Below are 142,638 nucleotides of genomic sequence, written 5' to 3'. Positions count from 1 at the left end.
GACCTTCTCCAAGCCTCTCATTCACTGAGAGGCGCCTGTTTTGCTCTGAGAACTGCCCTAGACACTCTCCTGACATTACCTCATTCATTTCCTGCACTGATTCTGCGAAGTGGGCATTACTGGCACTGTTCTACTTTTGGGGGACTGTGGTTCAGAAAGGAGAGGTAACTTTCTCCAGATCACACAGCTACCAAATGACAGGGCTGGGATTCAAACCCACATCTCACTCCCAAAACTCTTGCACTACACCAAGTGGCCTTCGTTGCCCATAACAGGCACCTAATAGATCTTTAATGACAGATTCTACTCTATTTCCCTTTGGTAAATGGCAACCCCCCACCCAGGGAGATAATAGTAATATTCAAATTATTATTTGAAATTAATACTGATATTATTATTTATGAATGCAGGAGATCCCAGTTTGATTCCTGGGTCAGGAAAAGCCACTGGAAAATGGATATACCACCCACTCCAGTATTCTTGGGCTTCGCCGATAGCTCAGCTGGTAAAGAATCTACCCACAGTGCAAGAGACCTGCGTTCCATCCCTGGGTTGAGAAGATCCCCTGGAGAAGGGAAAGGCTACCCACTGCAGTATTCTGGCCTGGAGAATTCCACAAACTGTATAGTCCATGGGGTGGCAAAGAGTCAGACAAGGCTGAGCGACTTTCACTTTTACTTTGTGTGCGGATGTGCAAGTGTGCTAAATCGCTTCAGTCGTGTCGGACTCTTGGCCACAGCATGGACTATAGCCCAAGAGGCTCCTCGGTCCATGGGATTCTCCAGGCAACTATTATGTGCCAGGCACCAAAAGTCACAACACCCAGGTGGTGGGTATTATTATTATCTCCACTTTACAAATGCAAAAACTGAGGCAGAGAGGTGACTTGCCTGAGGTCACCCAGAAAATAAACGAGCTGGACTTCAGTCTAGCCCTGACTCAGGATCAGCCCCAGCCTCCCCCTTGTAGCAAGATGCCCAGGTACAGCGGGGTCCTCTGTCTTTGACAAACCAACCCCGCTCCCCCCAACCCCCCACCTCCGGCCCGCTCCAGTTTCAGGTGGAAGGTGCTGCTGGAGGGAGGCCCAGGGCTGCTGGGGTGGCAGAGAAGCCTGCAGCTGGCACTGCCCTCCACCCCGCTGATAGCTGAGCCTGGCTGGCTGGCTGCCTGGCCTACGCTGGGCTCTGGCACCAAGCCTTGCAAGGGAGTGGGCGGGCAAGTGGGGTTGGGGTGGGAGTGGGATGGGGCGACGAGGGCGGGGGTCCGGCTCCGCGTTATACCCTCGCGGCCCTCGGGCCCCCTCCTCAACCCCCAGCCGCCCCCGCCCCCATCTCGTGTCAGGGCAGTTCCCGCCGGGGGCAGGCGCCGGCCTCTCCAGCGTTACCCACGGTCAGGGGAGGCGCCGCGGCCTCCAGGAGAGGAGGGCGGGTGATGAGGTCGGGCTAGGGCAGGGTGAGAATGCGGAGGAGGGGCCCGGGGGAAAGAGGGCGCGGAGAGGGGCACGAGGAAGACAGCGCAGAGACCCGGAGGGATGCAGTGGAGGGGAGGGGCCAAGCCAGCCAGGATGCCCCAGAGGAGGGTGAGGACGCGGGGGTCGGGGGGAGACGGGGGTGCAGGATCGCAGAGGGGACGGAGGGGCGGGGCGCCGGGGAGGGGCGGGGACACTGGCAGGACCTGGGAGGGGGTGTCGGTGGGGCGGACGCGGAGTCCAGAGGGCTTGCGGCCGGGCGGGACGGCTGTGATTGCATCACGCTCCGATTCTGATTTCTCAGGGATGAAACCGGAGGGGCTGGTGGGGAGGGAGAGGTGGGCGAACCAGTCTGAACCGGCCGGGTAACTCGAGGGGCGTGGGCTCCGCGAACCGGGGTGCTGCCCTGCACCCTCCTCCATCACCACACTCGGGCATTTTTCTGTGAATCCGTACCCTGTGTGGCCCCACCCTTTCTCCTGACTCGCCCTCCCTCTCCCTCCCCTCTCCCTGTGGGCTCCTCCCAGGAATCGGTTACCCGCAGGGAGGCGGCGAGCTCTGGCCCTCAACCCTCCCACTCCGACCCTTCCTGCAGAATTCAGGTTCTGTGCGTGCCCTCTTTGTCTCTTTCCCCGCACCCCACCCGCCCCCAACCCCCTAAGGATCCCTTCAGGGTCCCTTCTTTCTCTGGCCTCAGAGCCTCGGTGCCTACAGGCTGCCCAGGCCCCGGCTGGCAGGGAGAGAAGACCCAGGCAGCCTCAGCAGGGTGAAAAACCTCATCCTTCTCTAGCGTCTGCATGTTGCACAGATCCCTGCGATGGAATGCCACCTCTCCACTCCCACATAGTGACTTGCAAATGGAGAAATTCCAAAGGCAGGACACCAGATTGGGGGAGGGGGGATATTTGGAGCACAGGAACTCTTTCGGGGATCCCTCGGATCACATCTGAAAGGGAGCCACATCAGTCCCCCTTGTCCCTCCCCTGCTTTGCCCTACCGTTTCCCTGTGGCCAGTTCTTCAAATTCATCCCCAAGGCTACTGGTTCTTCTACTTACAGGGAGCAAACCTGGAACCCTCCCTGTGGCTATGGAGAACTTCGTGGGTTGCTGGGCTTGTAGCTGTTTTATTTTTTTACAAGCTTGGAGCTCTTTGACCAAGATTGCCATTGTCTGTACACCAGAGATGTTCAGTTCAGTCCCTCAGTTGTGTCCGACTCTTTGCGACCCCATGGACTGCAGCACTCCAGGCCTCCCTGTCCATCGCCAATTCCCAGAGTTTACTCAAACTCATGTCCATTGAGTTGGTGATGCCATCCAACCATCTCATCCTCGGTTGTCCCCCTCTCCTCACGCCTTCAATCTTTCCCAGTAACAGGGTCTTTTCAAGTGAGTCAGTTCTTCGCATCCCTTATGACTATACAGTGGAAGTGACAAAACAGATTCAAGGGATTAGATCTGATAGACAGAGTGCCTGAAGAACTATGGAGGGAGGTTCATGACACTGTACAGGAGACAGGGATCAAGACCATCCCCAAGGAAAAGAAATGCAAAAAGGCAAAATGGTTGTCTGAGGAGGCCTTACAAATAGCTATGAATAGAAAAGAAGTGAAAGGCAAAGGAGAAAAGGAAAGATATACTCATTTGAATGCAGAGTTCCAAAGAATAGCAAGGAGAGAAAAGAAAGCCTTCCTCAGTAATCAATGCAAAGAAATAGAGGCAAACAACAAAATGGGAAAGACTAGAGATCTCTTTAAGAAAATTAGAGATACCAAGGGAACATTTTATGCAAAGATGGGCTCAATAAAGGACAGAAATGGTATGGACCTAACAGAAGCAAAAGATATTAAGAAGTGGCTAGAATACACAGAAGAACTATACAAAAAAGATTTTCACAACCCAGATAATCACGATGGTGTGATCACTCATCTAGAGTCAGACATCCTGGAATGTGAAGTCAAGTGGGCCTTAGGAAGCATCACTATAAACAAAGCTAGTGGAGGTGATGGAATTCCAGTTGAGCTATTTCAAATCCTGAAAGATGATGCTGTGAAAGTGCTGTACTCAGTATGCCAACAAATTTGGAAAACTCAGCAGTGGCCACAGGACTGGAAAAGGTCATTTTTCATTCCAACCCCAAAGAAAGGCAATGCCAAAGATGTTCAAACTACAGCAGAATTGCACTCATCTCACACGCTAGTAAAGTAATGCTCAAAATTCTCCAAGCCAGGCTTCAACAGTACGTGAACTGTGAACTTCCAGATATTCAAGCTGGATTTAGAAAAGGCAGAGGAACCAGAGATCAAATTACCAAGCAGAGATGTTACCTAACAGATTAAATAACAAAGGATCTTTAACAGAAGTGGACCAAGGGCATTCTCAGCCCAGTTCTGGGTTTTTATGGATTGAGGCCCTTGAGAGCCAGAGAGGGAAGTGACCTGTCACACATATCCTTAGTGATGGAGCTGGAACTCTGACCTCATCTCCCAGCTTCAGCCCAGTGTGCTTTCGCTGTAGGGTGGCTTCATGTTGGGGACCTAGCTTAGCACCTGTGTGGCAGAGAGTTGATGTGCAGTAAGTACTGGTGAGCTGAATGAGTGAGCCCTCAGTGAGGAAGCTGGTGAAGCACATTTTGGGAAGAAGTGAGAAGACCACCCCAAAGGCCTGTGGGCTCGGGGCTCTAGCTCCTTCTCCCTGAATGTGCTAGTGAGGTGTTTCTCTGGGGTAGTTGTCCCAGTGGTGACCACCATTAGGAGTCTGGCATCAGCTTTGGTCACTTCAAGCCCAGTCATTGTGCCCAAGGCAATTGTGGGTCTGGAAGTGGGTCTAAGCATGAACCAAATTGGCAACTCCAAGTGAGATTTATCCTGTGACTTTTCCATTTACTGCCCTCAGCCAATATTGGAACAGGTTGCAAAAGACCGAAGCATGTCTGTTCCTGCAGGGGCTCTTGTCATCCTGGGACCCTGCCAGGCATTATGTTAGGAGACCACAGCCCACAGATCCTGAGCCTTGGGACTGGAGGCCTCTGTTCTCAGCTCTAGGCTGCCCTGAGCTCAGTGGGATCTGTGCCTGTTCCCACCTCTGGGGTCCTGCCTGCTGAGTGTGGCCTGTGAGTCCTGCCCTGGCATGTGGGGCCGGGAAGATAAAAAGTTGGAGAAATTCAAGTCAGCTAGATTACTAGTCTCAGTTTCAACTAAGTATTTGGAGAGGAAATAGGATGAAATGAATGATGACTAGTTTTGGTTATAGTAGAAGCTCATGAACTTGAACCTTACCGATTTGGAACTTAGAATAGTTAAGCTTAGCTGTGGTGAAGTTTGCCTTTGCATGTCTGTGAACACAGAGCCTGATGACTAAGTTAACAGTGCCCACATCATTTAGAATAGGAAGGAAAGTGCATGTGTGTGACTTTCTCTTGATGATGAATTTATAGCAGGCTGGCTCTATTCATCTTGGTAAATATTTTATTTATAGACAGTTCCTGGGGACCGTCAACATGCCAGGCCCTATGCTAAATGTTGTGAAAGTGTTAAATTTTTGAATTCTCATAAGAACCCTGGGAGGTAGGAATTATCATTCTTCCCATCTTACAGTCAGGGAAACTGAACCTGGTCATTGGAACATCATCAGGAGTCACCCCTGGGCAGACTGGCTCTAGGGTTTGTACCCTTAACCACCACATGTGCCGATATTTCATATATTAGGACAAGGGGAATTGGATAGGAAAAAAAAAGAATAGATCATGACCCCTACCCTTTCCAGATACTTCTGGCACATAGTAGGTACTCAATAAATGAATCAATTCATTAAGTGATGGTGAGGACGTGGGGTCAGCTCCTTGAGGGCAAAGGGGACCTTGAATCTCGCCCTTCTCCCAACCCCACTCCAGTGCTTGTGTGTAATGGACATGGAATAACCAATACAGTGCAGGAACAGAGGACGAGCAAGGTCGCTAGTTCTGCTCTGGGTATTTTCAGATGAAGGGACCTCCTGTGAGGGGGAAGGGATGTGGCCAAGGCCGCGGGCTTCCCGGGCTGGTGCTCCCCACACACAGCACACGGAGGGCCAGGTGAGCTGGCGGAGGCTGTGCCTGGCAGTCTTCCCTTGGCTCTCCGTGCCATCCTCTGCCAGTGGCGTCGATCCTCTTCTCTTCCCACCAGGACAGGGTGAGGGACGTGGGGACCCTCACGCTCCATGTCTGTTGAATGCACAGACACCCCTCCATGCTGCCACGGCAATAGTAACAACCGAGGGTCTTCCAGAAAAGGACCCAGGAGCCACAAGAAGGCAGAGCTACCTGCAGCCCTTTGGAATGCTGTGGCGCTTCCTGCAGACTCACAGATAGAAGGGCCGAAAAGGGCCTTTGCGCTCATCACCCCTTCCGCCTCCCAAGACCCTAGTTTTACAAATGAGAACAGTGAGGACCTGGAAGGAGGAAGTACTTGGCCAAGGACACAGAGCCTCGTAGCAGCAGAGCCCGGGCCGGAAGCGGGATACCTGCCTCCCAGTTCAGACCTGCCCCTCGGTGCATGGACCCATGGCTTTTGGGACGCACCATGCAGTCCCATGGTCAACCCGTGGCCTGTTAGGGCCAGAGTTATGAGACGGCTCGCCAGGACTTGTTTGCCTAACACTCTCCCAGCCCTCCCCAAAGGCAAACCTCCCCGTCATTTCTGACGGGTGCCCTTGGCAGCAACCAAAACAAATCCACCAAAGCAAAGAAGGGGAGTGGGGCCGGTGCACGGTCGGGCTGGTGTTTGCCCCTGGTGGGAAGCTGTGCACACAGAACTCGTCAGCCTGTCAGGCCCAGATAGCATCTCGTTCCTGCTTGGCACGGGTTTATCGAGCCCGTGAGTTCCTCCTTGGCAAAGTCCTCGAAGGGAGAAGAAGCAGGACTGTTCCCCGGGTGCTGGAGAGGCTTGCCAAGTGTCTGCTGCCCACTCCCGTCCACTCTGGGCCCTCTTTCCGCCCCATGACGCCTCTCTGCTGACATCGGAATTTCTCCTGCAGGATGGAGCACACGCTTTTGGGGTCCTGCCGTGGCTCTGCTTTGGTTTGGGGGCTGCAGAGGTGGGCTCCGAGCTTGGAGTTGATGTGTTTGACAGGTTCGTGTGGCAGCTCATGTGTCAGGGGCTGTTCTGAGCACTTTACACGTGTTGACCTAGGTAATCCAGCCAACAGCTTTACAGATGAGGAAACTGAGGCAGAGAGAGGCTCAGTTCAGTTCAGTTCTGTCGCTCAGTCATGTCCGACTCTTTGTGACCCCATGAACCGCAGCATGCCAGGCCTCCCTGTCCATCACCAACTCCCAGAGTATACCCAAACTCATGTCCATTGAGTTGGTGATGCCATCCAACCATGTTATCCTCTGTCGTCCCCTTTTCCTCCTGCCTTCAATCTTTCCCAGCATCAGGGTCTTTTCAAATGAGTCAGCTCTTCATGTCAGGTGGCCAAAGTACTGGAGTTTCAGCTTCAACATCAGTCCTTCTGATGAACACTCAGGACTGATCTCCTTTAGGATGGACTGGTTGGATCTCCTTGCAGTCCAGACCTCGCCTAAGGTCAAAGAGCAAGCCACGCTGGAACCAGGATGCAGAGTCTGTCTCCAGAGCTCCTGTTCTCAGTGAGGATTCCAGGCTGCCTCTCTGCCTGGGACAACTAGATTCTTGCCATTCCAACAAGTATATAATTTCAACCAATCTGGCTCTCTGCTTCCTCATCTATAAAATGGGGATGATGATATTAATCCTACATTAATGCTTCAAATAATGAGAAATGTGAAGGGCTACACAGACCAGAATGCAGGTTCTTCTGTAGCCACATGTCAGCTGAGGCCGATTCATCCCACTGTTTACTTGTCCTCCACAGGTCAGTGGACTCTGGAAGCAATGACCTTGTGAGACCAATGATTTTCCAAGGAGAATGCTGGATATCTTTGCTCGTAGTGACCTTCTCGTGTTTAGTCCCAAACCAGACATACTGTCTATATGTTTTTTTTTTAATATTTCTATTATTATAGTATTTACATAGTTCTTGCTATGAATGCCTCTGTTTATTGAAAAACTCTTCTCAGTGAGTACCCCCAGTTATTATCTCAGACAAGAGCCACATAAGGGACAGAGCTCTGCTTGCTCAAACTCCGTGGCTCCTTTGCCCCCTCCCACCTCTTGGAACCCCACCATGCCCACTCCTGACCACTAGTTAACTTTCAGGTAAAGCTCTGGCTGGTGTTGAGAAAATGCCATATTCCATCCACCCCAACACATAGGGCTGGAAAACCTTCCGGTGACAGGTCGAAACTGTGCCTGCAAAACTGCGGCTGAGGACGCCCCTGAAGGGCCCACACTCCCCTTCCCCAACTTCGTTCTCTCCTCTCCACTATGCAACAGTCTGCACCAGGAAACAGGAATTTTCTAGGGGGTACTCAAACTTCACATTAGAATTTTACAGTCCCTGTTGCTTCTAATATCTTAATTTTTTCCCAGTCAAGGAAAGGAAAAAAGGTATGATGGTGGAAATAGGCTTAATTAGAGTTCAGGAAATGTTACAAGGCTTCTCATCCTGTGTTTGGACAGTGCTTGACGTTCTTGAGAATGTATATAGAATTTACTGTGACCAACTGTAGCCATTTCCACCTGGGGTCAACATCGGCCAATGGAAATGAACAGTCGTTCATTCACCACCAGGAGACAGCAAGAAGATAAAACAGTCAGCTCTTTTGTACACTGTACTTTTTAAGTGCTTTCTTTTACGTACAAGATTTAAGTTGATTTTCATGAAGATCCTATAAGGCAGGATTTGTCCATTTGACAGATGGGCAAACTGAGAGGGAAGTAGCAAGCCCCAGAGAATAAGAATGCGGAGCCCCGCAGGGCTGGCATGTCGCCCCCTACTCTTGACTGTTGGGCATCTTGGTTCCACTTCGAGGGCTCTGCTGAATCAAGCACACAGATCTCTCCAGGGTTCATCTCAAGCCTGGCTCCCATCTTTGCTCTTACTTGCCCTGTGCCTCATTTTTTTCTTACTTTTAATGTGTGTTTACCTTGCATTGTAGGCATTCTTGTAAGCTGGCTCAAATCCTTCGAAACAAGATGGGTTGTAAATGTACACATTCCTACACAGGATGTCGTTGTTAATCACTTCATAAAGTCTTGCATGGATGAGGTATTTGTGGGTTAGCCAATAACTTCTTTTGTAACCTTGGACACACCCTGTTTCCTTGGGGGTGAAGTCAGGCTGTGGGTCTGTAGGTCCCCTGAGGAGCCTCGCAGCTCTGACGGTCTGAATTTGCTTCTATTTCCAGCCTTCTTAGTCCCACAGTTCAAGGTAAAGAAGGATCTAAAAATCTGGTTTGTCTAGTATAGCGCTGTTTGCCCTAAACCAGTGGTTCTCCGTCTGGGTAAAGGAGCAAAACCTGGAAGGTAGGAGCATTTCCCTTCCTGCGCTGAGATGACTGCACCATACCAATGTTACAGCCTTGAGACAGAAATAATTTAATGTTTCCGAGAAACAAAGCTCATGTAACATAAAGAATGTTAGAGGTACAGCGAAACCTCATTTATTTGCCTACCTCCTCTCTCTGGGACACAGCCAAGAATCTGAAAGGAAAATAAGACCATGTTGAACCACCATGTTGAACTCACTCAGCACATGCTTTCTTACTCACTCCCTGAGGCCCAAGTCACGCAAGGGCCTATTTACTCTTATTTTATGGCCAATTCTAACAGGCTTTGTTTTCTAGTTTCAAACCTACAGAACAAATGAGAATATGGGGTAGAGTTCTGTATTGACTCCTTCTAGGAGTCAGCGTTGGCTGATGACTGGCACTGCCAGGGGAGGGTTTCTTTGGCTTCTGTTATGCAAACTTTTTCCAATTGTTTAAGCAATTCCCATGAAAAGACTAGGACTTGAGCATTTAGCAGTGACAACGTGGCTTGCTTAATCTGAGTACACAGATGCCAGCCAGAGGCACCTGCAGGTAAGACTTAAGATGAGGTGGCAAAAAGTACAGGGATGAGGGGGGGAGGGTGGGGCAAGGGCACCAGGGAAAATGCTCACCATAAAACGGCCAGAGAGGAAAACGGCGAAAATCTGCCTTTATCGTAGGATAAAATCACCCTCCACACAGGGTAGTTTCCTTGATACACGGATGTTACTTTCAGGATCAAGAAACACAAAGTTTTATTCTCTGAACTGAAAGAAAATGTCAGGCCCAGGATGACTGAAGGCCAGGGCAGGGGAGTAAAGGCTCTGGAAAGTGGATGGCATGAATTCTGGAGGCTGCCATGGACGATGAGCCTGGCTTCTGGGACGTGGGCACCAGTCACACCTCCTGGGAGCCCACTTTCTCTGGTCAAGCTCAGCTCTCATCCTGCCCCAGAGAATAGCCCCAGGACTCTGAGTGCGGAGGGCTGCCCCACCTAGAAGAGAGTGTCCCTCTTGCCCAGGGGGTCCCGGGCTCACTGGGTCATTTGTGAGGGGATCCTCTCACCCTCCCAGGGCCTGGGATCCGGCCCAGACTGTTTCCTCCTGGCTGTTCAGATGGAGCTCCTCATCCCTTATGCCTGCTGGTGTCTGCATCACGCCTCCCTGACCCCTGCGTGCTTACTTGGAACACTGGCTGCAGCCTCTGCCCCGCAGTCCTCTCAAGACTGTGTCCAGCTTTGGCCTCTGTTCTTGACAAGACTACATGCTTCTCTGTTATAGGTTTTCCCAGCCTTGACCCTGAATCATGGCTATGACCCTGTCCACCCCCACCCTCCTAGTTCCATCCTAGGGGCTGGCTGTCCCTCCTGCATTTCATGTGTCCCAGGCCGTAGGGCTTCCAGAATCAAGATCAAAACCCAAGAGAGGGGAGGAGCTAAAAGGTCCATCGAAGAAGCATACTCCTATCTTCACCTGACCCTCCCAGGAACATTTTATGGGGTAGTGAGCTTTGGCCTCAAAGACTGTAGCCAAATTCCAAAAAGACATGGGCCATACCTCTGATTGTATCCTGGAGTGAGTGACTCAGGGGGGCTGAGTCACTCTGGCCATTTTCTGCTGGGGCTTTTGTAACTCTAGATTTGGTCCTTCAGCCCTGTCTTGGTGCTGCCTGACGCGTAGCCTGTGCTACCACGCGTCTGCCCTTCCTCCCTCCCTTCCTTCTTCCCCTGTCTTTCCATCTCCCCCTTCATCCCTACTTCCTTTCCTTCTCTTCTCCCCTTCTTTCCTTCCTTTTTACCTGGGCCTTTTCCATGCCCGAACCATCAGGCCCCAGCAAGACTGCCAACCTCTGCACCTCTGTGCCCTGTGCGGCCCAGAAAGAGACAGAACTGAAAAGAGCAGGGGTGCCTTCTAGCCTTCCTCCACTCACTGCTGACATCAGGCAGGTTATCTAAACCCCGCTGGGCCTCAGCACCGATATCCATAAAAGGGACCCCCTCTGATACTCACCTTGGAGCCTCGTTGTAAGGATGGAATTAAATGTAAGGATGGAATTAAAATGACTATACAGCCTTTGTGTCATTGTCTGACTCAGATGCTCAGTCAATGGGAGGTATGACTATAACTACTATTAATATTACTATCACTTTTTTTTTCACAAGTATTGACAATAAACCTGGATAATTTCAAGTATACTCACTAAACTATTCCTTTAAAGGAGAAGAGAACAGCAGGGCCAAGCTACTCAGTGTCCAGCCCTTTTGTGGAAGACAGAGATGGGGTGGATTACTGACCACATGACACGACTGCTCTCAAAGGCTGTCTCGAGCTCCAGCTCCATGACCCAGCCCGGCTGGCTTCCGGTACCCACTGTTCCACTGGCGGCTGTTTGCTTTGGGGCTGGTGACTTCACGTCCCAGGGCCTCCATTTCCTTTCTTGTAAAACAGTAGGTATAGTGCTGCCCGAATCACCAGCGCTGCTGAGAAGTAAACAAGATAATACTTGTAAAACACTTAGCACAGCGCCCGACACCCACTAAGTGCTCGAGAAGGGCTCACTGTGATTGTTTTCAAGGGCGTCCCGTCTTACGCAAGAGATGGCTCTGGAAAAGTTGTGAAACCAAATCCCATTTTCCCACTAACTGACTTTGTCACTTCACAAAGGCTTTATCTTTGCCTCTGATCGTTCTTGGAGGGCAGTGATCTGAACACCTCAGGACCAGGTTTTCCAGCTCCTCCCAGCTCCACCAGCTCCCTGTCACGCAGGAAAAAAGAAGAAAACAGGTGGCACAAATAATAACTCTTTACTGGGACTACTTGCTATCTATAGATCTGTTCTAGCAATTGCTTGTCAATCATTTATCGTTAGAAATCATCTATCAATTATTTACAATCATCTATCAATTTATCACCTACCTACGTATCTATCTACCATCTACCTATCTGAGAAGGACCATCTATAATTATTTCCTCTCTTTTTACCATGGTAAATATATGTGTTTGTGTGTGTGTGTGTGTGTGTGTGTGTATGTGTGTAACTCAGGAACAAAGTATATATTTCTAGATGACTTTAACCTTTCATTTTAATTTTGCTTTGAAATTTGGAAGGGGAGTGGAGTTGGTTAGAAACCTTTTTGAAAATCTGATGAACACACTGGGCTGTCTGTCCTGAAAAAGAGCATACTCAGATACTCTTGTAGTTTTGCTTATGGTCTAGCTGGGGGGTTTAAGGATCCTTTGAGACCCTCCGAGATACCCTGTTAAGGGCCCTGTCCAGCTTTCCTCTGGAAACAATCCGTGTCCCCACAGCAGCAGGTGTCTGGCCAGGGATGCTCTCAAGTCCCTTAGACTTAACTCCCTAATTCAGCACGTCAGGCCCAACCACCTTCTCGCTGTGTCTTTCCTCTTGTGGCACCCACTGCTCTGGCCGGTCTGGCTGGCCTTTGTCTCTCCCCTTGGCTGTCACCTCGCCTTTGTCCCACTGCTTCCCCACCCACTTATCTACATCTAACCCACAGTTCAAGTATGTGACGATTTCCTTTGAACCATCGGAGGAAGGTTCTCAGAAGGTGGGGAGCTTGAGAGAGGAGAGGCCTGGGTTTTAGAAGCAGAAAAACAGTGAAAAGCCCTGAAACGTGAGCTCCTTGGGCAGCTGACATCAGAGCTGGCAGGGAGAGGGGGGCAGAGAGGGAACGATGCGCCAGGCTTGATGGCTTCCCTCCTGCCTGGTTGGAGGTAGAGAAAGCCAGCAGCAGCAAAATACCCTGGCTGGTGAATAAGACATCCCTGAGTTCTTGTCCCCAGTTTGGCATTGACTAAGCGTAACTTCAGACAGGCCACAGGTCACTTTGACAAGTCCAGCTTCCGTTCCTTATCTTTAAAGTGAAATTGTGGAAATACTGGCAGCTTCTGTGGTGAAACTGACACTCTTGAACATTGCCAGGTCGGCCTAAAGTGCAATATTTTTTTGGAAAATGCAACTTAGCGCTATATGTTAGGAGCCATGAAAATGTTCATCTACTTCCCATCCTTTCTCTGAGAATCTAAGACAATAATCCCAAATATGGGGGATGTTCATTCATAAGAATGTTCATCCTAGTATTACCTATAATATGGAAAAGCTCCGAGTGTTCAAGAGGACAGAGTGCTTATGTATGAGATATTGTATCCACTCACTGGTGCTCTATGCAGCTATTAAAAATGGTTGATGTAAAGAATCATACTTAACATGAGATCTCTGCTCCGCACCCCCACCCTCAGCACATACCCAAAGGACCTAGGTGAGTGACAATGTCTTTGCAGAGCACTGATTCTCAACCCGGGGCCACTCATTGGCAAGGCCAAACCAATCAGTTCCCCATCACCACTGAAATCCGTCTTCTGAGTGACAGCGCCATGCTCCAACCACCGCAGTCCATACTCCCCTACAGAACACAGTGCAGACTGTTACACCTTCCTATTCTTCAAGGAGGGCTTCCCCTGTGGCTCAGCTGGTAAAGAATCCGCCTGCAATGCAGGAGACCTGGGTTTGATCCCTGCGTTGGGAAGATCCCCTGGAGAAGGGAAAGGCTACTCACTCCAGTATTCTGGCCTGGAGAATTCCATGAAGTGTAAAGTCTTTACCAAGGACTTTATTGGTCCTAGAGCTCACTGCTAGGTGAGCCTGCTAACTCTAATAGGCAGATGGCTATTTAAGCTAGGCCTTGAGATACCCAAACAACATGGACAGCCTCAGACAAGAGTCTGCTCTAATGCTTTCCCCCATTATGATTAATGAGACTAGGACTGGAAAAGGTCAGTTTTCATTCCAATCCCAAAGAAAGGCAACGCCAAAGAATGCTCAAACTACCGCACACTTGCACTCATCTCACACGCTAGTAAAGTAATGCTCAAAATTCTCCAAGCCAGGCTTCAGCACTATGTGAACCGTGAACTTCCAGATGTTCGAGCTGGTTTTAGAAAACGCAGAGGAACCAGAGATCAAATTGCCAACATCCGCTGGATCATGGAAAAAGCAAGAGAGCTCCAGAAAAACATCTATTTCTGCTTTATTGACTATGCCAAAGCCTTTGACTGTGTGGATCACAAGAAACTGGGAAATTCTGAAAGAGATGGGAATACCAGACCACCTGACCTGCCTCTTGAGAAACTTATATGCAGGTCAAGAAGCAACAGTTAGAACTGGACATGGAACAACAGACTGGTTCCAAATAGGAAAAGGAATACATCAAGGTTGTATACTGTCACCCTGCTTATTTAACTTATATTCAGAGTACATCATGAGAAACATTGGACTGGAAGAAGCACAAGCTGGAATCAAGATTGCTGGGAGAAATATCAATAACCTCAGATATGCAGATGACACCACCCTTATGGCAGAAAGTGAAGAGGAACTAAAAAGCCTCTTGATGAAAGTGAAAGTGGAGCGTGAAAAAGTTGGCTTAAAGCTCAACATTCAGAAAACTTAGATCATGGCATCCGGTCCCATCACTTCATGGGAAATAGATGGGGAAACAGTGGAAACAGTGTCAGACTTCATTTTTGGGGGCTCCAAAATCACTGCAGATGGTGATTGCAGCCATGAAATTAAAAGACACTTACTCCTTGGAAGAAAAGTTATGACCAACCTAGATAGCATATTGAAAAGCAGAGACATTACTTTGCTAACAAAGGTCTGTCTAGTCAAGGCTATTGTTTTTCCACTGGTCATGTATGGATGTGAGAGTTGGACTGTGAAGAAAGCTGAGTGCCGAAGAATTGATGCTTTTGAACTGTGGTGTTGGAGAAGACTCTCGAGAGTCCTTTGGACTGCAAGGAGATCCAACCAGTCCATTCTGAAGGAGATAAGCCCTGGGATTTCTTTGGAGGGAATGATGCTAAAGCTGAAACTCCAGTACTTTGGCCACCTCATGCGAAGAGTTGACTCATTGGAAAAGCCTCTGATGCTGAGAGGGATTAGGGGCAGAAGGAGAAGGGGACGACAGAGGATGAGATGGCTGGATGGCATCACTGACTCGATGGACATGAGTTTGGGTGAACTCTGGGAGTTGGTGATGGACAGGGAGGCCTGGCGTGCTGCGATTCATGGGGTCACAAAGAGTCGGATACGACTGAGCGACTGAACTGAACTGAACTGAACCTTCTGTCTCACTCTGATTTCTCCCACTCCACTCAAAGGCCAAAAATATTCTGAGCTACCTCATGTGGTTTTTCAGGATTAAAAGTGATTTTTAATGGTGGTCATTGTGACCTGGGTTCGAATCCTGGCTCTGAGCTGCCATTCTCTAAAAGGGGAATAATAATATATAGACTTCATAGAATCGTTGCCGAGGTTTAAAAGAAATGATGCCTTAGTGCTTGCAGCTATTATGATTATCATTATTTTCCTATCCTTGGGGGTTAACAGTGAGTCTTTTCTTTGATGTGGTCCTTGTAGGAGGCCAAGGCCCTTGTTTTGATCTCCTTCATGACCATTCAGTTCTGCCTTGTTCTCCCATTCATCCTACAGACCTACCCTTGACCTTAATGAAAACACCAGCTTCAATGAGTGAAGGTCACTGGGCTGACCTTCCAGCCTGGTTGGCTTGTCTGACCCTCAAGAAGGGTCATGGGCTGTGCTAGCCATTCTCACCACTGCCCCCCCCCACAACCTCAGCAATGGCATGCTGACCAGCACAAGGGGAGGGGCGAGGCCACCCTCTGCCTGAGCACCCTGGGACCATTGAGGGCAGACACTTTTCTGGAGGGTGTTGGAGCCCTGCTCACTGCTTCATCCAACAGAGAAGAGGCTGGTGTGTAGCCTTTCCCCAGCAGTCACCCAGCCCAGCTGCTGGCCCCTCTACTCACCAGTCTCCGTGTATAGTACACTCACACGAGTGTGCCCGCACACACGCAGCCCTGCCTCATCTTCCCCATTCCTGTCACCACCCTTCCTCCTCCTGGTCGAACACCAGCTAAGGGACAAGTGGGCATCCATGCTATGCCCAAGGATATCAACAGCCTGGTTGGGTTAGGGGGCCTCCCACATTTGCAGGGACCCAGGAAGCATAGGCCAACTTTCGCCTTATTTACCAAAGAAAATTTGGGTTGAGGCTAGAGTTTGCAGCTGGTGTAGCTGGGACCTCAGTTCCCTAGGCTGCCTAGACCCACGGGGTCCTGTCTCATAAGGGTCATTTACTATTAGGTAAGTTAGTTGTTTCTCGAGGTTGAGATTCTTAGTTCCTTTTTTTTTTCTTCCTTTCCTTCCTCCTTTCCTTGCTTTCTCTCTCTGTCTCCCTCCTTGTCTTCCTTCCTTTCTTGCTTTTTTTAGTACTCTGTGCATAAATATCCCCTTTACAAAAAAAAAAAAAAAAAAGGACATTGCTAGAAGCACAGAGTTAAGTCCTCTCTTGCTTTGCAGTTAAGTCTAGGTGACTGTGCTGGGGAGGACAGTACTGGGAGCACTGGGCAAGGAGTCAGCCGGCTGGGGTTACAGGCAGCGTCTTCACCACTGCGCCCAGTATGACCTTGGGCAAGTCACCTCCCCACTCCCAACCCCATTGCCTCACTGTCTGTGGGAGCTATAAATCCTGCTCTCCTGGCCCCTTGGGGGTGGGGATCAAATGAGGTGAGAGGCCGTGGGTGACAAAGAAGGAAAAGACCGAGGGACAAAGACTTGGCCTCACCCAGCTGACTTCATGGTAGATGGATATCTGTTCATTGTCTCTCCCCTACTGGATGATCAGCTCCATGAGGATGCAGACGTGACATGTGAAGGTGTCGCATGATGTGTTCACGTTATAGCCACGGCCGAAGCAGTGGGGGCCACGGGGAGGCAATCAGTACACACCTGGGAAAAGAAAAAGGGGGAGGGATGGAGGAACGGACACGGGGCGTTGCCTCCCCAGCCGGAAGTGTGGCCCCTTTCCGGCCACTGCCCCCACTGGCCAAGCCCTCCTCCCTCGATGCCCGCCCGGTCTGCTCCGGTGACAGGCCCAGTCACCCAGAGCACCAGCTGCTCTGCTGAAGCTCATGGCCCTCCCCTCCTCCCGAGGGTGCCGTGCAATACAATATTCCAGGAGGCGAGGCCCCAGCCCTGAGCCCCCAGGCTGAGCTCACCGAGTCTGCCGTGAGCCCAGCCTGGCCGGGTACTTCGCCCTCACTTCCCCGGAGACAACAGTTCTGGCACCTGGGCACCCTGTGCTCAGCCCGAACCTCCTCTCAGAGGCTCCCACCCGAGGCCAGGGTGAGCTCCAGCTGGTCTCCCAGCCCACCTGAGGAGGGAAGGAGGGCTCCCAGTACCCGGCCACCCTCACTGGGCCTCACTTTCTTCTCCAGTGCCCACTGGACTGGGCAACTAAAGGCCAGGGGCTTCCCTGGATCACCTCTGTGTGCTTGAAGAAGTCAGGGAGTTAGATCAAGGTGTCCGGTCAACTGCAGTGGGTTCTGGGTGATGTGTCTGCCGCCCTAAGACCCAGGAGCAGAAGTGAGTGCAGCTCTGGCCACTAGCAGATTCGGATAAACTTTGTGACTGTATAAGCTTCGCTTAGATTCAGTCGTGGCTCCCTCTCTGTTCTCGATGCTCAACAGCCGATGAATTGTTATCTCATGTTGGCATTCTAATACAGGTGAATAAAATCTGATCTGAGGATCAAAGTGATAGAGCTGCGTGATTACAGGGACATCCTTGTGAGCACAGTACAAACCGGGGACTTCAGAGGAGTGAGGACTCGGCTTGTCGTTGACAGGAAGCTGGGCCTGTTGGAAGCGGCCGGGTGTGTCCGAAGCGGCCCCTTTCCACTTCAGCCAGTTGAGTTTTCCTCAAAATTTAATTAAATGTTTAATTAAACATTTGTTGAAAGTAGGATGGCGGGTGAAGCCTGTGTTTAATGAGGCGGTTGGGGTGGGGGGCGTGAACTGTCTGCTCCAGTTGCGGGGAGGTAGGTCATGGCCACTGAAGCCCTGGAGAGAGACTAGGGGCCCTGCCCTGTGGCTGTCCCACCGCCTCATGTGGTGGGATTATGGGTCACCTTCTCGCCTCTGTTTTTTCAGCTACATCATATTCTCTTTAAAATCATATACATAAGTTTTTATAAGAATATTAACCTCACGAGAGTTTTGCGTCTCTGATTTCAAAGAGCTCCATTCGGCCACTCACTCGCTTTTTAATCTAAGCCTCAGTTTCCTCATCTGCAGAGTGGGACTCAGGGTCACTGTGAAAGCCAAGCAGCGTGACGGGTGTAGGAGCCACGGACACGCACGCACAGGCCTCCTCAGAGGCTGGGCCCTCAGACGTGGCGAGTCGGGGGAGCATGGCTGTTGGCTGGTAATCCCCAGATAAAATCTGCCCCGACTGGGTCTCCTACTGGTTCACTTGCTCTGGACCACACTTGTGTGTGGTCCTGTTTCCACGCTCGTGTGGCAGCCTGTGCAGAGGTGGCAGGGAGCGGGGTGTCATGGGAGGAGTGCTCAGGGATGTGAGCTGATTCGCATCAAGTGTCAGCCGGGGGCCAACAGCAGAAGCGAATCCGTCCCGAAGCCCTCTCGAGTGCCTGACAGCCAGGGTTCTCTCCTCGTTTGTTTATTAGCACCTACACATTCATTCTCCGAGGATGAAAGCCAGCCTGGCTGCTGAATGTCGACCTGCTCAGGCTCCTGGCGGTCATCTCACCCATAGTTCCCCCTGAGTGAAGTCGCTCAGTCGAGTCCGGCTCTTTGTGACCCCATGGACTGTGGCCCACCAGGCTCCATCCATGGGATTTTCCAGGCAAGAATGCTGGAGTAGGTTGCCATTTCCTTCTCCAGGGGATCTTCCCGACCCAGGGATCGAACCCGGGTCTCCCACATTGCAGGCAGACGCTTTACCCTCTGAGCCACCTGGGAATCATTCCCCCTTACAGAGGACGAGGATGAGGATGGGGGAGGGCGGGTGATACCTCCGGGGGCACGCAGCCTGCCAGTGGTTGAGCCAGGACTAGAGCCAGTCCTCCAGTCTCCCGGATCTAGGGTTTTCTCTATAAGCATTTTTTTCCCCCAGTGTATTTGTCAGGAGGCTAACCTGTATCAAATATGTTTTTTGTTTATTTGTGTTTTTCAGGTATGTTTTTGTTGTTGTTTAGTTGCTAAGTTGTGTCCAACTCTTTGCGACCCCTTGGATGGCAGCCTGCCAGGCTCCTCTGTCCTTGGGATTTCCCAAGCAAGAATACTGGAATGGGTTGCCAGTTTCTTCTGCCAGGATCTTTCCAACCCACGGATTGAACCCGAGTCTCTTGGGTTCTTTACCGATGAGCCACCAGGGAAGCCCAACTATATACAGTGAAAAAGACATACAGGGTCCCCAGCCCACAAGCAGCCTCTGTTCTAGTGGGAGGGACAGTCAAATATAGTTCAGTATAAAGTGAAGTCGCTCAGTTGTGTCTGACTCTTTGCAACCCCATGGACTGTAGCCTACCAGCCTCCTCCATCCATGGGATTTTCCAGGCAAGAGTACTGGAGTGAGTTGCCATTTCCTTTTCCAGGGGATCTTCCTGACCCAGGGATCGAACCCGGGTCTCCCGTATCTCAAGCAGACACTTTACCATCTGAGCCACCAGTTCAATGTAAACATGACGTCAGATATAAGTATGCAAGCTGCATGAGTGCTTTGACTAAGGGTCAGAAACAAATAGTGGGGGAGGAGGGACGGGATTTCTAATTTATCTGCGGTAGTCAAGGAAGCCTTCTCTGAGGAGGTGACGTGTCTTCACAACCTGAGGTAGGGGAGGGCAAGGCAGGCCAAGGAAGTTCCCACAACAGGAAGGCAGAGGAACTGGCGTGTCTGCCTGTGACTGGAGGATGGGGTGGGAGGCAGGGGTGGGTGTGGAGAGAGGGGCAGGGATTTCTCTGTGCCTCGTGGGCCGTGGAGAGCCATCTGGCCCACATGTTAAGTGCTCTGTGATGTGACCAGATGCACGTCTGGAGATTACCTGGGCGGTGCTGGGTGGAAGGAACAGGACAGGAGTCGGGGCAGGGGGGCCGGTGAAGGGTCCTGCCTGCACAAGTCAAGGGGAGGGGGGTGGTGGCTGGGGCCGTCGGGGAGGAGGCAGGAAGAAGGTAGATCCGAGGTCTGCTGTGGAGATCTGAGTCTTGCACATGGATGGATGGCTGGGGCAGGGTTGGGGGGCAGGCGGCAAAAGGAGAGAGAGGCAGCAAGGGTGATTCCGGGTTTCCAGCTTGAGAAACATTCAACCCCAGTGCCGTGTGCATCCTCTAGGGAAGACTCGCTCTAGTGCTTCACCGAAGCCTAACCTCCCTCTCAGCCTCCTCCTGGCCAATAACAGCCTCTCAATTCAGTAAGAGCCATTACTCTGCCTGCTTAGCAGGTGGGGAAATCGAGGTACACACACCAGCAAAGCAAACTGCTCCTTAGGGAGCCAGTTGTAGGAACCAGACAAAAAGCCAGAGGCCAAGCCTGGGGTCAGCCTCTGGGCAGCAGAGTCCAAAGACCCAGGTGTTATGTCCAGTGGTTATGATTTATCAAGCCGTGTGACCTCGAACAAGTGATATGGCCTCTCTGAGCCCTCGTTTCCTCATCAGTAAAGGGGAGAGAATGAAAGGACCTACCTCCTGGTGTGGCTGCAAGGATTAAATGAGGGGCTAGATGCTCCATGGCTGGCAGTGATTAGTGTTCTCAGATGACACGGCCTGTCTCTGTGTCCACCTCTCTACACATGTATATACGGACATTCGGTAAGCGTGCACGCCCAGACAGAAGCTGTCTGCGTGCCTGCATCACAGCTGAGGACCGGGCACCACTGAAGTTGCAAGTTGACAGTAGCCGATTTGCTGCCTGTGCTTCTGTTTAGCCTTCTGAGCCATTGCTTGGTGGTTGGAGCAGGAACTTTCATCCGCCCTGGAACAAGAGTGTGTTGTGGGTTTGGAGGCAGATGTGGAAGGCAAGGCGTCTGTAAGCCAGCCTGTTTCCAAGTGCTCTGACCGACCTGACCCGGGAAGGGGGTGGGGCGGGAAGGAGGGGGAGGTGGGGTGAGTAAGAGGGAGGGGGCGAACCACCTCCCCAGAGGAGAGGCACAGGAACAGATCTAGAGCCTGGCCCGCCCTGAGCCCCTTCTGTGTGGCTGTGGGAGCCTCTCTCGCCAACCCCCACCCACCCGCCAAGACTCCTTTATGTTCCTGTTCTCAGGAGGCAGCTGGCTTGGGGGCTGAGAACAGGGGAGAGGCGAGGCTGGAGGGGGACTGGGGCAGGGCTCCCCACTTTTTGCCCACAGCCCTTCCGAAAGGGCGGGTCCCAGCCTAGCACGCACACACAGTGATTAAGGCGGAGGGTGCAATGACATCCACTGTCCACCGAGGTACCCAGCCAGCGGGCTGGACCATGGCCAGCTCTCCCCCGGGGCTCTTGGCTGCAATACAGTCAACCCTGGCACCACCCACTGGCCTACTCAGACACTCCTTCAGGTCCAGGGGCCAGAGCCCTGCTAGGAGGAGCCGCCTAGGGGCAGGCTGGGCTGGGCACGCAACTCTCCACCACCCCTCCCTGCGGCCTCCTGCCTCCTCCCCTTCTGCCCACATCCAGCTCCAGCTGGGTTTGAAAGAGGTGCTCCAATCCTCGCTCCCTCCAAAGCAGGCCCTGCCCTGCACTCTCTCCTTTTAGCTGGAAGCTGTATCCATAAACTGGGTCTCCCTTGTCGGCCTGATGGTTTATCTGCTGGAAGAACCCCATAAGCCTGGCCAGCTGCCCTGTCCCCTAGCCCTCACTCCCACCCCTGCTCACAGCAGCACAAACTTCCAGGCCTGAGGGACTGCTTCCGGGAGCCCTCTCCCCCCTCCAGGAGTTCTATCTTCATGACTGCAGGACCCGGCTCCTTAATGGACCCCGAAGAGTGCTCTGTGGACCCCACCCCATGCCGACAAGCCACCGGTGCTTTCTCTCCTCACAAGACCTGAGGCTCCGAGGGTGGCACTCCACGGCGCCCCACCTCCACCCAGGCAGTCAGAACCAAACCTCAACTTGTGGGCACACAGCTAACACCTCTGGATTGATCCTGACTCCATCCAGGTCATGCGTTGGCACCTTCACCCACGGGGCCTGGGAGTGGAGTGTGGAGTTGCGCTTGACTGGGTATTTCATTAGCGCCTCTGTGGACAAAGGGATTTGACTTTTCATTCTTTGGTCTGGGTGTTCCGGGAGTTTTTGATAAAAAGCTATGGAGTCATCCAGTCTTGGAAACTGTCCACCTGCCCTGATTAAGCACCTTCCCTTCTGACCTCCAGCGCTCAATTCCCTGACTTCGCACCCCCTCCCCTTCCCTCCCCTGCCTTCCTCATCCCTCCCTGCTTCTAAACCTCTCTGCTCCCCCACAGGCTGCTATCCGTGATCACCTACCATACAGAGAAAATCTGACAAACTCCTTCCAGCCCTTTGTAGGGACTCTTGCCCCAAACCCATGGGTATTTACAGTTTTAGAACTACACAGAGAGAGACCCTTCCTGCCTTCCTGAAGCAAATTTGCCTGCCTGGAGCAGGCTCTCTGCTGGGTGTGCCCCACAATGGGATGAATCATTAACACTGGGATTTCAGGCAGGGGGCACCTGCTGGAGGAGGCATTTAAGTCTGACCCATTCTTCCTGGCGTGCTGCAAACCCTCCGTCCCATCCTTGGCCTTCATAGAGTGATGGACCTTTGGGGTTTACCTTTGGCTTTAGGGTGCTTTGTATTGGTGGCAGAGGTGGTGAGGTCCAGGCCTCTCTTTGGTCTCATTTGTTCCCTGCTGATTCTCCATCTCACAAGGGGGAGCTGGTTACCGGGGAAGAAGGATCCCACCCCCTACCCCCTGCTCCTCCCCCACTTCTGAGAACTGCCAGCCTAGGTACCAAGGAGTTCATGAAGGTCCCCCCCCCCCACCGCCCCAAATGAAGGACAGTTATTGGGGAAGAGGGCCGACAGCAGCAGGCACCTCCTAGCTGGCACTTTTCGAAAAGGGCGTGGTGTGTGGTTTCAAGGAACAGTTTGGGCAAGGGCGCCCCGCCACACCTTTCTGGGATTGGTGGCTGGCCCACCCCAAATGTGGACTGTTGGGTCTCTGGTTGGCATTTCTGAGTCAGTCTTAGAAAGGAGCAAAGCCAAAGCAAGTCTGGTGATACTGTTTGTTGTTGGGGAGGAGCGGCCGTAGGCACCCCCCACCTCAGGCCTCAGGACTCCTTCTGGGCCAGGTTCCCCTGGGCAACCCAGTGGAGGGTTCTCTGCCTATTTCCTGCACCTCCCTCTTTGTCACTTGCCACTTGAATGCTTGCTGTGCAGTGTTTTATTTGGTAAGTTACACTCACGACCCTTTAAAGAGAAAACATATAATTCCAGTAATTTTATTGGGCTCAGGTTTCAGGCAAATGGGAATCAAATTGCCTCTAAAAATAAAAGACATGCAGAATTGGGGGTGGGGGGACAGTGACAATGAAAAGCCGCCCCTGATTTGAGATAAATGGTAAGGCATTTTGTGAAATATTAGAGAAAAAAAAAAAACAAATGGTGAGATCCAGGAGGAAAGTGGGGGGCGGGGAACTCCTCCATCACCCTGCTTCCATTTCTGCATTCCCTTTGAGCAAAGGGCTTACTTTGCATATCAAAAAGTGAGGTGTAAAGCGCGACTGGTGAAATTGGTCCCGGTCCGCGCTCAACAGTACAGGTGGACGAAAAGGGGCTGCCTGCCAAATACTTCTGGTTGGAGGGAGGGGTGGGAGTGCTCTCTCAAAACCACTCCTGGAATGGCTTAACTCGCCCTGCACGAATCAATGACAACCTCCCGCCGGCTGCGGCAGGCTCCCCTGAGCTGCGCTGCCGCGTGGATTCCCAGCCCGGGACCCTGGCGGCGCTCAGGACACGACCCGGGCACGAGCGGCGTCCCCGGGGCGGCCAGGTGGGTTTGCCGCGGCCTTGGGACCGGACCGGACCGGACCGGAGCGGGCTTGGGATGGGCTTGGGGCTCTGGGCAGGCGGCCCTGGGTGGGGAAGGGTGGGGATTGGGGTCGGGGGAGGCCCCTCGGGCGCCGGGCGGCTGCGTCCTCTCTTCGGGCGCTGCGGGTGTTCGCGCTCCACCGAGGGGATCCCGGGCCCGGGTGGCGGCTCCGACTGGCGCTCGTGCGGCTTGGGTGGCGGCGAATGAGAGGAGTTTCAGAGCCGCCCTGGGGCTGGAGCCGAGCGTGCTGGGGCCCCCGCGCTTATGCAGGGGCGCGCGGCGAAACGCAGGAAAGAACCGGGGACTCGGGGTGCAGCAACTCTGCTCTCGTTCCCCGCACCCGCCGCCCTCGCGGCAGGTTCTGGGGTGACGGAGAGGGGACAGCGGAGTGCGAGCGGCACTCAGGAAGGTAGTGGCCGATGAACAGTTAGTTTCAATACCTTGCTACCCGCGCCCCCAACACCAAAAAAATAAATAAATAAATAAAGCTTGCCTCCTTCCAATATCAGACGCAAAATTTGGTTGGGGGTGGAGGTGGTGTGGAAGCCAAGGCAACTCCTGGCAGAAGTTAGGACAGGGGCAGGAATGAAAGGGGGAGTTGGCACAAGTCGCTGCGCAAGCCGGAGGGAGTCCAGCCGCGGTCCCTGGGCTGAATCGCAAGCAGAATAGGGCGGGTGGGCGTCGGTGGGCGTGGAGCTAAGCCGGGACATCCCGGAGCTCGCTCGCGAGGCGGTCGGACCCCCGTCGCACCCTCCCGAGCCCCGGTTCCCTGCAGGGGCCAAGGGCTGGCCTGGGAGGGACTCTGGAAAGAGCGCGCACCCCGCTACACAGCCCAGCGCGGTGCAGTTTTCCTGTCTGTAGTGAGGGCTCCGAGGGTCGTCGGGTCTGGTCGTCCTGGTTTCTGGCCTCTGCTGTCCTGGCTGAGGGCCGCTGCCCTCTTTCTTAACCCAGGTACTGGGCTCTCCGGGCACAGGAGGCAGCCCCGAGGCCGCCGCCGTTCATTGGCCGACTGGGGGCGTACCCCTTCCAAAGCCCTCCAAATGCAGAAGTATGAAAATGTAAAGGAAGTGGTTGAAACAATCAGGCAGTTTTTCTCTAGAGTCATAGAAGATTGTATGGAAGGGGAGGGAGAGGAAGGGCGAAGGCCCTGCCAGGTTCAAGTTTCAGCTCTGCTCCTTCACCCGGTTTTAAGTCCTGGGGATTAGAACCTCCTCTGGTTAGATCCCCAGGAAGAGAAAGTAGCTGGGTGCCACCCTCTCCCCTTAAGGCCCAACCTGGGCTGAAAGGGGAAAGAAATCCGCCCTCCTAAAAGATGACTGAGTCAGCCTGTGCTCTGTCATCTGAGCCTGGTGTTTGGAACTGTTTCCGAAGTTCTCCCAAACTACCACCCAAGGACAGCCCCCACGGCCCTCATCACCCCGTTTTCACAGGGAAGGGACTGGAAGGCCAGGGGCCAGGTGAGTCCAGCGCTTCTTACACAGAACCACTGACGCTGGTGCCACCTAGCCCCGGAGGCCTCCAGCGTGGGTTCCAGAACTTCATAAAACGGATAGACTAGGATTCCACCAAACACCTCGCAGGACCTGCTGGGAGAGGTGGAAAGAACTCCGGCCTGAGCCACCACCAAGGGTCGTCCAGTACTGATGAATGAGGCTTGCACAGAATTAGCAAAACCTAGGACTCAAGCAGGGTGACCTGGAGAGACTGCAGGGAGAGCCAGTGTGGGATATGAGAAGAGAGGTCACCCAAGGCTTCAGCTAAGAGGAGGCACTGGGGCAGGACCCCGAGGGAGGGAGACAGAAAGAGTACAGGCCTGGAGGTTGTAGAACCTGAGGCTTATCCTGCCGAGTCAAGACTGGGAGATAAGCCAGAGAGGTTCCCGGCAGGGAGGAGAGGAAGGGGACATTCAGAGACTATCTCCCATGTACCAGGTCTCCTCTAATCTGCATAACCCATCAGATAGGAAACATTAACTCCACTTGGCAGATGAGGAAACTGAAGCTCAGAAAGGTTAAGTCAGCCACCACGCTACCTAGTGACAGAGCCAGGAATCCAAGCTACCTCTTCGACCACCCATCTTTTAGAATGTTGAGTTTTAGTTGAGGAGACAGGACTCCACATCACTCTGGTATAATTGTACAAAAATAGTATGAATGCGATGGAACCCCCACTCCAGTACTCTTGCCTGGAAAATCCCATGGGCGGAGGAGCCTGGTAGGCTGTAGTCCATGGGATCTCGAAGAGTCAGACACGACTGAGTGACTTCACTTTCACTCTTCACTTTCATGCATTGGAGAAGGAAATGGCAACCCACTCCAGTGTTCTTGCCTGGAGAATCCCAGGGACAGCGGAGCCTGGTGGGCTGCCGTCTATGGGGTTGCCCAGAGTCGGACTAACGTGACTTAGCAGCAGCAGTGGTATATGTTACATCCGTTGTTCACCTTCTTGAACCTGAGTTTCTTTCCATTCAATCAGTCGGTCATTTATTTAGCAACTGTTACGGAAGCCTGGCGTGCTGCAATCCATGGGGTCACAAAGAGCCGGACACGACTGAGCGACGAAACTGAACTGATATTGTCTACGGTGTGATTCCAAGCACCATGCCAAGTGTCGTGACGGGAATCTGACCTGGTCTCTGGCCTCTGTCAGTGGGAATAGTATTTGTAATAGTCCTTCAGTAATGTGTGCACGGCAGGGTCAGGCGCTGGGAGAGGAGAGTGGGCAGTGAGTACTGAGTGAATGAAGTGAGATGGAATGTGGGGAAGTGCTCCAGAAGCATGGCCACGAAAGAGTAGCAGCAGGAGGCCTGGGGGAAGGAGAGGGGTGGGCGACTGGAATGATGAGTGTCCCCAAGCTTCAGTCATGAGGACTGGTCCTTGGCTCCAAGAGATGTCATAGCATGCACAGAGTGCCCATGAAGCTGATTGAGACCCTGCCGTTCAGATTATTGGTTTATCATCATGGGTTCTGTGATGAGATTTTAGTTCTGGCGCATCCCAGCTGAAGATGACAAGAGCCCCATGCAGCCTCCAGGAGGACTGGCACCTCTGTGCATCCGTGCCAGCCAGGCAGAGAGCCACCCCAGAGCATCATCCTGCCACCCCCACCCTCGTTCCTCAGTGGCTGGGATGGCACTTGCCATCGTCTCAGAGCTGCAGCGGGAGTGCCAGTCCCCGCATCCTACCACTGGGGAAGCTTGTCCTTGTTCACAGCACTTGGTAGCAAAATCAACACTAGAACCCAGGTCTCTGGACTGTGCAGAGCTCTCAGAGCGGCTCACACCCGCCTGCCAGGGTGTTTCAGGACTCAGCTGAAAAGCTTGTGCTCTCTCCACTGTATCTCCACTTGCAGTGCCATTTCCCCATGCTCCTGTCCATCTCTGTTTCCGCTGACCTGACATATCTGCCCTAAAAAAATCGTTGTCAGATGAATCTTTGAGAGACAGAACGGCCATAAATATTCCAGGACATTTGGTCTGTTAACTTCTCCTTCCATCTTGAATGGTGTAATAGGTGTACGAGAACCACCTTGAGAATTAACTCTCACTTTTGTGAGGAAGGTGAACTGATAAATCTTGTCTTGAAGCTAAGTCACTCTGAGGGATGCTCTGGGGCCTTCCTTCTTCAGAACTGATACCCACTCTTCCTAGGAGGATGGTTTTCCTCTTCCTTGTTTTTAAAAAAAGAAAATCTCTTGGGTTTGAGGTCACGAGATCATATTATGCTTGTTTTGATGTCGTGGCGCCAAAATAAAGGCATTTTTCTCCCAATATCGAGATGATCGGCCCGGTCAGAGCGGCGAGTCCCTGCCTGGCTGCCCGGTGTTTACCACGATTGCACAGGTGGAGAATTGCATGGGGATGTCTGTTTGCTCAATGCTTGCTCAGCCGTGCAGCCCTACAGGTTGGGCCAGGGAGAGAGCTGTTCAGTTTATTTTCCTTTGGCTGGGAACTGTGGAGATGAATAGAGGGAGGGGAATCTAGGGTTGAGAGATTGTTGCCAAGAGCAATTTGGAGTCTCCTTCATATTAGTCAGAGATTGTGTTTTTTCCCTTCTGAAGCTGCTCACCTCATAGTAACTTCCACGAAGGATGTTTTTCCATCTTTGCGCGCGTGTTCTTCTTAGTTTTTGTTTGGATTTTTAAGTTGCTGGACTTCTCATGACTTAGCAAAAAAGAAAAAAATTGATGATAATAACTTGGAAAGTGGAGTTTTGACACGAGCCATTTGTATTATACATTGTGCATAATTTGTATTATATGTGTATAATTGTATTATGCATTGCTTAATACATTTGAATACTGAGACACCCTGAGATACCACCATGGAGTAAGATGAGTAATTTCTTTGAAGGGAGGGTTTATCTTCAGTGGATGACTTTCAGAGTTGCGGCGTAATTTAATTTTTCCTTTATCCATTTTAAGCCCGTGTTTAGAAAGAGCAGAACGTATGCTCTCCTGTCTCACTCCCTTCTGTTCCCTTTGGGAGGCCCCCTCCTCCGGGGCCTTTGCTTGGAAGGGGACCAGCCAGAGTGGGCCTCCTTCCCTCTCCTCGTCCCCCGGCTCCCCTCCACCTGCAGGAGGCCAGCGAGCCAGAAAGAAGGAAGCTTCCCTCGGGGTAAGAGTTCTTTCCCAGGGGTGGCCTGGCTCGGGTCACGTGAGGTGCAGGATGGGAAAGTCGGCACAACCGAAGTCTGCCCTTCCTAGGCCAGAACCCCGGGGTGGGATGTTCTTCATCACTCAAAAAGTTAGTTTAGCCTCCAAACAAATTGTGTAGAGCACCACCGAGACACCACACTGGAAAAAATTGCCTAATAATGGAGTACATGGTCAGTGTCGGTGTTTTCAAATGGGATACAAACCAGAAGCAAATGTATATGTGACCTTCCCAAATAATGTCATGGAACTGAACTTGGCCTTCAGGAGAATTCTGCCTTGACTGCACACACACATGTGTACATATGCACACTCACAGCTCTTGCTTCTTTGGCTGTGGGTTCTCGCTGATGGTTCTGTTGTTCCTGGAGCTAATGGGTTGATTCGTTGGTTTTATGAAGCTCCTGGTAAAAGCAAGAGGTGACAGTGACCCCAGTTCCTGTAGATACCTGCCCTCCTTTAAGCCCTTGGGAAGTCTAGCAGAGGGTGCCTCTAGTCAGCAAAACCTAAACAGCAGGCACTTTTCTAAGGTTTGTTTTTCTGTTTCGTAGCAACTTTATTGAGATGTAACTCACATACCATACAAGTCACCCATTTCGAATGTACAAGTTAATGGTTTTTAGTATATTTACAAAGTTGTGCTACCCTCCCCATCATCAATTTTAGAATAGTTTCAACACAACCTAAAAGAATCCCATAACCAGTAGAAGTCACTCTCCGTTTCACCCCGACTCCCCAGGTCTAGGTCACCAATCGTCTGCTATCTGTCTCTAAATATATTTGCCTTCTGGACGTTTCATATCAGTGGAATCATAGAACACGTGGCCTTTTGTGACTGACATCTTTCGCTTCACATAATGTTTCAAAGTTCAACTATACTGTAACATGTATCACTATTTTATTTCCTTTTATTTCCGAGTAATGTTCCTTGTATGGATATATCACAGTTTTTTAATTCAGTCATCCTTTGATGGATAGCTGGGTCATTTCCATGTTAGGCTCTTGTCAGTAACACTGTGAATATTTGTGTGCAAGCTTGTGTGTGGCCATAGGTTAGCATTTTCTCTTGGATATATACCTGGGAGTGAAATTCCTGGGTCAGATGGTAGCTCTTTTGGGAAACTGCCAGACTGTTTTTCACAGTGGCTGTACCATTTCACATTCCCATCGGCAGTGTAAGGATTCCACACTCTTGATGTCTTTGACAGCATTAATTGATAGTATCTGCTTTTATAATTGTAGCCATCCTATTTTCTAGGGGCTTATATGTTCAAGGAGGCAGCAGCCAGGAAATATTCTGGAATCCGTGGTCACGTTTGCTTACCACACCTGTAGTGAGATCCGTTTGTCTCCGCTTCTTGATCATCCTTCCCAGCCTGGTGTTTCCCCTGCACATCACAGACCTCTGACCAGGTTTTCGCTCTCACTTTCTATGGGACAGTGCAGGGTCCCATGGGGGACACAAGGGTTGTTTCCCCAAGCAGTGCTCCAGAGAGCCGGCAGTGGGGCCCACTCCCTCAGCCCCACTTTATCCAGATGCAGCTGCTGATGGAAAGGTAGGCCCGGGAAAAGGAAGAAATTGACCTGAACGGAAGTGAGTGTGACATCCATTGGACAAGCTCTCCAATGTGCAGGGCTTTGGTGGAGGCTCGACTAAGATCCTGACCTTTTTATTGCATTAAATGACCCCTTTGGGACCACAAATAAAACCATTAGAGAGCTAACATCTTAACCAGGTGGCAACTCAAGGCTTCTTCATCCTGTTCTTGTCTGGGCCCCAGCTGCCAGCAGGATCCATTGATTCATCCAAAACCGCTTGGTGTGGCTGAGTGCTCTAGTTCTCACTGGTATTTCAGCTCCATAATGAAATAGTCTTTTTCCCCATTGTCATACCTGTGGGACTGACTGGAGTCACACTCTCGACAGAGATAGATGTGAGCCAAGTGGTACGGTGGGGCTCACGTAGTTTGAAAGACTGCCAAAGATTACCAAAAAATTTACCCTTTTACCAGAACATGCTAGAGTCACTGTCGGTGTCCTCAAGTTCAATATAAGCAAAACCCAGCACCGGAAATTAATTCCATACCTCTTGGAAATCATTGTCAGGCAGCTGGGATAAGATCTGGCTACTAATTTACTCTTCACCTGCAAACGAGTGCTTAATCCAGCAGTGCCTAAACCTGACGCCTGTCACCTTGTGACCCTTTTAAAGATTATATGAGCCAGGACCCCACCCAAGAGGTACTGAAGTAGATGCTCAGCGGAGGAGACCAGGTACTTGGAGGTGGTTGTGATGGAGCCTGAGAACACAGGTTGACCTCTCTGGGCCTCCGTTTCCCTGCTTGAAACAAGGAGTTGGATTAGACAGGTATCTCCAAGGGGATTCATAGAGCTGATTCAAGCAGAACAGTTCAGGGTGCGTCTGTTTTTGCATGAAACTTTATTTGTACAAGGGGGGTTCTGCTGCTGAAAAAAAAAATGCAGAGAGCCCTTGAGTGCATGGTTTCTGAAGTTCAGTTATGACAGTTCCGAGTGTTCTCTGTTTTCACGTTCTCTGAGGACAATTATCACAACTTCTTGGAGGAAGGTGTAGCTGCAAGTGACAGTTACTTGATAAGGCAGTCGTGTTCTTTGAGGGCACGCACTGCCTGGCTGGCTGTGTGCACAACAGTGATGGGGTAGAATTTGGCTTGGCAGCCCTTTCTTCTCTCAGCCCCCTTGGTGGCATCCCTACCCACCTCCCTTGAAGCCCCTGGAGCTTTCCTCCCCTTCTTCTACTGCTGTTTCTAACAGTGGCCCAGAGTGTCAGTCATTTGTTCCTTCATCCATTTAGCCGTTTCCCACACACCTCCTATGGATAACAAATTGCCTAACACTCTGTTTCTATCCTCGAATAAAGTGCCAGCAAGTTTTACCAGAGAGGCAGCCTAAGGCTAGCCCCTCGCGGTGCCATTTCAGGGCTCCTTGATTAGGATGGAGGGTTTTAGAAAGGCCTGGATTCATGACACATGGGGAGGATGGCCTCACCTCTCACCCTGTTTCGAGCTCTGCTCCCCCACCCTCCCCCACTGGGGCTCCACCCTCAGCAGGCGGCTCAGAAAAGCGCTTCTGTCACCCCTGGTCTCAGCCAGAGACGTGCCCTCCTCCTCAACATCCACCCGCTCCGGAGAGGCGGCAGAGGAGGGGAAGGGAGGGCTGGTTTATTTGGAGATCCAGCCCTTGGCACCCACCCCAACACCCCTGACTGGACAACTCACGGACAGCTGCGCCCGAGGGACTGAAGTAATCGGTGTTTATTAAAGCTGTTGGAGGGTGAGGGAGCAGGGCAGAGCGGGGGTGGTACAGTCATAGATCCGCCTCCTGAGCAGAAAGGCCAGGTAAGGCCCAGAGTCTGTGCCCGCCCGGCCTTCCTGGTGAAGACACAATAGCACTCTGGGCGACGTGAGAGCCACTGCTCTGGAATGGCTCGAGAGAATTATTTTTTTTCCCCTCCCAATGAAGGAAGAACCTTGAAGGTTCATTTGAATGGGGATGAATGTCTCCCTGGCCTGGACCTGCAGAGGAGAAATTCTAGAAGCGTAGAACTTTCAATAAAAGGAAACAGGCTTGATCCGCCTTCCGCTGCTCTGTGGGGCCTCCTCTGTTGGCAGCCTAGCTAGAAGGGAATATGTTTGAGGCAGTTTTCTGGGCATTGCTGTATCTTCTTTTGGATTGTGGGTTGGGGGGTGGGGGGCGGGCGTGTTGTGTCTGTGCGTATCTTTGGTGAACATCCCACTCTAAGAGTATGGACTGCCTACGCTTTGGGGTTCTCACCAAGTGACAGAGACACTGGGAAGCCATGAAGACCCTCTGAGTGTATGTTCAGCCCCTAGTATTTCATCCCTCCCTTTTAGCAATACTTGTGCAGGGCAGCGAAGCTTCTTTTCCCGGTCCTGACGTGCTCTTCTTCCACTGTTCAAGCTCCTCCCCCCGCGTGGAGCTTGTCCATTCAGAAGTCACTCTGTGCTCTGGAATCACCCCAGCCGCCCAGCCTCATAGCATCAGGACTTCCACTCTGTCTTCTCTTTCTGATGATCTGACCCGGTTGTTAGGAGAAAGTCAATCTTTGACACTAATTCACACCAAGGTATACAAGATGCTGGCTACTGTGTTACCTGCTTTGTGGGATGTCTGTCTTAGAAAGAGGACACTTCTTAGAAAGAGGACATATCTCCTGGCGTGTGAGCGGGGAGACACTTCAGGTGTGAAGATAAAGCACAGTACCTCTGGGCAGAGTGTGGGGGCACTTTATGTGGGAATGGGGACCTCATAGGACCACCTTGATCAAGCGATATCATGCCTGCTTGTGCGGCCTGGGCACAGACCTGGCCCCGGGGTGGTGGGGGTTTGGGGTGAGAATGACCAGAATTAGGGCATCCTGGGGAGGACTGTCAGTTGGAGTGCAGGGCAGGGAGAACCAGGGACTTCTGAAAGGACAGGCTAGAGTAAACAAGACCACAGGTCAGTGTTTGGGTGGGTGGAACAATTTCTTACTGGCCAGTGGGTTTCTTCAAGGTGACACTGGACCCCAGGAAGGCTGGGGAACAAATGGAGTGAAGCCAAGGATGGAGCATAGGGGCTGCCCCAGGGGACGGGGCCCTGGGCGGTGGGCCCCTGGCTGGCCTGGTGCACACCCAGCTGTGGGGCCTCTGCCCTCTCCTCCCTGCCTTCTTTCTGGGGCTCCCCTCTGAGAGGCACTTCCCTACCCGCTCCCTCCCTGCCCCCCACCTCCCGCCCTCCTTCCTCCTGTGGTGCACCCTCTGAGTGAACCTGGCCTCCAGCACTTGGAAGCCTTTCCAATAACATGATGATGAACTCTTTGCAGACCAGGCAGAGGAGAGGGGCTGAGCGTCAGCCAACCCCGGGCCCACACTGGGAGGGAAGGCCAGGCACAGTGAGCCTCCTCTCGGGGGAGCCGGGAGGGGACGGGTGGGGCCTTGACCGCGGCCAGTGAGGCCATGGCAAGTGATGCCTCATCAGGGAAGACAGAGGTGGCCCCTACCGTGTGCCAGGCCCTGCGCTGGTCCCAGAGAGGACGCAGATGCCGCTCTCTGACCCCTGCCCTCCCAGGACTGTCATCTGTTTACCCGGTTAAGACCAGAACTTGACAGTGAAGCAAGTCTATAACAGTCAGAGTCTCTGCTGATTGGTCTGGAGAGATGGTCTGTTCAGAGTCAGAGCAAGGGATGAGGGGCAGAGGGCTCAGGGGAGGCTTCTTGGGGTGGCACTGAGCCTGGAGCGAAGATGGAGCCCATGGCACAGCCTCCCAGGCTCTGCAGCTGGGGAGGGCCTGGCTCAAGTCCTGGCTCTCACTCACAGGCTTTGTGGCATTGGGCGAGTCACGTAACGTCTCCACGCTGTGGCTGCCCCGTTTGTAAGATGGGGATGAAAACTCACAGGGTTACTGTGAGGACGGAATGAGAGCACCCCTCAGGGCCTGCCCCTCTAGGGGCTGGCCTTCACCGGCTGGACAGGACAGACTCTGATGCCGTGTCAAGACTCTTCCCAGCACATGTCCCAGCTGACATGAAGCCAGACGGGGGCATCCCTTTGGCCAAGATCTCCTGTGGGGCCTGGAACTGTCTGGAATTTTAACAATAAACTGAGCAGCCCCCTGTGGAAAGCAGTGGAGGCCACAGCTGGCTTTAGGTGACTTGAATAAAAATCCACTGATCACGCCGGGCAGGGCTGGGCTCTGAGACCTGCTCTGATGGGGGACAGCGGGGGCCGTCTTCAAGTCCCTGGTGGGGTGGGTAGCTTAAAGATACAGTTATGTTGGTGTATTTATTAAGACTTGTCTATGACAAAATCTTGGCCTGCTCTTAGACTAAGTCAGTTTACTAATGAAAGTGAAGAATTACAATTGAATGTGTTATTCACCATCATTATTACCAGGTATAAAATCCAGAGCAAGTAATAATAGGGGAGGGTCAACATGAGAAGTAATAAAGGAAATAGAAGACATCAGCACATAAAGTTTTTAAATGCCATCCTTTGAAGAGGTCAAATGTTACAAAAGTGATGCTCTCACCAAAGAACGCCCGGCCACATGTGCACAGTTCCCCAGAACACCCGCTGCTCCAGCCGTGGCGGGTGCACCAGGCGGGCGCACCAGGCCCAGCTCTCAGCAGGCACTGCTGGAATTGCTTGCCCGAGACACACTAGGGGACGGGTTCGCCACGTCACACATTCTTAGAAGGCACCACCATGATAGAGGGACATCTGCAGGAGACATGGGCTTGATCCCTGGGTTGGGAAGATCCCCTGCAGCAGAAAATAGCAACCCACTCCAGGATTCTTGCCTGGAAAACCCCATGGACAGAGGAGCCTGGCGGGCTATAGTCCATGGGGTCGCGAAGAGTTGGACATGACTGAGCTCTCACAGGCAACCCCCAAGGCCACACTCTTGCCATGGTGCTTGACGGCTCCTCACAGTCCTTGGGTCATTATGGCCAGCACCCTCCATCTTGCTTCCCCAGCCTTCTGTGATCTGAGTCCCTGGATGGAAAAATCGAGGAACAAGTTGCTTTGAGTGGTGATGTCCCCGGCACAGAGGTCTGTCCATACTCGTATGACCAAGGGGGCTTCCCAGCAAGGTGACTGGCGGTCAGTGACTCAGGGATGTCTGCAAGGCAGACAAGAGAAGACATGCCGTTCTTGGCTGGGCAACCTTGCTCTCTGGGACGCTGTCTCACCCAGAGTCCCATTCAGGAGTGAGATCTCTTCCGTGGCTTCCACAGCAGGAGGCACCAGCTGGGTGAGGTCCAGTCTCAGCTCACCCACTCTCCAGCCAGGTCACTGTGGACTTCATGGAATCTCTGAGCCTCGGGTTATTCACCCGTACAGTGGGAAAGTTATAGCTGCCTTCTGAGCTGATGAATGAATTAAAAAGCTAAATTATGCACCATTTCTGGGCCATAGTAGCCATAATTTTGAAAATAGTTTTCAACTCAGCACTTCCGTAAGGCAAGTTTCTGGGCCCTGACACTCCTGCCCAACCCCGCCAAGAGCCTCTCCTTTTCCCAGTGGCTCCTGTGTTCTGCCCGAGACCAGGTATTTCTCCTGCTACCACCATGGAAGCTGAACGCTTACGTCAGCAGCCACCACTCCTGCCTTGTCGTGGCCCTACACTTCCTTCTGGTTGTCCCTATATTGGCCACTTGTTTTTATTGGAGCAGAGGGGCTTGGAAAGTGGGTGTTGGCAAGGGGCTTTCTCCCCGACTAATGTTAAAACCCTTCCTGTCGATTTCCCAGAAGATGTCATTGTTTTTCCATCATCTAAGTCACCCGTGCTCCTTGACAAAGCTAAGCTGCTCCTGGGCTGGCTCAGAGAGCACGTTATAGACACCCAACTAAAAATGTGAGGACTCCCACTGTCTCAGCTAGTGAAGGTGGGTGCCCCAACCTTAATCCCAAGGTCCCTGGGCCAGCCAGCCAACACCCCCAAACCCCTGCATCTGTGTGCCCCAAAGACCCTTATGGTCCTCACACAGTCAGGACTCCTGTAGCTGGTCCTGTTGGCCAGATCCACAGGGGTGGGCATGCAGACTCTCCCATCCCCCAGCAGGCTGTCTGGAGTAATGATTTATGTGATCAATAATAAAATAAACAATAAGTTAGTAGTAACTGAAGGAGGGCATGGCAACCGACTCCAGTATTCTTGCCTGGAGAATCCCCAGGGACAGAGGAGCCTGGCAGGCTGCAGTCCGTAGAGTCGCAAAGAGTCAGACATGACTGAAGCGACTTAGCACGCACACATGCAAGTTAGTAGTAAAAGCATCTGAAAAGGGAAATTAGCAGGCAAACACTATGGTTCTTCAAGGCGATAGGCTGCGTTTTGTTTGGCTCTGGGGACTCTGGTGCAGAGTCTATTTCATCAGGTGCTTTTGGCTTCTGACGAGGTTTATGCCACCCACTGTCTCCTACATATTCTCATGGCGGGCAGCTGTTCCCACCTCCTCCCACCCCGGTCTCGCCTGAGGGGCTCAGATAGGCAGACAGACTGCAGGCTTTGCTTGGCTCTTCATTGGCTTTTCATCAAACTTGCAAAAGTTCAGCATGACTAGGGAGAGGTCACTGCACCCCAATGTAACAGATGCCAATTAAAGGAGCTCAGCTTGCCTGAAGACTTGGGGAGCCAGCATCCAGCCTGTGATCCCCAGGTCATAGGGTTAACATAGCAACCAGAATGACTCCTTACAGACAGCTTTGCCTTAATTGGCATTTTTTTCCTGGCTGGTTGAGCCCTGCAGGAAGGAACTCTCTCACTGTCCCCAGGCTAGGTCTCCTCTCGTCCATCAAGGACCCTGGAGCCCAACATCATACATAAAATATGAGAGAGACAACTCTTCCTAGTAATAAGCAAGACCATAATGTATATGTGTTTGTGTTTTACAAGTTAATTAATAAAAACTTTCATAACAATTCCTACAGAGAACTGCATGTCAAGGTTGTATCTTAGAGCATTTATCACTACATCCACTGTTCTTCCAGCGCTCGGAGGCTAAAGGACAGAATTAACCCTGAATTTAGTCTATGAGTTATATTCAGCATTATAGTCCCTGTTTCTCCATGGCTGAGGGCCCTGGCCAGCCGACCAGGAATCAGAGTTTAGTGCGAGGATGCTAGTCAAGGGTGCCCTGGGGATCCACCCCTGCAGGAGGCTGAGGGAGAGCAGGTACAGGGCAGAGGCGAAGCTGGTACTGGAGCCTTGGTCATTCCCAGGGGGTCCTCTGGAGCACGCCTGGCCTCCTCAGGCTTGTCCCATGCCTTTTTAGAGCCCCTGGGACCTCAGGCAGTCCTGGGATATGGGTGTTGCTGGGTGACCATGTGTTTGGATGGCTTGGCAGCCCAGGCCACCCTGGCAGGGTAATTCTAGGCTGATGACTGACTGCAGCCCACTCTCCTAGCAGCTGGTCTGCCAGTCCTTCTTGAAGGGGGACCTGGTGGCTCATATCTGTGACCTGCACAGACTGCATCTGGCTCATCTGTCACAGTTTGTAAACTCCCTGTGGACAGGATGTATATCCTGTTTAGCTCCCTAGCATAGAGCTGAGCACAAGACAGGTGATCAGAAAGCAGTCAGTGATCCATGTTGAGGTCCAGACCTAGGTCTGCTGGTGGCCTCAGTGCCTGGGCACCGATCACCCAGGCCACAGCTGCTAGGCGGGAGATGCTACAGCTCAGGGTGTCAGCTCCTCTGGACAGAGCCTCAGAGACAGGTTCCCCTGGGTCCTGGATGCACGCCGCTTCCTTCTGCAGGGAGTCAGGGTCTGGGAGGGAATATTCAAATTTCCTAGGGGTGGGACTAAGACTGTGTGAGTTACAAAAGTTGTTCCCAACTCGTCCGTTCACTCATTCATTCATTTACTGAGCATCTCCAGTGAACCCAAGACACAAGATGTGGGCAGTTTTCTCCTTTGTGGGGTAGACTATATGTACAGCTGAATGGGAATCCAGGGTTGTTAGACCCCCCTGAACCGTGGAATCCGCCCACCTGGGAAAGTCTTGCTTGTGTTCATTTGGCCTCTGGTCCCCACAAGCCTGAAGTGGCTGGTTCTCTGCCCTCACCTGGAATGTCCTGCCCCAACCACCCCTGCACAGCGCTGCTCATTTCAGATGCTTCAGCAGAGCGAGTTGTAAAGTAGTAAGTCAGCCGTCACTATCCTTAGTTGCTCTGAGCCCTCTTGGTAGAATTGCCTGGAGTCACATGGCTCCAGACCACCTGCTTAGAGGGCTCATGTCCAGAGAAATGTGCGTGTGGGCAGGACAGCACATATGGCCCCTGCCCACCCCTCACGCACCCTGCTCCAGCAGCTATACACCTATAAAGTAAAGATGTGACAACTGCTGTGCCTTCACAAGAGAGGAAAAACTACTAACGATCAGTGTAGCCTAAGACAGAATGGTGATATCAATTGTTAGCCGTCTACTCATGGGATATTGTAAACCATGAAAATATTGTAAACCGCAAAGGTAGACAATGCGTAGCAACATGGTTGTGGGTTTACGAAGCTTTGCTAAAAGGAACAGAACAAAAATCGCAGTGCCCGCCTGGCTGTTCCTCCACTGAGCTGTGCTGGCATCAGACGGTCATATAGATCCCAACTTTCAAGCCAGATCTGATGGCTCCAAACTCAGCTTGCCCGACTGCAGCACCCTGCCGCCCACTGCAGCAGGACGTGCAAGAAACTCCGTCGCTGCTGAAAGTCGCCTGGAGCCGTGGTGTGCACCGGCCCAGGCAAAGGGCAGCTCTGCTACTGCGCGGTGAGAAGGCCACCTTCCTGGGAACACCAGGGCCACCACATGCTGGCACTGCCCTCTGCTCCTCTCTGCTTCCCTTTGGCACCAAGGCCCCACCGCCTCTCCTCTAAGCCCTGATTTCACACTCAGTCCTGCCTCCTAGGCCAGGCGGAGGCTCACAGCATCAGTCTTACTGTCTCCCCTGCCTGTCCCCAGACCTGTAGACCAAGCTCTCTCATTCAACCCAGTGCTTCCACACGAATCACCACCCATCAGTCCACACACAGCTAAGAATGCAGCTCAGAGGGAGCGAGGAGATGGAATCAGGTGTATTGAAGCATGAGCGTGGGGGGAGAGGGGTCTACTGTGTGCATTTTTTCAAATGGTCCTTTAACATTACGATACAGTAAATACATTTATTTTTCTAAATGAGCATTAATCTAACCTTAAAAGGAAAGAAGGGGGAGGGAGCAGTTGTAGAAGACTCTAGAAGGTTCAGGATACACAGCCAGGGCAGCTGGTGTGTGCTGAGAATGAGAAGGCTCTGGCGACAGTGGCGGGGTATTGGCTGACTGTAAAGATACAGACATATGAGTACCCGAGAGTTGCTTAGGTAAAGATTTTGCCACCAACTGGGTGGTCCACCTCCTCTTTCTGTCCTGACCATCATTCCTTGATCACGGCCCCTGCTGATTGGCTGGACCTCTGTCTCCCTGTGTCTCTCTCTCTTACCTGGAGTGGCCAGTGGCAAAGACAATGCCCCTGGGCCTGACTGCAGGAGATACAGCAGCAGGAATGGGAGGTGTCTGCACCCCACCAGGAAGAGTCTCAGGACCAGGGGCAGTTCTGGGGGGCCCTGCCAGCTGAGAGTCCTGGCAGAGATGCCTGAAATGCCCATTTACTGCCTCAGAGCCCCACCCAAGCCCATCCACCACTGCGTTCCTTGCTTTCCAAGCTGGTGCTCCAGAAAGCGAGCGTGAAAACTTACCGTGCGTCTTCCTTCCCAGCAGCAAGTCAGGGAGGGCCTGGAACACAGACTGTGTGTGTATGCATGTGTGCTCAGTAGTACCCGACTCTTTGCAACCCCATGGATTGTAGCCCTCCAGGCTCCTCTGTCCATGAAATTTTCCAGGCAAGAATACTGGAGTAGGTTGCCGTTTCCTACTCTAGGGAATCTTCCCATCCCAGGGATCAAACCTGAGTCTCTTGTGTCTCCTGCATTGGCAAGCGGGTTCTTTACCACTGTGCCACCTGGGAAACCCGGACTGTGGGCCTAGTGCCAGAAGTCCTTAAGTGAATCCCTGGTGGGTTATGGGAGGACGAGGCTCAGCACAGGCTAAATCTCCTTTGCTGCCCCCACCCTGCTCCCCCAGCATCCAGGCCCGCAGCCTGTCCTGCCAACCCTGGCTGCAGCCTGCATGCTGGACTTGTGCTTGTCCACTCCTCCAGTGTTCTGGGGTCCTCAGCTCTCATCTGAACTCTTGCCTCTCAAGCTCTCCCGCACTATTCTCTCTCTCAAAATCATCTTTGGAAAGCATAAATACAATCTGTCACTCTAGTTTCAAACTCTCAGTGGCCCTTCATTATAATTAGGTTGAATTCCAAACTCCTTACTATGACCTAGAAAGGAAAGTTGCTCAGTCATGTCTGACTGTTTGCAACCCCATGGACCATAGCCTGCCAGGCTCCTCTGTCCATGGAATTCTCCAGGCCAGAATCCTGGAGTGGGTAGCCTTTCCCTTCTCCAGGGGATCTTCCCAACCCAGGGATCAAATCCAGATCTCCCACACTGTGGGAAGATTCTTTACCATCTGAGCCACCAAGAATACTGGAGTGGGTAGCCTATCCCTTTTTCAGGGGATCTTCCTGACCTAGGAATCAAAGTTGAGTCTCCGGCATTGCAGGCAAATTCTTTACCAGCTGAGCTACCAGAGAAGCTATGACCTAAGACCTTGCTACTCAGAGGGTGGTCCCTGGACCAGCAGCTTGGACTGCGCCCCCCACCCAACCAGGAACTTGATAGAAGTGCAGGATCTCCTTCCAAACCCAGTGAGTTGGAATTGCTGGGCGAGGTCCTCAGCGAGATCTATCCTGCCCTGCCCCTTTGACCTCACTTAGGACCATCACACTGCAGATTCAGGAGGCCCTGTCTTAGTGCCCAACCAGTGGAGTGCCCCCCACCGCCCCGCCCGTCACTTACAATTCTGTCCCTCTGTTTCATTTCCTTCAGCGTGCTCAGGCCCATCAATGAGGTCATTATCCATGCTTTTGTGAGAGTGTATGCCTTCCCACTAGAATGTAAGCTTCATGTAGGTAGGACCCAGCCAATCCTGCTCTCCATTCTGTCCTCCCAGTTTAGAACAGTCCTCAGAGGGCGGAAAGGACCCATTCAGACCAACATACATTTGATGGACCCGTGCAAGGTGCCCTGAGCTCATCAGGAGTTTATGGACAGGCTGGGAGGTTTTCCCACCCCCACCCCCAGTCACACATGAACGTTCATTCAAACTGTGGGAGCTAATGCTAATGAGAAATGCCCTCATTCCCCAAGTTCACTTGGTTGGAAAATGAGAAGGAAAGGGAGGTGCCTGGTAGTTTCAAGGAAGGAATGCATGGAACGTAGGGCTTCCAAGAATGCGGAGCTGGCAGTGGGAACGAGGAGGCTTGCCCACTGGGCTTGTGCTGGTGTTCTGGCTCCTTTCTCTCCTGGTAGAAACAACCAGTCTTCAAAGATTAAGATCAGGTGCCGGTTTTGTTTATCATATCAAGCTAGATGAAAATTAGGCAATGGGCTTTAGTACAAACCCGTGATTCTCTAAGTGCGTTCCCTGAACAGGCAGTATCAAGCATCACCTGGGAACTTGTTAGAAATGCAGGCTCTCAGCCCCCCACCCTGGACGTCCTGAATCAGATACTCTGTGGGTGGGATGCAGTAATGTAGGTTTTAACAAGCCTCCGAGTGAGGCATCTGGTGGGCACTGGATTTTGAAAAACTGACATGATAAAAGTAAATCTTTATTTTAAAAATACAGAAAATAATACATTTATCATAGAAGATTTTGAAAATCAGAAAAGGGTGCAGAAGATAAAGGCAACATTGATTTCATCATTCAGAAATTACTCCAATGAAAGTTATCGATATTTTGGTGTATCTTGTTTCAACCTTGGTTAAAGTGTATTTTTTTTTAATTTAGCCAGATTGGGTTATTCTGGACATTATGTTGTTCTTATTATTTTGCATTTGAGCTGTGATCACTTCCTAATCATTCATAGACAATCTCATTTTAATGCCTTCATGCTATTCATTCACATTAATGTACCCTCAGGGCTATATATTTGGGTAGTTTCCAAATTTTCTTCTTATAAATAGCATTAGAATGAACATCCTGGTTCCAATTTTTAGGATAAGATGCTAAAAGAGGAATGATTAGGCAGACTAAGTATTTCAGGTCTCTTGGTGAACATCTTTTGATGGTTTTGAAAGTTTAAAAACATATGCATGTATTTGTAAAACATATGGCAAAAGTTAATATATTAACTGTATAAAAAGAGCTTCCATAAACCTTAAGAGAAAAACATAACTCTCAGCAGCATAAATGCAGAAAAAGGAACTGACAGTTCACATATGTGGGACTATATATGGCAAATGGTCAGTTCACATGTAAGGCAAGGTTGAACCTCAAAACTAGTTAAAAAATTCAAGATAAAACTCTTGAGATGCCACCTTTTTTTTTTAAGTCATCAATTTCAGAAAGCTTTGTTTTTTTTTTTTAAATTAGAATAGCCAGAGCTGGCAAGCAAAGGTGCCGTGAAATGGATATTTCCATCCATGTCTTCTGTAAGGAATATAAATTGGTAGTGCCTTTCTGGGGAGAAATTGGGTCTGTTTTAGTACAGATTCTTCTACTTGGACAGCTCATTAGACGTCATAAAGGCTCCATTCATAGATAATATTTCATGGAGTGAAATGAGTGAGATATTTTGTTTTACAGTAAGGGTTGACTCATAGCAAATGATCAGAGGTCCAGGCACTGTTATAAGTACTTACAAGTGCTTGTTGAACCTTCAAAACCATCCAGTGAGCAACTATGTATTACTACTGTTCTATAGAGGAAATATGAGACCAGAGAGGCCAAGTAACTTGCCTACAGCCACACAGCAGGAAAGTGGCTGAGCTACGACCAGAACCCATGACTCTCCTCCTAACACCTACGTGCTTACCCACCATGGCAGACTGACTTTCAATTCGGCAGAAACTGAGAGATTGGACGGTCCTCTCTTGTCTGTTAGCTTGGCACACATTATTCCCTCTCTCTTACCTTTCATCTCCTGACCTCGACTGTGGGTTCTGCTCAATGCTGCCTCTAAGACTCTGTCTCCACTCTGAAGCATCCGCATTTCAGATAATGATAAGGAAAGACTTGTGATTTATAAAGAGGTGGAAACTTGCTTTGTCTGTGAAGATACTAGTATATTCTGGTATAGCCTATTTTTCTTAAAAATGTACTTGTAGTTTCTCTGGCTGGTGGATTCTTGGAGTGAGGAGAAGCTGTTGGCTAGGTCCATGGCACTAACCCCTCTCCTGGCCAGTTGCATTGCTGGAATTTTCAGAAAGATAAAAATGAAGTCCTTTCCCAGGTCACAGCTTTTGCTCATGTGCCCGGGTATGTGCGAAGTGTTGTGGGAGATGCCTAAGAATTAGAAAGCAGAGCTGATGCCTTTGAAGAATGGAATGTCCTTTAGGGCATTTCCGACCTCCTCTCCCGACAGGACTGGGGAAGAACTAGATGGGCCAAGTGGATGCAGGCCCTGTGCTTTCTCTGTTCAGAAGTGAGCTTCTGGTAGGGTTAACCAGGAAGGCTTCCTGGAGGAGGTGTCACTTAAAGGGGACCTTGAAGGAATTTCAACAGCAACAGATGAGGAAAGACAGAAGGAAACAAACAGTGGTGGCGGGTTCAGGGATCCTTGGAAAGTGAGCGTTCCACTTTGGCTGGATGAGGGGAGAGGTGAGACCCCCCCCCCCCGGCTATGTAGGATGGGCCCCTGTGGCAGAGGGCTTCGAGGGACAGGCCGAGGGGGTTGGACGGTGTTTTCCTGGTCTTTGTGTCCCTGTTCCCAGCACAGTCTGTGCCTAGGGATGGCTCATCGCTTGTAAGTGAACGAATAGCCAAATCGAGTATCATGATTAAAGTAAAATTCTGGTAGAATTACTCAGGTGTTGCTTAGCTTTATGGATGTGAAGCGGAGTCCCAGGCAGGGTGGTGATGGACAGGTAAGGTGATGCTCCTTGGGAGGGAACTTTAAGACGCCGAGACTGGAAGAAGGCGACTTGCTGGTGCTGGCCGAGGCTGTGGCCCGTGGGAAACCACTGGCAGGTGAGTGTCCATCCGCTTGCGTCTGCAGGCATCGCTGGGAGGATGGCCACGCCCCTTTGGGACCTGCCGACCCAGCTGTCATCCAGGGACTGGAGCTCCGGTGGGGATGTTTTTATACTGGAGATTTGGCCCTGGCCCCTGCCTGGGTTCCGAGTCCTTGGTGGGCCATATCTGCGAGGCAGCCTCTGAGTATGCAGGCCCCAGGATCTCAGGGTGGGAACACACAACGACACAGGCTGGGAGGAGAAGCTGAAGGGCTATCTGTATGAGGGTCCTCGGCCAAGGCTGGTTGGTTGTGCTAGAAGAATTGGTTCAGGGTGAGTGCCCTGCCTGGGGTGGACAGCAGCAGAGGCGGCCGGCGGCAAAGTAAAAGCAGACCTAGAGGCACAGAGGCCCGCTGGCTCTCTGCCATCCGCCCCCAGCACCGTCAGCTTCTCACTGAGTCGCAGCAACGCAGAAGCCATGCTTGTTTGGCATCCCTCCTCCGCACACTGGGCAGTAAGAGGTCCGTGGACATGTAAGGAGCTCTGAGTACCAGCTAGGACGAAGGTAGTCCATGCAGAGAACAGTGGCAGAGATGAGCGGTCAGAGCAGGGCCCTCCGAGGGTGGGGACCCTCTGGCAGGCGGCAGGAATCAGGAGAGGAATCAGGAATCTGGCCCGCTCCGGGGAGCTGCTGGAGAGAGAGTTGCCTGAGAGAAGTTGCAGTGAGAGAAGCAGCAGAGCTGGCTTCAGGCCTGACAACCCCTCTCTTTATGTCTTCTCAGGGCTGGAGAGAGAAGGTATCCTCAGGATTGTGTCTGGAAACCTTGGGTGTGGCTAAAAGGGAGGCTTTCTGAAAGCCACAGCTGTTAGTTTCCGGGAAGAGGCTACTGAGAAATCTTGATGTTTTCATGTATTCAGTAAACAAATGTGTAGAGCAGGCATCATTTGGCAGAATCCAAAGATAAACTAGCCTCCTTTGCTGCCCTCAAGAAGCTGGCCGTCTGATGGGAGAGGTAGCAAGGGTCGCGCTGACCCCGGGCTTCTGAGCTGGACGGCACCTTGAGCACGGTGGGGACTCCCTCCCGCCAGGAGCTGGGATGCCAGGGTCTCTGCCGCTGTCCTATTAAGGTGCTGGGCAGTGGACTCTTTACATTTTTCTTTTTATTTAATGTAGCATTTGATACATGCAGAAGAATATCTGCCGTGTGTATGTAGGTTGTGAAGAAGAAAATAAACTCCTGAGAACCTGTCATTCAGTTTCAGGCATAAAATGTGACCCAAAGTACTAAAGCTCCTCAGTCTTCGTCCACTGCATCCCCTTCCTTTCTTCCAGAAATAATTATTATCCTGAACTGTGGGCTCATCATTCCCTTGCTTTACTGATGGTTTTACTACTTACATGCATTGTTGTTCAGTCGCTAAGTCATATCTGACTCTTTGCGACCCCATGGACTGCAGCACGCCAGGCTCCTCTGTCCTCCACTATCTGCTGGAGTTGCTCAGCTCATGTCTATTGAGTTGGTGGTGCTTCAGTATCAGTTATATATTCAGCTTCAGCATCAGTTATATAGGACTCCACAAATGTTTGCATTTCCTCAAAAAATTGAAGGTAAAATTACCATATGACCCAGCAATTCTGCTTCTTGGTGGATACTCAAAAGATTTCAAAACAGGGACTCAAACAGATGCTTGTGTACGAATGTTGACAGCATTATTTCCAATAGCCAAAAGATAGAAACTAACAAGTGCCCATTAACAGATGAACCAGTAAAAAAAACCAAATATATATTTGATATTTTTCTGTGTGTGTATATACATATATGTATACACATATATGCATTTCATACATATATTTCAGCCATAAAAAGAATAAAGTTCTTGTCGTTGTTCAGTTGCTCAGTCGTGTCTGACTTTTTGTGACCCCATCGACTGCAGCACACCAGGCCTCCCTGTTCTTCACCATCCCCTGGAGTTTGCTCCAACTCATGTCCATTGAGTCGGTGATGCCATCCAACCATCTCATCCTCTGTCATCCCCTTCTCCTCCTGCCTTCAATCTTTCTCAGCATCAGGGTCTTTTCTAATGAGTCAGTTCTTCGCATCAGGTGGCCAAAGTACTGGAGCTTCAGCTTCAGCATCAGGCCTTCCAATGAATATTCAGATTGATTTCCTTTAGAATTGACTGGCTTGATCTCCTGCTGTCCAAGTGACTCTCAAGAGTCTTCTCCAACGCCACAGTTCTAAGGCATCAGTTCTTTGGTGCTCAGCCTTCTTTATGGTCTCCCTCTCACATCCATACATGGCTACTGGAAAAACCAATCCTTTGACTATACAGACCTTTGTCAGCAAAGTCCATTACTACAAAGACATTCTCTGCTTTTTAATATGCTGTCTAGGTTTGTCACAGCTTTTCTTCCGAGGAGCAAGCATCTTTTAATTTCATGGCTTCAGTCACCATCTGCAGTGATTTTGGAGCCCCAGAAAATAAAATCTGTCACTGCTTCCATTGTTTCCCCATCTATTTGCCATGGAGTCATGGGCCCGGACGCCATGATCTTCGTTTTTTGAATGTAGAGTTTTAAGCCAGCTTTTTCACTCTCCTCCTTCACCTTCTTCAGGAGGCTCTTTAGTTCTTCTTCACTTTCTGCCATAAGGGTGGTGTCATCTGCATATATGAGGTTACTGACATTTCTCCTGGCAGTCTTGATTCCAGCTTATGCTTCATCCAGCCCAGCGTTTCTCATGATGTACTCTGCATAGAAGTTAAATACGCAGGGTGACAATATGCAGCCTTGGTGTACTCCTTTCCCAGCTTGGAACCAGTCTGTTGTTCCATGTCCAGTTCTAGCTGTTGCTTCTTGACCTGCATACAGGTTTCTCAGGAGGCAGCTAAGGTGGTCTGGTATTCCCATCTCTTTAAATTTTCCACAGTTTGTTGTGATCCACACAGTCAAAGGCTTTAGCGTAGTCAATGAAGCAGAAGTAGATGTTTTTCTGGAATTCTCTTGCTTTTTCTATGATCCAACGGATGTTGGCAATTTGATCTCCGGTTCCTCTGCCTTTTTAAAAACAGCTTGAACATTTGGAAGCTCTCGGTTTCATGTACTGTTGAAGCCTAGCTTGGAGAATTTTGAGCGTTACTTTGCTAGCATGTGAAATGAGTGCAAGCCATAGAAAGAATGAAGTTCTAATACATGCTTAACATGGATGAACCTTGAAGACATTATACTAAGCAAAATAAACCAGTCATAAAAGGACAGATATTGTATGAATCCACGTATATGAGATATCCAGTATAGGCAAATTCATAAGCTCAGAAAGTAGGTTAGGGGTTCCCCAGGGCTGAGTGGAGGAAGGAATGGGAAGTTATTGCTTAGTGGGTAGAGTTTCTTTTGGGGGTGAAGCAAAGGTATTAGAAATAGTGGTGATGGTTGCCCAACATTGTGAATGTACCTAATGCCACTGAATTGTATACTTCAAAATGGTTGATGTGGCAACTTTTATGTTATATATATTTGTCCACAGTTTAGGAAAAAGTTATTGGTAGTTTCGTCAGTATTTGAACTTTACATAAATGAAATCAAACTGTATCTCTTCTGTGATTGCTTCTTTCTCTCAATATTATGTTTCCACGATTCACGCACATGGTGCAGCCAGCTGTAGTTCATGCATTTTAACCACCGAATAGTATTCTCCAATGTGAAGGTGCCATAACCTAGTTATCCAGTTTGAGGTCAGTGACACTGGAGATGGTTGCGGGTTTTTCTGCTGATAATAACAATGTTTCTGAGAACATGTTGTCACGTGTCTCCTACAGCCGTGTCCAGGAGTTTCTCTGTGTTCTACAACTAGGGGTGAGGTAGCTGGGTCAGAGGGGGCGTTTGTGTTCATAAAATGATGCCAGTCTGTGTTCCATGGGAGGGAACAGTCGTCCATCCAGCCATCCATCCGTTCCTAGTTGCCCCATGCCCTCCCCAATAGAGTTATATTTTCTTGAGCTCTTTTCCTGCCCGATATTCCTGCTGCCTGTAAATTTATCTTCAGACCCACCTGTATGAGATCAGTCCCAGGACTGTGATGACTTCTGTCAAGGGCAGAACTATCGCCTCTAGATCGCTAGGTGATGGACCTCAGGATCTCAAAAGTAGAAAAGGCCTTTCATGGGACAACACAGTCCTCACCTTACAGACAAGTGAACAGAGACCCAGGCTCCGCTGGTGGTGCAGTGGTAAAGAATCCACCTGCCAAGGCAGGAAACATGGGTTTGATCCCTGGGTCGGAAAGATCCCCTGCAGAAGGAAATGTCAACCCGCTCCGGTGTTCTTGCCTGGGAAACCCCACGGACAGAGGAGCCTGCGGGGGCTACGGTCTATGGGGTCACAAAAGAGTCGGGCACAACTTAGTGACTAAGCAACAACAACAGAAACCCAGGGTGAAGGGAGACTTGGCCTGATGGTGTTTGCACAGCCACCTCCTGTGCTGGGGAGCCGCCTACTTCCTGTTGTGGCCCCTGATGATGGGCCAGGAGCACACCTTGCTCAGGGAGCAGGCAGAGCAAGTCGTTCCGACACTGTGGGGCTGTGTTCACACCACCAGCGGCCAAAATGCAACTTGAGATGGAATCTGCATTGAGGGCTGGGTTTGAGGATAGGATGAGTTCATCATTTGCACATGTGCTGTTTCTAGAATACCAGCCCTCGGGATTTGCATGGCTTTCCCCTTGACTTGGCGCCGAGTGAAGATAGACATACCCTAGGTCAGGAGGTAGCCTCTGATGAAGGTGAGCTGAGGCGCTCCCTGCCCCTTGCCTCCTGCCAGCCCTGTGGGACAGAGCAAGTCCTAGGGAGGTGCTCCAGTCTAAGCTGGTTCAGAAACCAATTGAACCTCAATTATCTCCTGTCCAAGGGGTGCTAGTGCTAAAGAACACACTTGCCAATGCAGGAGATGTAAGAGACCAGGGTTCGATTCCTGGGTCCTGAAGATTCCCTGGAGGAGGGCACAGGAACCCACTCCAGTATTCTTACCTGGAGAATCCCAGGGACAGAGGAGCCTGGCAAGCTATAGCTCATGGGGATCACAGAGTCAGACACGACTGAAGCGACTTAGCATCCTCTGTCTAGCTTACCTTTTTTGCCTCGTCTCTGGCTTTCCCAATAACTAACGATGATGGTTCTTCCTTGCATCCGGGAGTTTTGCTTTTCCATGTCCGTTCACAACCCTGGGAAGAGTGGCAGATCGGAGAGGATGATCTCCACTTTGCAGATGAGAAAACTGAGGCTTGGAGGGGATCAGCTGGTATCACAGGTGGGTCCACTGGCCAGTAGGTCCAGGCTCTGTCCCCTTATGTCACAGTCCCGTCTGCCCCAAAATGCCCAGTCATAGGAGTACGGGAGGCATACCTTCAAGGATTACTCAAGAGATACCACCCTGTCAGCCTCCTGGATTTTGGGGCGCAGATTTCCCATGATGGACACTCAAAGGTGCTCCACATGTAAGGGCCAGGTATCATCCACGTGGACACTTCCTGTCACCTCCTCTAAAGCTAAACCCACATAGTATGTGAGAACACACAGTCATTCCATTCAAAACTTTTTACATTTTGTGTAAAATTCTGTTTACATGTTATGTAGACAACGGAAAGAGGAGGAAAATCTTCTAAGTTCCACTACTAAGAAACAGGTAAGAAACAAAAGACTTAATCCTCTGATAGTCTATTTTCCTTTTACTCTCAGTGTGTACACACACACACACACACACACGTCAGGTTTTTGCACATACATTTTGCAAACTTTTTTCTCTCAACTATCTATAATGACATTCTTTTCCTGGGAAAAGCATGCATAAGCTTAAACTCTTTAATTATAAAAGTAACACATGTCCATTGTTGAAAGAAAGGGGGGTGGGGGAGGAAGGGAGGGAGAGAGAAGAAAGAAGGAATGAAGGAAGAAAGGGAGAAAGAGAGAAGGAAAATAAGAGGAAGAAAATTACACTGTTGTAATCCTCCCAGTTCCTGTTATTACTATGAATTTATATCACCCCAGATATTTTTCTGAGAACATATATTTTGTTAAACAAATGGGATCTTTCTGTGCAACACTGTTTATACCTGTCACCACGTAGCATGTTACCATGTCAGTAAAATGCTTATCTGTACTATTTTAACGATTGCAAGTCATTTCATTGCATAAATGTACAATCACATATTTTATTTAAGCTTTTTCTGTTGGACATTTAAATTTTCTCCCATGGCATAACAATACCAAGATTCATATTAGGTAATAAAACTGCTGCACATACTTAACTATTAGGATAAACAATGAGAAGTAGAACTGCTGGCTCGACGAGAATGTACCCAATAATCTTAGGGCCCTAAATTGCTAACTTGCCTACCAAGAAAAATTGAGTATTTGTGATTATTCTCTCTTTTTCTTGAATGGCTATGCCTGAGTTTCTTCTGTTATATTTTGGTATATATATGTTTTTGTGTGTGTGTATATATATATACACACATAAAAACATATATATTTTGTTTTTTGTTTTGACAAGGTTTTGGTCTAAAAATAAATAAGCATGGAAGGTCCATCCACAAGAAGGCCACCTCACCTCTGTCACATCTGAGGTTAAACAGGGCACACCTCCTACACTGTCTTTCTGCTGACCCCCACCCAGGGCTCCCCACTGCGTTCCTCACCTGGACCATCACGACAGGATCAGAACCGTCTTGGATAGTAGCTCACCTTGGGTTACCAAATATTCAGGAAAGGGGAAAAAATGCCATCCAAGGATCCTTTTGAAGTTTCATATTGGCTTTTTAATCCTTAAAACAACTGTTAATTTCACAAACATTGTATAAATTTATTCCACTCCTTGGAGAAAAGTAAAGTTAAGCAACCGCTGACATTTCCTCCAATCCAAATATTCCATTTCATGTCGGTGTAGGACTTTTATGATTTGATGAAGCTGGGCCTGTTTTCTGTTTCAACTCAAATTCGCTCACGTTCATTGAGCACATGAGCACCAAGGGCCGCGAGAGGGGCTGGGGGAGGGGGACACAGGCCTGAGTCAGGCACAGTGTTGGCCTCAGGGGAGATAGACAGACCCAGACACCTATCAGTACAGTCGGTTTAGGATGGAAGTGGGCACAGAAGAGGGAGGAATCCTTGGGTCTCAAAGATGAGGGTCCATGAGCTGCCAGATCACGTCTGGCCAGCAGAGGCTGGTTTCCCCCTGGATAGTTCACAGCTCTGATAGTCAGAAGGTTATTCTCTGAAACTCCAATCGAACCTCACACATCGTGCTCATTGATCCTAGTCCTGTCCGTGAAGCAATAGAATAGGCCTAATTTCTCTCCTGCCCGACAGCCCCATCAGATTGCTAACAACAGACGTACTGAGCTGCTCCCCTTGCCCATCGAGTGTCACCTCCCCGCCGGGACCCCCTCCTTGGGCCTTCCTGTCCAAACACACCCTCCCCTGGACAGGACCTGCAGGCAGACCCTGGCCTTGGCTTGGCAGCCAGGCAGGTGGCTACAGGTGTTCTCAGGCTGCCTGGCTGGATGTCATGGTTTACCCCGCCCCCCTGCTCACCCCCCTCACCCAGGAGCAGAAAGGCATTCAGAACTGAGTATTCTAGGAGGGGCAAAGGATGAAGCGAATTAAATCTCAGGGGTTCTGACGGGAAAAGGAGTGATTAAGAATCGTAATTAATAATTTGGTGCAGACAACGAGCCTGACAGCAAGGAGCCGCCTGGCACAATTGTTTCATGGGTTTTGCCTTATTATCAGCCTCATAACTTAAGCCTTCCTCTAGATGCACTAATTAGGTAATTAGCTCCCTAAAGAGCATGCCTCTTAAAATGCACTGCAGGCTGGATAAGAGGTGCCAGCAACAGGGAGGCTTTTAGAGCTCTGCTCTTCAAACCAGGTAAAGGGGGCAGGGCAACCAGGCTGTGGGCAGCAAGTGCAGCTGTGGTCAAGAGAGTCGCAAGGCGTCCACCATCTGGTTAGTATGGTGTAGGACTGTGTCAGGCCCAAAGTCTATGTATAAAAGACACAAAACTTGATTGCTCTCATCCTTGTGAGGCAATATTACTGTGCCCATGGATGATGATGGTGGTAATTATATTCAATCAATTCAATAGAGCAGACCATATAAAAGATCACCAAACTGAAATTAAGAATCTATGTTTTTTCCCACCAACTACTTACCATGAATTTACAGTGACCAGACTTGGAAGATGGACTGGTTCCAAATTGGTCAAGGCTATGTATTGTTACCCCGCTTATTTAACTTCTATGCGGAGTACATCATGCAAAATGCCGGGCTGGGAGACTCACAAATTAGAATCAAGATTGTCAGGAGAAATATCAACAACCTCAGATAGGCAGATGTGCTGTGCAAAGTCCCTTCAGACGTGTCCAACTCTTTGTGACCCTATGAACCATAGCCCACTAGGCTCCCCTGTTCATGGGATTCTCTAGGCAGGAATACTGGAGTTGGTTATGCAGAGGATATCACTCTAATGGCAGAAAGTGAAGAACTAAAGAGCCTTTTGATGAGGGTGAAAGAAGAGAGTGAAAAGGCTTGCTTAAAACTCAACATTCATAGAACAAAGATCATGGCATCTGGTCTCATCACTTCATGGCAAATAGATGGAGAAAAAGTAGAAACAGTGGCAGATTTTATTTTCTTGGGCTCCAAAATCAGTGTAGACAGTGATTGCAGCCACGACATTCAAAGACACATACTCCTTGGAAGAAAAGCTATGATAAACCTAGACAGTGTATTAAAAAGCCAAGCCATCACTTTGCCAACAAAGGTCCACCTGGTCAAGGCTATAGTTTTTCCAGTAGTCATGTATGGATGTGAGAGGGGGACCATAAAGAAGGCTGAGCGCCAAAGAATTGATGCTTTTGAACTGTGGTATTGGAGAAGACTCTTGAGAGTCCCTTGGACTACAGGGAGATCCAACCAGTCCGTCCTAAAGGAAATCAATCTGAATATTCATTGGAAGGACTGATGCTGAAGCTGAAACTCCAATACTATGGCCACCTGATGCAAAGAACTGACTCATTGGAAAAGACCCTGATGCTGGTAAAGATTGAAGGCAGGAGGAGAAGGGGACGACAGAGGATGAGATGGTTGCATGGCATCACCAACTCAATGGACATGAGTGTGAGCAAACTCCAGAAGGCAGTGAAGGAGGGAAGCCTGGCGTGCTCTAGTCCATGGGGTCGCAAAGAGTTGGACATGACTTAGCGACTGAACAACAACAATAGTTAAGCCACTTCACCTCTCGGTGCCTCAGTCTCCCATTCTGGGAAGTGGGGCCATCCCTACAGCCTGCCGTGTGAGGCTGAGTGCAAACTCCAGGAGATAGTGAAGGACAGAGAAGCCCATGGTGCTGCCGTCCATGGGATTGCACGGAGTCGGACACGACTTAGCGACTAAACAACAAATACTTGAGGGAAAGGTTTTGTTTTTATGAGGGGAGGAAGAAGAGGTAACATCTCTGTGGGCATAAAATCAACCCCCCTAGGAACATCTGAATGCCTTTGAGAGCAACGTATGACAGGGGCTGAATAGAAATCAGCTCAACCAGCCAGTTCTATGGCTACTCTCTAGGTAACTTGTTCTTCACGTCACTGGGCACCTGGAGAGTTTGCTGAGCTGAGCTCCTTCTTAACCTCCAGAGATGAACCTAGACTCCATCCTCATTTGCAAACAACCCCCCGGGGGGATAGGGGAGGCGGCACAGGAGGGCTCCCAAGTTGGGGTAGCATGTGACTTGCTTCTCGGGATCATCCAGGTGCTGCAGTCACCGCAGGCGCTGCCCAGCCCCCTGGGTCCTGCCCAGCCCAGCCTAGCCTCTGGGCCTGCCACTGGCCTCCACCCAACTGCGCTCCTCTCCAGAAGTATCTGCGGGCTCTTCTTTCCCTCCCGGCTGCCTGAAAGGTGTTGGCGACCTCCTGAAATCTTTTCAGGGAGCCCACTCTGCAAGCCCCTCCTGGCCTTGCTGTGTCAGCATCTTTTCTCCCCTGATTCCCGGTCCTCCCCCTCCCCTCTCCCTCCCCTCCCCCTCCCTTCCCTCCATCCCTCTCCCCACCTCTTCCCAGCCCTCCTCTCTTCCCCTCCACCCTCCCCCTCTTTGCTCCCCTCCCCTCCCTTCCCCCTCCCCATCTCTTCCCAGCCCTCCTCTCCTCCCCTCCACCCTCCCTTTGCTCCCCTCCCCCTTGGCCTTCCTCCCAATCTCCCCTCCTCCCTCTCCTGACCCTTTCCACTTTTCTCTCCAAAGCTCCCTCCCGACATTCTCCGCCTCTCCTCCCTCCCTCTCTCCTATCCCTTTGGTAAACTTTGCATCCTGGTATTTAAATCTCCACTCATTTCCTGGTTCAGCTGAGGCTCTGATTCCAATTATATCACCTTCATCCTCGCAAACAGACAATTCCGGGCAGTCTGACTGCTTGCCGAGCCCACTTATATAACCATCCCCCGCTCCTCCCTGCCCCTCCCTGGGACCCTGCAGTCTGTGCAGCCTGGAGGTGGGCGACCTGAGAGGTCCTGTCCCACCCCCCGCCCCCCACCCCTGTCCCCAGATCCTGCTCCTAAGGCCACGAGGGTTAGTTCCAAGCTGGTGGGTCTCTGGGTCGAGCCGAATACCCATCTCCACAGCTTGCCTGGGGGATGTTTTTGTGGCCGCTTTATTGAGGTATCACTGACACACAATAAACCGTGTATGTTTTACAGTTTGATGGGTTTTGCCAGGGAAACATCCCCACAATCAGGATAGTGAACAAAGCCTTTAGCTCCCAGGAACTTTGGCCCTCTTGCTAACCCTCCCTCCAGCTCTCCTGGGGCTCCCCACCACCAGCCTGGGGACTAGTTCTCAATCTATGCCTCCTTCTAGGCGGCTTCAGCTTCTTGCTTGGACCGCTTGCTTGTCATCCTGCTCCCATAACCCCTTGCTCAGGATAATAGGGTTTCCACCCCTCGTTTCTTATTACAGCTGCAGGCCTGCCTTGCCTGCCTGTGGATGCTTCAGTTTAAGTATTGCCCTCTTCCTTTTGTTGCCACTTTCAGAGATGCAAGGTTCCCTGGGAGGAGGCACACATTGAGTCTGGGCACAGAGGAGTTTGTCAAGTACTTTCTGAAGGTGAGATGCTGGGCAGAGGAGAGGATTCTGTTGCAGGTCAGCAAAGGCTAGGAGCGGGGAGCCCAGCCAGAGTCCTTTAACCCCTGATGCGATGGGGGCTGTGGGATGGCGTTTGCCACCAAAGCCGGGATCGGGAGAGGAGCAAGCAGCTTCCTGCCCCCAGGGCCTGGCTCTGTGCCCGCCTGGCACACAGGCAGGGGCCCTGCCATTCAGTGAACCATTTCTCAATTTCCCAAAGCCTGGTTCAGGTCACAGGATGCTATCAGGGTTTTGATTAGTATTACTATTTGGTTCTAAAACATGACCCTACAAAGAATATTCCGATTGAGTTCTTAATTCAGGGCACCTTCTAAATTAGCTGCACAAGAAGACTCGCAATGGCAGGTGTGCTGGGGGCCAGCCTGTATCTGCCTGTGAGCGCAGGAGTCGGTGGTTAGGTTTTAGGAATTTTGTAACCAGTTGTTCAACACAGCCGTCCTTGAAATCGGCTGTGGTGCAGGTAGGCACACCGTGGAAATCAGCACAGTCTGCACGCAAGCACCACTGCCCACCCCCCACCTCCCATGCAGTTCAGTTCGGTTCAGTCGCTCAGTCGTGTCCAACTTTTTGTGACCCCATGGACTGCAGCACCCCAGGCTTCCCTGTCCATCACCAACTCCTGGAGCCTACTCAAACTCATGTCCATCACGTCAGTGATGCCATCCAACCATCTCATCCTCTGTTGCCCTTCTCCTCCTGCCTTCAGTCTTTCCCAGCATCAGGGTCTTTTCCAATGAGTTGGTTCTTCACATCAGGTGACCAAAGTATTAGAGTTTCAGCTTCAGCATCAGTCCTTCCAATGAATATTCAGGACTGATCTCCTTTAGGATGGACTGGCTGGATCTCCTTGCAGTCCAAGGGACTCCCAAGAGTCTTCTCCAACACCACAGTTCAAAAGCATCAATTCTTTGGCACTCAGCTTTCTTTATAGTCCAACTCTCACATCCATACATGACTACTGGAAGAACCGTAGCTTTGACTAGACGGACCTTTGTTGGTAAAGTAATGTCTCTGCTTTTGAATATGCTATCTAGTTTTGTCATAGCTTTTCTTCCAAGGGTTAGGGTTAGGGAACCACAATCCCTCCTTTATTCAGGAGAGCCGATTGTTAAAGCTTCCCAGCTTACCACTCACAGCGCTGGAAGAAACCTTGGCTTTCCAGGCACAATACCTCCCCAGCCACACATCACGCTCTGTAGCAATACCTCTTCATGGGGCATTTGGAAAGTGTGTGCGGAAAGCTTGTTTGGGGTTGTACCCCTGGCGGGCACCATGGTATTAAGGGGGCCAGGGCCATGGACCCCATGTGTCCTACAAGACCTAGCTCAATCCCACATGCCCTAAAATTGTATCAAGACGCAATAGTGTCTCTGTAGAGAGCAGTATTCCTACCTGTGAAATCCCAGACAGAGGAGCCGGGCAGGCTACAGTCCATGAGGCCACAAAGGGTAGGACATGACTGAGCATGACTGAGCAGCTACACAGCAGCTGCAGAGAGGCACGCAGGCTCCTTGCCAGGTCCTGGCTTTGTAAAGGAGGCGCCATCAGACTGTGTCAGGAGCCATGTGTGGTGATGAAGGTGACCGGTCCTCAGCTCTGCCTTTCTGTAGGCCTGCAGTCACTTGGCTCTGTGAAGGTCTGCAGTGGGCCTGGGAACCAAAGTTGCCCATACCCTAAATTCCATTCCAGACTCTGCCCGCGTCGGCAGAATTGGGGGCCAGAAGGAAGGACTTGTCTTCTGAGGAAAGGCTGGAAGTGGACCTTTGGGAGCACTTTCAACACTATAACACCCCGTGGGAGCAGGCCACCTGGTTGGAACACAGAGACTTTCATTAATGTGTTGCCAGCCTGGCAGGCGCTATGGGAGGTGGTGTTAACAGAAATCAAGGCTGAATTATCCAAAGACAGCTGGGTGTGGCCTCCACTCATATAAGCTCCACACCCCACCACCCTGAACTTCAGGGCTTGCCTGCCCTGGGGCCCAGGAGCCCTGCGGTGTGCCCTGGCAGTGCATGACGTGCCCACACCCTGCTGGATCATCGCCTTCACTTCCACCTGGGAAGAGGCCCACCTAGGGAAACCTGAAGCTTGCCTCCTGTGGAAGATGGCCTGTGTGGGCACTTAGGTCCCCATCTTACTTGCCCTTCTTTCATCCTTCTAGCAAATAAATAAGACGGGGAAAGCATCTTCTATTACAACAGTTACCAGGGACCTTTAATATGCCATGCACTGACTGGATTTTATACAAATATATTTCACATACCATGTGATTTGCCAATTGAAAGGATACAATTCAGGTTTAGTATATTCACAGAATTGTACAACCATCACTGCAGTCATTTTTAGTATATATTCATCACCTTAAAAAGAAACCTCATACCTATCAGCAGCCACTCCCCTAGTTAAGAGGAAAGGATCAATGTTTTCTGAACTCCCCAGTAGCCCCTGGTAACCACAAATATACTTTCTGTCTCTACTGATTTGCTGATTCTGTTTATTTCACAGAAATGGAAGCCTATCACGTGTGGTCCAGTTCTGACTGGCTTCTTTCACTCAGCGCGATGTTCTCAAGGCACATCCATTGTAGCTCGTGCCAGTGGTTCATTCCTTTGTGCTGCCAAATAATATTCCCCTTTGTGGATCTACCACACTGTTATTCGGTCACCAGTTGATGGCCATTTGGGTTGTTTCCACTTTGGGGCTCTTATGAACATTCGTGTATAGATTTTCTGTGGACAAATGTTTTCATTTTTCTTGTGGATATACGTAGGAGTGGATCACTTGGTCGGATGGTAACTTTACATATATTTTTATCAGGCAGCTATTATCATCCTTGTTTTATGGGTAAAGGAGCCAGGACTCTGAAAGGTAAAGAGATTGCTCAAGACCACAGAGCAAGGGAGTCATTTGGCTCGTGACTCTGTGTGCTGCTGGGCTAGAACCCCTGCAGCCTACCAGCTGTCTCTTCTCTGAACTCACTAAGCCTTGATCCTTTCCTCTTTCCCAGAGGCCTTGGTTGTTGAGGGTGTCTTCGATGTTTTTCTATGAATCTTTTCCTTCCTGGAGGGGCCAGACTGGACCTCTCATTTCTATTTCTGGGATGGTGCTTTTGTTTTTAACCATTTATTTTTGGTTGTGCTGGGTCTTCATTGTGGTTCTCAGGCTTCTCATTGCGGGGGCTTCTCTTGTTGCGGAGGACAAGATCTGGGTGCACGGGCTTCAGTGAGCAGCACCTGGCCTCAGTATTTGTGGCTCCCGGGTTCTAGAGCACAGGCTTAGTGGCTCTGCAGCATGTGGGATCTTCCTGGACCAGGGATAGAACCCATGTCCCCTTCGTTGTCAGGCAGATTCTTAACTACTGGACGATCAGGCAAGTTCAGAATGTGCTTTTCTGAGCTTTGGAAGTTTGGGTCTGGTCTGTGACCCACTAGGACCCCAGCATTTTCTTCTCCTGTATATACATATAGGAGATATGTCTGACACTTGCCTTTCCTGCCACTCTATAAATTTAATCAGTTCATTTGGTTTGTAATATAAAACCATGCAATGGTGCTGTGAATTATGCCTGCCTTTTGAAAAGCTACCATCCCTTCTACACATGTCCCTTTTTGTGTTTTGCACTGGTCTAGTGAGGAAGGCTGACCATGTGGGGTGTAAAGGCTGGACCACATACGGTACGCTTCCATTTCTGGGCCCTGCCAGCCTTCATCGTCCACTGAGAGACTTCGCACTCCTTGCATGCAAAGCTCTGTCTGCTGAGGTCATCCTACTCAATTTTCCTGGTTTTGATAACCATTCTCAGTTGTGTCGGAGTGGTTACCATGGATGATAACTCTTTCTATCAAGCTCTGTCTACTTTTTCCAAGAACACTGGGTTAGCTGACCTTTCCAGCCAGTATTCATTGAGTATCTATTAGTACTAGGCTGGAGTGTGGTGTTTCTTTACCGTTCACTCATATCTTTTTGATGATGGGGTGATAATAACCAAGGAAACATTTTCCTCTTGTCATCTTTTGCTATCCTATGGTTTGATGGTGAATTTTAGGATTGTTCTTCAGTGCTTCAACGTCAGAAGTTGTCAGTATCAGAAGTTTTCTCTTTTGTAAGTTGTTTTTTAAAGGCTGTCTTGTTAAGCTCACCTCTTGATTTTTTTTTTCTTCAAAACAGAAGCTATTTGTTTGCAAGTTTCATATTTCAGGAGGATCTCCTGGTATTAGACATGCACCCCCAGACAATCCGCTGGTGGTTACCTGGGGCTTCGATGGCCAGGGGAATCAGTCACACAGAGGGAGGGAACCAGCTGCTCTCAGATGGCTTGGTGTGGTGGGTAATTTGTCCCACAGTTGCAGGGTCATCTAGGGCTCAGTTCCTTTAAGAATGAGCAAGGGGCCAGACAGTCAGCCTTCAAATATATACTGAGCGCACACCTACAGTGTGCCTCATTTGGGGGGTACCGCTCACAGGCTCTGACTTGGAACAAGTTGCTTCACCTCACTCTGCCTTAATTTCCTCACCTGTAAAACGGGCATAATAGTAGCATCCACTCAATGGGGTTGTTATGAGTGTTAAATGAATCATTATGTATAAACTGCCTAAAACAGTGCCTGGCACAGAGTAAGTGCTTGGTAACAGTTAGCTACTTGGAAAACCAAAGCTTAAACTGTCCTTTCCAATATAGTTGTCTCTACCACAGGTGGCTCTGGAGCACTTGAAATGTAGTCCAAGTGGAGATGAGCTTGAAGGGTAAGATTTAGTGTGAAAAGAGGAATGTAAAATAGATCCTAATCCTTAAAAAAATATTGACCAGATGTTGAAATGATAATATTTTGGATATGTTAGTATCTAAATATGTCCTTAAAATGACCTTATTTGTTTTTGCTGTTTAAATGTAGCTACTAGAAAATTGTAAATTACACACGTGGCCTGCATCTGTGGCTCACAGAGGACAGTGCTGGTCCAGATCAATAAACAGTAGCCAACAGCGAGTATCCACGTCTAGAGCCTTCAGGCTGGGAACGCCCAGTGTCAATCCTGTGCTGCCAGCCAGCTCTGAGAATGCCTGCCGTAGGAGGCCCGAGGAGGGGGGAGGGGGCTCGGATGAGGAGAGAGGCCAGGGACTGGGCGGGCCTGCAGGCGGCCTCCTATCCCATGCAGCAGCCAGGAGGCCAACAGAAAGGAGCTTCCAGGACGCACTGCACCAAGGTGTGGCAACTGATCAGAGCGCACACGGAGGCCAGAACACCCTGTGCCCTGCCGGTCCCCATCCCGGGTCAGGGAGGGCGGCCCCATCCCCCACCCCCACTGCCCCAACCACGGGGGCCCTCATCCTGGTCAGGTTCCCAGACTTGCTCATCTGCCTCCCCCTTCCAGGGCTCCGGCTTGATTTGCGACCTTGTTTTTCCAAAGGCAGGCCTGCCTCCCCCTCCCCCGGTCCCCAGGGGGTTGCTTCAGCCTCCATTACCAAACTCTGTGACAAGAAATGCGGCCCCCTTATTAAAATAATGTAATGTCTAACTAAAATAGAAACCCCAGATAACAGTTTTTGATGTTTTAATGACTGGGCTCATTAGACAGACTTCCCACTTAAAGTGTCTGTCTAGCAATTAAGGCTAAAAAAAATCATAAATGATGACCACACCTTCTGTGGCTTAATGGTTACTCTGAAGGCTGGTCTTATTATCTCGGTGATACAGTCTGTGATAAAAAAGAATTTAAGATACTCTCCCAAGATTTATTTCCCCATTAGCAAGCTGGAGGAGGAAGGTTAAGAGTACTCTTAAGGTCAGAGCTGGAAAGGGAGCCGGTGAATAATAAGATGCCTTGAATTTCCCTCCCCAGAACCGGCCTCCCCCTCACCCCGTGGGGAGGTCCTCAGCACAGAGGGGTTTAACTTCTGCCTGTCACAGGCAGCCTGTGAATTGTTACTCCGAGTGACCCCAAGCAGTTTATTTAGTTAATTGTCAAAAGCAGGCAGGCTGAATTGTAGAATCACCTACTTCCATGTAAATGATTTTCAATCCTAATCTGCTGACGACAGAGGAAAAGTAGAAAAGGGAACGGTTGATGAGAAAAACCTGGGAGAACGTGTCCAACTCCCCCAGACCCAATGTCCGGATGTGGGGGTGTTCGTGTTGCTGTTGGTGGGAGAAGGAAAGCACCACTGAGAAGTCTGTTGTTGCTGAAGAAATGGGGATATGGGTGCCCCCTCCCGGGAGTGCCTGGGGGTTCAGGCTTCGAAGGAGGAATGTGAGAAGGGCTGCAGTGGGCAGCTTAAAGGAGACACGAGTCATTTACAGTGAATTGCGTTGGAAGTCAGTATGAAAAATCTACAAACAGTAAATGCTGGAGAGGGAACCCTCTTCCATTGTTGGTGGGAATGCAAATTGATACAGCCACTGTGGAGAACAGTATGTAGATTCCTTAAAAAACTAGGAGTAAAATCCCCATATGACCCAGCAATCCCACTACCCTGAGGGAATTTATTGCAGCTCTATTTACAATAGCTAGGACATGGAAGCAACTTAGATGTCCATTGACAGATGAATGGATAAATAAGCTGTGGTCCATACATTCAATGCAATATTACTTAGCTATTGAAAGGAACACTTTTGAATCGGTCCTAATGAGGTAGATGAAGCTAGAGTTTATTATACAGAGGGAAGTAAGTCAGAAAGAGGGAAGCAAGTATCGAACACTAATGCATATACACAGAATCTAGAAAAATGGTACTGATGAGACTATTTGCAGAGCAGCAGTGGACACAGACACTGAGAACAGGCTTATGGACACGGCTGGGTGGGGGGGAAGGAGGAATGGGTGGAGGGTGTGGAGAGAGTAACAGGGAAACAACATTACCATATGTAAAAGACAGCCAATGGGAATTTGCTGTATGACTCAGGGAACACAAACCGGGCTTGGTTACAACCTAGAGGGGTAGGATGGGGAGGAGGGAGGTGGGAGGGATGTTTGAGTGGGAGGGGACATGGGTAAACCTATGGCTGATTCCTGTCGATGTTCGGTAGAAACCAATGCAATACTTTAAAGCAATTATCCTTCAATTAAAAATAAATAAATGTTTAGAAGTCTATATGGGAGTGCAGACCTTTAGCGTTGTATTAGGCTTGTTTTAGGTGATGAATGATATTTGCAGACAGAGGCCATTAGCAGAGCCATTGTACCTGTGCAGGTGGCTTGGGAAAGGCTGCCAGCCACCTGAGATTGGATGGCAGAGATAACTACCTGACTCCCGCCGCAACCCCAGCTAGTGGGAAGGGTCGATGGGGCGGCACTCTGTCAATTCATTTTTAGGAATCACACGGTCAGCAAACTTTCCCAGTGCCTCAACTGAATTTGTCACCATGCCCACTCTCCTGCCCCCCATAGAACAAGTAGGCTTGGGAGTTTTCGAAGGTATGTATCGGGGGAAGGGGGGGTTCTGGACAGTCACAAAGTTTAAGCTAAAGCCAGAGTGAGAGTAGAGTCCACTTAAATGCTCTAAAAATGGGACCTCCTTGGACTGGTGTCACTCTGAATGGGGAAAGCCCAGGGGGCCAGTGGTCAGACATGGGAGGGGTGTTGTTTCAAAAGCTTTGAATGGTTGACCATTATTTTTGAGACATCTGTCCTGGGTCAGGCATCGTGCTAGGATAAATTGTCTGAGGTACGAGACAGCATTCTTCACATTTATTTTTCTTTGGAGACTGCTCGGTCTCCAAACCACTTCCCCAAAGCTCGGTCTCCACCCTTCCCCAAACCACTTATCAGAGGGGTGTTTTCATTTACTGCTAGGACCTGCCTGGTCATTAATAAAGCATTTTAGAAGCACTCACTCTAAATAACTGAGAGGCATGCAGTTATTCCTGGCAGCAGTCCTATAGGAAGGATAGCTGTTAATCCCATTTTATTGATGAGGCAGAGTATAATAGGACTTTTTAGATGCAAATGACGGAGAAGGCAATGGCACCCCACTCCAGTACTCTTGCCTGGAATATCCCATGGATGGAGGAGCCTGGTGGGCTGCAGTCCATAGGGTCGCTAAGAGTCGGACACGACTGAGCGACTTCCCTTTCACTTTTCACTTTCATGCATTGGAGAAGGACATAGCAACCCACTCCAGTGTTCTTGCCTGGAGAATCGCAGGGACAAGGGAGCCTGGTGGGCTTCCGTCTATGGGGTCGCACAGAGTCGGACACGACTGAAGCGACTTAGCAGCAGCAGCAGATGCAAATGAGAAAAAACCCAACTCAAACCGGCTGAAGTGAAACAGGACATGTATTGGCAATGACCTCTGGGTAGGGTCAGATTCAAATACCCCTGCTCCCAGGTCCAACCACCTCTGGACACGGGTTTCTTTGTCTCTTAGCTCTGCTTCCCAGATGGGCTGGCTACATTCTCAGGTCTGCAAGGAGGCAAGATGGCAGAAGTAGGGATAGCCCCACAGCCTCTCTAGCTCAAGTCCAGTATAAAAGAAGAAAACACTTCTTGCTGGTTGTTACAGTTGAAGCCTTAGGATTCACTCTGAACAAGCCCCACTAGCTGTCTTCATGTCCATCGCTGAGTAGGCAACACTGAGGCACAAGCTTCGTGATCATACTGAGATTTAGCTTTTCCACCTCAGGAGGAAGCCTCTGGTCAGCTGTCCCATCTCAACAACTGAAGTTGTACCCTCGTCACCCAAACGGCCTATTGGACAGGGAGATGGCAAAGGGAGATGGCAAGGGGGCATGGCAAGGGGTCTCCAACATTGTCACATCCTGATAATAAAATAATTATTCTTTAAAATAAAAGAAAAAAAATAAGGATAAAGTCATGCCAGAGCCCAGGAAGCAATCTGTGGCCGCCCTGATGTCATCAGGAGCCTCATTTCCTTTCTGTCTAAGTGCCCTGCCCAGGAAGTGCATTTGCCATCAGAGAACTTGGCATTTCAGAGCTCTCATAAAAAGTCGCAACTCAGCTTGTGACCTGTCTTTAAGAGATCAGGCCTGTGGTTCAGTTTCCTTTCTCTCTCTTCATTGTTTGATCTCCTATGCTCTCTTAAATCAAAATGCCTCCTCATTGTTTATTTTCCAATCAGATGTTCACAAGGGGCACTTTCTCCTTCTGCTCTTTCCAGAAAAAGAATGTAAGCACATTTGTTGTTGTTCAGTTGCTCTGTTGTGTCTGAGTCTTTGCAACCTCATGGACTGCAGCACGCCAGGCTTCCCTGTCCATCACCGTCTCCCAGAGCTTGCTCACACTCATGTCCGTTGAGTTGGTGATGCCAGCCAACTGTCTCATCTTCTGTCGTCCCCTTCTCCTCCTGCCTTTAGTCTTTCCCAGCATCAGAGTCTTTCCCGATGAGTCGGCTCAGGAAATTCTATAAAGGGATAGGAGAACATTCATGGACCCAGGGACCCAAGTCCCCAGTAAAGGCAGAGCTGCAGGTGCTATCGGACAGTGACAGAAGTTTCCAGAAGAAAGGGTAGCTTTGAGGAGATATTGGGTGAGTGCCTTGACTGCAGCGCACCCGACTGATTGAAATGTGGCTTCTGTGCTTGCTGGGTTCCGCATAAGGGGTTTCCAGCTGCTTGTCAGCTCACAGGGCTTTTCCCCGTCTTGTAGAAGCCAGCCATCTGCCCCTCAGCTGTGGGCTGCAGGAGGTCACCTCAGCAAGAAGCATTCATTCATTCATTCATTCGCCTAGTAATCAGTGCCTGGGATCCCCACTGGTTGACCCTACACCAGAACTCTCCTCCCGGCTCACTCTGCCATCTCTTGCTTTGACTACCAGACCTCTGGTCAGAATGAGAACATAGGCTCTAAATTGCTTTGTTTTCAGAAACCTCTGCTCCACCTCTAGAGGACATGGCAACATCACTGCCTCAAAGCGGTCATGAGAATTCAAGGGCTCTTTATTTTTGTCCAAACCCAAGCAAGCATTTGGGGAGTATTGAGATAATCTGCTCCATTGCTTAGCCAGCTGAAGTTCAGTTATGCTCTGTACTAAGAGGGTAGTGGGGGAGATTTTTGTACCAAAGTTACCTGCCCCGGAGTGAGAAGAATAACCTAGAAATGCCTCACCAGGTTGAAAAGCTCTGTGAAGAGTGGTTGAAAATACAATTACTGCCTCTCAGGCAGGGCGGCTAATGTATGGGCATAGTTGGATGCTGCTTTTTATCACCTTGACTGCTGTTTCCCCAGAGCGGTATCCAGGTGGAACCATTCTGCTCTGTGCTCCCTTTTTCGTTTCAAAGTGTTCAATTTTAATGAAACAGATATGAGGTCAGGGAACAGAAGTCACTTAAGAAGTAACTGCATATGCAAACCACTGTGTAACTCACTGCAATTGAAAATGCAGTAAAACTTTGATTAAGTGCACCCCAAGTAACCAGAACTCTCAATTAACTAGGATTTATTCTTTAACATTCTACTTTTAAGGGAAAAAGCGTATGATGGGGGTAGGGAATCTCATCTCAGGGATTATTTTTTCAGCTTCTTCCAAGGCCTGCCTGGACTCCACTTTCTTCCTAAAGTCCCTTTCCTTCTTCACTTCCATTTAAAAGCCCTCGTGATGGAAACTGATGTCAGAGGGATGATCCTGAAATGCATAACGTCAGTTCAAACTCCCTTATTTTACGGACAAGGACCCTGAGACCCAAGGGGGATGAAGTGACCTGCCCCAAGACACACAACTGGTGGCTGCCAGCAGCTAAGTCCCTTAAATGTTAGTCAGATGCTGCGGCTGTGACCCGCCACCATCCTCACAATTAGCCACCTAATCTTTATAGTCCCCCCAGTGACTCACATAAACTGAAAACATGAGGGGGAAATGAGAGGGGCCCCACACCATTGTTCGAGTAGCCTGACCGCGTTGCCCATCAGGTCCAGAGCATCTGACTTCAGGACAGCAGTTGGACAGTAGCGAACAGAGAGTGCAGTGCTATTTAGCCATCTTTTAGATTTGGTTAGAATCAACAAGAAGTCTATTAAACTTTGAAAGCCTTTAAAAAGAAAAACAAACTTTAAAAGTCTTAAAAATTAAATGCCTGGGGTACAGCCCAGCCTTGTTGCCTACTGAAGACTTTGGCCTTCTCGGGGCACCCTGTTCCCGCCTCTTCTATGAAGTCTGGTGTCTGTGTCTGAAGGAATCCCCACCCCTGTTTTATCCTCAGAGCTGCCCTTAAAACCAGCCTCGGCACAGGCAATCACTTATGCAGCACAATTGTAGGGTACCAGGAAGACAGTCTCTACCTGCTCTGGCCTCCAATACACACTTTTTCATGAACAGCCTTAAAAGTGTCTGAAATTCCACTCTGAGTCATTGAGTGGGGCCTTTTTGGATTTCAGGTGATCTGGACCAGTCCTGGGCCTGTATCCCTCAGAAGCATTTCTTTCCTGCTCTTTTCTGCCTCCTGGGGACCGACCCCAAAGCTGCGTTACCTGGGCTTCCTTGCCAGCGCACTTCTGGCTACGTTTGGCTCAGGGCGGGAGGGGAGGCGGGAGGAAGAAGCCAGGTGTCTCTTCCGTTCCCCTACTCCTCTCTAAACCTGGTGACATCTCCACTGTGCCCGTGTCCTCTCTGTGGCTCCAAGTCCCCCCACCATGGTCCTGCACCTGCAGGAAAGCTCCGAGTCAGCACCAATACCCTCTCCTCTCCAGGTATTCTACCAGCTTCCTCTGTTGTTAATCATGACTTCCCTCACAGAACTGAGTTACCTGGTCCCGACTGGTCCCTGTCCAATATGAGATCCTCATATTAAAATGCAAGGCCCTCAAATACCTCCAACCACAGTGTTCAATGGAGATCAGCTATGGATCATGGGCTTCGCCCAAAGGGCAAAAATTTGACTCGGTCAGCTTTTGCCTAGAGCCCATAGTTAGTCAACCCCAAAAGCCAGTTAAAGCAGGCATCGGAAACCAGAGGTATGTGAATACCTTAAGTGTTTTAATTTACAGTGCATGTGGACATTTCTTCACCAGTTTCTTGAGGTTGGTCAAGGCCTTTCATTTGCCTGTGGGTCTAGTGGTTGGCGTCCCCCATTGTTCTTCTCGCATAACCTTCACATACCCATAAATAAGGCATCTTGGGAGGTTTCTAAAATGGATTTATTGAAGTAAAGAACTTAAAGACACACGTAAAGCATATTTGAGTACAAAATCCTTCTAGGTTTCTGGTTGGCTTTCCAGTATTTTGTTATCTCATCCACACTTACCTCATTCAACAGCATTTTTTTTAATGACTCACCTTTGAGTCTGTCACTTCAGTTTGCATGTAAATATCAGTTTGCTTTCTTTTTGAATTTCTATCTCATCAATTTCTGTTCGATTTAATTAAGTTGTGAACTAACAATAACAAACACAACTGGCACAAGCAGGTGTGGGCACAGCACGGCTGCCCCCTTGCAAGGCCTGCAGCTCAGCTGATGGGCGCGGGCTGTCTGGGCTGGCCTGAAAAACGCCTGCTAGCCCAGTGTTCAGAGCATGGAGGGCGTGGTTCAGTAGGTTACCGATGGGATGCAGCGTCTAGGAAGTAGAGGCGACACTCCTGTAATCTCAGGCGCGGCTCCACGGCTGGAGGTGTGCAGCCGGCATGGAGAACCAACCACTCAGGCTAATTGGATGGATGGTTGCCTCATGACTGTAATATCAGTGTGTTCAGGATTCCCAGAGTGGCTTCACTGCCAAAAATTGTATGATTGGCATCCACACGCGGCCTGTGTGCCAAGGTTCCTTCCTCCTAGTCTTTCTCTCTCCTGGGTCACAGCTCGACCCAGGACTAGAGAAGATGGGGGGTGAATGGAGGCTCTGGCCTGAGTGTGAACACTGAGCACTGGACTCTGCCCAGTGGCTAAACAGAGACCACCGAGTGGACCCTAAGTTACCACCACTGGCCTCCCTCCAGGATCCACAGTGGACAAGGGGACAGAGTCTTCCTGCCCAGAGGGGACCACACAGGCTGAGACACGGGATCATTAGGGTCTTGTTCGGAAGACAGACCTCCGGCCTGGCTAGATCCTCTGCTCACTGTGATTAGGGGCGAGTTCCTCCCCTCATAAGCTGAGGCTGTTTCTGCACCTGCAGAGCAAAGGCGTTAGACCAGGTGTCCCTGAGATTGCCTCCAGCTCCCACACCCAGTCCATCTGTGGGCTCTAGAAAATTATTCCTGCCCTCCGAGTGCATGAAGTCCAGAGCTGTCCATGCAATAACCACGAACTGCCGATAGCTGTGGAGCACTTGAAATGTGGCCGCTCCAAATTGAGGTGCTCACTAAGGTAAAATGCCAGATTTCAAAGATTGAGTACAAAAAACAAACTTCACATGCTTCGTGGTTAATATATCTTGAAATCATCATATATTGGATATCCTGGGTTAAAATTGTTAGAGATTAACTTCACCTATTTCTCTTTACTTTTTAATGTGGCTACCAGACAATTGTAAATTGAGTGTATGGGCTGCAATGCATTTTTTATGGAGAGCTTGGCTGGGGAGAGAAGCCACATGGAGAGATAAGGGGCCCCCACCGGGGGCAGCAGCTGCTGGAGCTCAGAGAGGAAGGAGCTCGGTGGGCTGGAGTCTCCCAGCAAGACCAGACAGGGTGGGCAAGGTGGGCCTGATTCAGGTAACAGAGAAGCGAGAGTGTGAGTCTGTCTGGCCTGGGCTAGGCTCGGGTCGAGAGCAGGAAACACTCATTCTGCAACCAAGAGGCCTGTTTGTCTAACCTTTCTGGAAGTTAAAGCTTTGCAGAGGGGCCAAAGAGGGCTGAATCTCTAAAGGCAGGCCTAGGTCACATGAAGCATTCCTATCCCCAGCCTCCCTCATGGCCCCCTCCTCCTTTGCTCATCTCTCTCTCTCTTTTTTTTTTTTTGATGCCCTTCATTGAGCATGTTCAACCCAGCTAGGGCTTCAGGATGAGCAGTGGCTCAGGGAGAACTTGGTTCCTTCTTCTTGCCTTGCTCCTCGGTTGAGGCCAGTTCCCTATTCCTCACCCAGGGACTGACACTGTTCAGGAGCACGTGGAATTGCACCTAGAACATAGTGGGTGTCACCACAGCAACTTCTAACACCCTGGGCGAGAACTCCATTTGATGGAGATTTGGAGCCTGGGATTTAAGCCAGGTAGGCAAGCGCCAAAAACCAAGCTGCCCGGGTTCCCACCCCGGTGGCTGGTGGAGTGCCAGGTGCTGAGAGTTCACTGTGTCTCCCCCCACCCCATCCCGGGCTCATGGGGACAGGGCCTGGGAGTGGCCCCATGCGTGCTGCCACCTCACCTTCCCCTTTGATGACCCAAGAAAATCTGGGGCTTCCCGGGTGGCTCAGTGGTAAAGAATAAGCCTGCCAATGCAGGAGATGCTGCTGGAGACTCGGGTTCGATCCCTAGGTCGAGAAGATCCCCTGGAGTAGGAAATGGCAACCCACTCCAGTGTTCTTGCCTGGAGAATCCCATGGACAGAGGAGCCTGGCGGGCTACAGTCCACGGGGTCAAAAAGAGTCAGACTCGACTGAGTGTGCATAGGAAAAGAGTCCAGGCCGTCTCTGGAGGTGGGTGTTCTGTCACTGCCTGTGACTACGTCCCACCCCACGTGAGCCTTCCTGAGTGCCTGCTTTTGGCTCAGGTCGGGGGCATGGGACTGCCCACTGCACTGCTCTGCTTACTGGCCATGCTCCACTGCTTGCACCCAGTTCTAGAGCACAGAACTACTGTTGATGATCCAGTCCTGAACGAGAAGGCTGATCTTCAGAGTTAGGGATGGAGAACCTTAACCTGCCTGCTCACTAGACGCACTTGGGGAGTTTTAAACTCTACCCAGGCTTGCCTCCACCCCTGAATCTGATTAATTAGGCTGGAGAACCAGGCGGAAGTATTTTTTCCAAAGCTTTGAAGGGTGAAAACAACTATTTAGGTTTAGGACAAAATTTTATCACTTTGCTACTCCAGGTGTGGCCCTTGAACTTGGAAGCTGATTAGAAAAGCTGGCTCTGATGCCTCGTCCCCGGACTTCTTGGATCAGAATCCACAAGTTAATGAATCCCCAGGCGGTCAGAGTAAGAGGCTCTGCTGTTTCTCCCTATGTCAGAATCACCTAGGGGAACTGGGGAAAATAAAAAACCCAGGGCCCTGCTTCCTGAACCTGACTCTTGAAGTCTGGGTAAAGCACAGGAATCCTTGGTCAACCAGCAACCTAGATAATTCTACTTAATTGGAATAATGGATTCAGGACTAGTCTCTCCCAAGCCCTTTCTTCTGCCTGTGATTATTAAAGCAGACCCAAGGAAACTGCAGGCACACCAGGTGAACCATGATTTCAACCCATTGCTGGGCTTCCCCAGTAGCTCAGCTGGTAAAGAATCCGCCTGCAACGTGGGAGATCTGGGTTCCATCCCTGGGTTGGGAAGATCCCCTGGAGAAGGGATAGGCTACCCACTCCACTATTCATAGGCTTCCCTGGTGGCTCAGCTGGCAAAGAATCCGCCTGTGGTGCGGGAGACTTGGGTTTGATCCCTGGGTTGGGAAGATTCCCCTGGAGGAGGGCATGGCAACCCACTCCAGTATTCTTATCTGAAGAATCCCTATGGACAGAGGAGCCTGGAGGGCTATGGTCCATGGGGTCGCAAGGAGTTGGAAACAACTGAGCAGCTAAGCACACCACACCTTCAGTGGTTCCCACTGCCATCAAGTTAAGGTCAAATCCTTAGGCTGGCATTGAAGAAGCTCCATAATTTGACCTGCCCATCGCCAAGTTCACACCTGCCGTTTTTTTTCTATTTATCCATCACACCAACCAAAATGAAACCAGGTGATACACTGAACACATCTTCTGTGTTCATTTCCTTGTTGCTTTGTTTCGGGGCAGCTCGTTCTCGTGCTTATTCACTGTGTTGTGTCTGACTCTTTGTGACCCCATAGACTGTAGCCTGCCAGGCTCCTCTGTCCATGGGATTTTTCAGGCAAGAATACTTGCGTGGGTAGCCATTCCCTTCTCTAGGGATTTTCCCAACCCAGGGATCAAACCCATGTCTCCTACATCTCCTGCATCGCAGGCAGATTCTTTACCTGCTGAGCCATCAGGGAAGCCATTTTGGGGGGAAGTTGTTTTTAATAGACCAGCTGCCTAGCCGCTTCTTTGCCTAAAACTTCAGTTCAGTTCAGTTCAGTCGTTCAGTTGTGTCTGACTCTTTGCGACCCCATGAATCACAGCACGCCAGGCCTCCCTGTCCATCACCAACTCCCGGAGTTCACTCAAACTCACATCCATCGAGTCGGTGATGCCATCCAGCCATCTCATCCTCTGAGGGGGCAGCCTTCTCCTCCTGCCCCCAATCCCTCCCATCATCAGAGTCTTTTCCAATGAGTCAACTCTTCGCATCAGGTGGCCAAAGTATTGGAGTTTCAGCTTCAGCATCACCTTCCAATGAACACCCAAAGTATTGGAGTTTCAGCTTCAGCATCACCTTCCAATGAACACCCAGGACTGATCTCTTTTAGGATGGACTAGTTGGATCTCCTTGCAGTCCAAGGGACTCTCAAGAGTCCTCTCGAACACCACAATTCAAAAGCATCAATTCTTCAGTGCTCAGCTTTCTTCACAGTCCAACTCTCACATCCATACGTGACTATTGGAAAAATCATAGCCTTGACTAGACAGACCTTTGTTGGCAAAGTAATATCTCAGCTTTTTAATATGCTATCTAGTTTGGCCATAACTTTCCTTCCAAGGAGAAAGCATCTTTTAATTTCATGGCTGCAGTCACCATCTGCAGTGATTTTGGAGCCCCCAAAAATAAAGTCGGACACTGTTTCCACTGTTTCCCCATCTATTTCCCATGAACTGATGGGACCAGATGCCTAAAACTTATCCATCGCTAAATGTTGTCCATCCTTTAAGGCCAGTTTCTCTGACAGCTCAACTTCAGACCAATGTGTCCCTGCTATGAGCTCCTGTTGGGCTAACTTTGTATCTACCACTTCTCTCTTCCTTAACCCTGTTTAGCACTGTAATGATGCATGACCTGGGTCTCATTTGATTTATGGTGGATGATCAGAGTACAACCTTAATGAGGAGGATGTTAATGTGGATACTGATCACACATGTTTATTTATTTACATTTTTATGTAAATTTACTGCTTTCAGACTTTTTGAAAAGAAAATGGTAGTTTTAAAAAATAGAAAGAAAAGAATGAAGTTAAATAGGAGAAAAGGGCAAAAGCAGTTCATTAAGGAGACAAATCTGGAGTCCTTTGAGCTCCATCAGTCACTGGTCCTGAATTAGCAACACCAGGTATCAACCACTGAGCAGCTCCCAGAGCCAGAGATGGGGGTGAGGGGGTGACTCCCCTCAGCCCATCTGTCAGAGGGGTCTCACAGTTCTGAGTGCAAATCAGAGAAGTGGGAGTATAGCAAGAATAAGAACATAGCCTATTTAAAATGCAAATATAGCCAGAAAAGGGGTTTAAGTCAGTACTGGGAGACTTACGGTTGGCTCCAAGCGTGATTCTGGGAGGTCACTGAGCATTTCTGACCTCAGAGTTCTCATCTGGAAAATGGGGAACATTATAGTTGCTTCTCAGAATAGCTGGAAAGAGTTTTTGAGGAAATATATATTAACTCATTAGCATGGGGCTCCCCTGGTGACTCACATGATAGAGAATCTGCCTGCAGTGCAGGAGAAACAGATTCAGTCCCTGAGTCGGGAAGAGCCCCTGGAGAAGGGAATGGCTACCCACTCCAGTATTCTTGCTTGGAGAAGTCCATGGACAGAGGAACCTGGTGAAGCTATAGTCCATGGGGTCACAAAGAGTTGGACATGACCAGCACTTTCACTTTCTACACTCACAGTACTTAACAAATGATACTTATTATCATTTGCACAACTGGGATAACAATATCCACTCCAACACAGGGTCATGAGTATTAAATAAGATGGGACGTGTTAGAGTGTCTGTAAAGTTTAAAACCTGTTGCACATCATATATTCACTCACCTAGCAGACAGTTCTGGTCCTGCCCAGGCAAGATGCAGAGTTCCACAGACGGGCCCTCAGAATCCAATAAGGCAGGTAAATGATGTTCACATGCATCGCCAAGAGGCAGAGAGGGAAGGATGATTCCTGCCGAGCAGCAGGGGACTCGTCGCTGGTTCCGCGTGGACCCTGTCGCAGGGGCTCTTTTGTGGGTGAAACAGGACTCTGGAGGCAACGAGAGTGGGAGAGCACCAAGGCGATGGGAGAGCTGATGTGAGCAGTGGGACCTGCCCGGTGTGTTGGGGGAACAGAAAGTGACCTAGATTGCTAGGAGGCTGGGGTGGCCTCAGGGACTATAGGCGGGAGACAGGCTCTGCAGCCTGGCTTCTGGGATTCAGTCCTAACTCCGCCATCAACTAGCAGGGTCACCTTGAGTATGCTTCTTAATCTGTCTGTGCTTCAGTATTCTATTATAAAATGAGGCTAAAGTAGTATCTACCCCAGGATCTTGTTGTGAGGATTAAATGAGATATTATATGTGGAGCCCTTGGAGCATTCAGGGCACAAACTAAGAGCTCAGAGAGGGCTCACTGTGGTTATTACAGATGAATAGCAGTGAGAAAAAGAAAAGCCCAGGAAGAGGGTGGCGGCAATGTGAATGCCAGGTTGAGGAATTGTCCTCCATTCCATGGGTGAAATACTAATACTAAGTACTTAGCACTAAGTACTGCTCACTCATTGAAGATGACTGAGCAAGAAAAAAATACGATCCTGGTTTTTCTCCAGCCAGCAATGTTCAGAGTAGACTACTGCAGGGAGAGTGAGGACCCTGCTGCCCACCCTGCCCTGGAGTAACCAGGGGTTCTCTGGCTTCTGACAACCCCTGGCCAAGATGGGCCAGGCACGGCCAGGGCGGCAGCAGGGGTCTGGAGAAGGAGCCGAAGCCTTTCAGGTGCCTCCCGCCAGGGCCAGAGTCACTGCCCCCCGGCAAAGCTGGCCAGGGAGGGAGAGGTCTCTATGATGGCAGACACTCCTAAGGGGCCCCAGGGTCTCTCTGTGCCCCCATTTCTCACAATGAGCCCCAAGTCCAGTTGTGCATGGTCAACACTCAGCTTCCCCTGAGGAGATCTACTTTTGGGCGCTATTAACAGGTAATGTCTTTGAACACTTAATGAACTCTGTTAATCCTCACAATAGCCTTAGGGGGTAGGTGTTATTATTCTCCCCACTTGACAGATGAGAAAACTGAGGCACAAAGTGGCTAAGTCTCTTAGAGTCACAGCGATTAGACTGCAGGGCAGGAATCCTAACCCTGATCCAGAGGCTGCGTTTTTACATCTTCTGTCCTTGTCGGTTCACGTTGGTTCAGGAAGTTCAACTTGCGTCTGACATTCACCAGGACAAACCTCTTTGGTGGGGAACATCTCACTGTGGGAGGGGTGGGTAATGCACCCCCTCGGGCTTACCTCACAAGGTTAAATGTACCTGGTGGGAAACTTGGGCCCTCCTCTCCCCACCTCTCTGTCTCTTTTCCCCAGCGCACTCCCAACTCTCCTTCAAGACTGCTGTCAGCAGAGCCTGTGAACTAGACTGCAGCCCCTTCCACTATGTCATCTTGCCTTTTCTTCCCCATAAGGCCCAGGAAAGGCCCAGACACACGTAGGTCCTTGAGTTCAGCTGAGTTGATTTGAATTAACTCATTCATTCTAAGATGGAAATTGCTGGTAAGATTGTAAAGACACCCAGATATGGGCATTTTAATGGGTTTCTCCAGAGACTCAGCGGTAAAGAATCCACCTGCAATTCAATCCCTGGGTGGGTAAGATCCCCTGGGGAAAGGAAATTGCAACCCACTCCAGTATTCTTGCCTGGAAAATCTCAATCCACGGGGTCCCAAAAGACTCTGACACGACTAAGCAACAGCAAGAAAGCCCAGGTTTGTCTTGCCCCAAGGGAACCTGGCTGTGGAATCATGGGCGTCAGCCAGCCAAGGAGACTTAGAGGGAAAAGAAGTGACGGTGACAGAGGCCCTCCCTGACTCCCAGATACCATACCCCGCACAAGCAGCCCCCTCTTCTGCCCATGCTGCCAGATGCTGCAGACTGTAGACTTTCCAGGTCCTGGAAGCCCATCTTGACCATGCTGTATCGGAGTCTGTGTAAGAATGAGCCTTGAGGCCTGAGGCTGCGGATAGAGTTTGGGGGGCCAAGCAATTCACCCGACCATGGTTCATGGCCTACTGTGGAGTCAGCCCAGAGGGCACAGGAGCGGTGAGGGAAGGCTGGCCGGGACCCCAAGAGCCACCACTTGTAGGCGTTACCCCAAAGCTGAAGCTAGAACAGCTCCTAATTTGACCAATGAAATAAAAGATACGGTGACGTGAAACACAGGCACACGCCCACTCGAGGCATTGTGAGGGTCGTTAAAGACCCAGCGTGAGGAGGGGTGGCCGCTGTGACAGGACTTCGTGCGCTGTTCGCCCCTGAGCTCTGCTACCAGCTGCCAGCCCCTCCCTTTGCCTTCAGAAGCCGGGCCTGCCCCCAGCACCATTCACACCCCTCCTTAGCTGCCCAGGCCCCCCTGTTTGCATTCTCAGTGCCACACTGAAGCACACTGGGGCATACACCCAGGGGTAAGAGGCAAGGAACCTGGACGCAGAGGAGGCTTCATACTCACAGAAGTTTCTGGAGTGGTCAGGTGTAGCGACCTTGCAGAGCAGAGACATGACTTTGCCAACAAAGGTCCATGTAGTCAGAGCTATGGGTTCTCCAGTAGTCATGTGTGGATGTGAGAGTTGGACCATGAAGAAAGCTGAGCACTGATGAGTTGATGCTTTTGAACTGTGGTGTTGGAGAAGACTCTTGAGAGTCCCTTGGACTGCAAGGAGACCCAACCAGTCCATCCTAAAGGAGATCAGTCCTGAATATTCTTTGGAAGGACTTGATGCTGAAGCTGAAATTTCAATACTTTGGCCATGTGATGTGAAGAACTGACTCATTGGAAAAGACCATCAGGTTGGGAAAGATTGAAGTCTGGAGGAAAAGGGGACGACAGAGGATGAGGTGGTTGGGTGGCATCACCAACTCAGTGGACATACATGAGTTTGAGTGAACTCCAGGAGCTGGCGACAGACAGGGAGGCCTGGCATGCTGCAATCCATGGGGTTGCAAAGAGCTGGACACGACTGAGCGACTGCAGTGAACTGAGACCTTGCACAGGCACTTGGCAGGAAACGAGGGAGGGGAGAGGTTTTTGCTGCGACAATCCTAGCAGTCAGCCTAGCTGTGTCTGAGTGCCACGACTCCCCATTCACCATGTGAGACTAGAGCACAGCAGCTCCCTCACCCCAGGATGAGGCCTGCATTTCTTCAGGGACAAGCTAAGAGGGAAAACGAGCTCCTCAGAGGGGATCCGAAATAAGGCTCTTTATAGTCTTGTCATCAAAAGGGACAGTGGGGTTTCCTTTCACTGGCACGGTTTACAGTCAGGGGGACTTCTTCAAGTTCATCTTTTCCAAGGCTCTGAAATGTATTTTGCTGCTAGACTGGATGGTAAAGCCGCATTACAACAAATTCTATTACAGAGAAGCATTCTGTTATAGTAGAGAGATTTCCGTGTCCTGGCGAACAGCCTGCAGAGACGGGGCCCTCTTGATGGGTGGGAGGCAGTGTTCTTATTACAGGCTCCTCTCTTCTGCTTTCTGATGCCAGTGGAGAAGTAAAGTTCTCTGGGTCTGGTTCTCTGAGGAGGGGCGGGGCAGGTAGAACGCAAGGGGTTGGGGAAAGCTCATCCCAGACCAAGAGGTACTTACAGACTTTTTGTTGTTTGGCCGCAACAACAGACCCTCAGGATATTAGTTCTGGAGAGAAGCTTGGAAATCAATCATTTGGAGCACTGTTTTCAGATCATAAGTGGTAGCTTATTATGGGTCATTTGATCAGTCTAGTGGGTCATAATACATCAGCTTAAATATATATGTATATAATAGATTAGAAAATGTTAATGTGCATCATACATAAAGTAAATATTGCTCGATCAAACTTTTTTTTCAGTTTTACATATACACAGATTTAGATCCTGGTCATGGAAAACAAAATATTATAATCGGTTATAGTTGAAAAAAGTTAAAGAAACAGTTGTTTTGTCCACAAATACCTACCTTTTTTTTTTTTTTTCAAGAAAATTGAGTTTCAGGGAAAGAAAGCCACTTGTCCACGATCATCCAGCTCCTGAAATTTGAATCCAGAACATATGGCCTGATTTCTAGGCCAGGCCTAATCCTCCACAGTTTCATGTATCAAATCATTTTTGTCAGGGGCAGTCAGAAGCAACCTGCACTAGTACCTGGGCAAGTCACTTAATCCTCTGAGCCTCAGTTTTCTCATCTATAAAATGGGTCCGTACCCACCCAGCAGGTGAGGAGAGTGAGGTTGCATAAAACCCATGCCTAGCCCATGGAAGGGACACAGAGTATGCTGTTTGCCTATATTTTGTCTTTTTTCCACATGTCTGGTCATGGTACTCAACTCCCCTAATTAATACCTCTCCACAAGCAAACAGCCCAGAAGGAAGGTGAAGAGCTGAGACTCTGCACCCATCTCCTTTCTTAAGCCAGATTCTAGCATTTCTTTGAGCTTGCTGCTCCTCTGCTTAGGGCCTGAGTGACAGCTCCTTCCATCTTGGGTCCCTTTAGATAATGAACATGATTGCTAGGATTGTAGATGGGTGAGAAAATTCCAACCTAACAATCTGATCATACTCAGAGGCCATTGTGAAAGATTTTTACCTGTAGTCTCACTTGCAGAGAATAATGGTGGGTCAGACCCCACCTCTTACCCCAACTGTCTCACTCTCTGTTGACCTGTTAAAAGGCTCAGTGTGTTGGAATCTTCTCCAAGCAGGTGAAGGCAAGGGGATTTGCCAAGGGGATGGCAAATAATTATATAGAAAACAAATGCCTTGTGGAGACTGTTTTCATTTCAACTCACTCAGAATGCCTCAGAGCCCAAACCATTGTGATGCTCAAAGGGTGAAGGACCAGTTTTCTTCTCTAGTATATACACCAGTGGTCACATTTTAAAAAAAAAGAAGAAATAGATGACATTAATCTTGGTGACATATTTTATTTAACTCAGTGTATTCAAAATATTATCATTCAACATGTAATTCATATGAAAATTATTTATTATTTCTTCTCTATTTTACTCTGTTTTTGTACTAAGTCTTCAAAATCTGGTGTATATTTTACACCCACAGTTCATCTTCATTTGACTCACTGAATTTCCAGGGCTCAGTAGCCACATGTGGCTGGTAGCTTCCACATAGGACAGTTCAGGCAGAGAGTCTTTTTGCACACATGTCTGCATGCATGTGTGCTAAGTCCCTTCAGTCATGTCCGACTCTTTGCGATCCCAGGGACTATAGCCCTCCAAGCTCCTCTGTCCATGGGATTCTCCAGGCAAGAATACTGGAGTGGGTTACCATGCCCTCCTCCAGGGGATCGTCCCAACCCAGGGATCAAACCAGCATCTCTTATGTCTGCTGCTCATTCAAGGGCCACTTCTTCTAAGGTGGTTTCAGTCCTTCAAGCCCCACCCAGCAGGTTTGACCCCTCCTTTTTATTTATTTGTTTGTTTTTGGCTGTGCTGGGTCTTTGTTGCTGCACACAGGCTTTCTCTAGTTGCCACGAATGGGGGCTACTCTTCTTTGCAGTGTGTAGGCTTCTCTTTGCGAAGGCGTCTCTTGTTGTGGAGCACAGGCTCTAGAGGGCGGGCTTCCGTAGTTGCAGCTTGTAGGCTGAGCAGTTGTGGCACACGAGCTCAAGAGCGCAGGCCCAGTGGTTGTGGTGCCCGGGCTTAGTTGCACCGCAGCATGTGGGATCTTTCGGGACCAGGAATCGAACCTGTGTCCCTGCATTGGCAGGCAGATCCTTAACCACTGGACCACCAGGGAAGTCCATTGACTCCCTCCTTTCTGCTGCCCCACTATTACTGTTGCACATCTTTATCCTCAAATATTACCCTTGAGAGCGTGTTTATCTGTACATGAGGCTGCCTGGTCCTCTCAGCTGTGGCTCCTCCAGGGACAGATGGACATCTGCTTGGGATCTGGCTCCCAGGAGAAGACTACAGTAATGCTGTTGAGAGGCTAAACAGAGGATGAGTGCCTTAAAGAATGCACAGATTCCAAATAGGGGAAGAGGCGGGAAGGAACTCATGAGCGTGCCCAGGCTCCCAGGAGTGGCAGAGGCAAAGAGGATGGTGGGGGGAACGTGGGCTCTGAGGTTGCTCTGGCCTCATGGATTCTGTAGGTGTGTGTGCAACCAAAACAGGGACGGGCAGAGCCCACATCCACTTGCGTGTCAGGACAGCTCGGTCCATGTCCCATGGTGCCGCGTCAGCCACAGCCTGATGTCACACCTCCAATGTACGTCCAAGTATGCTCATGTGTGGAGACTGCTGCAGAGCTTCGAGGGATGGTGCAGAGGCCGTTCCTCCCCTTCCAGATGCAGAAGCTGAGGCCCGCAAGCATAAATGACTTGCCAAGGCCAGGAAGGGATAGAATGAGGAGTGGGAGGAGACCTTGGATTATAACTTTCAAGCCCTTGCTCCTTCCTTTCATCTCTGTTAATCTGAGCTCTGTTGGTGGCTCCCTTCACTTCCTCGTGCACGTCAGTACCTGAAGTGTATGGACTGTCACTGGGGTCTATCGAAGGCTGTAAAGAGGCATCCTCCGTGGAGGGATGAGGTGAATCCCCAGCTGCTCATTTACTGGCAGCACTGACGACTTAAGGGACACTCAGGCACCTGAGAGTGACACATCTGTGCCTAGGACTACCTGCTGGACGCAGGGCAGGGGTCCCAGAGGTGCCTGAATCGTTTAGGCTGACAGCACGCTGACCCAGAAGCTCTTGTGCTCCACAGAGGGCTGATCTGATCCGGGGCTATCACCTTGTAGCCAGTGGAGACACAGATGTCACCTCCACACCATGTGCTTCCAGAGAAACCACTGGAATGGCGTGGGCCCTGCACCTGTGTGGTGACAGCTCCCTGTTTTGGGAGGATAGCTTCATGGTGCTGCTGACCACAGCTTTGATGGTCCTACAGGTGGAAGAAAGATGAGGGAAGAGCTTGCCTGGGCCCCACAGCTGCTGGGCACTCTCTGCTGCCCACAGACCAGACTTTCTTGCCAGCAGAGGTTCCTTTGCTCTGTCTCCTTGGAAGCAGAACCACAGACCCCAGGCAGAAGTCCTAGGGGCTGCATTGTGACCCACAAGATGGAACCACTTGGTACCATGAGAGCCCAGTGGTATCGCTGGCCGATCAGACAGGCTCAAGTGTACCACCTCCTCCCAGAGCGAGTGCATTCCATCAGGCCTGTGGGCCCTGAGAGTCTGGTCCAGGGTGGGCCACCTGCCATCTCCTTGGGCCACTGTGGTTCAGTAAGGTCCATCCAGCATCATCCACCCTACAGCGTGAGGTGTTGAGGAGAAGCTGAAGTAGTCACGGAGTGAAAACGTTAGGAAATGGGGTGACAGGCACCCCCCGATCCCACTACAGTGGAGCTCATCTCCTCCAAGGACACATTTATTCTGAACCTTGTAGAGTTGTTCCCCAAGATGCTTTGAACCTCCAAGATGGGATAATGGGCACGTTCCTTTTCAGAATGGGTAAAAGGTAAAGCTTTTAGAAGCTGGTTGGAAATGTTTTCTTCCATTCCTTCACTTCACAAATACCAGTGCCTATCAATGTACAAGAGACTCTGTGCTGGACACCATGGAACCCCCACAACATGGAACCCACAACAGGTGATGAGTCTTGACTTATATGTGATGAACTTAGAGAGCCCTTGGCATGTTGGCTTTCAGCCACCCTTCACATCCTGACACAGTGTGACCCCCAACAGGGCAGATAATCTACTCAGGTATCAGCTTCCCCACCTATAAAATTGGAATAACTGACCTATAAGTTCATTCCAGCTCTAAAAATTTAATTCCCCTAGCAATTCCACTCCTGAGAATAGACCCAAAAGAACTGAAAACAGATTCAAATAAATGCTTGTTGACTGAACACTCATTTCATATTGTGCTATTCACAATAGCCAAAAAGTTGAAACAGTGCAAAAATCCATCAAAAATTAAATGAATAAACAAATTGCACTATATCCATAGAATAGAATATCATTCAGCCATCAAAAGGAAGGAATTGCTAGTACATACTACAAGTCAGGCAAACTGTGGACACATTATGCCAAGTAAAAGAAGCCAGACACAACAGGTCACGTATGAGTCTAGTTATATGAAATATTCAGAATGAGTAAATCCATAGAGATAGAAGCAGATTGGTGGTTGCCAGGAGCTGGCAGGGGCGGGGAGGCAGGGCTTAATCGCAAAATGGTTATGAGGTTTCCTTTTAGGATGAGGAGTGGGTTTTAGAAATAGATGGAGGTGGTAGTTGCATAATATTGTGAATTAACCACATGCCGCTGAATGTTTACTTTAAATGGTTAATTTCTGTTATATGACTTTTAACTCAATTAAAAACAAAAACCCCTCTATAATTCCTAATATCCATAGCAAGGACAGCCTATCTCTTATGTCATACTCCCTGGGTATAAACTACGGTCCCCGTGGAAGTAATAAGCAATAGTATTTCTCCGATTCTTTCTGCCGCTCTGGGTTTCTTGCAGCTGAGCTTTCAGCGGGTCTGGGTCTGTGCTCACCACAGCCGTCTGCATGCCCTGGAGGGTTGCATGACTGCTCCTGTGTACACCTGCCGACTCACTGTCCCCGCCCTGGGGCCTGCTGTGCTATCCTGCATGGCTGGCCTGTGCCGCCTGTGGAGTGTGGGCCAGGGGACAGACCCAAGCTGGAGGGGGTCCTGCCTACCCCGAGGGCACCCTGCTAGGGGTCCCACTAGGCTCTCTGAAGAGTTGGAAAGACCCACGTTCCTGCCTTTGTGCAGGCACTTGTGACATAGGCCCCCATGGGTCTTCATTCTCATCTCAGAGATGCTAGAGACACAGACCCTGTAGAATGTACTCTCTTTTTAGAACTCCTTTCTTAGTGCAAAACCTGGTACTTTGTAGGTGCTCAATAATTATTTGTTAAGTGAATGAATGAACAGATGAAAGAAGGGATATTGGAATCTTGGGAGATGAGCCAGAGGGCCATCTTAGCGACAAAATCTAGCTGCATCCAAATCTCCCATCATCTCCAAGCCTGAAGGAACCATTTGAGGGTCCAGCTTGTGGCCTTCAGCTCCGTCCACCTTAGGAAGAGTCACGTTTGGTGGGCAGCTGCAAACCACAGATGCGTGGCTGCCGGGTGCCCAGGCCCTCCCAGATGGGACCTGGCACACTCTGACTCTGGGTGGATCAACTTGGGTGGATCAGCTTCAGTTCAAGCTGGATCTGCTGTGGGAGCTGGAGAAGGTCAGGGATGGAAAGTATCTTGTGGTGAGTCTGCCAAGCCTCTCCCATGGACACCCCGGGGGAGGTAGCAGGGCATCAGGTAGGGCCTGAGTGCTGGTCCTGCCTGCTGGGAGTGGCAATGGTAAGGCCCAACTCCATCAGGGAGGATGGCGGACGCAGTGTGACCCAGGGCCTGAGTGCTCACAGGTGCTCAGTAAATGGGGTCAGTGTTGTCACAGTCAGTTCTTGTACCTTCAGCTGCTCATCAGCCACCACCTTCACACAGGCCTTTGATGCTGACACAGCTGAACTCCCTGGCATCCTGTACATACGCCCTGACTGTACTTTCTCACCCCCCTTCTCTGCTTGTTCATTCATTCATTCAATGACTTGTCTCAAGCAGCTGCTTCATGCCAGGCCCCATGCCAGGCTTGGGTTCGCTAGGTCTATGGGTGTGCCCCCATGTCCTTCCTCATCCCCCAGTTTGGGGTGTTTATCGAAGGGACCCTTGGTAGAGGTAGGAGGCCTGGGGTGGATTAGGGGCTGCCATATCAGAGTCACAAGTAGGCTGTTTTCAAGTGCCACCCACCTCCTTCTCCTAATTGTCACCCCCGCTAAGAGAGGGGTATCGGGAACAGATTCCCTGTGCTAAAATGCTCTTGGGCACAGGTCCAGAAGGGCTCTGGGATGCTTCAAAGCACTTGGGAACTTTTTCAACTTTTAACTTTGGATTTGTGTGCGCCCTGCTCAGCTGTGGGAGGATGACGCTCTGCAGGTGGGCAGCCCTGATGGTTACCCGGTTAATTCAGCCATACTAAATAGTTCAGGGCCGAAACATTTACCTCCAGGTGGGCCTCAAGTGTGACCATCTACTTTGTCTCAACTGACTGGATAATTATCAGTTTCTCCTTTAATTCTGAGTTTTGGGAACACAGCCTTCAGCAGTGGGTCCCCGATGAGCAGGACACAGACCTCAGGGAGTCCTGGAGGGCCAAGGACTTGCACCCACCAACTCCCTGATTCTTCGCAGGAGTGTTCATGTGTCCAGCAGTTCCTCCTCACTCAGAGGGGCTGGGTGCTCGAATCCCAGAGAACAGAGGGAGAATTCTTCAAACATTTGTTCTGGAACAAAATTTTTCAAAGTAGCTGCCAGCATGCATCCACAGACTCTCTCTTTTTTTTTTTTCTTTCCAATATTGGTTTTCAACTAGTCAAATTAATTCAAGGGGGAGATTTTAATTAAGTACTAACCTGGCTTTAAACACTCAAGGTATATTTGACAACTTGTGACTAAGAGACCAGCTAACCTCCTTTCTAGTAAAGGCAATGGGGGAAGTGTGGGGGAAATGTATAAATATTGTTAAGTGAAAAAAGGCGGATTGCAGTGTATACAGTTTATAGTGTATATTCCCATTTTTAAAACACCTGTATGTGTAAGAAACATAGATATCACAAGGTGTGAATGGGGCAGACCCCAAATAGCCAGACAGTGACTTTTATTTTCTTCCTTTCCTTCTATGTTTTCTAATATTGTTAGGAATGAGCCTTTATAAATAAGAAAAAAAACAAAAGAGGAGGAAATTTTCTTCATTTTTTCCCGTATATAATATATACATAAGTTTCTTTCCATTCTGTTCTCATTGCCTTTGCTAGGAAGGACCTTGGGTGCTCTCTTGGTTAGAGGCAATCAGACACACACACACACACACACAGACACACACACACACACACGTAGGCTGCTAAGGAGAGGTACTTAGCCAGGTTAGTATTTCGTTGAAGCTTCCTCCTCGGTTTAGAATCAAGGTAAAGAATCTGCCTGCAATGCAGGTGACCCAGGCTCATCCCTAGGTCGGGAAGATCCCCTGGAGAAGTAAACAGCAACCCACCCCGGTATTCTTGCCTGGGAAATTCCATGGATAGTGGAGCCTGGCAGGCTATACAGCTCTTGGGGTCATAAAGAGTTGGACACGACTAAGCGACAGTTTCAGTTTTTCCTCCTTGATTTATTTAGACTAATGGAAAAAGTGAGTGTGGTCAGGGCTGGAGGGTGGGGACAAGGAGGTTGTAGAGACCCTGTGCCCCTGGGCTCCTGTGAGTCCTCAGCGGAGCGGTGCATTATGGGAGCCCTGGCTCTGACCTGCAGGTCCAGAGGGTGCCCCGTGGAGCCATCACATTGTACGAGTCGCCATCCCAAGAGCTCAGTGGATCCGTGAGGACGCAAGTCCATCAACAGCTTGAACTAGGCTCCTGCCAAGCCCAGAGCCCTCACCTGCCCCTGGGGTTCTTTTGTCTGCTCCACTTGGGAAATCAGCCACTTGAACAACCAGTATTTCCTGAACCTCAGCCATGCTCTCAGTGCCCAAGCGGTGCTTAGAAAGCAGGGAGCATCTGGGGTTAGTGTCCCGGATAGAGAAAAACTGCCGGTGGCCCATCCCCAGGGGAAATGCCCACCTGCACCTGCCTCTCTCTGCTTTTCTTTCCCAGGCCCCTACCACATCGAACTCTATGGCTGAGTGCAGGGAAACCGCTACCAGATTGTTAATTCCTTCATTCACTCTCAGAACTTCAGTCTTCTCATAAGGAAATTAGGACATGTATACATCACAGAATTGTGAAAATTAAATCAGGTCATGGGAGTAGATGACCTCCACAAAGTACTGTGACACAGAAGCAGCCCACTCAGGGGTGTCCTGACCCCTCGGCCCTCTGGAGGACCACGCATTTGCTTTCCATTCCTGTAGCAGCAGGCCCAGGGACTGCCAGTGGCATAGAAGGGGCTCAGTGGGCATCTGCTGGATTTGCCTGAACCTGCCCTGGGGAGGAAGGAGGAGAGGACAGAGAGCAGTTCCTCCCTTCGCACCGAGTTCTAGTGCCAGGCGCTGTCTTAAGTACATGTAGATGGATTATGTGTTCAGTCTGCCGAGGACAGCTGGGGTCCCATGTTTCCGATTTCTGCAGGTGCTGGGGGATTAGCCAGCCCAGCAGGTGGGGCCGCTCTAGGCAACTCCATTCAACCTGAACACTCTCCCATTCAGATGCAGGGAGGAGAAAACCGACACTGGGGGAAAAAAAGCCCAAGGGATTTATCCACCCCTCCTCCAGAAGAACTGGAAGCAGGCCTGGGATTCTCACTCTCCCAGAAGCTACAGGTGAAGCCCCTAGATCCCATCCTGGGAGTGGGGAACTGGGGTGTAGAAAAATCAACTCAGAACTGCACGATGCTCACTGATCCTGGCCAAGCCCACAGTAGAGGACGGAAGGTTGCTACTGGGCTTCCTGGAACCCCAGGCCCGAGGTTCAAGCTCGTGCCTGCTCCCCTTGGGCTGGCTATTGCCACTTGGACCTTGCTCTGTCTTCTTGTCCAGGCACCAAGCTAGAAGCCCCTCCACAGTGCCAGACAAGAATGCAAGGCGCTGCAGCTAAAACTGGAGGGTCCCTTTTATGCCCCTTGTCACTCAAAGAACCAGGTGGGCATTGGAGCGGGAACAGGTAGGTAGAATGACTAGGTAGAAAGCAAGAGTCTGGACGTTTTGTGAGCTGGGTACTGATGTAAACCATGGCGGCACTCACACTGAGGAGGCTCAGACATGTGTTTCTTCGTGATGGTGCCTGTAGCACTGTGGGTGGGAGAAGCAATGCCTGAGATAAAGTGCAGAGACTTGAATGCTGGAACACTGCAAAACACCTCTTTTCTCTCCTCCCTCTTCCCTCTGCACTCTGAGAGATGACCTATTTTGATGCTGGCAAAGATGTGAGTTTAATTAACTAGCGGGGTCTAAGGGTCAAGGAAAATTTGAGAATAAAAAAAAAAAAACAGGGGGCCAGTATGTTAATAACTATGTGACTCACCACAAAAACCTCATCGAATGGGAAGGACTTGAAACAGCAGGAGACTGGGGTCTCAATTCCTTTGACAAGCTGATGTCCTTGACGGTACCATTTCCCAACTCTCCTTCCCAGGCTGCAGAGCTCTGAGGCCCTCCTGCTAAGAGATGCTTTGATTCTGTTTTCTGCATTGAGCCAGGGGAACATCCTTAAGGGCAGGCTCTCCATCTCCTCTTCATTGTATTACTGGGAGGTTTGGGGGGCTGGGAGAATCGGGTCGCTGTGTCGCAGATCAAGTTCTGTCTTTACTTGACCTCAGGGTCTCATGCAAACCATCCTCTTTGTACAAGGGTGGGTGCTTATCCACTCAGGGTGCAGGGGTGTTCTAAGCCCCTGTGCTCTCTTGGGTGGCTCTCTGGACGCCCCCTGGTACTCATCCTTTCATTTGACAGGCACTCGCTGAGCTGGCCCACTCCTGGAGGGCTAGAGGGCCACCAAGATAGGGACCATCCCTGTCCCTGAGAGCCCACATTCCAGGGGCAGTGACACCAGGCTGCTCACTGCAGACTGAGCTAGGGTCCTAAGATGCAGGGGCCAGGCCTTCATCTCTGGAGCTCACATTTCCCTTGGCAACTGCAGGAAATGAATTCAAGCGAAGGGAAAGAAGGGAACTGCTAGCAGAGGAGATGGAACACGATCCGAGGACAAGGTGCCGAGCAGAGCAGGAGGCCGGGCCAGAGCTGAGCCACCCACGCCAGCAGCAGGATGGCCGAGCCGGGCTCTTAAAGACAGTTGGGTGGGGAAGCAGGGGCGGAGACCAGCTGGCCAGCCGCAGCCAGACTTAGCCCTGCGAACAGGGAATTGCAAGGTCTCGTTGGGTGGGGAACAGGGAGGAGAGGCCTTCTCCCTGCTCAGGTCCAGGGCTTGTTTGAATTCTCTGGCCCAGAAGAGCAGCCCGCTGGGAGCCTGTCTGTTCCTGCCTGCAGCTCTGCGCCTGTCCCAGCCCCAGGGACTCTTCTGTTCCCATTGTTTCCGGCACCCCACAGCCCAGCCCAAGAATAAAGATAAACACCCCTTGCCCATCGCCCCGCCTGCCCGCCCGCCCTCCCCGCCCTGGTGACTCAGGCTGGTGGCCTGGTGGCAGAGGCCCTGATCGGCCTGGCTCTGCTGAGCTGCCTACATCTGCTGCTGATTTCCTTCTCTGAAGCAGTAGTCCTTTATGTCTCTTCGACCTAAATTAGGGTTGTTTTTTTCTTCCCCCCTTAGGGTGGGTTTTTTTTTCCCCCCTGGATTAAAAAAAGTGGTACCTTTCTCCCCCTGTGGTGTACACATTATTATAGTGTCTGTTCACTTTAGAGGGGACAAGAAAGAGCGTGAACTTGGACAAGTCCAGTTTAATTGTGATGTACGGCTGCCCGAGGTCTCCTGTCCACTCTGGCCGATTCTGAGCCAAACCAGTTTTCCATGGCCAGATGGGGCCTGGTTTCCACAGCGTTTCCTGTCAGGAAGTTCCCCCGCCCACTGTGCGCTGTTAAATGGATCCTTTTCATTCCTTTTCCTCTTATAAACTTCCCTTTCAGGTCATCCTGAAGGGAGAGTGAGGATGTGGCCGGCAGGGGGAAGGGAACCCCATGCACCATTTGCCAAAGGGAGGAGGCCGGCAGGACCTGGCCGGGGTCACACACCTGGGGTCCCAGCCCCAGGGCGAACCGTAGGATGACCAACTCCTCTGCAGAAGGGGCTCTGCCTCAGCTCCCAAACGAGGCAGTTAGGGGCCCCCCCGTCCACCCTTCTCCCCCAAGAGAAGGTGGATGCTGGTGAAGTGGGATTTGAGGAGTAATGGGAAGAGTACCCCATCCTAAAAATACCTCCCTCCTTCTCCCATCCTAAAAATACCTCTGCCACAAACTTCCCACGGAGAGTGAAATTCTACCTTTCCCATTTAGGTCTTTGCTTGTTTGCTTGTTGCAAGCGCCTTGAGTAGGCACTAATAAGGCCTGGCCAGCTCACCCCCTGCCTCCATGAATCAAGTGTGGGAAGCTGGCGGCCCGCCTTCAGGAGCGGAACGTGGGAAGGCTGGGCATCCCTGGGGAAAGGTGAGCTGAAGTTGGGCGCCTAAGGCAAACCTGGTCAACAGGAGTGATTGTCCAGGGACTGGCTGGGGAGGCGGGGGAGGTAACTTTTCCTTCCTTGTCCTGTAAGCTGCATGTATCAGCTCACATTTAATCCTTGGATCCATCTTGTAACGTAAGTACCTTTCCCCTGTTTGGGGTATTCCTACCCATTTTACAGATGAAAAGTGTTAGTCACTCAGTTGTGTCCAACTCTTTGTGACCCCATAGACTATAGCCTGCCAGGCTCTTCTGTCCCTGGAATTCTCCAGGCAAGAATACTGGAGTGGGTTGCCATATGAGGAACTTGAAATTCACAGAGGCAAAGTGTCACATGATCCCACACAGGTGAGACTAGAGATGGTGACTGATTCCAGCGATCAAATGCCTTCCTCACACCTCAGGCCGTCTCCAAGGGGCATCCATGGTTCACTCATTCATTCATTATAAAACTTATATAACATGAAATTCACCATTTAAGGGCATTATTCAGGTGCATCAAGTACATAGATTGTGTGCAGCAGTTGTGGTCATCTCCAGCACCTCTTTTTATCATCCCAAATTGCAACTCCATAACCATTAAACAATAGTTCCTTATTCTCCACCCCTCAGCCCCTGGCAGCCACCACTTTGCTTTCAGTCTCTGTGGATTTGTCAATTTCGAGTATGTCATACAGACAAAATCATACAATGTTTGCCTTTCTGTGACTGACTTATTTCACTTAACACAATATTTTCAAGGCTCATTCATGATGAAGCATGTTTCAAAGCGTCATTCCTTTTTATGGTTTTTGTGTGGATATACTTATCCAGTCACCTGTTGATGCATTTGGGGTGGTTTCCACCTCTTGCTGCTGCTAAGTCGCTTCGGTCATGTCCGACTCTATGTGACCCCATAGGCGGCAGCCCACCAGGCTCCCCCGTCCCTGGGATTCTCCAGGCAAGAATACTGGAGTGGGTTGCCATTTCCTTCTCCATTCCACCTCTTGGCTATTGTGAATAATGCTACTATGAACATGGATGTAAAAATCTCTCTCAGAGTCCTTGTTTTCAATTCTTTTGGGTAAATACCCGGAAGTGGGATTGTTGATCATATGGCAATTCTACGTTTAATTTTTTGAGGAATCACCATACTGTTTTCCATAGCAGCTGCAACATTTTGCATTCCAATCAGCAATACACAGCATTCCAATTTCTGTACATTCTCACCAGCACCTTTTGGTTTCTTGACAGTAGCCAGCCAAATGAGTGTGAGGTAGTATCTCATTATGATTTTGACTTGAATTTCCCTAATGATTAGTGATACTGATCACCTTTTCGTGTGCTTATTGTTCATTTGAATATCTTTGGAGAACTGTCTAGTCAAGTCTTTGGCTCATTTTTGAGTGGGGTTGTTGTGGGGTTTTTTGTTTTATTTTGGTGGCGTTGAGTCATCCATGCATCTTTACTCTGAATTACAGATAATCAGGAATTTTTTCAGAGACTCTTAGGTCATTATTTATGTTCATAACAAGGACCTGGGTTAGCTGCAGTGGCTTTCTGAATCAGCTAAGCAGTATGTATAGTGCTTTTGTGTAAAGTGTGTTTTATTGCATTTGCAATATCTTAGAATCCATAGTTCTCATGAAATTTTCATTCATTTATCATGCTTGTACATTGTGATGTACCAGACACTGTGCTGAAGGCATTAAAGGAGAATGACGTGGTCCCTGCCCTTAAGGAGCTGCTGGGAAGAAGCAGTTGCAATCAAAATGGCATGTGCTCATTTTCTGAACCAGAAATCTTGGTGTATACTCTAATGGGAATTTTTGGTGCACGAGGCTGGGCTATGAGACATGCTGGGAAAGGGGATAATGCAGGCTCAGAAGGAAGCTAAGGAAAGAATCAGCACAGAAACATCAGGAAAGATGGGGGGGGGGCGGTCCCTGGTATCTATCTTCTTATCCAGAAACTGTCATGATTGCATGTTTGCATCCCTCCCTCCATCACGCACAGATGCCTGTCCCCCTTTGTAGCTGCTCTGGGCTTCAAGTCTGGTGCAGACTTTTAAGGGAGTGACGGGGTGTAGGGATGCAAAGTAGGACTTGAAGGGGAATCTCTGACCTGACCTCTTGGTGCTGTTTCAGGGCAGGGGGTTTCTCTTCTCCAGGAGAACACTGCATGGAAAGAGCTGTGGCCCATGTTGGGACGGGGCGGGCTCTTCCCAGCGTTGCCGGGTTCTTGGCCATCATCCACTAACACCGTGGACAGCCTTGCTCCTCCTCTGCCTCCTGCCACCTCTACAGTTTGACTGGCAAGGTAGCACCAATCTTTCTCAGATGGCGCCATCCAATGAGTGTCTTTGTGACTTTGACAGTGGGAGGCCAGGTACCAGTCTGTAGCCAGGGGCTTGTCTCACCAGCTCCTAGAACCGAGCAGGCAGCACCAAATCTTGTTTTCTAGGATGTCAGGGCCTAAAAGTATGCCATTTCTCACTCACTAGAATCAAAACGCAGTGTGGACCTTGGTTCAGTGCTATATGCCTCCTGATGCCTGGCACTTCATGCCTGCTTAACATGTTTATGTTGAGTGGGTGAAGCAATGAGTCCCTGTCTGCCTCCTTAGCATCCCCTTGAAGTCTTACAGACCTGGGTTTGGGTCCTGGCTCTGCCAGGTGCCCTGGGGAAGTGAAGTCACCTCTGAGAGCCTCTGTTGCCTCCCCTGTGAAATGGGGCAGCAGTTCCAGGAGCCTCACCCAGAGCCTGACACATCCCTTCCCTCTTCTTCTCCACCAGGGGCCAGACCGGACTCCCCTGAAGTGATTGCCCAGCCACTAATCCCATAAGCCTTTTATCACATTTTTTTGCCGAGTCTCCCACCTGGGCTCAAATCCTACCGCTCATTTGTGCCTTTCCTGAGGACACTGAACACCTTTCTGGCTCCACCCAGAGGGCAGGCCAGAAGGGGAGGCCTTCTGGTCAAGAGTCCTGGAATTGGAAGGGACAGAGCCAGGCACACACAGCTTGAAGCCTCATCCCTGATAAGAGGCCCCCAGATGGGAGTCAGGGGTGGGGTGCGGTGCGAGAGGCCAGAGCGTCCCGACCTGCTCTCATGGGCCTCCCCGGGCCACAAGGCGGGGATTTCTTCTGCGTGCCTTCTCACAGCCGCCTGCCCTGTTCGGGGTAGACCCGGGGGGTGGCCCCTTTCCACAGTCTGAGGATGACAGAGGGCATGTGGGTGAGATAGCTGGAGGGCACGCTTGTCATCCGTCAGATGCACTGTGGGTGGGCAGAGAAGTCAGGAGGACCTTTCAGGGGAGGGGGTGTCAGCAGGGCCCTGAGAATGGCGGGGAGCTGACGGGACGAGGAAGGGCAGGGCCTTTTCAGGTTGGAGCAGGGAGGACGGGAATGGGGAGAGGCGTGCCGCCCACAGAACCGCGGGGACAGGTGAGCCCAGCCCTGAGGAGACAATGTGTCCATCTGTTCAGTCAGTGAGGCAACAATGGTGTGTATGAGCACCCGTCTGCACCTGGCCCTGCCCAGGGCGGGGATACAAAGGTGGGCGGGACACTGTGTGTGCCCCCACCCCGGGAGGTGTGACCTCCTGGTAGGTGCTGCATGCCCTTGGTGGGGGGTGGGGAGGGCGGGAGGCAGAGCTGCTTCTCGTCTCAAACACGGTGCCCTGCTGGCCTCTCCCACTGCAATGGCCTCAACCTCCGCCTGAGAGGACCTGTGAGCTCCGGCCCCGAAACTCAGGCTTCAGGGTTGTTGCTTGCTGAAGCCAGGAGGGCCCTAAGAGGCAATTCCTGCCCAGAGATTGCAAATTTTAGAGAGCGGCTGACCCCTGTGCTCCTTCCATCTGAAGATGCCAAGACCCCACCCCAGAGGCTCTGATTTGTAGGTCCTAGGTGGAGCCACATTTTTAATAAGCTTCCAAGTGACTCTCCCGTGGTTCTCAGGCTTGTGCCTGTGGAGAGGCCCTGGGGAGTTTAAAACAGCAGTGCCCAGGCCCCATCCTTGGAGAGTCTGGTTCAGCTGGTCTGAGGATGGGGTCTGGACGCTGGTGGTTTTAAGAGATCCTGCAGTGATGTAACTTGGGTTGGTACCCACAGGACTCATGCTTGAGGGCCACCAATTTATCCAACTATCGCACATTAGTCAGAGTTCTCCAGAGAAGCAGAGCTGACAGTGTGTGTGTGTGTGTGTGTGTGTGTGTGTGTGTGTGTGTACAGAGAGCAAGAAGGGGAGGTTTATTTCAAGGAACTGGCTCATGTCATTGTGAGAGTTGGCAAGTTCAAAATCTGCAGGACAGGCCCGCAGGCTGGAGACCCAGGTTAGAGCTGATGTTGCAGTTCAGGCCTGAAGTAAGCCTGAAGGCAGAACTTCCTCCTCCCCTGGGGATCCCAGTCTCTTTTCTCTTAGGGTCTTGAACTGATTGGATGAGGCCCACACTTATTATGGAGGGTCATCTGCTTTACTCAGAATCTACTGATGTAAATGTTAATCTCATCTAAAAAATACCGCCTAGACTGATCTATCTAGACTGGTGTGTGAACAAATATCTGGAAGCTGGGGCCTAGACAAGTTGACACACCTCAGCTGAACCGTCACCCACCTCATTTTGCAAAGAAGGGAACTAAGGCCCAGAGAAACAGAGCAACTTATCCAGGGCCCAATACCTGGTTCATTGCTGTTTTATTTGTCATAGACTCAGGGATCATCAAACCTTGAAGAGACCTTGAAGTTAGTTCAGCTCATTCACTGACAGGGGAAGCTATGAGTCGATGGGGCCGACCACCCTTTCCGGGTCATGCATCTTGCCAGAGAGGAGCTGGATCTTAATCCCAAGACATCAAATGTCCTGCAGCTGCTCCTTCCTCTCCTCCCAGTTGCAGCGTAGTAAGATAGCAAAGAGAAGGACGTCTCTGTCACCATGTAGACAAGCCCCGCCTCTCTCCCCAGGCCCCAGCCCGAAGACTCCTCCTTCAAGACCTTGGGAACCGGGAGGGGACAGTGTACACTGACACCACCTCTCAGTAGAGGGGAGGGTTGGGAGGCCCCCAGTGGTTGCTGACTTCCTGCATTTATACCCAGGCCCCGCTGCTATCTATAATTTTGTGGCTGCTTCATTTGTGTTCGGGTTTACACACTTAATGCATCATCCACAGAGACGGTCTCTGCACGCCCACCTCTTGTTCAGCATTAAATATGGCTTGTGAGGTGGAATTTGCTTTCAATCAAAGCCCAGTTGTGGTGATTCATCTTGTTATGTCATCCTCACTCCTGGCCCTAAGGGCTTCAGAGCACCCACGTCGATGGGGTGTGCAGACCCTCTGAGGTATGCATGTTGCATGCATGTGATGTTGGCCAGAGATTGTGATCCAGCCGGAGTCTGGATGCAGCAGGCTGTGGGCAGACGGAGGACTCCAGGGACAGGGCAGAAAGCCAGGGCTGGCAGGGCCATGGGTGCCACTGGGCCAGGCCCCAGGGACATCCTGCAATAATTATGGGGCCTCAAAAGGTGCACGGCATGGAAACCAAAGATTCAGCTGGCCAGGAGATGATGCCTGGCCAGCAGATGAAGGGAGAGCAGACTCTGCCTGCTGGAGACAGGAGACCCTCAAAGGCAGGGCTGCCTCACCCACGAAGCTTCCATACGGGGGCTGGTTTCAGGGAGAGGGAGGGGCAGAAAACAGAGCTACAAGTCCTGATGCTGAGTTAGCTCCAGGGATGCATGCTTAGTCATTTCAGTCGTGTCCGACTCTCTGCGACCCCATGGACCATGGCCCGCCAGGCTCCTCTGTCCATGGGATTCTCCAGGCAAGAATACCGGAGTAGGTTGCCATTTCCTTCTCCAAACTCCAGGGGTGAGGGATGGATGAAAAGATGGGCTCTCCCCACCTGCCCTCCTCATGGGACGACAGAAAGCTGGAGTCTGAATAACACCACTTCTCAGAGCCCTGGGCAGGAAGCTATGTTGTGTGGTAGAGGCGGCCCATAGGCTGGAGGCCCAGGGACCCAGGCAAGGCCCCTGCTACCCCTGTGACCTCGAGGAGGCTGGCTCTAGTTGGAGCCAGGCCAGGAGGTCAGCCTCCAGACTCCTGTCCTGAGGGCTCTGTCCTCTGTTTCAGAGCTTTCCAACATGCCACCCAGCACTGACTCCTCAGCCCTCCCGTCGGGTCCTGACTCCCACAAAGGCTTTCACAGTGGGGACCTCCCCCAACCAAAAAGCATGTCAGATCTTGGGTGTTGACATCTTTGACCAGGAAGTCCTTTTTGGGGTGGAGGAAGGGAGGATAGTTAGCAATACCCTCAGGAAGCCTGGATTCTGAGCCACCCACTGTGGCTTTTGCCTCTCTATAAATTAGACTGTCCCCTGCCCTTTTCCTTAGTCCCTTAGTCACTTCCCCTTGCTCCCATTCATTCCCTCCTTCTAGAGAGACCACCCTCCCCTAGTCCCCCTTACTCTCCCTGTTTCTATCACCGTTCTTCCCCTTCCCAGTAACTTGCATGGCCAGTGGTGTGGACGGTGGACTCAAGGCCCGGGGGTCAGGTGCCCTGGATCCTCCATGGGGGTGGGCAGTTGTCCTGAGGAGCTCACAGGTACTGCTCTTGAGCTAATCCAGAAATCCTTGAAAACTTGGGTGCAGGATAAAAATGGCTCTGGTGGTTCCCACCAGCAGAGCTCCTCATTAAAATCTGCCCTGGTGGGAATTCCCAGTGGTGGGAATGGCGGGCTGGGTAGCATCATTTCAGGCTGGGAGAAGAGAGGTACGTTGGGGTGTTGAGATCTTAGTGAGGTGCCTTCCAATCACCCCATCACAGCAGCTACCCACGTGTGGGGCCAGTCCTTCTCCTGCTTCCCAGGAGATTGGGGCCGCCTTCTCATCCTTCGTGGCCATATTGCTCTAATTTCCAAGATAATTATCCACCCTCGTCTTGACAGTGACTCAGAAAGACCTGCTGAAGAGGACTGTATTGCCAGAGATAAATATCACTACTGTCACCATCCTTATTAATGAACATTTAAGAAACTGTCACTCACAAAATACCATGAAAGTTCTGGGTTGTATGGAAAAAAAAATAGTTTGACATGATTATGCTCTGGAGACTCTTACCTTCCAGTCCTATAGGCTATAGTTTTCTCAAAATCTGCAAAATGAGGGTGTTAAACGAAGTAATCCCACAGTCCCATGTAACTCTAAATCTGTCTCTGCTCTGTGGCCATCATTGAAACCTGGACCACAGCTGGCCGTGTCAAGTGGCCATTTGCTTATTTATATGACCCATATTGCTGCCTCTCCCTCTTTCTCTCCTCTCTCTACAACTCCCTTGGCTCCCTTTTCTCCTTGTCTTGATTTCATTAACTTGTAACCCCTGCTTCTTCCCATCTTCATCACATCTGTCTCCTCCCCTTCTGCCCCTCCATGCTCCTTCAGAGCCAGAGGCAGAGGGCTGCCCCCTCTCGGGTTGCCAGGGTTGAAGAATCCACAGGGACAACAGGAATTCTTCCTCGGCGTTGACTGGGGCAGGGCCTCTCAAGGGTGTTGGTCGGGACTGTAAGCCCTGCATAGTGTGTCTCAGGAAGCTGAATCACATGATCACAAAAGGCAGTGGAGGCGGGAGGTTTATACAGAAGCTGGAGATCGTCTAGGTGAGCTCCCATCCCACTCTGCCCAGACCCAGGGGATTCCCAGAATATGGAACTTTCAAATTCTTAAACCAGGAAATTCTTGTGAAAACCAAGATTAATTGGTCTCACCTTGGGCTTTGGGTGGTGGGAAGCAGGGAGGGTAACCTGCAAGGTGAGGTTGGCATGTAATAATCCTTTCTGGGGTCCTGGCAGACAGAGTCACAGACTCCTGCCCACAGCAGAGAGCTGAGCAGGGATGGCAAAACAAGGGTGCCCTGCCCGCTGTGGTTCCAAGTGCCACAACCAGCACCCTGGTGTGGCTAGGAGTGCAAGCTGCGTTGTCTGCCTAGGAGGATGTCTTTTTCCCCTCTCTGGCCCACCCAGCCCCGACATCCTAGAAGCCACCTTAAGATGTACGCAGACCGAATTCCCAGTTCCTTCCACCATTATCCCAGCTGTCGGTTGTTGGATGCTCTCACATGGAGCCCTTAGAATGAATGGAGCAGACTGCTGACTCACTGCACGTGCCGGGACTTGAAACTTTACCACTCCTGGCTGTCTCCTCATAGGAAAATGGGAGCAGACACAACCAGCTCACAGGGTCCTTGGAAGGATTCAATGAGGTAATACACATACAAGAGCCTACTCATGACCTGGCACATAGTAGGTGTGGAAGTGGTGCATGAAATTAAAACTGCTCCATGTGTCTAACTTGCTCAGGGCTCAGGGGCTCTGTGGGTGTGGTGGGATGTGAGGTTTAGACATCGTCGACCAGAGTGGAATCCTTTGTGATGGATGCCCCCAGCTCACCCAGCTCCTCCTGGGAGAGGAGGGGAGGGAATGTCTCCCAGGGATGAAACCTCTTCACAGGCCTCGATTGGACACTCTTCTCATCTTTCAAACCGTGAATACTCAGGAACAAAAAGGGGTGTCTCACAGTTGGCTGTGCTTGTTATGTTTTGAGGTTATAGCAATTGTGAAGCATGATTGTGCTGAAGGTTTTTAGAGGAAATTCTTCTTATCCTGATCCATAAATTGTTTAATCGGAAGAAATAAGATGCTCTCATTTTCCCCTTGGGAATTTAATTCATGCAGTTTTCTGGTTTAGCATGTTGCTCTCCTTGGCTGCACAGGGGCACAGCATGCGGCGGGTGACGTTGCTGGAAGGGCCAGGCTTACCCAGCATCTGCTGCAGACTGAGAACTTTGTTATTTATGTTCCTGGGTCATCTCTTTCTCAGAAGGTCAAGGCGACGCTGACCACTTCAAGATGACGAGGCCGTGGGTGCTCAGTGAGTCGCTGGACGAACATGCCAGATGCCTGCGGGTGTGAAGCTCCGCACTCCATCCTGTGCTGGGTAGAGAGGAGCAAACCATTCTTACTGTCAAGGAACTCACATTCCAGCCCTGAGGGGTGGGGAGCTCACCTTTTTAAAGATGAGGATCCCTTTCTGAAGCTCAAAGCATTTCATGGACCTCTGCCTGGCTCCACCTGGCTCTGGTGATTCAGTAATGTTTTTATGTGTCTTTGGGTTGAATCTGTCACAATCCCATCTGCTCGCATTTGAAAACTGGCCAAATGCGTGTGTGTTGCAAAATAGTTTGTTCAACATACTCATGGAGTAGGAGCTTCTTATGTGTCTGAAGACCCTCTGCCCTCATCTCCAATAGCCTGAGGGGCTTAACTGATGAATGCTCAGGACAGTTGGAGGGAGACTGGGGGCTCGGACTGTTGGAGAAGGTGAGGGCCTCCCTGACAAAGGTAGGGAGGAAGCCACGGGCTCCAAGGTTGGAGAGCACAGAGTGGCGGCCTCCGTTATAGACCATGGTGAATGTCGGGGCGAAGAGAAAAAGGAAGGGACAGAACTTCCTGGGGGATGTAAGTAACCTAGCTTTTGTCAGCATTTGTCCATTGTCCGTTTTAGGAAATCTTCGTCACTACCCTTCTTTCTGATGAGCTTTGCATCAGGAGACACGTTGTTCCTTTTACAATTTTAATAACCGAATCTTTGTAAATTGCCTATAGACATTTCCAAGGGGTCCTGCTCTTCTCCCTGGGTGGACAGTCCCTCCGCCTGTGGAGGCCAGAGCAGGGTCACACTCCTGTCCCTACCTTGTCCAGTCCCACCCCAGCCCCTCCTAATGCCGTGGCTGCTTGGTCAGCACCTTTCAGGCACCTGGGATTGGACTGGGGACATGCTTCTCTCCATTCCTGGCAGCCCCCTCGCCCCATGGGTTATGGGGATTCCTGACACCCAGAGCTCATCCCGCAGCACCCCCTGTGGTCTCTCTACCCCTATCCTGACCCCCCACTCTCAGCACCTCACATCCGAGTGGCTTCTCCCTCCTTTCCCCCAGGTTGATCACAGTCACACCCACTTTCCAGCTGCATCTCTACGTGGTAGGAGCTGGCAGAGAGGGAGGGCAAGCACCTAACCTCAGGAGGAGGTGGTGCCTAGGCCAGGTCCGAAAGGATGAGCTGAGTTAGCACACTAAAGGTGGAGGTCAGAGAGGGGGGCACTAAGGAAGTTGACAGGCAGCAAGGCTCTGGCAGCAGGGACAAGGTGGTGGAAGCCGGACATGCTGGCTCTGGTTGTTGGAGGCAGACAGAAGGCAAGGTAGGCAGGGCCCACATGGTGGATCCTGGCACCTGTACTGGGAGCTGGTAGCGAGAATCGATACACTTCTGAATAAGCGACAGCAGGAATGGAGAGGAGAGCCCAGGTGATGAAGATGGTGCAGGAAGAGCACATGATGTTGGGAGCAGAGGATCGAGAGAGAGAGAGACTGAGACACGGTCCCAGCCCAGGTCTGAACCAGAATGGCCAGCAGTGGCGGCAGGCAGAGGATGGACTCCCGGTTCCTGCGCAGTCAGCTCCTGACTCTTCTCTCTTCCAATGACTGAAGCCTATTTGTTTGTTTCTTCCCCCTTGTGCTTCCCCTGCTGGCATGAACTCCCCAGAAAAGCTAAAAATGCATCTCATCTGACCCAAATCAGAGGGTGGATGAGCTGGGGCTTTATTACACACTGGTTAAAACGGGTCTTGTGGGAGAGGATGGGCTCCGTTATAATTGTATCTTTGGTCACCTCCACCCACCCAACCAAGAAACTGGTGGGGCTGCCTCTGTTTAGACACCGTTTTACAAAAGGGCTCCCCTCCTCCCTTCAGCTCTTTTGGGTTAGTCTGGAAAACTCAGGCCTGGGAAAGAGATGGGAGGAGGGAGGGAGCAGAGGAAGGGTCATGTCCTCCCACCCAGCTCCTGTAGGGAGAAGAGCCTGGGCGGGTTTGGAGATGTGTCTCTGGGGTCTGGGGTGGCAGCTCCAGAGGGACTAGGGGGTGGGAGCGGGGCTTCTTAAAAGCAGTAGCAGCAACTCCCTTGGCAGTATTTCTCTTTATGATTCTCGAACTTCTAAATTGTTCTTTGGGCTGAGGCGTACCATCTATTTAGAACTGAGCATCAGAAGTGGGGGCTGTTACTCCAGCTTTGAAAGGAATATTTTTGGAAAGGGTGTGGAGCCAGCATTCAGTGGCATTAGTAAGAAGTAACAGCCCTTTCCAGGTCCCCCTCCCGCTCAGTCCCTCTGGGAGACCCCTGGGGTGAATCATGACCGTGACTCACTGTGGAACACTCGGGAATGTTCACGAGTGCTCCCACGTGGATGCTCCAGTGTGAGCGTGAGCTGTGGATCTCAGGTGCTGGGTTTGCAGGTATTCTGTGCAAGTTGAGTTGTTTGCATGCTTATAAGGCTACTAGTCAAGCAGGAAAAATTGTGCATTCATGTCCTGTGGCCTTTCAGTTACATACTCACCTTCTCTTCGCAAATAGGAAGTCAGAAAATGATTATTGGTCTCACCCTTTGTTCCCAGACCTCACTAGGCATGATGGGAGATATGCAGGAATTGTAAACCACATATGTTTCTTGTTTCTTGAGGAAGTAAGATTATATAAGATTAAACAACACTGTGTGTGTGTGTGTGTGTGTGTGTGTGTGTGTGTGCGCGCGTTCTCAATCACTCAGTCATGTCCAACTCTTGGCAGCCCCATGGACTGTAGCCAACCAGGTTCCTCTGTCCATGGGATTTCCCAGGCAAGAATAGTGGAGTGGGTTGCCATTTCTTTTTCCAGGTGATCTTGCTAACCTAGGGATCGACTCGTGTCTCCTGCATCTTCTGAATCGGCAGGCAGATTCTTTACCACTGAGCCACCTGAGAAGCCCAAATAAGATTATATGTGAAAAGCCAGTAAAGACAAGGGCCAGCAATAAGGTCCTAACTCCTGAGGGATCGGGGGTGGTGAGAGGAATGTACATTAGTCAGCTGTTGGTGTGTAACAAAAATGCTCCCAAACTTGAGCAGCTGAAAACAACACTAAACACTTATTCTCATGATTTTATAGTCAGAAATTCAAGAGCAGCTTAGCTGGGGAGATCTGGCTCAGGTTTCCCAGGAAGTTATAGTCAGGACACTGATTGACTGGGATCATGTTAACTGATTAGGATTAAAAGACCTGCTTCCAAGATGGCTCACTTAGTAGCTGGCAACTTGGAGCTGGTTGTTGGTGAGGTCTCAGTTCCTCCTTACTTAGACCCCGCCATAGGCGGCTTCTGCATTCCCCAACATCAGCAGGAGTACCCAGAGAAAGCAGGGCAAAAGTGGCAATGTCTCTCATCACTTAGTTTTGGAAGTCTCACATCATCACTTCCCTGGCCACACCAACCAATCCTGATACAATGTGGGAGGGAATTCACAAGCTTTGAATACCAGAAAGTGAGGTTCTTTGGGGGCCATCCTGACATATAATGAAATAAATGGAAATGGGAGCAGGGGAGCAAGAGAGAGAGAGAGAGGGAGACGCGGTCCCAGCCCAGCTCTGGACCAGGACCAGGAGGGCTTTAGGTTTGCCTTAGGTGACAGACGAAGCGTATTAGGCAAGAAGTGAGACTCAACCATAGTCTTGAAGAGACTGTTGACAAGAGATGTGGCCCTGGAGGTGTGGCAGCTTAAAGCAACAGGCACAGGGCTGGAATGAGCATGGTGTGTTTTGAGGGCAATGCACAAGCCAGCTTTAAAGAGAGGTTCCATGTCAGAGAGCACTGGGAAATAAAGTCAAGACCAGACAATGGAGGCCTAGGATGGGCAGACTGGAATGGCGAGATCTCTTAAATAAAGGGAGTCATCAAGAGTTCTGCAGTGCAGACATGACCAGATCCAGGTCAGGAGGCTCAGCCTCTTCCTGTCTGGGTGCCTTGAATGAGTCCCTTTAATCCTTTAGAGCTCAGTAGTCACACCTGTAAAATGGGAATGATGAATGAGTTAATAACTGTGTAATAGGTGTTGACCGGAAAGCAGTCAGGTTTTGATTATCATGAGGATCATCATTTGCAACCAGACCTTCCCAAGGTTCTTGAAGTTCAGAAGGTGCCAAAACAACCTCCTGGCTCCTTCTCCTTCTCGTTCTCTGTTGCTATATGATAAATGTTGGACTAACCAACATTGACCTCCTGAGGCTGAAACTGTGGGCTTTTCTACTGTTAGAAAACCACCCCTCTGTATAACCTGCCTTTCTAGCCACAGGAACAGTGCTGTGTCATAGGCAGATTCTAGTCAGACCATAGGCCCCTCCTAATATCCTACAATTGTATCCTACAGGACTTGATGTCAGCCAAAGCCTGTTCTCATTCAGTTCTTATCTGATCCTCACAACCACCAATGGGGTAGATGGCCCAATGTCATTAACTCCATTTTACAGACAGAAAAACAGATCAATTAGTTGAAAGGCCCCAGAAAAATCAGTAGTGATCAGACATTACAAAAAATCCCGAAGAGTTTGAGAGTTTTGTGAAAGAAGGGAGAGCATTTAATCATTCAACCTTTTTAATAGCAATGGTTTTAATATTCAAATACCACCCAAGAGTACATATAGGAAAATTAATTACCTTCTACCCCTCACTGGCAGCTCTCCAACACCACCTCAGAAAGACCTAGTACCCAGTTTTTAATGTGTCTTTCTAAAGACAGCCCATGCATCTACCAAAAGATATGTACTTGTGGTCATCTTTTTCTTTCCAAACATGGTAACAAATCACACTCTGTGTTGCAGTTAAATCTTAGAGCTATTCTCCATACATCCACATTCAGATATGTCTCATTCTTTTTAGTGGTTGCATAGTACTCCATGATGTATCCAGCTAGCGCTCCATTGATGAATACTGATACTTCCAGTCCTTGTCTATAGGAACAATACTGCAGGGATTAGCTTTGTACCTATGTTAGTTACATGTGATAATGAAACCAATATTTATAAGGGAAATTTCTTGATCATCAGAGTTAAAATCTCTCTGTAATCTTTATATCTTTAATCCCGAGTGATGCTGAACATTTTTCACATATTTAAAAGCTACTAGTATTTCTTTTTCTGTGATCTCCTTGTTTGGTTTTCTTTTTTCTTTTTTTTTTTTTTAGCTAAAACGGTTTTTGCAATTTTCCAGCAAGGTATAGGTCTTTTCCTGATTTAATATAAGCTTTTGCTATAAAGGAGATTAGCCCTCATCATATGTTTTGCAAATATTTTTTCCCAGATTATTTATTTCTTACTTAGAAGAGCACTTCCCTTTGAGATGATAAAACTATTTTCTGATTTTTTTCATGATTCTTTTTAAAAATTCTAAAATTGTTGCTGTACCCATCATTTGCTTTGGTATAAGGAGTGGGGAAGGGGTCTGAATTTTGTTTCGTTTGTTTCCTACATGATTGGCCAGTTGTCCCCATCCTATTTATTGAAAAATCCATCTTAAAATAAAATTGAAATCCCACCTTTACTATTTGCTAAGTTCACATGTATATAAATTTGTGTGTGTCTGTTTATGGGCATCATCTTGATCTGTCTCTCTGTTCATGATCCAGTATCAAATGTTCTATTTTTATGACTTTATAATGTGTTTTCATATCTGGTAAGGCTGGTCCCCTTACTCCCATTAGTCATCTGTTTTAGAAATCTCTTGGCTATTCTTAAGTGCCTATTTTTCCATGCGAACTTTAGAGTTAGCTTATCTAATTTCAATAGAAATTCTGCTTGATATTTTTATTGGGACCATATTGCATTGATTGAACTATTTAGAGGGGAACTGGCATGTTTACAGTATTATAGCTCCCTATCCGAATGCAGCTATACTTTCTATTTAAAGAGTGCTTGAGTCATGTTTTAAAACTCTCTTTATATGGACCTTACACATTTCTTATAAGCTTATTCTTAGGTGTTATATCTATTTCCTTTGCCAAGTAAATGGGATCCTCTATGTTTTTGAGCTTGTCCATTGTTTGTATAGGAAAGTATCCAGTAATATCCTCTGCAAATAATGATGTTTTTCACCAACTCTTTTCTAACTCTTTAACCTTGTATTTCTTCAACATTTTTGATCTTGAGACTTCAAAGAGGGACCAGACTTCCGAGATATGAAGAAATTGCTAAGCCTGTTCTGGCGCTTTTTTTGGCTTTTTTGGGCTGGGGACTGACGGATGGGGGGAGGGTGGGGGATTCTTGTCCCTTGAGAATATTTTCACTGTAATTTATGGTAGTCTGGGGACCAAAACCCTCAGTGCAAATGGATGATGAACGGTGGTGGTCGGGAGATGGGGGATGGGACAGTTAACTTTGTAAGGTGCGGACAGTCAGACACCCTCCCCAGAGGGTGTGAAAGCGTCCTGCCCTTGGTGCCGGCTGGGGCTTGTGGACTTGTGGGACGCACTTGCGGCTGACCCACTATGGCAGAGGGGAGGACAGCTCTCGTCCCCTGAGATGTGCCCTGGAAACCGACACGAGGGAGGCTGGACTCCAGGGACTGCTCAAAAGCGGGTGTTTGCTGTATGCCCTCAAGGAGTCCCTCCATCACAGCTGCCTGGTGCTGGGGTTCTGCCCAGACCTCCACCTACTGGCTCCCACATCCCCAGTTGTAGGACCCAGCCCACACCGGGTTCCCTCTTGGTCCATATTTCTCCTTAATATTTTGCTGTGGGTTATTCTTGTGTGTGTGTGTGTGTGTATGCGTGTGCGTGTGTGTGTGTGTGTCAGTCACTCAGTTGTCTCCGACTCTTTGCAATCCCATGGACCATACCCTGCCAGGTTCCTCTGTCCGTGGAATTCTCCAGGCAAGAATACTGAAGTGGGGTGCCATTCCCTTCTCCAGAGTATCTTCCCAACCCAGGGATTGAACCTACGTCTCCTGCCTCTCCTGCATCGGCAGGTGGATTCTTTACTGTCTGAGCCACCAGGGAAGACTGTGGGTTATTCTTACTGGTCAGGAAAGCCAGAAGCCCCTCAAAATTAGATGCAAGGTCTTGTTCAGAGCCCCGTACAGCATGAAGCCCCAGGCAAGCTGTGGCAAGTGGTCAGTGTTTGTGAATTGATTCCCATTCTGTGACTGAACCACTTGTGACAAGAGTTTCCACTCACATCCTAATTGGCCTTTCTTTGGGCACGGCTCCTGGAACCCAACAGCCGAAAGTTGTGCAGTGGGCAAGCGGGAAAATTACAGCCGAGGAGGGACTGGGCTCAAGTGTAAATAAGAAAAGGAAATGCTTGGACTTTCTCAGTGCAATAAAAGTTCTATATAATAATATTATATGGAACTGTGCAATTACGCCCGAAAATTGCAAGCTTCCAGTTTGTCCTCCCAGCCAAATGCCAGGCAGTTCTCGTGGCGGATGGCGTCTGCTTGGAAGAAAAGTGCAAGTTTTGAGGCAAATCTGAGGTTTCACTTCCTTTGGAAAACACAGGCAGGGGTGGGATCTGGAGGCCATCCGGCTGGGCCACTCATCCGGGTCTTATCTCCAAATCGAGGTGGACGGGGCAGGGAGGTCAAGGTGGCTCTTAAGAGCTGAGGCGTAACTAGGACATCTTATACCTGGACGAAGCCTGGGAGAGTGATCCTGCCCTCCTCTGCCCTCGGCCCCCTCCCCCAGGAGCTTCTCCTTACCCGGTCCCCCTCCCCCGGGATGGGTTGGAGCAGGCAGAGGGGCAGGGGTGTGGCTCTGAGCAATGGGTCAGAAGATACCCGATCCTAGCCAGTTTCCAGCCACCCTGCCCTGCCCCGCCCCGCCAGGACTGCCTGTTGCTGACCCCTCCTCAGACGCAGTGCCAAGCAGATTTCTCCCCCGATCCAGACACTTCCCTGACTTCCTTCCCCCGGCCTCTTACACAGGGGTGCGGGTGCATCTGAGGTCTCCTCTCCCTGCCATGGCTTCCTCAGTGGAGTCCCCGCCCTGACCCCAACAGAGCCTCTGCCCCTTGGCTCTGCCCCGAGGGGCCCTGTCCTTACCTCTGGGCCAGTTCTGAACTCGGCTTCTTCCTCTCCCAGTTTTCTGTGAGTTCTTTAGGAATTCCATCCATCATTCTCGTCCCTGTTTCTCCAGCCCCAAATGGGTAAACTCTGCTTAGGAAATCTGGGGCCCAAAGGCTTGGGTTCCAATCCCGACTGTCTCAGTTTCTCCGTTTGAAAATGGGTTTTGCAGAGTAAAGATAAAAAGAACCTGCCTGCAATGCAGGAGAGCCAAGTTTGATCCCTGAGTGGGGAAGATCCCCTGGAGAAGGAAATGGCAACCCATTCCAGCATTCTTGCTTGGAGAATCCCATGTAGCCTGGAGGGCTACAAAGAGTCACAAAGAGAAACGGGGTCACAAAGAGTCGGACACAACTGAGCGACTATCGAGTGCAAAAACCTACGTACTGTATTTAGGTCAGCGACTCATACCAAGCGAAACACCCGGCACTCGAGGTACGTCTCCATGGCTAGTTTAATCTCCATGGCTAGCGTCATTCTGTCGATAGCTGGAGGAATCTCAGAAGCAACCCTCTGTCTCCATATGTCACATCTCTGGCAAGCTGGGTGCCTGTCTGTCTCCCACGCTCCCCACACAGGGCCTGTAGGATTGTTTATAATGAATGAGGGCACATTCTGGGGAAGCAACTTCCAGACCCTGCCCTGGCCACTGCCCTGGCCAACTTCCAGACTCCAGGCCTATCCCTGGCCACTGTCTGAGAGCTGGGAAGATAAACGCAGAGTGGGCCTCCTCGCCCTTCTTCCACGGTGTGGAGATGGAACGTATCATACATCTTCTATCAACTGGTCACGTGTCCATCATCCTGCCTGGTGTGGTCAAATTCTAATCCCCTCCTGACCTTGCAGATAGAACACTTGTCCTCTGAAAGCCCATTGTGAGTGCACAGTATTTCCCTGTATAACCTGGCAGTGTCTCTGAGACACCTGGGGTGAGGATGGGGGTGGGGGGGACTGAATCAGGAAGTCCACCATCTGGTACAACAGCCCCAAGACTGCAGAAGCTGAGCTGTTCATGCCCTCAGAATCCAGAGATCCACCCTGGAACCTAAAGACTGAAGTGGGTCAGCAGGAGGATGCCATAGCACCAACAAGGGACCTTCACAGCCTCCTGGTCTCACTTAAAAGAAGCTGCAGCTCAGAAAGGGCATGTGGCCAGTCCAGGGTCACCAAGAACTCAGCTGTAGAGCAGAGATGAATTGTCAGTGCAGACTAGAATTGTACCTCCTCCCCCAAAGCATTGTCGCCCCCTCTGCCGACTGCACACCTGGGCATGTCTCAGCACCTCCTCTTCAGGCCCTTTCCCAGAATAGAGCTCTGGCCCTCTCACCTGGACCAGCTTCCCTTCTCCCACCGTCAAGTTCCCTGGTTCGGCAGCAATGGGCAAAGTGCAGGGCGCCCTGGGTGCACAAGTCAAGGTGGCCTGAAGGCAGGGCGAGCTCAGGCAGGCCAGCTGTGCAACCACTGTGGTGCCTTTTAAAAGAAACACTAAAATATATCCCCAGGAAGGGTTCAAATAAGTGGGGACTCTTAATCTGCTCCAAGCACAACTCCTTAAATAATTCACACAATCTAAACTGTACCCACTCCTCTGCAGGAGACAGCCCCTTTGGGCAGGAATGCTAAGAGAATAGGGCTCCCGGGGGGCTCCTGTGTGGCCCCCGCCCCCCACCCCCCGTGAGCTCATGGCTGTGGGGAGCACAGCCCACCAGCCTGCCAGCAGGGATGCCCGGAGAAGGCAGCAGAGGCAGCTGGGATTCTGAAACTCAGTAACCTGGGGCCGAGTGCTGTTTATGGGAAACAAGTGATTTATTTTATTATCCAAATTTTCAGCGGTTTAATAAGGTTTAATAAGCCTCCCAAGGAGTTTTCTGGCTCAGGAAAATCGCCTGTAATAAACACAAGTAGTAAATCCTTTATCCGAACATAAAGAGGTGTGCAGTACTTCTTAAAAGAAAACAAGTCTTTCCCCTCCACCCCGCCCTGCCTCTCTCTCTAATAAATAAAGGATGAATAAATGATTAAAGAACAAGCATTTGAAGGGATACCACTTATTTGTCCAGCCCAGATTCCCATGGCCAACCCAGGCAGCACAGAGAACCCTCCCCACAGCAGCTTCGGGTGGTCTCAGCCCCCACAGCCTTGCTCCAGGCCACACTGCCCTTAGACAACCCAGCCCAAGGGGCACAGCAGGGGTGCCCCCAGAGTATGGCCTCAGGGATATGTGAGCTCTGCAGTGTTATTGCTGGTCTCTGTCACTTGACCTCGCTTCCCTTTTGTTCCTTGGTCTGTAAAATGGGTATCGTACAGGCTTCACCTGCCACCATGAAGGTGAAAGTGCTTTGAAAAGTAGTAGTAGTAGTGAAAGTCACCCAGTCGTGTCCGACTCTTGCAACCCCATGGACTGTAGCCCACCAGGCTCCTCTGTCCCTGGGATTCTCCAGGCAAGAATACTGGAGTGGGTGGCCATTTCCTTCTCCAGGGGATCTTCCTGACCCAGGGATCGAACCCAAGTCTCCTGCATTGCAGGCAGATTCTTTACCGATTGAGCTATGAGGGAAGCCCCACTTTGAAAAGTAACAGGCTCCAAGCCACCCCTTGAGGGAGGGGATGGGGGCAGAGGCCCCAGCATGCCCACTTGAAGTTCACCTAGATGCTGTGAAGAACAAGTTCCTCTGGAAGTGGGAGTGTTAGTCATTCAGCCATGTCTGACCATTTGTGGCCCCATGGACTGTAGCTCGCCAGGCTCTTCTGTCCGTGGAAGAATACTGGCAAGAATACTGGCCTGCATTGCCATTCCCTTCTCCTTTCACTTTCACGGGATGCTGTGAAGAGCAGGTTCCTCTAGGGGGAGATTAAACAGCTCGGACACTCAGGTGCCCCGGACCCACCTCGGGACCAAAGCCCAGGAGGACAGCTGCCCCTTGCTGTTTGTCGCCCATCACTCCAGCTGCCCTCTGGGGTACCGCCCAAGTCTGTCCCGAGTGTGCCTCATCCCTATACAAACGTGGCTCGTGTCCTCCCTCCAAACTCCCACGGGGCTCCTAGACCTTGTTCTGATAAAAACCAAACCCGTGTGGGATGTGGAGGGGTAATGATGGTGAGGGTCGGGGTAAAAAGAGATAGATGCCACAGGAGACAGTGGGCAGGGCATGGGTGACAAGTCATGGGGTCTGGGGTCTCTGTCACTTCCTTACCTTGTTCTGTGACCCTGGGTGGGTCATTTCACCAGCACAAGCTTAGGTTTCTCACCAGCACGTGGGCCAAATAATTCCTTCTGTACCCGGGAATCCTAAGAAAATGTATAGAGGAAGGTGAGTGTGCCCCACAAACACGCAGCATGGTAAGTCAGGGGCTTCGGACAGCAGTAAGGCGGGGACTCGAATATCTGGTCTCAGGAGCAAAAGCTCAGGCCCCCCAGGAGTCGGGATGTGGGGAGAAGCCCTCTGTGTGGGGTCAGGAACACAGGAGTGCCTGCCTGCCAGGCTGGCCTCTGCCCTTTCACATGGTGTGCTGTGAGTGGAGGGGTCAGGCATTGGCGGGGGTGGGGGGGTGAGCAGGCAGAGAATGAGGGGGCACGACCATGTGTGGCAGAGAGGGCCCGCATTCCAGCTGTCGGAGAGCGTCTGGCATGGCCGTCATCGTTGGCAGAGGAGGGAAACCCAGAGCTCATTTCACAGAAACCAGGCAGCTCCAAGCCCTGGGCCCGAGGCTGAACTGGGGACCGCGGGCTCCAGGCATGTCTTAGCAGGGTGGCAGGGCAGGTGGGGCAGCCCTCTGCTAGAGGTGCTCTGGGAGGCGGGGCGCAGGCTGGAAGTAGAGGAGGCCCTGCCCAGCCTTCCAGCCCACATGTCTGGCCCCAGCCTCTGGGGCATTCCAAGGCCGAGGGGTGTGGCTGCTCTGCTTAGGGGAACTGCCAAGGGCAGGGTAGGGTGCGCCCAGCAGGGCTTCATGGGGCCGGCCAGCTGCTTGGGCCAGGCCTCCCTGCCCTGGCCCTGCCCTGGCCCACCAGCCCCTGGCAGGTTTCTGTGCCTATACGGACCACAGAGACGCTAAGAACCTGCTCAGAGGAGGCAGCCAGCTGCTACCTAGCCTCATTCCCAAATCTGGAAAAGAATCCACATGCCTTCTCTGACCCTACAGAACCCTACCCTTGCCCTCCTGGAGACACTGATTCTGCCAGGCCTGGGCAGGGGAGGGGCTAGAGGCTGGAGAGGGGGGGCACTCCCAGGGCAGAAAGAGCCTGCCAGCTGGGGCCAGTTCGCCATGGGGCAGATGGAAACATCACTCTGGGCCCCAGATTTGCTCACCTGAGCGTGATTCAAGGAGGTGCTGGATTTGTGCATCACAACAATAGAATTGTCCTGAAATTCACATCACTGAGGCAACCATGGAGGACAGGAAAGAGATGGGACTGGAGTAGAAATCAAGCTGTGACTCGGGGCAAGTGACTCAGCCTCTCTGATCCCCACCAAATGGGAATCGTAATAAGGATGAAATGAACAGATAGAAATACTTTAGGAATGATAGGGTTCTGTTCAAATATCAGGTGTCCCTAAGGCAGAGGATTGGGGCTGCCCACCACCTTCTGTAGGGACTTCCCTGGTGGCTCAGATGGTAAAGCATCTGCCTACAATGCAGGAATGAAAGTGAAAGTGAAGTCGCTCAGTCGTGTCTGACTCTTTGTGACCCCATGGACTGTAGCCTATCAGGCTCCTCCTTCCATGGGATTTTCCAGGCAAGAGTGCTGGAGTGGATTGCCATTTCCTTCTCCAGGAGATCTTCCCAACCCAAGAATCGAACCCGGGTCTCCCGCATTACAGGCAGACGCTTTACCGTCTGAGCCACCAGGAAAGCCCCGGATTCAATCTCTGGGTTGGGAAGATCTCCTGGAGAAGGAAATGGCAACCCACTCCATTATTCTTGCCTGGATAATCCCACAGATGGAGGAACCTGGCAGGCTACAGTCCATGGGGTCGCAAAGAGTCAGACACGACTAAGTGACTCACTTTCTTTCTTTTCTTACCACCTTTTGTGACTTTAAGCCTCTCCCTACCATGTATTTGAACCAACCTTGTTCATTCAGCATCTGCCATGTTCCTGCTTGATAGCATCCTGGTAATGATACAGACATATAAGAGACAAACTCTGCCCTGGAGCAGATGAGAGCCATGCAATTACTTCCCCAGTTCCCAGATAAGCAAACTTGAGAGCAGCAGGAGTATATACAAAATTTACCCATCCCTGCACTTCATGTTCCTAGTAAAGCCAGCCCTAGAACACGGGGCACCTACCAGCCAGGCAGCCCCACACCTGGCTGGGGGCACAAGCTTGGGCATCAAAGCATCTAGCTCTAGTTCTAGCTCTGATACTAATGTGCTGTGTGACCTTGGGCATCAGCTCCTCTCTGTGCCTCATTTTCTTCATCTGTAAAATAGGCATAAAGTTTCTACCCACCTTGCCTGCCTCTTTGGGTTAGGAGTCCATGAGACAGGACATATGGAAGGACCTTGGATGATCATGATGTCCTCCACATGCCAGGGTAGCCCTGGGAGTGTCTTTGGGAGAGGTGATTAAATAGTGTGATCTCTGCAAAACTATACAGAAAGCAAATTAGTTCCTGGTATGATCCTGTCTCCCTCTGCCGAGACCCCTGTTAGGACTCTGGTCCCTCCTGGACTTCATAATTGCCAGCAGTGGTTGAGCACCTCCTCTGTCCGAGCAGCACTGACCTCATTTGATCGGCCCAGCCACTCTATGGGGTGGACATTATTATCATCCCCACGATCAGATAAAGAAACTGAGCTCAGGAGGGTGATACTAAGTGCCCGAGGCCAGAAGTGACCCAGGACGTCTGAAAGCAGGGTCCTCACTCTCCACCTCCCATCAGAAGCCCTCTGTGGTCAGATGGCCATCAGCCAACTTCAGGCACATGCTGGCTGAGAGCAAGTTCTTGTGAGAGCCTGCTCGGTACCCAGGTTCAACACACTTTCAGAGGGGACTCTAGAGATCCAAAGTTTTCCAGATCCAAATGCTATGGGGCTGGTCCTTCCTGCCTCTCTGCCCAACAAAATCCTCTCTATCTTTCACAGCTCAGAAAGGGCCCCTCCTCCTGCAAACCTGCTTGGATCCCCCAGCCCACAGGGGTCTGCTATCTCCCTGTCCTTATTTTTCATGTGCCCTCAGCCCTGAGTCCCCCAGGCCTCCATGGGTCTCAGGCCCCCTGGTGCACACCCCTCAGCTCTGTCTCTGATTAAATCTCTAAACCTCTGACAGGTAGGGTCCCAACCCTCACTCCCATATGGACTTTGTAGGAGCAGCATGGTAAAGAGGAATGAACATGAGCTTTGGTACCAAAGCAGCCAAGTTCAAATCTTGGCTCAGACACTGTGTCTGCCATTGGGCAAGTCACTCACCCTCTCCATACTCTTTGCCGCCAAATTGGAAGTGATGATAAAAATGTGTACCTTTCAGGGTTGTGTTGGGTGAAGAAGGATTAGAGGTTCAATGGCAGACATGTTACAGGCACTTGATTAACGGTAGCTGGTATTGATTGTTATTAGAAATGTTGGCCTGCTTGCTTGAATGATAGGGTTATTAGAATAGGACACAAATGAAAAACAAAAATTCAAGTCAAACTCAAAAAATTAGTTCTGGAGGACTTCTAGAGCCAGGTTTTTCAATGCATTTCTGAAGTCTAAGGCCCTCTCTCTCCAAAGGCTCCACCTCCATCTCGTCTCCATTCCTATCGTAGGAGCAGGCCCTCCCCTTCTTTCGCTGGTGAGTTGAGGGCATGATGAAGCTCCCTGTAGTGGAAGGGGACAGGTAGAGTACCTGAGGCAAGTGATATTCTCATGCTGTAATGGAATAAACCTAGGCCAGAGCTGAGAAATGCTGCTCTTGCCAGATAAGCTATATGGGCACACCTTGGCTTCTAGAACCTTCCACTGAGGGCACATACCCAGGGGAGGCTGTGGTGGGCTTCACATCCTCTGGAATGGGGACCACACCTGTGCCCTTGCTCCATTTTCAAGCGCCTCTTTCCCCCTTTCTGTCCTCTGCCTTTATTTCTGGGCTCTATATTTTTTCTAGCCCCTTCCTACGAGCCTCTCCTAACTGTTAAGAGGTTTGGTTTTGCTTTTCGTGTGTGTGTGATTTTCTTTCCTGAGCGTATTATTCTTGGAGACAGAGTACCTTCACTTGGGCCATGGGAGGGAGGGCCCGGGTGGGAAGGGGGGCTGGACGTTCAGTCCTTCTGGAACACTGCTGTCTGCAGACCCTCCAGGCATGGGAATCTCAGGGTCACCAGGGAAGCTTCTAGAGGGCAGGGTGGGGGCACTTCTCCCCCAAAAGTCAATAAAACAGCAAGCCACAGCCCCCCTTCCCCTGCTACCTCCTGCCAGGAAAAACAGCCCCCACCTCCCAGCTCTATGGTTACTTCTGTTCCTCCAGGAGTGGGACAAAGACTCCAAACCATGCCACGGTGAGAAGTCACTGCTGGACAGACCAGCTTTCAAGTCCAGAGTCACCCAGGCCTATTGCCCCCCTCCTCATGGCCAGATTCCCTTTGTGCTTCTAGCTCCTCAAGGTCGTGTGTGCAGGTGTGCTAAATCACTTCAGTCGTGTCCAACTCTTTGTGACCCCATGTACTGTAGCCCGCCAGGCTCCTCTGTCCATGGGATTCCCCAGGCAAGAATACTGGAGTGGGTTGTCATGCCCTTCTCCAGGGCATCTTCCCAACCCAGGGATCAAACTCATGCCTCTTATGTCTCCAGCATTGGCAGGCAAGTTCTTTACCACCAGTGCCACATGGGAAGCCCCTCCTCACAGTCATGACTCCAGTATCAGATTTCCCCTGTCCATCCAATGACAAGATGAGAAAAGAGAAGCTCAGAGAGGTGGTGGGGCCTCTCAAAGTCACACAGCTGTGGTTCCTGACCCCCAGGCCCTAGCAGACCAGGCTCCCAAAGCTTGGGAGGCAGGACATGTCAAGTCAGGATGGTGCGATCCATCCCTTGGAGCGCTCGAGCGAGACCCTGACCACTCCCATCCCATCCAGTGGGTTCCCAACTCCTCTACTTAAGAACATGGGGATGAGTCTAAGGAATTGCAGGAATTTTTCCCTGAAAAACATTTCAAAATCATTTTTGTCTTTAAATGAATTAGCCCTTGGCAAGCAAGAAAACTTGCTTGAAAGAACTAATTTCTTGAGGTCTTACTGATTTGGGCTTTTAACAGTTGAGGGGGCGTTTCATTCACAAATGGCATTTTCAGAGGAAAAGGGTCCTCTGAGGGTCAGGACCCTGCTACCATTAGGGCAGCTTTGTGGGAATTAGAAAAAGGTATCATTTTCTCAATACATCTACTTCCATCTATCAAACAAGTGTCATAATATACTGATTTTGTTAGAAGATAGTATTTAACTGCCATTGCCAGAAAGTATCCTGATAAATATCACAGATCTATAATGTCTATGAATAGTCAATAGTGCCTCTGGATAGCCTGTTGTATCGTCTGTTATCTCCCTGGATTATCTGTTATCTATTGGTGTATAACAAATTACTCTAAAATTGAGCAACTGAAAACAAGAATAAACATTTACTATCTCAGAAGCAGCTTTGCTAAGTGGTTCTGAGTCAGTCTCTTTCATGAGGTTGCAGTGAGGATGTCAGGGGGCTGCTGTCATCTGAAGGCTTGACTGGGGCTCAATGACCCAGTCTCCTGGTGGTCACTCACACAGCTCAGCCCCTCGCCCTGTGGACCTTCCATAGAACTGTCCTGATGACATGGCAGCTGGCATCCCCCGGAGCGAGTGATCCAAGAGAGAGCCAGGCGGACACAGCAATGTCTTTTATGATTTTGCCAGCATTTGGTGTTGTCACTTCCTGTTACTTTAGCCACTCTGGTAGATGTGTGGTGCTCTCTTATTCCTCATTGGTGGATCTTGCTCCACCTTTTTCATAGTTGTTATGTCCCTGTAAGCTCTTTTAGAGCAGGGCCTGCTCTGTCTGCTCTCTGTGCATTCCCACACCCCAGGGCAGTGCCGCGTTCAGGAAGAAACCCAATGACTATTCAGGCAACGAACACATGGCCTGCAGGGCCTCTGGTCCTTTTTAAAAACAGCAGGAAAACAGCAAGGCCTTTGCTCTAGGAAACGGCTTGAACACCTGCCCAGGTGGGATTGCTCAGGGAAGGCTAAGGCCCTCCATCACCCATAGAGAAGCAGGGAGGAGGGGGCGGAGGCACCCTGACACCCTGATGCCCCACTGGGTCCCTGGTGCCTCCAGGTCACTCGGGGCCCACATTGTGGGCCTGACACTTCTCCCTTGTCCCTTTCTGCTGCATCTGCCTTCTTAGGGCAGAAACACCCAGAAGATAAGTGTATGGGAACTCCCAGAGCTCTTGCCACTGAGCCGTGGGGCTTCCAGGCTTTGTTTTCCTTTTTCTTTTCTCCCCACTGTAACTGCACCCAGGGAAGGACCAGGTCTTGGCTAGGATTTATCTATGGGCCATGACCAAGCTTTGCCCAGAGTAGCAGGGCCCTCCATGTCCTGGCATTAAAAATTAAGGTGGCTTGTTGTCCAAATTGACTCTTTTCTGCTCCCTGAAGGGAGTGGGTGCCTGCTGTCCTCTGCCCGGACCCCTCCTTCTGACCCCCCTCCCTCCTAGCAGCTATCCCTGGCCACACTGTGTTTAATGTATAGATAATCCTGATGTATCTCAGAAGAGGCTTCTCCCCACAGGGATATGTTTCCCTGAGAGTAACAGAATACTGACATGATAAATTAGCTAACAATGCACTTGAATTTAATACCAAATATAACTTGAATTTAACACTGAATATAAATATTTATCAAATGGCTCGAGATATACGTATGTAGGAGGTCACTGTTTTTTAAAAAACCAAGAATGGCAAGTGAAGGGAAACCTCATCGACTAAGATGAAGCCAGAAGTTGAGGGCAGAAGGCAAACCACCTGCTGTAAGGCCCCCATTCCCTTGCAAAAAAGGGGTCACAGAATTGGTTTAAGGTTTCTAGTAACTGTGTCAGTTTGCTAGGGCTGTGATAACAAAGTACCATGGAGCAGGGCTTAAAGAACAAGACTGATTTTCGCACAGTTCTAGAGAGCTGGATCTAGTCCAAGATCAAGGTGTCGCAGTCTCCATTTCCTTTGAGGCCTCTCTCTTCAGCTTGCTGTCTCCACCCGCCTCCACCGCCCCCTCCGCCCCATGTTCTCACATGGTCTCCCCTCTGGGGGTCACACTGCATAAGATCCCACTCTAGGACCCCGTTTTAACCTTAATTACCTCTTTAAAGATCCTACCTCCATACACAGGAACACTCTGACATCCTGGGGCTTGAGACTTCAACATGATGGAGCTGGACCAGGGAACAACTCAGCTACCGTTAGCACTCCCGTTGTTAGTACAGCCACATCAGTAGCCAAAGCAGCAAAATGGGAGTCTGTGCAGGAGGCAGAGGATCTGTGAAATAAACCAAAGCGTTCTCCCAGCAGGAGCCCCGAGTCATGAGAGAAGACTCCCCCTTTGGCCCCTGACCGGCAGACGTGGTGGGAGTCAGGAGTGGCCCCCATTCCCGCAGCGCACAGAGCAGCGGAGTCTCACGTGGCCGGCCAGCCTCGCGTTCGGGACTTGCACATTCCCAAAGTGGAATTTGGTGAAATCGTGCCCGAGAGGAGATTCCATAGCCTTTGCTAAAAGGCAGGCGCCAGCTGCCCGATGAGGGGCCTAGCTTTCAGGGCCTTCAGGGTCCTGGGAAGAGCCCAGTAGTACCTTGAGAAGAGGCACTTGGGAGTGGGGTTCTGAGTGACAGGTTAGAGTGGGGAAAGCTGAGGAAGAGGGGTCAGCTTCCCTAGCAGAGAAGGAGGGAGGGGAGCCCCAAGCAAAGGCAGGTGTGGGATAGGAGAGCACCGCCTAGGCCCACCAGCCTGGCCTCTCTGGGCCAGGATCCCAGAGCTGGTGTCCCCTCCAGCCAGGTCCTCTAATTCAGTCTCTTCCTGTGTGTGCCCCCGCAGGGCTCCGGCTGAGAACATGGCCAATGGCATTGACGAGCTGATCGGCATTCCCTTCCCCAACCACAGCAGCGAGGTCCTCTGCAGCCTGAATGAGCAGCGGCATGACGGGCTGCTGTGCGACGTGCTCCTGGTGGTGCAGGAGCAGGAATACCGCACCCACCGCTCGGTCCTGGCCGCCTGCAGCAAGTACTTCAAGAAGCTCTTCACGGCCGGCACCTTAGCCAGCCAGCCCTACGTCTACGAGATCGACTTTGTCCAGCCCGAGGCGCTGGCCGCCATCCTGGAGTTCGCCTACACCTCCACGCTCACCATCACCGCCTCCAACGTCAAGCACATCCTCAACGCTGCCAGGATGCTGGAGATCCAGTGTATCGTGAACGTGTGCCTGGAGATCATGGAGCCCGGGGGGGACAAGGAGGACGACGACGACGACGAGGAGGATGATGATGAGGACGAAGAGGAGGAGGAGGAGGAGGAAGAAGAGGACGACGATGATGACACGGAGGATTTTGCTGATCAAGAAAACTTGCCTGACCCCCAGGACATCAGTTGCCACCAAAGCCCTTCCAAGTCGGACCACCTCTCGGAGAAGGCCTATTCGGACACACCCAGGGACTTCCCCGACTCCTTTCAGGCCGGCAGCCCGAGCCACCTGGGCGTGATCCGGGACTTCTCCATCGAATCTCTGCTGAGGGAGAACCTGTACCCCAAAGCCAGCCTCCCCGACAGGAGACCCTCCTTATCTCCATTCGCCCCGGACTTCTTTCCGCACCTCTGGCCAGGGGACTTCGGTGCCTTTGCCCAGCTGCCTGAGCAGCCCATGGACAGTGGGCCCCTGGACCTGGTCATCAAGAACCGCAAGATCAAGGAGGAGGAGAAGGAGGAGCTGCCCCCACCCCCACCGCCGCCCTTCCCCAACGATTTCTTCAAGGACATGTTCCCGGACCTTCCCGGGGGGCCGCTGGGCCCCATCAAGGCGGAGAATGACTACGGTGCCTATCTCAACTTCCTGAGCGCCACCCACCTGGGGGGCCTCTTCCCGCCCTGGCCGCTGGTGGAGGAGCGCAAGCTGAAGCCCAAGGCCTCTCAGCAGTGCCCCATCTGCCACAAAGTTATCATGGGGGCGGGGAAGCTGCCGCGGCACATGAGGACCCACACCGGGGAGAAGCCATACATGTGCAACATCTGCGAGGTCCGCTTCACCAGGTGCGCAGGGCTGCCTGTGGGGGCGGGGCGGGGCGGGGCGGGCCGGGGGCGGCACAGGGGCGGGGCTGGGGGCGGGGCGGGGCGAGATGGGGCGGGGGCGGGCCGGGGGCGGGGCTAGGAGGGCCGGAGGCGGGGCGAGATGGGGGCAGAGAAAGGGCGCGGCTGGTGGCCGGGGGCGGGGCGAGATGGGGCGGGGCGGGCTGGAGGCCGGGGTTGGAGGGCCGGGGGCGGGGTGGAGAGAGTCGAGGGCCACCGGATGGAAAGGGGGCCACCGAGATGGGAAAGGACCCAGGTCAGGGGAGGTCCACCGGGGTCGTAGCCGCACAGCAAGCTCATTGTCACAGGTGCTGGGCATTACCAGGCGCAGTGATTTTCAAATATTTTCTCATATTACCCTACTAGGTGGAAGGCCAAGATATGAAATAGATCCGAGCAGAGCCGTCTGGTTAAGGCGGAAGTAGGGAAGCTCCCACTGCAGACCCAGGGAAGCCAGTTTGAAGCTCCCCAATAGCGTGCAGCAGCACCACCCTCCCCGCCCTTTTTTTTTTTATTTGGAGCACAGTCAGCATGCCAGGACCTCTCCTGAGTGGATTCCTCAGACTACCCCTCCCGCCACGTCCTGGAAGTCAGGGAGGGCCATGGCCTTTGTCCACAGATGGGTGATCTGTCTCCTAGTAGCTAATTAGCCACCCCTAAGCCCAGTTGGGAAATGGCAGGGCTAGGACTTGAACCTCAGTGAGACCCCCGGAGGCCCTTTCAGTCCTATGTGGGGTCAGACCTTCAAGATGTGCCTCCTTTTATGAGGTCCCCCTTGACTGTCTGTGTTAGGAAGAGGGTTAACTTTATGCTGTTATGAAAGTGGAAATTTGAAATCAGTACATGATAAACCTTTCATCTTCCCTGGACTGTGTTCCATTCAGCACTCAAGTATTATATACCTTCTCTGCACAGCAATTTTTGTGATCCAAACTGACTGGTGGGATCCTTTGGGGTCCGATTTGTCCAGGGCTAGGTTTCGATGGGCCTCTTTGGGGGAGATAAGGTCTGTTGGTATCAATGGTGGTCACTGATGTGAGGCTGACCCTCACAGCCATGTCCACGGTGGGGAAGGTCCTGGTGAGTGCCCTGCATCAGGGCTTCGTCATTTCAGTGTGTCTCTCTGACGTGGACAGAGCCTGGTGGGATCTGCCCTGGGACGGTGACTTCCTAGTCCAGGTGTTGTTCCCACCCTGCCACTGTCCCCATCAAGGAACCCACCTGGAGAAACCCACACTGACCCCAGTGGCGCTGCTGCCACCCCATGTCCTCTTAGCAGTTTAGCTCTGGGAATTGCTGGGAGCTCATTCTTTTGCTTTTCCTCAGTGGACCCAAAGCTTCAGTTTTGAGGACAGACTACTGTGTTTTGAATCAGGTAGATTATCAAATCAGGGGCAATGCTTTGAGGGGAAAAACAAGATGAGTCCTGCTAAATCACGAGACTCGCTCTCTCTGGTGGCTTGAAAACTCTATTTGAGGTTGCCAGCGAGGGTCAGGGAATAGATGACAGTTGTGGAAACAGCTCTGCAGGCTCTTCCGGTGACTGCTTCAAAGGACAACTCTGATTGTTTCCAAGGTGGCCTTGGGTCCCCTCGCAGCTGCTGCTGTGAAGGAAACTCCAGCACACTCTCCCAGCTGCTCCAGGCTGACAATAAATGGAGAATTTCCAGGTGTAGAAGGGCAGGCCCCCCATACCTGGGGGTGTGTCCCCTTCCAGCCAACAGTGCTGACCTCAAGTGCTCACTTCTCTCATTGCTGCAGAGCAGCTAGACCCAAAGTCCCTAAGATTCACCCCCTCTCAGGTACTCCTCACTAAAGGCCCTGCCACTCTGATGTCACTCCCACCTCCCACCCTGCATTTACCTTAGATCCACAGAACACCTGAAAGGTTTCAAAAAAGCACAGGGATAACAGAAAGAAGACAAGCAAGAGCCCAGTCCAAATTCAAGTGTAGTTCATCCATCTAGCAGTCTGTGCCTCCAAGCCCAGCCCCTTGGGAATGGCTTTAAGACGTGGACAGTCTTCACAGGCCAGATCCAGAAAAGCCAGCCCCTGAGTCCTGCCATCCAGGCTCCACCTCCTTTGCTTGTCCCCTGAGCAGATGGTGGACACTGGGGACACCCCTCCCTGCAGGGGAGACCCAGGACTGTAACTTCAGTGGGAGGTGCTGCATCAGAGGGTACCCCACGGGATCCTGCCCCTCCCCCCACCCCACCCCCCAAGTCCCCATCTCCCTTCCCTCCCCCACTTTCCTCTGGGTCTTTCCCACAGTCCGCTTTCCATGAGGGCCATGTGGGGCTGAGTCCCTGCCTTCCCTAGGGAAAGTTTTTAACTTGGTCAGTCAAGACAGTCAGACTTCTCACCCTCTTGACACCAGAACATCCTCTGCGTGGGCCTTCTGGCCTAGCTAGCTTCCATGCGGGGTTACATAGGAGGGTCGCATTCCAGACCCTCCCTCCTAGCACATTCCTGCTGATCACTGAGGGTGGCCTCTGTGCCCGCTGGCGGCAGGCTCACCGCTCCTCCAGGCCAGAGTAGCCCTCCAGCCAGGGGCCCTGGCCTCCATTCGGGTTAATCCTGCTCAGCCATCTGGGTCCCCAGGCCTGCTTCCAGCTGAAGCAGCTCCATGCCCACCTCTATCCGCAACTCCCCTCACTCTTTTCCCACTGGGCACTGGCCCTCCTGAGAAAGACCAGAAAAGTTCTGGGACCCGCCCCCTCCTCCAGCACCTCCTCAGAGCAGAGATACTGGGAGTGGGGGGAGGTTGGGGACTCTTATTTCTCACTGTGGGCTGTGGCTGGACATGATGGACACCCCCTGACACCCCTCCCCATCACATTCCTCAGAATCACTGATTCCTTGCTTCCCTCCTGCCTCCTCCCAGAGCTGCCCTGTAGGATTCCTTTCAAACATCAGAGAGCCTCAACCCTGGCTGTCCAGGTCGGGGTCAACCCTGGCCGTCCAGGTTGGGGTTGCCTGTGACTCTCGCTATAGCCAAGTCCCCTCGCAGCCTTTCCGTGGGGACCTCCTTTGCAGCTGACTCCTTACTGCCACCAGCTGTAACCCCACCCTCCTTCCCCAGCTCCACTTAAAGCCGCAGCTGCTGCCTCTTTGACTCAGAATTCCCAGTTTCCCTTGCAAGGCAAAGCCACTCGCTGGACTGGAGCCCGAGAGGCAGAGGGACCCGGGACCTGCTGCCCTCCTGTCCTTCTCTTGGACATCATTTCCCTTTCTGGGGCCTGAGTCTTCGCCTAATTACAGCTGAGCTTCTGCCCTCTGGCCAGGTCTCCTTTCCTCTCTTCTTGATGCTGACCCACTTTCCCTCTCTCCTGGGAGCTATGTCTCCCCGCAAGGTGGCCTTTTGGCTCAGGCTCTGAGTTTCAGCCTCCAGTGCCCACTTCCAGCATGTTCACGCCCCATGGGAACATCATTCCTCATGACTACAGCAGCACAACATGGCAGAGGGCCTTCCGACAGAGCCCCTTCCACCCCTAAGGTCCCACTTGCTGCTCTCATTCTATGGGTGTCCAAGAAGGGCCTGAGGCCTCCCACCAGCATGTTGTCTATTCCTTGGCATCAGGAACCTCACCTCTGGGTTCCTGATTTCAGCCAGGCCCACGGTTGTCCCACACTGGTTTTCCCAGCTCTGAGACAACCCTGGTGCCCCAGAAAAGGCCTCAGTGGCTTCAAAGAGAGTGTGTATCTCTGGCCCCATGCTGGCCCCCCTCCTAGCTCTGACCATCCTACGGTCACCTGGGCTCCAAGCCCTCTGTCTGTGCCTGAGTCTATGTGTCCACTCCCCCAGCCTGGTCCAAGGTCACCGTTTTCTGCCTGAGGCTGGCCGGGGCCTGTGCCGGCTGCAGAGACAGACAGATCCTGATGAAACTGGTCCCGTGGCTCTCACTTGGGAGAGAGAACTCCAGGACTTAGGGCAGAGGCAGTCTGGATCAAGATGCCCCTGACCCCCCTCATCTGAAAATCTGGAAGCCCAGGCCAAAGGTCGAGACTCCAGGGGCCACCAGAGGTGCTCTAGGATGGGCCTTGAGGAGTAGGGAATACGTGGGCCAGGGAAGATGGGAAGGTATTCGTCCTCTCTGCATGTCCTCTAGGATGCGGCTGTGCTTGGAGGGGCTTTTCCCTGCCCACCCACATCGCAGGGCCCTCCCGCTCCTTGTTGCCCCAGACCCAGTCATCACTGCCAACTGGGCCTGGCCCTGAGTCTATGAAGGCTTTGGAAGACTCTTGGTTCCTCCTGTCCTGCCACATGGGTCCTTGAGTGCAGGCAGCCTGTCCAGGGAACCCCTGGAGAGCATCACTGGGCAGGGTCCCCTCCCAGCCCCCCAGCATCCTGTCTGAAGCCTGGCTCTCCCAGGTGCCTGGAGCGACGACTGTGAAGTCAAGAAACTGCAACACTTGAAAAGAGACCAGTCCCCATGACAACAGAGGTCCCACAGAGGCCCTGGAAAAGGATGGGCAACCTCTGTGCCCTGAAGTGTCAGTCTCTGATGCCCCGCAATTCCCCCAGTCTCCACCAAATCCCCTGTGGACACCCCGTAAAGCCTGTGGCTTTTACCCTCCAACCCCAACGCCCAGTGCAAGCCAGCTGCTGATTGCCCTGTAGCCTGACAGCTGTTGGCTCTCAAGGCAAGGCCAGGATCCTGGCTGTTGCTGCTTTTTTTTTCTTTTCCTGTATTTTCTTTTTAGTTCTCCCACCCCTGGCAGCTCTGGGGACCTTATTAAGATAATGTAATGTCATTAGCAGTGGCAGCAGGAAGAGAATTTTTCTCCGACCATCAGGTTACCAAGAAATCTGGATGGGTGGTGCTGGGAAAGCGTTCTCCTTCCTGGGAGCCTCCAGGACCCACGACCCCTTCCTTTCACTCAGGGGAGTGAGACCACAAGTTCTGGCTTATCTTTCTCGAAGAGGAGCACTTGGAGTTGGAAGGGGGAATGCCTACTGGGGCTTGCACGGATGTGACTTGGGCTGGCTCCCGTGCGGGGTAAAGGGACGAGATGGCAGACCAGGGCACAGGGCAAGAGAGGAGCGTGTCAGATTTGGGCTGGGGAGTTCTGAGAAGCGGCCCCACACTGGCAGGCCATAGCCATGACCACCCACCGTACATTCAGTGGTCAGCACTGGGTGGAACTCCAGAGCATCTGGTGGGTTCTTATCCGAGCAGGTTCTGGTACCATCTGGGCCATGTGCTGAATGAGGAGGAAGAGAGCAGGGTCTGGTGGGCAGGGAACACAGAGCTCAGTGTCTCCCAGGGGCTACAACCCCTTGGACAGGGCACGGTGATCAGGAACTCCAGCTTCAGGGCCTGGATCTGCCTCTGACTAGCTGTGTGACTTTGGCCAAGCCTCCTGCCCTCTCTGGGCTCAGTTCCCCCACGTAACACAGAGGGGTTGAAGCAAGTGCTCCATAAGTTCACACCCAGGTTTATGATCCCATTTATCACCCAAGATCAGGAAAGCCCTGGACCCATTACGGCACTTCTCTTTGCCTCCACTTCCTCCCAAGAATGATGGAAACTCTGACTTCATGGGCTTTAGTGAGATAGGGTATAATCACCTGCACAGTTACGCCTCCACCGGAGCACACGATTAGTTCTGGCAGGACTGTCCCTGAGCCTGGGTCCCTTTTTTGCATCTGCTGGGGGCCAGTGCTCCTTGCCCATGAATCTGCTGCTTCCTGCATCATCTTGCTGTCTAGGCGCCTAACAAGACAGGTCCCTGGGAGCCAGGGACAGGACGGTGGCTCCACAGGCATGAGGAGCAGCTAAGGAAACAGCACACACGGCGGCCCTGCCCTGGGAATAACATGCCTGGAAAACAAAGACAGCAAGGACAGCCTCTGGACAAGCGTCCCCGCCGGCCAGGAGCGCCCTGAGTGGGAGCCACAGAATGCAGATGGGGAGACAGGGCCCCTAGAGCTCAGGACTTGCTGGGCAGGCAATGCTCATATGTAAGTGGCCATTAGAGGGCAGGAGAAGGCGACGCAGACACGTGGTCCTCTGTGGCTCCCTCCTTGCTCCTTGAGTGACCTGCCCTGGGCTGCAGTGTTCAGGTGCTTTGGCAGGTCAGGGCAAAGAATGAGACCTGGGTGGACAGGGGAAGGTATTATGAAAGACTGCACTTAAGTTTGACCTTGAAGGATCCCGGGGATTAGGAGTGGTAGGCATTTCGGGCATGGCAGTTTGCAAGGGCGAGGGCAGAGCTGAAGGACGAGGGTGCAGGGAAGAGGAGGGCGGGAATGAGGGGCTCACGGCTGGGAAGGAAGAAGCGCATCTATGCTTGGACATCTGGTGGGAACCTGAGGATGGGGCGTGGTGTGTCCAAAGATACGCACAGAAGGGGGAGGAGCCAGGGCTGCCCAGCATCCATCCCATAATATGGCAGGCTCTGAGCTGGGGGCACCGGCAGTCCAGCTCCTGCTGGCAGAGATGCAAAGATGCAAAGCTGGCCGGAGCAGAGCCCACTAGGGGAGCAGCAGTCTGTGTGGTATGTGGGTGCAGTACCGTGAGGAGGGACAGGGGACTGGCAAGGGAGAGAGGGTGATTCTTTTTTCCAGCTTTATTGACATATATTTGACATTTAACACTGTATATATTTAAGGTGTACAACAGTGAGGATTTAATATTCATATATATTGTGAAATGATTACCCACAGTCATGTTAGTTAACACACCCACCATCTCACTTAGTTACCTTTTTTTGTGCTGAAAACATCTAAAATCTATCCTCTTAGTAACTTTCAATTACACAATACAGTGCTGTTCACTATAGTCACCAAGGGCCCCCAGATCTTATTCCTTTGTAACTGAAAGGGGTGAGCTTGTAAGGAGACTGAAAAGCTATTTTAATGGGTGAGTTAGCACAGAGGCCATTTGACAGGGTTTGGGGGCTTGGAAGATTTTAAGGGGAACCACCGGACTCCTAGCTCTGAAGGAAAGTGACTAAGAGTTCACTGGCTGAGAGTCAGGCTGGAACGTTCCAGCTTCACTCATGATGCCTCCGCCAGCAGATCAAGAATAGAAGAGTCATGATATATGAAGCCAGCCAGCCAGAGATTCAGTATTAGCCCATTACCCAGATGCAAACATTCTCAGAACACTAAAGGTCTTCCCTAGTGGCTCAGGCAGTAAAGAATCTGCCTGCAATGCAGGAGACCCAGGTTTGATCCCTGGGTCAGGATGATCCCCTGGAGAAGGGAATGGCACCCCACTCCAGTGTGCTGGGCTACAATCCATGAAGGTCACAAAGAGTCAGATACAACTGAGCAACTAACAGACATATTGAGCCTCCCATTTTAGAGGTCAGGAAACTGAGGCCCAGGGCAGCTAAGGACCTGGTCTGGTTCTTGGAGTGTGCTGAGCCGAGGCCCAGCTCAGCCAACACACTTGCACGTCACATCTATGTGGAAAGGCCGTTACTGAAATAAGGAGGCTGGGCCACCTTAGAAAGCCATTCCCTCCCTGGAAATGGGCCAGGTTGGATCAGTGCTTTCAAGGTCCTGGGAAGCATACGGCTAGCGATGCAGGTTACTCAGCCCCTGATTCAGACATGCTCCCGGTAAACTAAATGATCGCTAATTTTTTTCCAGGACTAACTTAAGAGCTCCGTCCACTCCCCTCCCCACTGCTCTCAGGAAAAGCCTCCCCTGGGGACAGCGGCTCCTGCCCAGGCCGAGCTGCTTCCACAGCTTGGCCCAGGCTTCTGGCCCCGGAGACAGAAGGCTGGCTGCCGATGCCCTGGTGTGACTGTCTGGGCTGCACTTTTTGAGGCAGCCCCTACAGGCCTCAGGCTGGGAACACTCCGTAGGAAATCCTCCAAAGAGCCTGCAAACAAACCCCGCCCAGTTAGGCCTCCAGGCCCCTCTGCCCCTCACTGCCTGGTACCTTTGGGAAAGCTCTTTGACTTCTCTGAGCCCCCATCTCTTCTGGGATCCAAGTGAGGAAATTGATCCAGGTGTGTTGAATTAAGCTCATGCAAACCCAGATTCCTGGTCAATAGGAACTCATGTCTGGGCCTAGGTTCAACTCTGCACAGAGAGGTTAAGTAACTTGCCTAAAGGTCATCCAGCAAGTCAGTGGAAGATCTGCAGCCGGAAGGGGTTCCCACACCCCTAATAGGGGCCCCCTGTCCTGACTACACCTTGCTTGTGAATAATGACCTTCCAGAGTCATTGAGATGGTGTATTCGCCTGCCCCAAGCAGGCACTCAATGAGACAAAGTTACAGTCACCTTCTCAGCACTTCTCACATACTTGGGCCAATCGCTACTGAGATGTGATTTATTTTAGATGCCGTAATGAAAAGCTCAGAAGAGCAGTGCATATTTAAAGGAGGCCCTTGACATTTGAAGATTTACCACTTGCATTGTCCACTATTTGAGGGTGACCCTCAGGGTCGATACTATTAAATATATATAATAGTAATTTTTTTTAATCGACCTTATAAGGTTGCAGTGAGGACTGAATGAGAGGATGTATTTAAAGCCCCACTGGTGACGCTCCACCAGGCCCCGAATCTCCAGGATGGAGTCTCTCAGCCAGTGAGTGAGCCTGGCCAAGTACCGAGCATCAGCGTCTCATCAGAGCCTGCTCGAAAGTGTGGGGTCCCAAGCATACTCCAGGGGTACAGATAGCACTTTGCACCCCGCCCTTAACATGTTCACACAGGCCACAGCGCAGGACTTAGGACAGAGGCCTGGGCACTTCTGGTCCCAGCTCAGTCATTATCCTTCCGGTGACCTTAGGGACTTCACCTCCCTGAGCCACTGTTTGCCCCCCAGCCAAGTGAAGGATTAACCTAGGCAGGTGGTTCTCAGACCAGCAGCAGCAGCAGTGGCATCTGAAAGCTTGTTCAAAATGCAAATTCTCTGCTCTCTCCCCATAGACCTCCTGACTCAGGCTGTCTGGGAGGGGAGCCCAGCCCTCCGTGCTTCATCAAACCCTGATAATGGCTCATTACCTTTGAGGCCCACTAGCCTAGACACTAAATCCCCTTCCTGCTCCAAAATCCAATCACCTGGATGAAATGTGGATTACGGAGACCCTAAGAGCAGGATGCTGGTGGGGGGAGGGCACATGAGATATCACAGCAGGGTACTCACTGTGCACTTGAGGGGCAGCTGGTGGGTTGTGGGCAGGGCAGGGACCCGGGGGTGGGGGTTCTGGTGTGTGGAGAATACCAACCCTCCCTTCCTCCTCCCTGCCCACCCCCCTCTCCGCCCTCACCTCCCAGGTGCCCGGTTGCCTTCTAGAGACGGATCCATCCTCCTGATCCTTCTCCCCTGCTCCCCCCCAGCATGCTCATGAAAGTCCTTTTCTCTCCTGCTCCGCCCCTGGGGAGCTAGTCAGAAAAAAATGAGAGCCAGCGAGACCTCTAGTGGCCGGGGGGACACCAGGCGGCCAGAACCCGCTCCCGCTGGCGTCCTGGGTTGCTGCTGAGTGTGGTTTAAATCTGGCCATTTTAGGGCGGGTGCCTGGACTCCACATCTGCTCCAACATCAACCCCGAGCCAAAAATGACAGGCAGACGCTCCACCCAAGCCACACCTGCAGGGAGGAGGTGGGAGATGACCCAGCTTCCTGGCCTGAGGGGCCTGGTCAAGGAAGGTGCAGAAGGCCGAAGAGAGTTATGGCTCCACAGACTCCACCTCGGCCAGCCTGAAAGGCTCCTTTAGCTGGTTTAGGCGGCATTCAGTCTTTATAAGAACAGTCTTGAGATGTCAGTCCTCCTTTCAAGACCACCAGGAGGTGTGTGGAATCCAGCTCAACACGAACCCAAATTTCTGTGCATCATCTCTGCACACCAGGAACTGATGTCTCATGCGAGGTTCAATTCTTGTGCAGAGAGGTTGTTACTCACCTAAAGTCACTCAGTTAGCGGTGGGTCTGCAGCTGGAGTAGGGGCTCCCACACACCCTATGGGAGGCGTCCCGCCACATCATAGCTTACCTCTGAATAATACCACTTAAACCCTGCAAAGCTTTGCCCTAGCTTAGGCTGCATTCTTGTTGCACCTGGCTCTTTTGTAAACCCTGGAATTGTCTGCAGACAAAGAGGAGAGCCCAGGGCTGGAGCTAAGAAACCACAGCGCTGGAGACTTGAACAATGTGTGCCTGCTATCTGGAACTTTCAGATTAGTGCTGAGGACAGGCAGGTCTCAACAGCCCAGGGGCTGGGATGGGACCAGGTGAACCCAGAGGGAAGACCCCGTTGCCTGGAGAGAGCGGAGCTGAAAGTGCAATCCAGTATCAGAAGTGGCTGCCCACTTGGAAGACAATGAAAGATTGCTGACTTTCAGGGGGCCTAAGGCAATGGCACCCCACTCCTGTACTCTTGCCTGGAGAATCCCATGGATGGAGGAGCCTGGTAGGCTGCAGTCCATGGGGTCGCTAAGAGTCAGATACGACTGAGCGACTTCACTTTCACTTTTCACTTTCCTGCATTGGAGAAGGAAATGGCAACCCACTCCAGTGTTCTTGCCTGGAGAATCCCAGGGACCGGAGCCTGGTGGGCTGCTGTCTATGGGGTCGCACAGAGTCAGACACGACTGAGATGACTTAGCAGCATGGCCTCAGAAAGTCTATTTTCCATTGTGTGAGACAGGTGTTGATGGAATGGGTGCTTCATTCTCTCTGATCTTATTCCTAAAAGGTGTTCTGGAGTGACAGAGGCCTTTCAGAACCCAGCTCCCACTCTACTCTCTAATCCAGGGGAGGAACCACACCTGTTGGAGTGGTGCAGGAGTTGAGGGTGGGCTTCCCAGGTGGTGCCAGTGGTAAAGAAGCCACCTGCCAATGCAGGAGATGTAAGAGATAAGGGTTTGATCCCTAGGTGGGGAAGAGTCCCTGGAGTAGGAAATGGCAACCCACTCCAGTATTCTTGCCTGGAGAATCCCTTGGACAGAGGAACCTGGCAGGCTACAGTCTATAGGGTCACAAAGTGTCAGACACGACTGAAGTGATTTAGTGCGCGCGCAGGCGCGCGCGCACACACACACACACACAGTTCAGTTCAGATCAGTCGTTCAGTCGTGTCCGACTCTTTGCGACCCCATGAATCGCAGAACGCCAGGCCTCCCTGTCCGTCACCAACTCCCAGAGTTCACCCAGACTCACGTTCATCCAGTCAGTGATGCCATCCAGCCATCTCATCCTCTGTCGTCCCCTTTTCCTCCTGCCCCCAATCCCTCCCAGCATCAGAGTCTTTTCCAATGAGTCAACTCTTCGCATGAGGTCGCCAAAGTACTGGAGTTTCAGCTTTAGCACCATTTCTTCCAAAGAACACCCAGGGCTGATCTCCTTTAGAATGGACTGGTTGGATCTCCTTGCAGTCCAAGGGACTCTCAAGAGTCTTCTCTAACACCATAGTTCAAAAGCATCAATTCTTCGGCACTCAGCTTTCTTCACAGTCCAACTCTCACATCCATACATGACTACTACTGGAAAAACCATAGCCTTGACTAGACGGACCTTTGTTGGCAAAGTAATGTCTCTGCTTTTTAATATGCTATCTAGGTTGGTCATAACTTTTCTTCCAAGGAGTAAGTGTCTTTTAATTTCATGGCTGCAATCACCATCTGCAGTGATTTTGGAGCCCAAAAAATAAAGTCTGACACTGTTCCCACTGTTTCCCCATCTATTTCCCATGAAGTGATTGGGACCAGATGCCATGATCTTCATTTTCTGAATGTTGAGCTTTAAGCCAACTTTTTCACTCTCCTCTTTCACTTTCATCAAGATGCTTTTTAGTTCCTCTTCACTTTCTGCCATAAGGGTGGTGTCATCTGCATATCTGAGGTTATTGATATTTCTCCCGGCAATCTTGATTCCAGCTTGTGCTTCTTCCAGCCCAGCATTTCTCATGATGTACTCTGCAAAGAAGTTAAATAAGTGGGGTGACAGTATACAGCCTTGACGTACTCCTTTTCCTATTTGGAACCAGTCTCTTGTTCCATGTCCTAGTTGAAGGTAAATTCTAGCCGGGGTCCCATTCCTGGGCGTTGACACCACGGCAGTAGGGAGCCTTGGCTGGTTCTGGAGGGAGGGCAGCAGAGAGCCAGGGCGGCCCCGGGGGTTGCAGGCAGGGACTGACTCCGGCTCTGTGTTGCAGGCAGGACAAGCTGAAAATCCACATGAGGAAGCACACGGGGGAGCGGCCCTATCTGTGCATCCACTGCAACGCCAAGTTCGTGCATAACTACGACCTCAAGAACCACATGCGCATCCACACGGGCGTGAGGCCCTACCAGTGCGAGTTCTGCTACAAGAGCTTCACGCGCTCTGACCACCTGCACCGCCACATCAAGCGCCAGAGCTGCCGCATGGCCCGGCCCCGGCGCGGCCGCAAGCCCGCGGCCTGGAGGGCCGCCAGCCTGCTTTTCGGGCCCGGCGGCCCGGCCCCAGAGAAGGCGGCCTTCGTGATGCCCCCCGCGCTGGGCGACGTGGGCGGCCACCTGGGCGGAGCCGCCGTGTGCCTCCCGGGCCCCAGCCCCGCCAAGCACTTCCTGGCCGCGCCCAAGGGCGCGCTGAGCCTGCAGGAGCTGGAGCGGCAGTTCGAGGAGACGCAGATGAAGCTGTTCGGGCGCGCCCAGCTCGAGGCCGAGCGGAACGCGGGGGGCCTCCTGGCCTTCGCGCTGGCCGAGAACGTGGCCGCCGCGCGGCCCTACTTCCCGCTGCCCGAAACCACGTGGCCTCCATGTCTGAAGCCAACAATTAGGCTGGTCCTTGTCCACCCCGGTCCTGCTTCCCCGTCCCCTCCCAGGCCCACCTGCCCCATCCGATGGGTCTGAACTTTTTATTTCAAAAGGAAAAAAAAAAAGAAAAAGAAAAAAAATAGCAGCAGGAGTGGTATTTTCCGGGCCTCCTGAGGCAGCTGCCTCCCCTTTGCTGGTGTCTGAGATGGGTGTCTTCTCCCAAAAGGCCTGGCCTCTCCCTGGCTGCCTCTCCCTGCCCTCAAAGAGAAATCCACAGGGGCCCATATCACAGCGGGGGCCCCAGGCCACGTGTCCCAAAGCACCTTGGAGCTGTGAGGGTCTAGAAGGAGGGAGGTGGCTTGGCCAGATGCAGACCGGATGGAGCAGGGAAGGGGGTGGGGTCCTGAGACACACGCCTGTGGGCCCCACTGCTCTGTAGTGGAGTCCCTGCTAACTCGGTTCTAATGGCTTCATTTTCCCGGTCTCCAGTGGTCCTAGGACCCTTAGGGGAGATGCCCTGTTGGCTGGGAGGCCTCCTGGAGTCAGGAGCGAGGCTCCTGGAATCCAGGCCCATTTTCCCCTCCCTGGCCTGTGACCTTGGACCTCTTCACCCTCTGTACCCCAGTTTCTCCCTGCTGTGAAAGAGGGCTGGTGATTTCATTTCCCTTTCCCACCCACCCACATGCTCATATCTGCCCATCCCTCCAAAGAGAAGCCTGAAGAGAGCAGGAGCTTGCACTCTTAATGCCCCTGGTGATACTATTTTACTGGACTTAGTTTTATCACAACCATCTTTACATTAGCACAGGTGAGAAATGTGGCCATGCTAGACAGGGTGACAGAGGAAGAGGGCTTGGGTGTGGCTTGTCCACAGCCCCCAAGAAGCTTTGGGGAACTCCAAATCCTACCTCCCCTAGGGGCACATCCAGAGACGACCACCTAGCATGGTCCCCACCTCCACATACCCCCGGCAATGCCATAAGGAGTTTTTTAGGACTCTTGGGGCCAACACAGAAAGACAGGCCACCTCTCAACACCTGGCCGTTGCCTCCCTACATCTGATTCCCAGAAACAAAGCGCCCAGTTACCCAGGTATATGTTCGCTTTTCGGTTGTGGGCTTCTCGGGGCTTTGGCATTGCTGTGTTTGAACACCCACAGCCCCTCCCTGGCCCCCCGAGGAGGAAGCCGGTTGTCCGGTGTGGGGAGTCTGAGCCTTGGCTCCAGGACGGGCGTGGAGGGCTCTGTGAGTGAAGGCTGTCCACCCCCTCTCCCGGGCTTTCCGGTGGGTAGCCATCCTGAGAAGGAAGACAGCTGGGGCCTTCCTGATCTCTCCACTTTCCTGCCCTGCCCCTTTTCTTGCTGAGTTTGCTTTTGTTTCTCAGTAGGCCAGAAGGGAGGCGAGTTCATCTGGGCGGGTGGGCAAGGGCTGGTGTCCCCAACCCTGGAGCTGTGGGCACAGAGACTTCGGCTCTTCCTATTGCCTTGGCTTCTTCCTGAGCAAACACAAAAAAAAACAAAAAGGCCAGAGAAGACCACAGACTCTGTCACTCTCCCAGCTCCCCCACTCGCTGGAAGAAACCCCTGCCTCCACACACCACCTCTGGCCCTTTGAGCAGAGGGAGCTGTTGCTGACACCCTGTGGTCCTCGGATGTCATCTGCTGGGCAGCACCTCTCAGCTTCCCGTCTCCAACTCTGCCCTTCGCTTCTGGGACCCACCAGCCAACATGCCCACGTACCCCCTCCTCAGTCAAGGGAGTGGGGCTGACCCAAACTTTAAGAGAAAACAAGGGAAGATGAACAAATTAGAATCCAGTGGTGTTGGGGCTTTTGTTTTTATTTTGTAAAGGTAATGACTTCTTATAAACTCAATTTTTCAGACGACTGGTTAGTTCGTTTTGTTTTCTCTTGGCTGCAATTTGGAGTTGTACATTGTAAAATATCCAAAGATGTCGAGTACTGTATGATCAAGAACTTGAAGCAAATGGGTCGTAGGAATGTTTGTGTTTTGTTTCCTTTTTTTTTTTCTTTTGGATGTTCCGATTTCCCTGTCTGTCTGTGGGAGAACTTTGGAAGTTTTTCTATTTATAACTTTTTTATGTGATTGCTTTATGTAAAATGACGCTCAACAAGGTTTGCCTTAGTGATTCAAGGGACAATCTTCCATAACTTTGGTCGCACGCCGTATCCCACCAAGAAAAACTCTCAGCTAATTTTCTGGCCTATTTATTAAACAGTATTAACTGACTTGATGAAATTATATTGAGAGTTGCACTTCTGTGAGAGGCGACAGCCACAAGACAATGTGCAGACATTTGTGGCTCAAGAGTTTGACAATTGGGTGTCACAAATTTATAAAAATGTTGAAGACACCTTTATAAAAAAAATTACAAATCTTTGACCCTTATTTAATAATGTGAGGGACAGCGTTTTAAGTAAAAGAAAGCCACAGGAACTCAACTCGCTGGTTCCATTGATTCGCCTTTGCATTGTCTTGCAGGTGTCGGGGTGGGGGCTTTGAGTGGGGTCAACTCTACTCAGAAACTGGAGCACAGACTCTTGGAGTAAAATGGATCTTTGAACTGATGGGGGATCCAGAGCTCAGGTCTTCAGTGGTTCCCTGCAGTTTTGATTCGTGAGGCTTTGCTGGATCTATAAGCTTGTGGGTATCTGTGACTCCGAGTGTGAGGTATGTGTATGTGTGTGTTCACATGTGCAGATACAGCCTTTGGTGTGTGAGCAAGGGAAAGTGAAAGGGGTGCTGACCATTTTAACATGACAGTCCTACCAGTCACCTGGCTTGGCATCCAGAGTAACCTGTGGCTGGCCTTACTTCCATCTCAGCCTTTCTCCTTTTACTCCCTGGCACTGGCACTGGACTTCTCTTCTTTATTAACCTGATCCTGTCTCCCAAACAGGGAACATTAGACCCTGAAGAAGGTAAGGGAATATAATGGGGTCAAGCTTACTCAGAACCCAGAGCACCGACACTTGGAGTAAAATTGATCTTTGAGCTGCATTTTCTGTATAACCAAGGGTTAACCTAGAGTTGCTTTTCTGTCTTCAGATCCCCTTTCTTCCCATGGTAAGCACTCTTATAAACGCAATGCAACATTTCTCAGCACAGGAAGAACACGGATCTGGGTTTCAGATCCAGATACAGGCTGTGTGTCCTCAGGCTAATCACTTTCCTACCTTGGTCCTCACTTGCCTCGTTCAAATAGGAAAGGAGATGGAGTTTCTCCAAGAAACTTCCCCAAGTTTTCTGCCCAACTTAAACACCCCTCAGCCAAGGGGGCCTGCCAGTTGGGGGATTGCGAACTGAATTTTAAAGAAATAGCCTAAAGCAACCTTCCCCATAGTACAAAACTCCTCTGAAGTCTCCTGTTGTGGCTCTGAAATTCACGTTTTTGCATTCTGTTACACAAGGGGCTTCCCTCCTGGCTAAAGTTGGTAAAGAATCCACCTACGATGCAAGAGATCCAGGTTCGATCCCTGGGTCGGGAAGATACACTGGAGAAGGAAATGGCAACCCACTCCAGCATTCTCGCCTGGAAAATCCCATGGGCAGAGGAGCCTGGTGGGCTACAGTCCATGGGGTCGCAGAGTTGAATAGGACTAATGCGACTAAACCACGACACAATAGGTGTGTGTTTGTCTTAATTTTAAAATATTGTCTTGAACGTGACTTGCCGTTCCTCCAGGATCTTCTAGTAAAGTCAGTGCCCCTTGGCTGCCTTGCAGCTTGGAGAGGCCCAAGCGCGTGGCTGACTGAGCACTTGAGGATAAATCTGGGCCTGTGCAAGGGAAAGGAGGACAGCTGCTTGTCAGGATCTGGCTCAGCTTGTGTATTCTAGCATCATTGGGTCCCCTTTCTGGGGATCGGTGTCCACTGAGCACCAGAGGTGAACAGGGGGAAAGGATAGGGAAGTGGGCCCACTGGACCCTGACTTCTGGGGGCTCCTGAGCTCATCTGTGGTCCTCGGATGTCACTTCACCTCGGATGAGTGAAGTGGCCTCTAGTCCTGGCCAGTTAGGTGTTTCCTGGAGCCACACAGGACATGGCAGGCTCCCTGATGTGCTCAGGGAGTGGGGGTATGGACAGCAAAGGGACCTTCAGTAGAGAGGGACGGACAGGAAGGAGGCTGAGGCCACTGAAGACAGGTCAAAGAAGCAGGTGCATCTTAACCTGGAGAAGAAGGCTTAAGATGTGTTAGAACAGGCCTTGGACCTTCTAAAGTTCTGTTAGGTAGAGAAAGGATCATACCAAAAGTTTGGCCAAATCAAACCAATAGGGGAGAGATTCCAGGAGACAGCCAGGTGCCCAAGCAAAGGAAGACGACTTCCTACCACATGGAATTATCCTAAAGGGGAATGAGGTCCCTTGTGAGGGAGTGAGCTCTTGGTCACTGGAAGGGTTTAACCTCGCCTTCCAAGAAGCAAAGATTCCTACGTGGAAGGAGGGCTTTCTGGATGGCCTGTCCCTTGGGTCATGCCATCTGACTTATAAAAAGGAGAATATATATCCTCATGGAAGAAGGACCGTACCAGGGTCAGGGGGTGACGAGTGAAGAAGATAAGTTGGAACACCTTCACAAAACTCAGTGTGGGGGCTTATGGCTGCCTGCTGCCCCCCACCCGCCATCCCAGTGACCTACAGCAGCTTGGGGCCAGAGAAACGGGACTCAGTGTAGGAAAGGCCCTGATTGATTGTGAAATCCCGGAGGTGTGACAGAACAGTAATGAAGCAACAGGAAGTTAAGACTGTCTCTCTCTCAGGCCTTCATCCTAGCCCAGGGCCCGCCCTTCCCGAGGGGAGCAGAGGTCCCCGCCACACCCGGCACACCTCTGCACAGACCCCCCTTCCTCCTCTCCTGGGACCTCACCGCCGGCACTTCCTGCCTGTGCAGTTTCCAGAAACGGGCACAACTGGCTTTCCCCTTGCAGGTTCCCCTCTGAGAGCCGGCGGAGGGAGGGCTTCTGAAGGGAAAGTGAGAGGGGGACAGGGAGGCCTCCGCTGTCAACTCCCTTCATCGGAAGAGTCTGTCCCTCAGCCCGCAAAGGTCCCGCAGGAGGGGAACGCGATCCGCACGCAGAGGCTCCGAGACCCCCGGGGCCCTGGGACAGGTTCTAGAACCAAGGATGTGTGTATCCGAGGCCCCACACCTCCCAGTCCCGCCGGGACACTCCCCTCTGTCCAAACCCTGACCGGAGCCACGGGGCAAACGCGACTCACAGGCTCCCTCTTCCGGCCTCTGCAGCCCCTGCTCCCAATCAAGGTGGAAAGAACGGCCCCAGCAAAGCGAGGTCAGTCCGGCTGATCCCGAGTGATGGTCTGGAAATCAGACCGGTGGGCAGACACTAGCCTGCCCCAGCCTCACAGCCGCCCCCCTCGCCTCCCCTCCCTGCCTTGGGCACCAGAGGGGAAGGGGGCGGGGCGGCGTGAGGCAAGCAAACCGCTTCTTTCCTCCCTTCAGGTTTGAAGCACTGAGGATGGAGTCAAACATGCATTTCCAGCAATTGATGGGGAGAGAATTCCCCGGGGGAGGTCCTGCTCATTCTCCCTGCTCACCACACCCTGGGCAGGGATGGCAGTGACCTTGAGAAGCAGCGCCACAGGGCCCAACCAAAACACATGTGCCCAGAAATAGCCTAAAAAATAAAGACATCTCAAATCTGGACAATTCTGGAAAACCTCAGAACTGATCACTTTATCTCCACCAGACATGCGCGCGCGCACACACACACACACACACACACTCTGTCTCTCTCTCTCACACTCACACACACACAGAGTTATCAGACTAATGATACACAGGCTGATGTCATTCTTCCTTGTAACAATAGGATACCCAGCAGTGCACCAACGAGACCCAGCAAAGGTTTTCCCCAGAGTCTCCCTGCTGGAGTATTTGTAACGCACACTCTCATTTCCATCCTTTGGATCCTCTATTTCACCATGAACTCTGACCCTGACAACTAGAGCAAAAGAATAAACAAATCAGTTTCTGGAATAAGGAAGGAAGATAGGATGAATCAGATCCCGTTGCCATGTTCCTCTAAAAATGAATAAATTAAGGGCAAACCCTCTGAGTAACATTAGTCTTTATGCCCCTGGGAGACACTTACCTCCATCAGTCAGCTGGCTTTTAGCCTATGGGCACACGTCATTAATCCTATTTGTATCAATCGTGGTTCTTAGTCCAGACCCCACCCCAGATAGCTTAAGTAGAAAAGGCTTATATTAAAGAAAATTAAGTCCTTAATAGAATCTCCATAAAGGCCAAAGAGTCAGGCTTGTGGGGCCACCAAGCTCAGTTGCACAGGTTGCATACTGCACAACACGTCTTTCGAGCTTCTCCATTCACACCCTAGACAGGGTTGTATAATTGTTATACCATGTACTAGATTTCTGCTGCTGCTGCTGCTGCTGCTGCTAAGTCGCTTCAGTCATGTCCGACTCTGTGTGACCCCACAGACGGCAGCCCACCAGGCTCCTCTGTCCCTGGGATTCTCCAGGCAAGAATACTGGAGTGGGTTGCCATTTCCTTCTCTAGATTTCTACATCATAGCAATTTCCTAGCAGATGGCAGTAAAGTGTCCAGATGTGGTTCAGTTCAGTTCAGTTCAGTCGGTCAGTCGTGTCCGACTCTTTGCAACCCCATGAATCACAGCACGCCAGGCCACCCTGTCCATCACCAACTCCCGGAGTTCACTCAGACTCACATCCATCGAGTCAGTGATGCCATCCAGCCATCTCATCCTCTGTCGTCCCCTTCTCCTCCTGCCCCCAATCCCTCCCAGCATCAGAGTCTTTTCCAATGAGTCAACCCTTTGCATGAGGTGGCCAAAGTACTGGAGTTTCAGCTTTAGCATCATTCCTTCCAAAGAGCACCCAGGGCTGATCTCCTTTAGAATGGACTGGTTGGATCTCCTTGCAGTCTAAGGGACTCTCAAGAGTCTTCTCTAACACCACAGTTCAAAAGCATCAATTCTTCGGCACTCAGCTTTCTTCACAGTCCAACTCTCACATCCATACATGACCACTGGGAAAACCATAGCCTTGACTAGATGGACCTTTGTTGGCAGAGTAATGTCTCTGCTTTTCAATATACTATCTAGGTTGGTCATAACTTTTCTTCCAAGGAGTAAGCGTCTTTTAATTTCATGGCTGCAGTCACCATCTGCAGTGATTTTGGAGCCCAAAAATAAAGTCTGACACTGTTTCCACTGTTTCTCCATCTATTTCCCATGAAGTGATGGGACTAGATGCCATGATCTTCGTTTTCTGAATGTTGAGCTTTAAGCCAACTTTTTCACTCTCCTCTTTCACTTTCATCAAGAGGCTTTTGAGTTCCTCTTCACTTTCTGCCATAAGGGTGGTGTCATCTGCATATCTGAGGTTATTGATATTTCTCCCGGCAATCTTGATTCCAGCTTGTGCTTCTTCCAGCCCAGCATTTCTCATGATGTACTCTGCACAGAAGTTAAATAAGCAGGGTGACAATATACAGCCTTGACATACTCCTTTTCCTATTTGGAACCGGTCTGTTGTTCCATGTCCAGTTCTAACTTTTGCCTCCTGACTTACATATAGGTTTTTCAAGAGGCATGTGGTACCCTTGTCTAATTTGCACAAAGTCCATGGCCTGCAATCCAGGAACCCAGAACCACCCTAACCCGCACTGTGGACAATTGCTCCATAAGAGATTTGATCACTGCTGCTGCTGCTCATGGTGTCGTGATGATGACAGGCCCAGACCCCACAGCTCTTCCGACTAACACCAGGCTGAGGACACTGGGACTCGCCCTGTGGCCCATTCTTTACCACCATTCTCCCTAGAGAATGGATTCTACACTTTTGCACTTCCTCCTGTTGCTCTGGTCCTGATGCGTCTGATGGGAGGAACTCAGGCCCCATGCCTCAGCCTAGCAGCAGGCTGACCAGGAAGTAAGCTTCTGGCTTCTACCTGAGAAGGAAGGAATTCACTATGCGAATTCTCCCAACAGAAGAAAAATTCCAGTAATGCCGGGTGGCCTCAGAACCTCACGAGTCCATGCAGTATTTTGCAGAGGAGGGGCCTAAAGCTCCAAGCCACAAAACCATGAGAACAAGGCTACTGAGTGAGCCCTAGCAGAGTCGGGGCTGGAGGCCCAGTCTGCTGACTCCTGGTCACTGCACTGCACTCTCCCCTTAGAAGCTGAGGCCCAGAATGAGGCAAGAATGAAGCCCAGGACGAGGGAACCAAAGTTGGCTTAGCCAGAGCTCATACTGGCAGTTTCCTCCAGACATCTCAGCCCTCTACAGCGCTGGTAATCATCATTTGTAATTTCCCCCTCCCTGAGCCTATGAAACACTCAAAGTTGCCTTTCCAGGCAATAAGCTTGGTCAGCATGGATCTTTTGTCCCCTCTCCCTCTCACAGCAGATACAGCCATCTCTGCTTTCTCATTACATCCGGGAGCCTGGAACTGTAACCTACACTTCTCTGCTTTGTTACTGAAAAATCTGCTCCGTGCTGAGCCTCCCTCCTCAGAATGGGTTTCCTAATTTAATCCACAGAGCAGAGGCTGAAAGTGTGTTTTAATGAAAATGGTCTTCTGTTTTGCCATTCCAACATCACTTCTGTAGGAGCCTCACTCTGAAATACAAAAGTGCCTTTTCATTTCCTGGTGGCTGGGATGTCCTACATAGGTGGTGTAGCAGTTGCGGGGAGAGAGGGTGGCTGAGCAAGAAAGAACATGCAAAATGTGCCAGTGTGGACACCCTAAGGGATACTACCTCACTTTCTCCTCCAGAGGGCGCTCCTGGTGTCTGGAAGGATTAAGAGGCTCCCTTCCAGTCCGCATTTAGGCCCCGCCTCCTGCCTTTGGGGGGCGGGGCCAGGCGGGATACTTGCTACTGAGCATCCTTGTTCAGCCTCGTTTTTTTTTTTTTTTTTGGTTCATAGAAAGGAGGTGATAACAGTCTACTTGCAGGGCTCTGAGAAGGCCAGAGGGCCCATGAGGAACACCAGCCCCAGCTGCCACTTAATAAAATGCTCAGTCCACGCCCATTTCCTTTCTTCATTTTTCTGTGACCCAGCAATAGCATTTTTTAAAAACTTTTGGATGTGGACCATTTTTTAAATCCATATTGAATTTTAGTTCAGTTGGTAAAGAATCCGCCTGCAATGCAGGAGACCCAGGTTTGCTCCCTGGGTCAGGAAGATGCCCTGGAGAAGGGAATGGCAACCCAGTCCGTTATTCTTGCCTGGGAAATCACATGGACAGAGGAGCCTGGCAGACTACAGTCTGTGAGGTTGTAAGAGTCAGACACTACTTAGCGACTAAACTACTGCTGCTATTGAATTTGTTACAGTACCGCTTCTGTTTTATGTTTTTGGGTTTTTGGCCATGAGATCTATGAGGTCTTAACTCCCTGACCAAGATTCAAACCCACAACCCCTGCACTGGAAGGCGAAGTCTTAACCACTGGACCACCATGGAAGTCCCGAGCATTTTAAATAATTGTGCTTATTTATGTTTCCTTACATATTTCTTTTTGTTATCCTTCAAATGGGAAAGGAAGGAAGGAGGGAGAAAAGAGAGAAGGAAGGAGGGAGGGGAGGAGAGAGGAACAGAGCTGCATGCATTTCTTATCCCAGTGATTATCTGAGTTGTTGTTTTGGATAATCTGATGATGATGGTTAATCAATTGCCAGTTCCTGTGGGGAAGACTGGGAGAAGGAAGTGACAAGGACATCCTCTTTTTAAATCAGAATGATTGAGCTGGTAATTTCTCAGGGTTTGCCTGGCATGTAGAGCTGTTTGAAAACACCCAAGGAGACCCACTCAACTTGGCCAGTGTGATTACATGTGGCCGGGCCTCCTCTCCAGAGGCTGCTGGGTTACAGCCCAACCTGCCTCAGCTCCCAGGGCACAAGCAGGGACCACTGGAGGGCTGATAGCATCTGGCAGCCTATATTGGGGGGCCACCTGGAGCTGCTGTACTGAAATAAAAATATGCAGATTGTGACCTGCTGAATTCGGAGATGAAAGCCACCCACATGGGGATGGCAGGGAGCTCCCTGGGATTGGTTTGATTGAAGGTGCAGTTTTATTAATAAAACACCCGAACAAAGGAAGTAGAGTCACAAGATTTATTGCTTACAAATCCCAGAAATGGGTGAGGTGATGAGCTGCAGGAAGGGTGATCCTCCGTGGTGAGGAAGAAGCAAGCACCTGGTCCTTATGAGGTGGTTGGGGTGGAGGTCACTAACTTTTCTCAATCCAAACTCAATCCCAGCAAAAGCAAGGCAGGAACTTGGGGCAGGAATCTTAAACTGAGGTTCTTATCTGAATGTCCAGACTCTGGAGGCAAGCCAGGTTGTCATGCTATAAAATGACTGGGCAGCAGCTCCAAAGAGCTTTGTTCTCATCACACACACACACACACCAGTGTGGGGTAGAGAGGTGAGCAGAGGCCACTGTGCCAGGAAAGAAGGAGTCATGATTTCAGAATCTGATGCTGAAGAGTTAGGTTTGGAAAGGTGGAAAGTGTCGTTAGTCCTGCCCTTGGGCTTCAAAGCCAGGCAGCTGCCCTGGCCCTGTGTTTTAAAAGGGCTCTCCCTGGGGCATGGAATCTAAGAAGCTGATGGGAATGTGCCCATTCTAGATCGCTCATGCACGGAGGACCAGGAACCCCTCAATTCCCTGTCCAAACAGCCTCACGTCCGCTCCCAGTTCCTGCATGGACCTCTCCCCAGATCTTTCTTTCTGGAGGCAAGTTGCTGCTCCCCTAAGCTGAGGACAGCAGAGGTGGCTATTTTGGGGGCAGGTCGGATAGAGCTAAAACATATGGACTTAAATGTTCACATGCCAGTGCTCTCAGCATGAAGGATGGAGGGGTGTAGGATGGGAGGCCTAGCCCTGCCCCCTTCCCGAACCCCAAGAAATCTGAGACTAACTGGAACCTGGCTTTCCAGGCCTTTATGAAGTTATGCTTGTCAGGGTAGAAGGATGCAACGTAGCTTATTTGACAATTTTTTCTCTTGACTTCTGCGTTTCGATCTTTAGACACATGACACGTGGCCCTTGGTACTCTCACCTAAGCCCTGCGAGTGTTAGGGAAAGACAGGTTGGGGCCCAGCCGTGGTGGTCCCTGATGCTCCATAAAGGAAGGACGTGGGGTGTGAAGTCTGGCAGGGGGCGGAGCCCCTGACGCTTCCGGTGCGTTTTGACTCCACGTGAAGTCGCCTGCACTTCATTGAAGAAGCTGGATGCACTGGGGTGCCAGCAAGCAGGGCTTTCTTTCTCCACTACTTCCTTGACCCCTACTCTGCTGATCACCCCACATTTCCAGAAGGTTCCATATGTTTTCTGGTTACAGTCGGGTATAAGAAAAGTCTCACTTTCAGTTGTCTGAACAGTCCAGCCCAACCCCGCATCAAAGCTTCCATGTGCCCCCGTCACTGCAGCTCTCCTACATTCCTCCACAGAGTTCAGGCCTGAAACAGGCTCAGGCTTCTGTGGTGGGGACTGGACAGGGGCTCCCTTAGCCTATTTAGGCAACTGTAATAAAACACTGCAGACGAGGGACTCATAAACAAGAGAAAAGTGTGTTTCCCACCATTCTGGAGGCTGGAAGTCCAAGATCAGGGCGCTGGGAAGGTTGGGTCCTGGTGGAGGCTCTCTTCTGGGTTGCAGACAGCTGTCTTCCTGCTGTGTCCTCACACGACAGCAAGCAGAGAGGAAGCAAACTCATGGATGACTCTTCTAAGGGCACTAATCCCAATCATGGGGCTTCCACTCTCCTGACCTCGTCTAACCCTAACCTCCTCCCAAAGGCCGCACCTCCTAATGCTATCATACGTGATGAGGGTTTCAGCATATGTGTTGGGGTGGAGAGAACGTAAGTATTTAGGCCCTAACGATCTCCACTCCTTGCACTCCACTCCTCTCATGCCCACTCGCTACTGTTTCTGGCTCCTCTAGGGGGCAGCAGAGAGGAGGGATGCAGGAGAAGGGCAAGGTCTCAATGCAAGTGAACCTAGGAGTGGGGTTTTGTTCTCTCCCCAGCTGGAATCTCCCACCTGACATGGTCCCCTGATGGAGACGAGGCTCCTCTGTCTGACTTCCTACAACACC

The 142,638-nt window shown here is 51.0% G+C and overlaps 1 protein-coding gene across 2 annotated transcripts; it reads left to right on the top strand.

Annotated features, from left to right (window-relative positions):
- Positions 1–22,950: 22,950 nt before the first annotated feature.
- On the top strand, positions 22,951–132,770 carry ZBTB7C (zinc finger and BTB domain containing 7C). Of its 2 annotated transcripts, none has more exons than XM_061400114.1 (3): positions 22,951–23,179; positions 116,567–117,772; positions 129,929–132,770. In XM_061400114.1, the coding sequence occupies exons 1-3, from the start codon at positions 23,154–23,156 to the stop codon at positions 130,605–130,607; spliced, it is 1,911 nt and encodes a 636-aa protein (XP_061256098.1). In that variant the 5' UTR covers positions 22,951–23,153; the 3' UTR covers positions 130,608–132,770. The 2 variants fall into 2 exon arrangements, with proteins under 2 accessions (XP_061256098.1, XP_061256097.1); XM_061400113.1 differs by lacking the exon at positions 22,951–23,179 and adding an exon at positions 23,216–23,781.
- Positions 132,771–142,638: the final 9,868 nt, after the last annotated feature.

The sequence above is a fragment of the Bos javanicus genome, chromosome 24 (genome assembly GCF_032452875.1).
Source record: "Bos javanicus breed banteng chromosome 24, ARS-OSU_banteng_1.0, whole genome shotgun sequence".
Taxonomy (NCBI): domain Eukaryota; kingdom Metazoa; phylum Chordata; class Mammalia; order Artiodactyla; family Bovidae; genus Bos; species Bos javanicus.
This window is presented reverse-complemented; position numbering and strand designations above follow the sequence as displayed.

What these genes read in the sequence shown, in the direction of transcription:
- ZBTB7C (XM_061400113.1), top strand. Translation starts at nt 23,657, where the DNA reads ATGACAACCTCCCGCCGGCTGCGGCAGGCTCCCCTGAGCTGCGCTGCC. An exon ending in GGCGTCCCCGGGGCGGCCAG is followed by an intron (nt 23,782 to 116,566) that starts GTGGGTTTGCCG and finishes GTGCCCCCGCAG; the next exon opens with GGCTCCGGCTGAGAACATGG. An exon ending in TGCGAGGTCCGCTTCACCAG is followed by an intron (nt 117,773 to 129,928) that starts GTGCGCAGGGCT and finishes TCTGTGTTGCAG; the next exon opens with GCAGGACAAGCTGAAAATCC.